This window comes from Xenopus tropicalis, chromosome 3 (genome assembly GCF_000004195.4).
Source record: "Xenopus tropicalis strain Nigerian chromosome 3, UCB_Xtro_10.0, whole genome shotgun sequence".
NCBI classification, from domain to species: Eukaryota; Metazoa; Chordata; class Amphibia; order Anura; family Pipidae; genus Xenopus; species Xenopus tropicalis.
Window position 1 is genome coordinate 127816786 of NC_030679.2, and position 131879 is coordinate 127948664.

General features: G+C 41.7%; 1 protein-coding gene across 4 annotated transcripts; it reads right to left on the minus strand.

Moving 5' to 3' along the window:
- Window positions 1–42417: 42417 nt before the first annotated feature.
- On the minus strand, window positions 42418–93996 carry ebf2 (EBF transcription factor 2). Of its 4 annotated transcripts, none has more exons than XM_012958768.3 (16): window positions 93734–93995; window positions 86279–86435; window positions 86102–86165; window positions 85644–85699; window positions 84976–85049; window positions 80482–80550; window positions 56272–56353; window positions 51943–52084; window positions 49400–49530; window positions 48685–48811; window positions 47042–47130; window positions 46579–46644; window positions 46303–46477; window positions 46001–46186; window positions 45572–45739; window positions 42418–43038 (listed from the first exon to the last, which is right to left on the minus strand). In XM_012958768.3, exons 1-16 carry the CDS (start codon window positions 93865–93867, stop codon window positions 43007–43009), a joined length of 1752 nt encoding a protein of 583 aa, XP_012814222.1. In that variant the 5' UTR covers window positions 93868–93995; the 3' UTR covers window positions 42418–43006.
- Window positions 93997–131879: the final 37883 nt, after the last annotated feature.

Below are 131879 nucleotides of genomic sequence, written 5' to 3' on the forward strand. Positions count from 1 at the left end.
TTTTTTTTAAAACAGGGCTACATTATTCCATATATAATCAGGGCTGTGGAGTCAGTATATAAATCCTTCCGACTCCGACCCCTTAGTTTATGGTACCTTGGACTCTAACTCCAACTCCTCTGTTTTTAATATACTAATGTATTTTCCATGTTGATTGAAATAACACAGTATACAAGGCATTTCAGCACTGCCAAAGCTCAGCCATGTTAAAGCCATATGAAGATGGTGTCTGCTTTTGGGAAAAGCCAATATACCACTGGCTCGGAAGCTGACTCTCTACCCTATTGGCCAGCCAAGCCTGGCACTGCCAACAGGAATGTGGGTACTGTTCAGGTTTAGGACTAAATCTATAACTAAGCTTTTTATTTTGTTTAAAAAATGTAAACATTCCTTAAACTTTAAGTTTAAACGAAAGATAAAAATAAAAACAATAAGGTTATTACAGCTCAGCTGGACTTTACACTAGCGAAACAACTACCCACTGGGCTTTATTCTTACAGCAGAGAAATACTTTGTTATTACTATTATAGTACATGGTAACATATTGTATTTTATTTTCGTCTGAACATTTTTGCAACTCTATGTACCTAAAATTGCTTCCGATTCCCGACTCCGCAGCTCTGTATATAATACAGGAGACCCATAATTACCCTCTGAAATATATCCTTAAAAACAGTGCTTAGTGATGCCATCAGTTATAAAGGCAACTTGCTATTAGTAATGGGGTCACATACCTTATTGGAATGTGTTCATTATTAGAAATAAGAGAAATAAATGAGAATGCTGTATTGGAAGCCACTTTGGAGCTCCATGAAAGCACAAGCCTTGTGATTGTGCATCAACCGCCATGCTATCCCCTTTAAAATAAGTGTCTGATGACCCTTTCCAGGTCTTCTTTGTCCTTTAATATGGTTATGGAACTTTGAGATGGCTTCTGTTATTCTCATATTTGATACTTTTGGGTACCTTGTTTACTATGTAAACTTAAAGACTAGAGACACAATTTATTTTGAACAGGAGCATATTTATCCTCACATTGGGAGCTGCCATACAACTTTCTCTAAATGTGCCCATAGATGCCAATTAAACATTGCCTCCAGTAACCAAATGATAATGAAAGATGTAGAGACAAGCGCAGCAATGCCTTTATCAGCAAGAAAAAGAATTAATGCTACTGTTTTCTGCATCCAACTCAGTTCAGTATTGTGCCTGTTGTATATTATAAAACAAATCTTATCCCTAGTATTATTTCCTCCAGCATCCATTAGGCCACATGTAGCCCACCTAAGGGCTCTGGCACACGGGGAGATTAGTCGCCCGCGACAAATCTCCCTGTTCGCGGGCGACTAATCTCCCCGAGTTGCCATCAGTTGCCATCCCACCCGCAAAAATGTAAGTCACCGGTGGGATGGCACACACGGCGGCGCGATTTCGGCAAATCGCTGAAAATCGCCTGTGCAGCGTGTGCCATCCCACCGGCGACTTACATTTTCGCCGGTGGGATGGCAATTCGGGGAGATTAGTCGCCCGCGAACAGGGAGATTTGTCGCGGGCGACTAATCTCCCCGTGTGCCAGAGCCCTTAGTGATACACACCCTCTGGCTGAGAGCCTGTTTCTAAGGTTCTTTGCTGGGAGTAACAACATATTCAGATATTACTTTAATTAGTCCAGCCTCCTTCTCTTCTGCCTACTCTGATAATGTTTATTTTGTGGTTATATTACATGATTTGTGTCATTTACTCCTTACCTTTTTCTTTTTTTTTTTTTTATTCCATTTTTGCAACAATGTAGTGAAAAATAAATGTTGCACACACATTAGATTCCCGTGGCACATAAATAACTCCTTTTTGTATTAACCGATGCAATTCCTTTAATAAAACATGGAGAGGCAGCCAACGGGAAGTAGTTTTTCCTTGCGCCGATGAAGCTGCCTCTCCTTGGTGAGTGGAACATAGGGTTAATTTGTGGAAGCTCAACGAAAATATAGAACATGTGCCCACTCACAAGAGAATATCCTTGACAGGCCCATTAATTCTTTCAGCCTTCAGGAGATTTTCATCAGTTTGTGTGTGGAACCAGCTCCTAGTGTTACTGTGCTTGGGAGGAGGCACTAGCCATACGCCTGTCCCTCCTGTTGCGGAATTATATGGGAAAGACTGACCAACCTCCAACCAATGACAGGCAACAAATCCCTACCGAAAGACCTGAGAGCGTTGTTCCATTAAGGATGCAGATGTAGGCCATAAATTAATAGTTGTATATTGATATTTATTTACCACCAAAGGTTTTATATGTTTTGCATTCTGTGCTCCCCAGTTCTGATAATAAAGAGGGAATGTATGGGATGTACCACAATATGACACCAGGGAGATACAGTTGAGGCCAGGGAAAAACAACACATGCAGTGTTTAGCTAGGAACATTAGTTATATAATAATAACAAAAAAGGTAGTGCACAAAAAGAGACAGGGCTACTTTCCAATGAGGAACATGGCCATTCAGTAATGAAGCCATCTTGCGCAGGGCCTCATTCTCACCGTATCCAAGGGCTGATTTTAGCGGGAGCAAAGAAGGTCACAACCCATAGACAGACAAACTTTAAACCTTTCTTAGCTTAACCTGCCTTACATTAACCTCCACTTTGACAACTCTTTGGCATCCAACTTTATTATACCTTACATATGAAAGTGATGCGGAATCTAATAAACTGTAGTATTTCTAGATTGTCCTTCCCACACCAAGATTTTACAAAGGCAAGAAGCTGTAGTAAATGTAGGTTGTCCCCCTAACCACAAGGAGAAACCGTGACGTGAGCAAGAAGGCGGCTTTGGTGCATGTTGTTTGTCCTTCCCACCACAAGGTGAATCAGCAATGACAATGTGGATAAAACCTGAGCTACGGCTTTGTATATTTCATATTGATATTGTGGAGTAGATTGCAAGCCTTATCATTATCATAGTTTATTACAGCACCTAATGCTGCTGCTTTTTTTCTTAATATAGCACAATTTGTAATGAGAAGCAGAATATCGATAGGCTAACAAGCAAACTGGGTGAGCTAAATCTACAGACCTTGGGCATAAGTTTGCACGTGCGGAAACACCATATATGAAGCATTTGTGCCATACAGCGATGTGGTTATTGCACCTATGTGAATTAGGTGCAGCACACAGAAGCAGAAATAAGACCAAACCTTATACATTTAGGCAGGGGTCCCCAACCTTTCGTACTCATGAGCCACAGTCAAATGTTAAAAGACTTAGGGAGCAACACAAGCACAATAAAAGATCAAGGGGTTGCCAAATAAGGGCTGTGATTGGCTATTAGGTAGCCTCTATGCACACTATCCGCTTACTGGAGGGTTTGTTTTGTGGTTCATCATGTTTTTATGCAACCAAAACTTGCCCCCAAGCCAGGAATTTAAAAATAAACACCTGCTTTGGGAACACTGAGAGCAACATCCAAGGGGTTGGTGAGCAACATGTTGTCCCCGAGCCACTTGTTGGGGGTCACTGCCTTTGGGCAGCCATTGCCTGCCCAAATGACACCCAGAATAACTTGTAGCTCTTTAAAATGAGTAGAAACTTGCACAGAATTTATTTAAATTGCACACATGTTGCCAGTGTGTGAAAAATATGTGGGTGTGATTGTGCCAAAATTTTGAGAAAAGCGTGAAAGCCATACTAAATTAAATATAACATCTACCCCTTCTATTACAAAGTACTCTCAGAACCAACAAAATGTGTGGTTGATACTTCCCTCAATGCTGAAGGTGCCAACACTGTGGTGCCTAGTAGGGGCCAGTGTATTGGATGGGGTGGTTACAGTTAGTATTAGTAGTTGTATACAGTATATAGTTTATGTATGTGAGTGTATAGATTGGTAAGTATAGGTTGTGCGTGCTGGGTTTACTTGGATGGGTTGAACTTGATGGATTTATTGGGTAATGTAAAAGTAGAATTTATTCATCACTAATTTAAAAACGAACATCTTATTTGTGGCTTTGGGTTACTATACTTAGACAAACTGTTTGCCTTTGACTACTTAAGGGGGTTAGTGTTTAGGCTATCTCTGGAACTATAGCAACTGGGCAGTATATGGCTGGGCAGCCATATACTTTTCACCACAAAGACAAGAGAAAGGGCAGTGCTAGTGTCAGACATGAAGCATCATGGTACCCGAAGGCCACCTACCGTTACATGTAGTTTGATGCCAATAAGTTTGTCCTTGCTACAAGTGACAGATTAGACCCATAGACATAAAGGTGTTTATTCCTGTAGCCTTACGTATGTTTTTCCACTCAGACGATCACAGAGGCACAGAGGGAGCCATAGATCATGCAGTCTATCATTCTCACCACTAGATGACACAATGACACAGGGAGCAGGGGGGCCAGATTAATTGTCTGTAATTCCAACACAACTGAACTACACGTGAAGGTTATGACCATCGTTCAGATGCTTGAATGGCAACCATCAGCTTCTACAGTTTCAGTTCAGCCCACAGGAGAATACCAGTGTTTTATAGACATTGCATGGGGGAATTTGTGTTTTGATGTTGTGTGTGTGTCGGACTGCACCAGCCAATAATGTCCCTCACCTTCACACTCTGTGTTCTGAAGAATGATAGCTGTATCTGACGCTTCACTTGCTTTTGACCCTACTGAAATGCCAGTGATCTCATAAATGTGATGGCCATTCCCTGCAAGCCTGGCACTCCTGTGCAAAAGTGGGTTGGGGTGGAAATCCTTCAGGCTGTGGGGCGCCCCTTGGAATGTAACTGTCACAAAATACCAAAGTAGGCAAGTGTCTTTAAAATGTATGCTTTGAAAAAGGCAAGAATTATTATTTTGAATTTGTATTATCCTATATTTCCTGAATACAAGCAACAAACTTTCCCATGTTGTTTTGAAAAGTGATCAAACTTCCTTTATCAGAGAGAGAGCATGTTGCTAAGACTTATTCTTTCAAGCCCAGATCAGGAAAATACATATAATACAACCTACCCATGAAGAATAAAAAATAATTGTAAGTATACTGTACAGTTACAGCCACCTAGCACTTGGGTTGGGAGCCTGGCACCCAGGGGCAACAGTAGGGGGTGGTGCTGGACTGAGATCTTCTAGTTAAATAAATAGTATATGTTTGGATTGGTATTTGTCAGTTGGACAGCTAAGGGCCCCCACCTGTCAGGCTGCTGTGACTGCTACCTTTGTGGAAGCTTTAAATGGTATCAGTATTATTGCATCAGATTCAGGCTGTAAGCCCCTGTATTGTTCACACCTTTGAGGTCCTGTAAGCCCCATGTATTGTTAACACCAATAACACCCTGTATTGTTACACCTGTAAGGTCCTGTGTACCCCTGCATTATTCACACCTGTAAGGTCCTGTGTACCCCTGCATTATTCACACCTATAAGGTCCTGTGTACCCCTGCATTATTCACACCTGTAAGGTCCTGTAAACCCATGTATTGTTCACACCGACAAAGTCATGTATTGTTCACACCTGTATGCCCCTGTAGTGTTTACACCTGTAAGACATCAGACCGTAGGCTCCACCATTGTTCACCTGTTTGCACTTCAGACTGTAGGAGCAGTGCTGGCATTGTGTTACTGTATGCTGGCCCAGATTTGTGGAAAGGCCACAAAGACCCGGGCCTAGGGAGACACAAATTGGGGGGCAACGGACAGGGGGCGGCCTTGGGGCACCCGGCTTACAAATCCGGCCCTGACTGTATGTACTGCAATAAACTCTTGAATTATATGCTGGGGGTTTCTGTGCTATTCACAGGAAAGGAGGCATATGGATTTAACGGTGTGGCTTAATATGACATTTATTTCACATATGAATCAAGGGTGATATCCCTGTAGTGACCACCAATTATTTGGTTTTTTTTTAATGTGCTACCACCTTTAATGTGAGTATGGTCTTAAAAGTTCTTGTGATAACATGGGTGTGGTTAAGAGTGGGTGTAGTTTAAAAAAGGGAGTGGTCTAAACTGGCTTCCATTATCGGCCCTCCACTACAAAGACCAGAAAAATTCCGGCCCTCGGTACCACAGAAGTTGCACAACACTGGGCTATATTATTGTCTTATGCTGATTTTTTCCATTAGGGCGCTATGCAAGTGGTGTTACTAGAGAGGAAAGTACATTACACAGAATTCCTCTTACCTGCCTTTCCATATTCTACACCAGAGGTCTCCAACCTTTTTTTTTTTTTACCCCTGAGCCACATTTAAATGTCAAAAGACTTGGGGAGCAACACAAGCATAAAAAAAAGTTCCTGGGCGTGCAAAATAAGGGCTGTGATTAGCAATTTGGTAACCCTTATGTGGACTGGCAGCCTACAGAAGGATCTGTTTGGCATTATACTTGGTTTTTATGCAACCAAAACTTGCCTCCTAACCAGAAATTCAAAAATGAGCTCCTACTTTGGGGCCACTGGGAGCAACATCCAAGGGGTTGGAGAGCAGCAGGTTGCTCCTGAGCCACCGGTTGGGGATCACTGCTCTGCACACTTGTATATGTCTCATACAGTATAGTTCACTCAGTGGGGCTTATTTATAGACACTGGGCAAATTTGCCCCTGTATCTCATAGCAACTAATTAGTAACAATTTTAACAGCCAACTGCATATTGAACAGTAAAAGCAAACATTGGATTGATGGATTAGTGTATGAGTGTAATGGTTCCACTCAGTAATTGTGACTATGGGGTTATACCATGACTCACTAGAAACTGAAATAATTAAATTACAAGTAGAAGATTAAAGATTGTAGGAGTTGAACAGTGGCATACCTAGATGTTAGTGGGCCCTCCCAAAACATCAAGAACTTGACCTGTTTTACACTTACATATTAAAATATATTAACATTGTAATTAGGGGACCACAGGGCTTTCTGTATCAATCTACTTGCTCCGCCCCCCCCCCCCCCCCCCCCCGCTCTGGAACCTGCAACCTGCAACCTGAGTTTCACTCCACAGACAAATTCATTCTCATAAAAATGTAATTCTTATTGTACTAGAAATTCTCAATAAGGAATCTATATTTATAAAGTATATACCTATTTTATTGCTATGGTAAATAGAAAATAAATCTAGTTCCCCAAATACGCACATCTACCTCTTGGTGCTGATTGCGGCCATACTGTTCTTAGGACACTGTTATGCTATACGATGTCCCTTGCAGATGGGAATTGGCCCTGGGGACCCCCCAGTTCATTAACTGTCTGATTAGTGAAGTTATGTCCCTTGCATGCTCGGCACAGGGTGTGTGATTAGCTTGGTGCAGGGTAGGTCCCTGAGCATAGTGACACAATGGCAACACAATGTCACTCACCGTGACATTTAGGTCACACACACACACAGACCAGGAGCCCTCTCCACAACCAGAAAGCACAATTAACCCCATGGCTTCTGCCAAGGGCAAGTTATTAAAAATATTTGTTATTAGTATTATTAATACACATATATAAAGCTTACTTATTCCCCAGTTCTGCACAATGGGATGTTGTATACACCAAACATACAGAAAACATACAAATACTGACCGATACAGGTATAAAGGGGTCTCCACCTTGGAGCTTACCAAATGTGTCATTTTTGAATTCAGAAAAAACCTAAAGAAATAAGATAAATAATCAACTATGATCTCTCATTTGCAATTTAACACCTGAGAAAAGTAAAAAATACTCATCATCTTATAACAAAAATATTTATTTTCAGTGGCGTTTAGTGTTCAGGTTTGCTGAATTGGTCTAAAAACTACCCCTGTCCCTTACCTTCTACTTCGGTGCCCCCAAGGGCATCCAGTCAACTTGTTATGGTATGCATAGAAATATGCGGAGTTATGAGATATAATGCAGTCTTATAATAATATTTATTATGTGCTCACAGTCCCAGATCAATTCAATGTAATTTATATGCCAAGCACCGACTTGGCACAGATTGTGCAGCCTTAGGCCACTACACAGGAAACATACATAGGTGCAGAAGGCATGAGTGCTTGTTATTATGGGGAATAAATATATTATGCTCTACAATAATAAATGTCCTGTATCAGTAACAATAATAAGGAATTTGAAATGATACCGACATCTTTGATAAAAATACAAAGGACATATTCTGTTTTATAACTGTGGTACTTACATAAGGGATGTTCAAACTGCAGCTCCCAGCATCAACTAATAGGCTGACACCCCTCATTTATATTATCCCTCATATGGGGCCTATAGCTTTTCTCTTACCCTAGCCCCTCTGCCCTGGTAAAGCCAGACCAACTGAAGCATATAGAAACGGAGGAGATGTAAAGGTAGGGAGCCAGCCATAACCTGGCACTGCTACCGTTGTTTAAGGGCTACCAGATTGTACTTCGATCAGAGGCAGAAATGGGCACATTAGTGCTTTATGTGAGGTGTTTTAAGGGCAGATGTCCCCCTGCCCCCTGGGATTCTCCTCCTCGGCAAACACTCCAGGTGTGTTCTGCTTGCCATCTGTCCACATTTATCATACTGCACTTTCTGGCACAAAAAGAAAAATCACTGTAGGCAGTGGGACATCAGTCGGCTACTCGAACAAGGCAAATCAAATGTCACCTCGCGTCAAGATTTCTGCAATATATTATTTGCCCTTTAACCCTACGATGCAGATATGTGTTGTAAGTGTCTGCGTTCAAGGACCCACGCAGTATTTCATAGCAGATTGGAGCAACCTGTTGAGAGATACAGGGGGTAGTGGTCCTGCTAATGCTTCTTTCCCCACCAGATGTAAGCTGGATGTTTAATCTGTTTCACAAACAGAATTTATTATATTTTTCCTGCCTTCCTAACATTTTTTGCTGCTGCAAAACCAGTCATTCATGCTGTGAGTCACTGGGACTGATTTCCCTATATTACAAAGCCTAGAGCATGTAATCTATTTGAAAAGTCTTTCTGCCAAAAAGCAATACCTGTTGTTTGTGGTAGTAAAACACAATGAGACAGAGAAGCACACACATGTCTTTAAAAAGATTAAGAAAAAAATATATGTGAAAAATGCATGAAACTTTCACGTTTTCATAGCTAGGGCAGATCATAATTGTAAGCTTGAGAGTTTTTCAGAAATTACATAGACCAAAAATTAAAGTTTTTGGTTAAGGTGGATTAGTGGGATAGTTAGTAAGGCCTAACATGTTGCCTTCCTGGTATCTTCTATGCTTCTACTTTATTTAGAAGCAAATATAGTGTCTTTGAAGCAATTTTCATTCATCATTGTGCGAGTCACACACACTAGGTTCAAGTTTATCGTGTTTTTATGTATGTTTTTGGAGTGTGGAAAGATACCTTAGTACTCGAGGAAACCCACACAAGCACTGGGAGAACATAGAAACTCCTTTCAGATAGTGCCCTGGCTGGAATCAAACCTAGACTTAAGGAGAACCAAAGGCATTTTGGCATTTTAGCTACAATAGTGCAAGCTAGAACGCTATATTTATTCTGTCGAATGCTTAACCATACCTAAGTAAACAGCCCTAGAAGCTGCCTCTGTTTGTTTAAGATAGCAGCTGCCATTTTAGCTTGGTCTCAGTAGCTTCTGCTCTGCAGATTTGGCTGCCGGTAGCTCAGATTGCAGCAAATTTGGGAGGGGGGGACAGAGAAGGGAGGGGCAGAGAGAGGCAAACTGAGCAGACTCGAGCCATGCCCTGAAGGATTTTTCTGAGAGAAGAAAGAATGATACAGAAAAACATGTGTACACAAAAGATGAAAATAAATCCTGTGTTTCTTTTGATAGAGGACTCAGAGCAGCATTGCCATGAGTGCTTGTGGTTGTATTTACATAGACCTTTCTGGTGAAGCTTACTTGGTTTTTACATTTTCTTATAAATTAGTTCTGTTTTCTATTTAAAGGTAAACTAAGCCAGTAACTCAAATTAATTGTGGCAATGGTACTTGTTGGGTTTAGGCCAGTTATTGGGACCCTGGGCCTCCTTGTTCAGACACTGTCCTGTGATACGGATCCGAATTATGCATACATATGTTAACCCTTCAGTGCCTTCTTTTGTTTTAGTAGGTAATTTAGTTAACAGACTAGGAATGGGGCTCATTTACGTCTGAAAATACAATGGGCAACTTGCACTTTTTTCCACAGTGAGTTGCACATAAAAACACTTTTATTAAAGGTACTTCCAACAAAATGCATTCTTTGCACTTCCATGTAGTTGCGCTCGGTGCCACTCAGTCCTTCCTGCCTTCTGTTCCGTATCAGGCATTGCTGCACCTATTGATGCAGCGCACAGATGTCACTCGCCAGATTAACTTTGACTCAATTGTGTCCGATTTGCAATGAACCATGCACGCAACTGTGTCTGGCTCAATGGCCACATGCCGCCACAATGACACTTGCATTGTGGGAAAAAACACTTCAACCTGGGAAAATAACATACCGTATATACTCGAGTATAAGCCGATCTGAATATAAGCCGGGGTACCTAATTTTACCTAAGGAAACTGGAAAAACTTATTGACTGGAGTATAAGCCTAGGGTGGGAAATGCAGCAGCTACTGCTAAGTTTCAATAATCAAAATAAATACCAATAAAATTACATTAAATGAGGCATCAGTGGGGTATATGTTTTTAAATATTTATTTCAAAGAAAAACAGTAAATGAGCTCTGTAAGTGGAGAAGAGGGTCAACAAAAACAATATGGTATCAACAATGATACCTTGAGAGTACTACCCCCTTAGCTCAATCAGCAACCAAGCTAAAATACAAAGCGTTAAAGTCCTTCAAAACTATATATAGTTTATATAGAATATAAAGTGCAGTGTCTAGTGCAGAATGGGACAGGTGAGGATGGTAGATGAAGATGAATTTGGGAGTGAGCCAGGGCACTGGAGGATCTGGTTGCGGGCAGCCTAATTTGCACACAAAGGACAGAGGGTGCTAGTCTGGAGCGACCCATGGCACCCGACTCGAGTATAAGCCGAGGGTGACTTTTTTCAGCACATTTTGGGTGCTGAGAAACTAGGCTTATACTCAAATATATACAGTAGCAATTGTGCTCGAAATTGCACTTTGCTCACTGCGACTGTTGATGTAAATATGTCGTAATATAATATGTACGATATTGGAAATAACGTAAGTGTATGTTCCATTTATGCCTTTTTCTTTATATACCACTGACTTTGTGTGTTGCTTTAGTGTCAGTGGAGCAGTGGGTCAGACTAAAACACTGACGGCAGTTAATAGAAAAAAATCGTTTACAGTCAATAATTCTAAGCAGAGCTGTTTTGAAACGGGGAAATTATGACTTTTTTCAGCATTAAATATACAAAAATCTTTAGAGTTTAGATGAATTCTAGACCCTGATACCTTTTAGAAACTGTTCTTTGAAGTATCGCCTGTTCTATATTATGCCCTGTATTTATGCATATTATACATGTAGGAGTTAACTATCCCATGTATTATTAATCTCACTAATCACAGAAATGAACAGTGCATATTTGTTTTGTGGCTCAGCGTGAGTGCAAATTAAGGGTTACGTCTTCCACTTTAATAAAATATTTACGTCCTTGTAAAGACAAAGTCCTATATATGTCAAGTTTTGATGAAAAACCATATATCACAACAAAAAAAAAATCCCTCCAGAGATCAGTAGCTAAGACAAACACATCAAATCTACAGCAATTCCACAAACTTGATGCATCCGGCAGAGTTATTTGTGTTTTCATAATGTGGGAGAAATGCCCAATGTGATGTTTGAACTGCATTTTTGTTAACGGAATTTTCCTGGATTTACATGTATTTCCCTTAACCAAACTGAATTTTCAGTAACAGAACTGTATTTTCCTTAATCAAATTACATTTTCCTTAATTCAAATACATTTTCTGTAATTGAACTGAATATTCCTTGGCTTGCATGTATTTTCCTACACTGAGATTAATGTTTTTAACTAAACTGTATTTTCTTAACTGAACTACATTTTCTGTGACTGAACTTAATTTTCCTTTATTGAAGTGTATTTTCCTTAACCAAACTATTTTTCTTAACTGAACTACATTTTCTTTAATGGAACTGTATTTTCCTTAATCAAATTATATTTTCCTTAATTAAAATAAATTTTTTGTTATTAACTGAATATACCTTGACTTGCATGTAATTTCTTAAACTGAACTTTTTAAACTAAACTGTATTTTCCTTAACCAAACTGTGTTTTCTTAACTGAACTACATTTTCTGTGATTGAACTCAATTTTTCTATATTGGTGTGTATTTTCCTTAACCAAACTGAATTTTCCTTGATAGGCATGTATTTCTGTAACTGAACTGTATTTTCCTTAATTGGCATGTATTTCCCCTATCCAAATGTAATTTTCTGTACCTATATTTTGTTTATCTTAACAGTATTGTCTTTTCCTTAATTGAACTACATTTTTTGTGGTCGAACTGAATTTTTCATGATAGGCATGTATTTCCCTTAACCAAACTGAATTTTCTGTAACTGAACTATATTTTCCTTAATTGAATTATATTTCCCTTAATTCAAATACATAATTCAAATACATTTTCTGTAATTGAACTGACTATTCATTGACTGGTATGTGATTTTGTGACTAAACTGTATTTTCCTTAATTGAGCTACATTTTCTTGTTGTGAATTTTCCTCAGTAGGCATGTATTTAACTAAACCAGTCTGAATTTTTAGTAACTGAACTGTATTTTCCTTAATTTGCATGTATTTCCCCCAACTAAATGTAATTTTCCGTAACTGAATTTTGTTTTCCCTAACGCAACTGTCTTTTCCTTTCTTGATTGGCATGTATTTTCCTTAACCAAACTAAATTACCTGAGCTGTATTTTCCTTAACTGAATTGTATGTTCCTTAACGGAACTACATATTCTGTAATTGAACTGTATTTTCCTTGCATTTTTCATAACCAAACCAAAATTTCGTTGATTGAACTGTATTTTCCTTAATGCTTAAACACACCACATAGGGCTGGAATAAGCAATACCTCTCCAGTAACGACACCAAAGACGTCAATGATATCGTATTATAAAACAATGCGCATCTTGTTGCCACATTACTGTGTACTACAGGGAAATACAGTTATATGGCCCCATTAGGAAATAATAGATTTATAAAATTGAGCAACCAAAACCATTTCAAATTCTATCACTTTTTGACATTTGAATCTCTTTAACCTACACAACTCTGTTTAAGTTATTGTGGATGGATTCACTTGTCTTAGATCAATAGTGTTCACTCTGAATTAAGAGTCAGACACACTGATGAGCTCATCTCTAATTATACCCCTGCCACCTGCTTGTTTAGATCCCAGCCGATGTCCCTGTAGTCTCCTCTTTATGACAGGCTCCTGTGCAACAATATAAGTCAGGGTTTCTTAACCTTTTTCTTCCAGGACCAGATTAAGTCTGGGAGAATTGGTTTAGAATTAAGGGGGACTAAACCCCCACTCTGTTAATGGTTAACCCTACCCCCTCCTTGGCATTAACCAGACAGGCCAAAAGCCCATGTATCTTGGCTCCAAATGCAGAGCTGCACAGGCAAATATATCTTTTTAGCCATGCCATAACAGTGTCACTGATGGACCATTGATTGATGATGTCATTGCGGTATGGGACCTCCTGGAGGCCATGGGTATGTTTTTGGGGGTGGCACCAAGAAGGTGGTTGTCAAAAGGTGATGGTCAAACAATGTAAAAACAGGGCAAAACAGACTGAGACTATAGAATCTCTTAGTGGACTAAATAAGTACAGGGACAGACAATAAAGGGACTCTATGTTTACCCACCTAATCAACTTTATAAGAACAGACTTCAGCTGTCTGGGGTGTGTACCCTGTTATTGTATTGTTATGATTGGCTCTATGGATCCTTTATGCAGTGTGAGGTTAGATGTTAAGGAAGGACAACATAATGTAGGGTTCCAACCTGACAAATTTACTCCAGATTTTGGTTTAATACAAAAATTCTCCTTGGCACAATCAACACAGGTGGTTACAACACTATATCAAGAGAAATACATACACAATTGCTAATGAATACATGTGTGTGCAGTGCAGAGCTTTTTTAGTAACATGTATGTAATGTATGTTCCAGTGTACATCCATAATTAGAGAGCATATTTGTGCATAGAATATGGTGAGCTGGGTTAGTTGGGCACATTCTGTCCCCCTCCCACGTTTGGTGTCACAATGATTAATAGCAGTCCAGCCGGGGGTCAATTAGTGAGGGTCAGGTGGCACCAGAGGGTTAGGCTCATCTCTTTATTGAGCACAATATTGTAGTACACACTGTCACCCCTCAGCATGATTTATGGCTGCCCGGCCTCACATTACACCTCCAGCACCTCACACCACCAAGGTCTATCACTCTCAGCTGATTATACACACAGCATGGGCGCAGGGGAGAGTAAGCACTGAAAGGGAAGGCAGACAGAAGGGGCAGAAAGGGGATTTTGTATGAAGAAAAGAAGGATAAGTGAGTGGAAGAGAGGGATGATGAGTTCAGGATAAATGGTGAGAGGAAAGTGTGGATAGCAGTGTACGGTGTAGTCTACAAACTGCACAATGTGTCTTCCCCTGAGATGATACATAGAATAGTGTGTACATGCATGATAATATATGTACAGTCTAGTGCAGGGTCTGAAGATCAAATCATTTGTAGAATGAAGAGAAATGCCTAAAGGCTAGAAAATCTAGGTGTGATAAGGAGTAACCCAAGTGTAGGTAACATCCAAAGTTCTCCAGAACTCCACTTTTCTTTCTTATTCTTTAGTATTTCATTCCCAGACCTCCAACCTCCATGCACGTTTTGGTCAAAGAGAACTAGTTAGATATGTCCGATCATGTCAGAGTTTATGGGGGATCAGGTCAAGACTGAGAATAATGGGTATGGAAATGTAAATCAAGACTGGGACTAGTAGGAGATGAATGGGTTTGAAACCAATAAAATGAGAATGGTCAATCAACTTTGAGACCTTAACTCAAACTGTAATACATTATACCAGAGATAAAACAAGTGTCAGAACGGGCCTCCTAGGGCCCACCAGAACCTGTTAATATAATGTTAATTCAGTGTCAGTGAAGTGTATAGAGTTCATATAGGCTTATGGTGGAAATAAGAAAGGGCTAATGGTAATTTTCCAACAGGATATCATATGGCATCTGGCTGGCCAGTCTACCATTGACAGAACTCACTAGACTTTGATTCTGTTTTTCAAGACAGAGTCATAAGACCCAGACAAGACCATAAACATGTGGTTGTGACACTGATTCTAAAATCTAGTTCTACAGACTTTCTGAATGCCCCATTCTCCAGTCTGGATAATGGATTACTAGGGCCCCCAGGGTCACTATATCCCCTTCTTACTGTAGGTAAACAAATTCTCCAGTTGGCATATCATTATCCCAGACTTAATTTGGGTCCTAAAAGAAAAGGGTTATGAAAACCTGACTTATATTGTGACTTGGGAGGATGTTATAAAGAGGCTACTGCTTTATAATGGCAATGACAGTACAATTTTAGTATTTTACCGATACCAACCTGTAAAATGTCCAAAATGTCGGGGTATTCTCCCATGCTGCTATCTAGTGTGTGCTATTCATTTTCTGAATTGTGACACTTGGTTGTTATGTATTGCTATGAACTATTGATTGCTATTGATTAGTTTGTAAAGCTAATGTATGGTCTGTAATTTAAGCAGACAATGTATATGAAGGTTTCTATGTAGAACACTAGGCAACAGTACGGCAACTGGTAGCCACAAACAAAATCTTTAATATGTAGTCAGAACATAGGTCTGCCATTCATTGGCATAGTACAGGGTTGTGCTCCAAAAACATTTTTATGGCCTCCAGTGTGTTCAGAGACTCCATAGACTTCATCATTTTCATTTAATGCTGTTTGAGAAAGCACTGGCCTACTACATGTAATAAGCTTAGCAGCACTGGCATAGTATGTACACAGCTAGGGGAAGTCTGAATTAGCAACAAGATATATAATTGGCCTATTCAGGAATCCAAAAAATGGCTTATTTCTTTTAAATGACCAATGCATTGGTGTCAAACTGACAACCGCAACCATCAGATTGGCCCGAAGCCAACGGTTCTGTAACCTTTTTTAATAAGGATGCACCCCCTTGCGTAGCAATAGTTTAGGTGTACCAGCTGCTGTTGGATTACAGCTGTCAGATAGCACAGGGATACTCAGCCTTTTTCATATAGTGACCTGCTCATTTGAGATTCCACATGTTCTTGGCCAGATTATATTATAGTTGTTAATGAGTCCTATGGGCAGCCAGAGGGCCACAAATGTGCCTGGATGGACATGCCTGGCTATTGGGTCTCCAGATGGTTAGCCCGGACCTAATGGATTATGTTTACTTTGGAATTTGAAGTTTAGGATAACAGGTTAGCTAATTTCAACATTTGTTACTGCTGAATATTGTTTACTTTGGCCAAAGCTTCCCCTTGGGCTACAATCACTTGCATATCTCATGTTTCATCTTGTAAAAACTTTATTGAATTCTATGGTGGAATCTATAGATAAACTGAATAAAGCCTCTTGTGTATCATAAGGGATAATGCAAACACATATCTGGGAAATTCTCTGTTCATTAATCTGTACTTTAGGAACCCTTGTTTTCTGACATATACAGTATAGCACCTCCAAAGACAGAGGATCCCCATGGTATCACTAGTTACATGTGTTTTCTCAAAAGTAATCTCAAATCCGTTTAGCACATTTGCCATTTTATTGACTTTTATTCCCATTACTATGTATCTGATTCAGATAGGGAAAGGTGCCAGTTTCTATGTTTTTAAACATTCACTGGAGAATATAAAATGCTGTGTTTATAAATGTATACATTTCATTTTGAGGTAAAATATGGACCCATAATGTGCTGTATGCACAGAATATAAAACCCTTAGTAAAGGTAATTTGGATGAACTGCACCCATGGAAAAGCTCATTCTAATGTACTGGGATTGTTCAATAGACACAGTACAACACATACTGCTAGCAGCTGAAAGCAAGCCTGGCACCACCATGTCCAAAGCCACGTTTTGACTGAGGTGGAGTAAAGGTTGTTATCCCTGGAGCTTCAGAAAAATGCTTTCTAAGGTGATCAATTGTGCTTGGTGGACAAGTCTGGGTTTGGCAGGAGAAAGCTGCCAGCCATGAATGGGTGATGCCAACTGTAATATATGAACGTTTGGTGGATAAGTAATACAGGTATGGGATCCCTTATCCGGAAACCCATTATCCAGAAAGCTCCGAATTACGGAAAGCCTGTCTCCCATAGACTCCATTTTAATGAAATAATTCAGAATTTTAAAACTGATTTCCTTTTTCTCTGTAGAAATAAAACAGTACCTGTACTTGATCCCAACTAAGATATAATTAATCCTTATTGGGGGCAGAACAGCCCTATTGGGTTTATTTAATGGTTAAATGATTCCCTTTTCTCTGTAATAATAAAACAGTACCTGTACTTGATCCCAACAAAGATATAATTACCCCTTATTGGGGGCAGAACAGCCCTATTGGGTTTATTTAATGGTTAAATGATTCCCTTTTCTCTGTAATAATAAAACAGTACCTGTACTTGATCCCAACTAAGATATAATTACCCCTTATTGGGGGCAGAACAGCCCTATTGGGTTTATTTAATGGTTAAATGATTCCCTTTTCTCTGTAATAATAAAACAGTACCTGTACTTGATCCCAACTAAGATATAATTACCCCTTATTGGGGGCAGAACAGCCCTATTGGGTTTATTTAATGGTTAAATGATTCCCTTTTCTCTGTAATAATAAAACAGTACCTGTACTTGATCCCAACTAAGATATAATTAATCCTTATTGGATACAAAACAATCCTGTTGGGTTTAATTAACATTTTATTGATTTTTTAGTAGACTTAAGGTATTGAGATCCAAATTACGGAAAGATCCCTTATCCATAATACCCTTGGTCCCGAGAACCCCTGTTCAGCATAACTACTGAATGCCTTATGAATAAAACAAGGCCCACAAAGAATGGGCTGGCAGAGATGTTAGTGGAAGAACGTGACTGGCCTGCACGGAGCTTTGGCTTCAACCCACGTAAATATCTGTAGGATGAATTAGAATCCTGAAAGTGAGCCAGGCCCGATTCCCAACATCACAACCCAACCTCACTATTGCTCATGTGGCTGAATGGAAGCAAATTCCACCAACGATTTTCCAACATCTAGTGGGACATCTCTCCAGAAACAGAACGGTGGTTTTTGCAGCAAATGAAGGACCACATCTATATTAATACCCTTGGTTTAGAATGAGGTGCTGGGCAGGTCTCTGGATACTTTTGGCAATATTTAGTATTTTATGAAGACTGATTACCTCTTAGCAGGTGTTTACATGGTTATGAGGTCTGGGGGAGGGGGGAGATGATTTTGTATTTCAGTAAGTCTGCTGTTACTATCACCTCGGGGGGGGGGGAGGGGGGGTAGACTATCTTTTTGTATTATTAAGCTCAGCTTTGCCAATTTATCAGATGTCCCAGCTTTTAATGAAATCCATTGTGCCTACAACTTATTTCGTCATTTTTCCATTTTCCTACTGACATACTACCCCATCCCTTTTATTGTTCATATCTTAAGATTGTATCAATAATCCAAGTTCAGTGCCTTCGGGTTATCATTGTGATCTCTGCTTGACAGCTCCCATTTACTCCTTAACTAATCTTTGGGTGCTGGCAAACTGGCAATTTCTTTTAATTGCCTCCTAAACCCTTCTCTACATTCTTTTCAGTTCCCACCTTACCCACTACAGTAATTGATGTCTTGACTAACCCCTGAGCAGTTTATCTGACGACTGCAACTGCAAGATATCCTATTCCTCTCCTAACTGACTTGCTTTAACCACACATGGTCGGCATGTAGGAAGGGACATTTTTAGGACAGGTAGAAGGATGGCATGGGGATTAGGTGCAGGGTTGGACTGGGCCAGCGGGACACTGGGAAAAAAACAATGGGCCCCACCGACCCAGTCCTTCTCCCTGTCGCTCCCTGACCCAGGCGCTCCTCCCTCATTGTGGGCACAAATAACGGTGATGCGGCGAGGCGGGTGGAGGTTTGCCATGGGGGGGGGGGGAGAATGGTCCACGATTGGGGTGGGGGCCCCGACTGGACTCGAGTGGCCCCCGGATACCCCAATCCCACCCTGATTAAAGATTAATTAAGGTAAAAAGTAAGTAAGAATATAGTTTCACATAGAGATACTTTTACTTGTTTTGTGCTTCTCTGGGTAAACGTTCTTATAGCTCGATTGGCTACAGATTAGTCTGACCATGTTCTAATATTCTGATTGGCTACATATTGGTCCTTGCCTTGCTGCCCACTTTATAGATGACAAACAAGCTTTTTTATAGGTATTTGCACCCCAGTAAAAGCTCATGAATAAATGGCCTCGCCTTGGCTGCACCTCCTGACATTTAAATAGTAAATGGCAATCCAGTAAGCTTTATCTGGCAGCCTATTCCAAGGTTCCTTAAGCCCTCACCTCCCACATAGCACACTGGTGGAGGGTAAGAGGGTAGGTGCCATGGTGCAACACTGTCAACTAAGCTGCACTATGTGGCATTTGCCTAAGACTACATACTCTGGCTTTCCAGAGCACCAGAAGATCTTAGGGTGGGTCCCATCAGTCTCATTGCCGCAATGGACCCATATAGCACCAATAAAATATAGCACCCTCTCTATCTAACTGTTCTAAGAACTTGCCTTAGGCTTCAGGTTCTCTGGAGAACCCTAGAAGGCCCTGCCCACAACTTAAAATATTAGGACCTTACCATGTAGCTGCTGGCTGGTTAAGTATACTGGAAGCTGAATTCATAACTGGAAGGCTGCAAGTTAGGAAACTTTAGAATCTTGTTGTACAGCGCTGTGGAATATGTTGGCGCTTTATAAATACATGTTAATAATAATAATAATAATCTTGAGTAAATGACTACATTCTGCAGTGCCTCAATGAAAAATGGTGATCTGTAGGAAAGCTGATTGTTGAAATTGGGGTCTAACTTTTCCAGACAGCAGTGCCACTTCTTAATATTCTAGCAATCGTTCCCTAACTTTGTCCTAAAAGGAAATACTCCATACAGTACATAATCGGGAAGGAGGAAGCATCCTTCATTGTTAGCGGGGCCTGCAGCACATCACACTGAAGAGCTGGGCAAAATGGGGGTGTTTGGCCTGGATAGCCTCATGTTAGTTCCTGGGCTGTAATGTTGTGGCAAAGCCTGGAATGTAAATGTGCACGAGAGGCAGCAGGATATGTCATCGGCTCGGCTCCCTCTGGTCTAACTGAACTGCTGACAAACAATAGGCAGACCCTGTCAATAGCGGCCGTATACAGACCACTATCCCTTGTGTAATCAGATGCACACAGAAATGGGGTGTCAGCTTGTCAACTCGCAGTGTCACCCTGCCCTTCTTTTAATTTGTCACCCTGCAATGGGAAGGGACAACAGGCATTTTCTTCTCTGTCACCTTGTTGTACAGTGTTAGGGAGGCAGTCACCCTCCATTTGTGTCACCTAGGGGCTGACAAGCAACTGCCATCTGTGACACCCTGCACTGTGAGGGGCAGGCATTCTCCATTTCTCTCAACCTACAGTGGGAAGGCAGGCAAGCATTCTCCATTTGTGACTCTCTGGAGCCATAGGGCTAAAGGTACCCCACTCTGCCACCCTATTGGGCATTTTACATGTCTTGTTATCATTCAAAGGGGGAGAATACAGGTATTTTGATGTCACCCTGTAGCGGTAGGGCATTTTCTATTTCTGTCACTTCCCAGTGGGAGGGCAGGCAGTCGTTTATATTTTGCATCACCCTGCAGTGGTGGTGGCAGCGATTGATCCCTGTTACAAATGAGACCCACTTCAGTGCCACGAGTGCCTTGGGAATGGCAGACAGATCTGTTATGTGTGTGTGTGTCACTGTGAGGCAGGAAGGACAAGGGCATCTCCACATATCTTTCTGTGTCACTGTGCAAGAGAAATATATATTCCCCTATGCCAATGTATCACCTTCATATATGTAGGAGAGTCACTTCATCACCCTGCAGCCATGATCTTTCTGTTGTCGAGCTGCGGAAAGGACGCACTGAGTACATGTCACCCTGTGGTAGGACAGGCGGTGCCTGATCTCACTGTCCTTGTGTCACCCTGTGAGGAGGAGACGCGGTGGGTCTGTCTGTGGAACTCAGTAGAACTGCTCACGTGCCTCCCAGCCCCTCCCTGTCTGTGCCATTGTGTCACCCTGAACTTGAACACAATCCACGTGTCACCGCTGCTGCCTTCTCCTTGGCTTCACCTGTGCAGGGCCACTGGCCAGATTTATTGCCTGCCTGTGCCTGAAGAGATGCTTCCAGAGCGCATATATACATATATATATACAGTATAAATATATATATATATAAACATGTCGAACAGAGAGCACTCATGGGACTTAAATTATGTGCAAAAATTTAATGGTGTAAGTCGACGTTTCGGTCCTACACAGAGGAACTTTATCAAGACATACATGTATATATATATGCAGGGCTGCCATCAGGGGGGCACAGGGGGGACAGTTGTCCCGGGCCCGGACGATGGTCGCTTTAAAGGGGGCCCGGCCATGATACAGTTGTTTTTTTTAGCTCGTGCCCGCTTTAAAGAACTCCAGGCCCTGTCATTGGTGGTCAGCGGGAAATTTGATTGGTTGCGCCCTGTGCGTACGCACGCACAGGGCGCAACCTTATAAAATGTTCAGCTGCAGCGGGGAGCCGGTACATAACAAGAGGACACAGACAGAAGAAGACGCTGACGGGGGAGCTGGAGGATGCCGCAGGGGAGCTGGAGGAAGTAGCTGGTTACCAATGTTTTAGGGGGGCCCTGGTTACCAATGTTTTAGGGGGCCCTGGCTACCAATGTCTGTGTGTCCTTTGTACTGATGTGAGGGGCCATTGGGGGCAGGGCGTGGGAGGAGGGGGCCCAGAAAATTTTGTTGTGAGGGGCCCCGTGATTTCTGATGGCGGCCCTCTATATACGTGCATGAATGACCGCAGGTTTGACACACGTATTTAATGTATGTCTTCCCCCCAGTAGTAAGGTAAGGCCTTATGAGGCCCCATGTTGCCTACCAAATAGTAACCGCTGTAAATGCCAGTTATTCTTACATACAGCAAGCGAGGAGAGAGAGGGGGAGCTAGTACCCCCACCCAGGGTCTAATGTGTGCCAAGGTGCAGGGGGGCAATAACAAGATCCTCTCACATTATTGTATCATTTAGACCGTGGAGCCTGGAGGCCCTGCGAGCGGCCATGTAATTACACACACACTGCTCTGATAATTAGGCCTGAGCGCTGGAGGATCCTCCAGCCGGAATGTGGGAAGTACAATAAGCGCAGAGCTCTCCTTGGAGACCCACGCACAGAATGAAGGATCTGCAGCTAAGCTCCGAAGCAATAAGCACTACCTCTGCCAGCGCGCAGATCGATAACTCCCAAACCCTGCATTCCCAGGCTGCTTAACCCCTATAAGGAATCACACAGGGACCAACGCTTCCCGTGCCAGGGTGACAAAGGGACCCTTCATGGCACTGGGGCTCATTTACTAAGAGCTGCCTTGCTTCACCTTTTTACCCTATTGCAATGCATGTAAAGATGGATAGAAAGCTGGGATTCTGGATTCCTAAGGAAAATGGAGATCTAACAACATGGCAGTGACCACCCATTGGGTGCTTTATCTAAACACTCCTGGTGATCTATTAAAGCACTAACAAAGTCAACACCTACAATAGTTTTTCTGGGCATGGACCCCAAACGTTGGTTGTCTGGGGTCCTCAAAGTGACATCTTCATCTGCTCTGGTCCATTCAGCTGATACAGGTGTATATTTGCCTATTTGCCTATGAAGATTTTTTTTAATTCATCCAGGTTATGATATACAGTATCTAGTAGAAATAAGTGTAAGGCAATATAGGTGTGTATTGGAACCTATTTGCTCCAATCCAGTGACCCGTTACAATTTTCTTTAGCTATTCTGACTGCACTGGGCTAAGTAAAGGCTGATTGGTTGCTTTGGATATTTGAGCTTAGCCATACATTAGTATGTTAGAGCCTGAAAGGAAAACTATACCTCCCAAACTATGTAGGTTTCTATAAAAATATATTGTATAAACCGCTCATAGGTAAAACCCTGCTTCATCTAAATAAACCATTTTCATAAAAGTATACTTTTAGTATGCGCTAAATAGAAAATTGCCATTTTAAGAATTAAGGGCCTCCCCCTGGGATCATAGGATTCACAGTGCACACAAACAAGCCAAGGCACACATACATGCTAGGCCCCATCAGCCAATGAACGGGCATAGTTCTATTTTTCGCTAAGACAGTAACATGACATAGTAGGCATTCAGTTCCATAGCAGTATAGGTTCCATTTTCTTTTACCGGCCAATGAGCATTGGTACATGTGAGTTGAACGAAAAATGTGTTTAAACAATAAATTGTTTAGTTACATTTTCCCATCAAATTTTAGATTGTAATTGGCACTTAAGGAGTTATGCAGCCGCCAGAATGTAATGTCTGCGAGGGCCTTTTAGGGTTAAGCTGGGACCCCAACGTGTGGGACTTCAAAGAGAGGTGGTGAGAGGATCTGTCGCTCAGCGGCCTTGTTTATGGGCCCCATACACATGCTGTTTGATCTGCATCAGTCACATTTCCTGGTCTGAGAGCTCAGACTCCCCTGGCACCTCCAATCCTTTCACTCGTCAGTTCAGCAGGGTCTGATTGAATGGTGCCACTAACGAGAGGGGGGGTGTAGGGCAGACCCAGGGGCAAGGAAAACATTCTGGGGTCATCATTGGAAACCTAGTACTCTGAATAGGTTTATTTGGTGGGAGCAGCCAGGCTGTGCCCCCTTAGGCCCTTACAGTCTCAAATACGCTTCGGGCTAGAGAATTTGGGAACTTATGGAGGTTATTTTCCCATAGCACCTACTGCTTTTAGCGCTTTCTAAAATCCAGTAGCACCACGTGGCTCATGTAGCAGCAGATGAAGACATTTTATATGTGCGGGCACCTATTACTAGCAGAAATAAATATAGCTGAAATATATGGCACAGTAACAAGGGGGGGAGAAGAAAAACTTGCCTTAGGCGTGTGAGTGCAACATGTTGGTTCAGTGTATGAATATATTTCCTACGTGCCCAGCACTCCCTCCTCCATCTCACAACTGGGGAATGTGCCAGTTTGTGCTTAAATAAAGGCTCAATCCATGCTGAGGCAGCCATTGGTGCTCCAGCTGCACTGGGAGGGGTGCTGGGAGCTGTAGTTTTGAAACAACTGTAGTGTTGAAAGATTCCTGTTCCTGTAGTACAGGTATGGGATCCCTTATCCGGAAACCCGTTATCCAGAAAGTTCCGAATTACGGAAAGTCCATCTCCCATAGACTCCATTATAAAGAAATAACTCTAATTTGTAAAAATGATTTCCTTTTTCTCTGTAATAATAAAACAGTACCTTATAATTGATCCCAACTAAGATATAATTAATCCTTATTGGAGCCAAAACAACCCTATTGGGTTTATTCAATATTTAAATGATTTTTTGCAGACTTAAGTTATGGAGATCCAAATTACGGAAAGATCCCTTATCCGGAAAACCACAGGTCCCGAGCATTCTGGATAACAGGTCCCATACCTGTAATATGCATACAACAGACAGATTGGTTAGTGACATGTATATCTTCATTTATTTCATCCAAGGTACATTATTAGACAAGTAAATGCATCAGCTCAGATGATGTTGGTAGTGTTGGAAAGTGTAGATACTGTATTTGTTTTACCCACAAGATATCAAAGGCAAAGTAAACCACAAAATAAAAGTTGGCTCGGTGAAATAAAATGTCATTCTAAGCAACTTTCTAATATATGAATATCTATTTTAAAAACATCGGTGGATTTTAAAGGGATGGTTCACCATTAAGTTAACTTTAGTATGTTATAAAATGGCCGGTTCTTAGCAACTTTTCAATTGGTCTTCATTTTTTACTTTTTATAATTTTACTTTTTCTGACTCTTTCCAGGGGGTCACTGACCCCGGCAGCAAAATAATATTGCTCTATGAGGCTACAGTTTCATTGTTATTGTTACTTTTTATTACTTATCTATACTCTAATGTTCCAAACTGGAGAGTTGCTGAATATAAAGCTAAATGATTAAAAAAACGCAAATAATAAAAAATGATCGTTCAAATTGCTTCGGAATAGCACTCTTTATCTACAACATATTAAAAGGCTATTGAAAGGTAAAGGCACAATTTGCTCAACTACATGGAGGTGCAAGGATCATGATTAGAGGTAGGTATCTTTAATAAATGGCATGAATATGTGCAATATTCCCATAAAGGCACTAGCACTTCTTCATGAGGATTTCATGCCATGAAAATGGATTTATTTCCTGATAAAGCATGCTGAGAGTTGCCCTAGGGAGCTGTAGGGATCTCCAGTTTCAAAGGATCTGTGTTGCTCGCTCCCTTGCTGAACTACATCTCCCAGCATTCCTTGGCTATGTGTAGGTTAATCAAATGCAAAGACCCCATATTTGTTGATCTCTGCTCTAGAAGCTAAAGTTCTTATGAGCATGGCCTGGTGACAGTTGCGTTCTGAGTGTTCCTGGTGTACTGTATGTGCATTCATTTGTATCTCCCATGTGCCTAATTATCTTTTATTTATAAAGCATCAGTATAATCAGCAGCGCTGCACAGGGGGCATCAGCCATATATAAGCTTAATGAAACAATACATGTCCAGGAAGCCAAGAGCCACTATCCCCAATATCCAGGAGATGCCTATATATATAGCACCATGCTTGGGACCCCATTTGCTATATGCCACAGGCTGGGAGCCCCCAATGATCTGTTTGGCCTTGGGCCTTCCTCTGCTCTCTCCCTTACATAAAGCTCTGGCTCAGAGCATTGGAAATGTGACTCTAAAGTGACAAACACGCAGTGGGACATCAAAGCTCCTTGTGTGAGAAGCCGATATGTTTGTGAGCGAGCAGCTCCCCAGAGGAGCCTTCTCTAATTGTATCACATCTCCAGTGCCTTTCAAAACAGTTTGCCGAAAACTAATCAGCGGAGGTAAAGTGCTTCCCGGGGGGCCTGTTTGACTGTCCCCTGAAGCTGCATTATTCCTGTAACTTCTCACTGTAGTGTGGAAAGACTGCATTAACTAATTCACTGCCTCTTAAGCCTGCAGCGCTGAGCGCCCAGGCCTAAATGTGATAAGTGGTTGTCCAAGGGAATCTTGCTCTTTTGAATGAGCACCATAGGAACCCCATGGTTGTGTCTGTGAGCCCAGCTGGTCTTACTGTAGGTCAGCCACTTTAGCCCTTGATACTCTGATGCCCTGAGATTATATACAGTATGCCTGAAGCTGTCTCGCTGTGTTTTTAATCCCTGTACAATCCTTGGGGTGGGAAGGGAAAATCATATTCCAAATGAGGGTGTCCAAATTAGCAACACATTCAGACAGACATTGACATCTACTTCTATGAAGGTTTTCGTTCATCCAGGTCATGTACAGTATTTAGTAGTGATAAGTCGAAAGCAGTAGTTGTTGGACTTTTTCAGTTATGCTCCCTGGACTTTCCAACCTTTGGCCTCTTTAGCTAATAACAACTTTACAGATACTGGAAAATATCAGAGTATAAGGGATTCAGTCATAGTTCCATAATTATATCTAATATAGCAAACATGGATTCACCCTAAATCTCTCCCTTATTGATAACTGGGTTTTCAGGCCAAAGAGGTATTCTCCCCAATTATAACCCTAACTGGCATTTAGGCTGAGCCCCCTCGCCACTTCTCTAAGCTCCCCTAGCGTAGCCAAGCCCCATATCTTAGGAATCATATATATAGTGAAATGCTGTATATGTACAAGCCTACAGTGACAAGGACCAAAAATATACATTTACAACTAATGATATGAAGGCACAACCGCTGATATTGATAAAGGCAAGTTAGGCAACCGGTACTTTAATTAATGATTAGGAAGGCTGGAACAAGCCTGGACCATCAAAACCAAAGTGATGCAGATAAAAATAGTTTATTTTAAGATAATACATCTCAAAAAAACAGTAACATGTGCTTATTGATGTGCCAATTGTGCCTATCATGTGCCCTAAACTGCATATGTATAAAAACTAATTACCTGTCTTTCTATTGTTTATACCTATATGACATTGGTTGTATACTCTATTTCTGTCACTGGTTCCACTTCCATGACGCCATGCACTAAACAAAATTCCACTGGTTATACAGGTACAGAATGCTCGGGACCTGGGGTTTCCAGATAAGGGATCTTTCCATAATTTGCATCTCCATACCTTGAATCTACTAAAAAATAACTGAAACTTTAAATAAACCCAATAAGATTGCTTGGTCTCGAATAAGGATTAATTATAGCTTAGTTCAGAAAAAGTAGAAGGTACAATGGAAATCATTTTTAGGTATTTTAAATTATTTGATTAGGGAGATGACTTTTCCATAATTTGAAGCTTTCTGGATAACGGATTCTATACCTGTACATGAATAGCTCTGGTTGTACCTACTTGTCATTGTACATATAGGTCTTGTTGCACCTGCATAACATTGATACACATGTTTCTTACTGGTTGCACACAGGGCTGCCATAACAAATCAAGCGGCCCCGTACAACAAATATTATCCGGGCCTCCCTCCCACTGGTCCTAAAAAAAAAAAATACATTGGTGTCCAGCCATACTGGGGCAATAGGTGTACTTGCAATATGCCCAGGGTACGTATAGCGTAAGCCAAACTAAGTCATATCTGCATTAATGCCATGTAATGTACATGCAACATGTTAGTGCACTTCAGACCTGTGCGGCACTCATGGAACAATATAAAATACCATTTCTTGTTAGCACAAGGCTTACCACCACTGCTCTGGTAGAAAGGTAGCAGAAAATAATGAAAATGAAGAGAAAAACACAAAATGTTAAAATCATAACTTCCCTTGTTGTTCAGATAAATAAGACCAACCAAGGGTCCCCATTGTGGACAATATGCAGGAACATTGTCAGGGGCCTAGTTAAAGCAGGGGCCCCAAACTGCTGTGACAGGGGCATGGCTTTTTAGTAAATGGATCGGGTAGAGTTTGGGCAGGGGCCAGGGCAGAATTTGGGTAGATAATAGCTGGGCTGGGGTCCCTGCATCTTTTTTTTTTCCTATACAGTACTCTGTACTTTTCCTTTTACACAGGAGTTAGGTCTCTGTGTAGCTGCACAGGGATTGGATGGGTGAAGTTCAAACTTCCCCTCCAGCTATCCAATCCCTGTGCAGCTTTATGGGGACTTAACTTTTGTGGAAGAGGAGCAGTATGGAGAGCTGTGCAGTGAAAAGTGGGACTCCAGCCACACCAGAGTCTACAGCTAACTGACAGCTGAATGGGTTCAGCAGGGCCGGGCCACATTTACAACCCAAAACCCACCGGGCCCGGGACAACTGGAAAATATGGAAACTTTAGTTGATACAAACATGGTTGTCAGAAAGAAGTGAGGAGAACAGATGGAGCTGCCTTTTATCTGAAAAGAAGAATTATAATAAAGGCAAATATTATCTGGACAGTTTGTGGTTAAACCCCAAGGTGCAGCCACAGAGGCATTTAACAAAAGCCGGTTTCCATGGGTAGAGCACAGATAATTACTCCTACATGGAAACAATGACACATTAGGTACACATGGAAAGGGTTTGTAACTAATAGTGTAGCTCTTGTCAAAATGACGTTGGTTATCGCTGGCTGGTTTTAGAGATGCTCTAGGCTTGTTTTCAGGTTTCATTAATCATAATAATAATAATAATACAAGCCCCAGCTCTGGGGAGGGTCATTCTTTCACTTTACAGAGTGCCAGTAAGGCCACATCTAGAATATGCCGTGTAGTTTTGGTCTCCAGTGCTCAAATAGGATTTTATGGAATTAGAAAGAGTCCAAAAAAGGGCAGTTAATCTGGTAAAGGGTATGGAAAGTCTCAGATATGAAGACAAACTGGCCAAGTTAAAGTTTACACTTTAAGGATGAAATGATAACTATGTATAAATATATAAGGGGATCATATAATAACCTCTCTAACACTTTATTTACCAGTAGGTCCTTCCAACGGACACGAGGGCACCCACTCCGATTAGAAGAAAGGAGGTTCCATCTAAATATTCGGAAAGGGTTTTATACAGTAAAACCTATGAAGTTGTGGAATTCCCTCCCCGAATCAGTCGTGCTGGCTGATACATTATATAACTTTAAGAAGGGGCTGGATGGCTTTTTAGCAAGTGAGGGAATACTGGGTTATTTTTATTAGGAGCCATTTAATCTGCCTGTACAGGGTGTTTTTGGTGTGTGGTAGTACATGCATGCAAGCACAGGGAGCACTTGTACCTGTATTATACCCTTTGTACATAGTGCCCTGGCTGAAACTGAACCTGGGACACCAGTTCTGCAAGGCAGCAATAAGGTGAAAAAATTTGTTATTTGAAAACATCTGTATCATTTGTCAGTTCCCCAAGCTAACGTTTTCTCCTGCTGCAAACAACTCAGTGCTAAATGGTTTCCCTGGCCTAGCAGGCCTATTATTATTGCTGAGATTTTTGCAGCAGGAAAAAATGTGAGATGAAGGCAGCATACTAATACATATGGGACAATTTCATGCAGAGAAGAATTTGTGGAGTAACAAGGGGCATAAAAAATTGTTCAAAAAGCGTCAGGACTCAACGCCAATTGCTTCAGTTGCTGATTTGCATAAAACCATTTGATGTTATATACCCGCGTCATTTTACACGCCTTGTAATTGTGTTGTAACACTGCATGTCATTTTTTTTACACCGCTTTATAAATATCCCTCTATGTGTCATATCAGTAAAACAAAGCCATCCATGTATGTGGTCTCTCAGCATATTGACAGACTAGGCATTAACAAGAGGCCAGCTACTGTGAAATATTTATAGAGCGCTGCAGCCGAGGGCTTTAAAGACCTGCAGGCAGGTACCTAATTGTGAGTAACACGAGAAATCCTGATGCCCTCTGCGCTCACAATCAATCCATCAGCCACAGTCGCAGCGCCTCGCTCCTAATAACCCCAGTCCCTATACACACATCACAGGAGTGCAGCGGGTAATTGCTCTATGGCTTTCCGGCTAATGCTTAGTGATAGGACAGTGCTTGTTTAACTGACCATAAATATACCCACCAAATGTAAAAATACATATAAGTTCCATAAGGTTATGCCATTCAGTTTTGGCCTCCAGTGCTCAAACAGGATATTATGGAATTAGAGAGAGTCCAAAAAAGGGCAACTAATCCGGTAACGGGTATGGAAAGTCTCAGTTATGAAGACAGACTGGCCAAGTTAGGATTTGTTTACACTTTCTATGATATGATAACTATATACATACATATATATGGGAAACATATAATAATCTCTCGAATGCTTTATTTACCAGTAGTTCATTTCAGCAGACACAAGGGCACCCATTAGAGATAGGACAGGGCTTGTTTAACTGACCATAAATATACATACCAAAATGTTAAAAATACATATAAGTTCCATAAGGTTATGCCATTCAGTTCTGGCCTCCAGTGCTCAAACTGGTTATTATGGAATTAAAGAGTCCAAAAAAGGGCAGCTAATCTTGCAAAGGGTATGGAAAGTCTCAGTTATGAAGACAGACTGGCCAAGTTGGGGTTGTTTACACTGGAGAAGAGGCACTTAAGGGGAGATATGATAACTATGTATAAATATATAAGGGGAACATATAATAATCTCTCTAATGCTTTATTTACCAGTAGGTCCTCCCACCCATTAGTGATAGGACAGTGCTTATTTAACTAAACATAAATATACCCACCAAATGAAAAAAAATATATAAATTCCATAAGGTTATCCACAGGTTGCTTTTAAAGCTTGTTTCCTAAGGTATCCTATACACATAATATAGTAATGTCTGGCTTTAGATCCTTTTCCCAGACTGTGTGGAACATATATGGGAATGAATACTGGGGTTTATCTGATACCAGGCTCTATGATATTCATTAAAACTTTCATTGAAGCTCAGCTCAGGATATTTGCTCCTCTGCAGGTAACAAACACTTATTCTAAGGTTCATCTGAGAGGAGATGTATGCAGAGTGCACACTTTTGTATACAAATCCATGTTCCTATACAACAGGGTCACATCCACACAAGGCATTTGCTACCCTGAGCCCCTAGCGCACACACGAACACACACGCTCTCATTTACCATGAATATTTCAGCAAACACTCTCAGATCGATACAGCCTCTCTCACACAGTATTGATTTGGCCGCCTGGTCCTTATGCAGGTGATGAAATATTTGTGGAGTTCAGAGCACAGGGTCCCATGACACCTCTACATGAGCTGCTCCCCCGTCATTTCAAGGAGCTTATAGATATTATGGGCCATGTCATCACTCCAGCACTGCTGTGTAACCCTTCACCTGCCGGGGCTGCCGATATCATTTCTCCTGGCAGTGACAGAAAGAGAATGGAAGAGACTTCGTTTCATAAGCTGTTGGATAAATTGCAATAATATTGTGTGTGGCATAAAGTGACCCATTCATACTAGCTTACAATCAACTCTGTTTGAATATTATATCCTCTAAACAGCCTTTCTCTTGCTTAATGGGTGGCCATACATTTCCTTGTACTCCCTGTAGCCTTCCTATTGTGTTATAGTCACTTTGCAACAGTGGCTTTCAAAGTGAGGGTCTGTTTTTCCTGGGGGGTGGGTTGTGTAGGAGTTGGGGGGGGGGCAGCCTGAAGGCCAGTTAGGGTAAGATTTGGGAAAACTCCCAATTTGCTCTCCTAGATACACCAGAAACTCCAGATTGAGGATTAATTAGAATTAAGTAGCTTTTAGGTGTTTTTTGCTCCAGATATTCTTGGTGCTATGGCCGAATGAATGATCAATGTTTTCCTATATCTTTAACCTTGTGATGCTAATGCGCATCATAAACAATAGATGGACCTTGAACTAAAAAAAGTCCAACAACCGCTGCCTTATAAGAAGGTAAAGGAGCACTTTAGGAGTGTGGCTTGATAGTATCAGTGGGGCAGGACCAGTCGGACTGGGCTGTAACAGGAATCGCCATAGTAGCGTCAGGCCCTGAGGCTGCGGCAAATGAAGAATGATAATATTAATAATATCAATGATGGATTTGTTTTCCACAATGAAGTCATCAAGTAGGCTAACATCCCCTTTAACATTTGAGATGATGTGTTTGGGTACTTAAATTTACTGTATTTCCCATATTCAGCGGGAGTGTATAACCCCGTGTCCTGCCTATTGACGTTCAAGTCACTTCTCATTATTTACATTGTTACAAAGCGTTTGGATAATATTCGTAAGAGGTGGAGGATGAGGGGAAAGGGGCGATACAAGGATAGGTCCCATTATCCGGAAACCCGTTATCCAGAAAGTTCTGAATTATGGGAAGCCACCTCCTATAGACACCATTTTAATCAAATGATTCCATTACTTAAAAACGATTTCCTTGTAATAATAAAGCAGTACCTTGTACTTCTAAGATATAATTAAGATATCTATCCATCTAAGATATAATTTAACCTTATTGGGGGCAAAATAATCCTATTGGGTTTATTTAATGTTTAAATGACAGATCCAAATAACAGAAATCCCTTATCCGGAGAACCCCCAGGTCCGGAGCATTCTGGAAAACAAGTCCCATACCTGTACTGTAATATTGCTGCTTATTGAAGTCTGTGATCTGTATTGTTTGGATTATGATATATGGAATAAGACATGTTTTTATTTAATGTCAGTTTTGATCCATGTAATTAGACAGGAAGTGGGGATACATTCCATATAAAGGGATATTTATTGGTCTGGTGGTTTTATGACGCCACTCAGAGGTTTATTCAATATGTGGTCAAACACAAAATCAGTTCTGTGCACATTATGACGGTAGAAGCTGGACAGTCACTTCATCTTGTTTCCTGTGGTTCTTAAGCAGGCCATAATCAGGCAGATTTACTCACTTGGCCGGCCAGTAAATTGGATTGTATAAGGTGCTCCATATAGACCTCATCGCCAAGCCAGTGCAGTCCTCCCCTGGTGAAATTTTCTAACTTTCCTGAATATCTGACCAAGTTGGAGATGGTTTTAGCTTTATACATGGGCCAGCAAGCTCACCTTTAGAGTCCTGCAAATGATTGGGCACCTGTGAGAATGCCAAAGTGCAGGTAGGGTTTTAGGAAGGTGGCATGTTGGTTTGGGTTGATTCACTTGTGAGTCTTTGGGGCTTATTGCTGTCTCTCTCCATGGTGTGGGCTATGGGTTTAAGTGGCCAGTTATAGTGGATTGGGTAAAGGTTATGTAAGGGGGTCCACTGAATACGGGTGGCCATACACATTAATATCCACTCGTTTGGCAAGGTCGCCAAACAAGCAGATCTTCTCCTAATATGCCCACCTAAAGTGGTCGATAATGGTCTAATTCAATTGTTTAGCCCTAGACCCAAACAATCAAATTACAACAACGGGTATAGACCGAGGGCCGCATCAATGAGCTGCTGCAGTCCCCTATTCGACAGGAAAATCAAAACTGCCCGATAGACACCTGGCCGATTTTCAGACAGATATTGATCAGGAAGGCCCAGGGCCGGAACTAGGGGTAGGCAGAAGAGGCAGCTGCCTAGGGCGCAAACACTGGGGGGCGCCAGGCAGGAACCTCTCCTGCCTACCCCTAGCTCCTTTTTCATTGCCCCCGCCGCTTGTCAATACGCGGTGGGGGCAATGAACTATCGCGTAGCCACCGCCTCCCCCTCCCCCAGAACTGCGCATGCGCGCTGAAACGCGAGGGGGTGCGGAAGGTGCAGGGGCGAGGTGGCCGACCCGGTTGCCTAGGAGCGCCCGGTCGGCTTGGCCCGCCCCTGGGAAGGCCTATGAGGGGCCCAAACATTTGCAGATAAGCTGCTGAATCGGTCTGAAGGACTCGAATCAGCAGCTTAAATTTGCCACCATGGCCACCATAAGGCCATGCTGGCTCTCCCCTAGAAACACATGAGCTCAGTTGGTTCCTGAAGGCTTACCCATGGCTATCCTCATTGTTTGCATCTTGGGTACCAGAGCCTTATATATACTTGTAGGTCTGATCAAAAATAAACAAACATCTGTCATTTAAAAATCCATATGAACTCATTGTATCACCCTTGAAAGAAAGCTAATGTGCCTCTGGGCCTCCCGCAAATGCAAATGAAGAGATATCATTTTACACAATACAATATGAAAATCCATATAGTTTTTCTTCTTTACTTGGGGAGCCAAATCTTTCCCCAGGGGCCCTCACTGAAAAGACAGAAAGACAAACAGCATTTTGCCCAAGGAAAAGGGACATTCAGGCTCCTAGCTGGGGATCTCAGATCAGATGGAACATAGAGAACAGGGATGAAGATCATTGGAAGTGACAGGGAGGAATTTTTGCAATGAGATGTGGTTTGATCGGAAGCCAGGAGAGGGAGTTTAGAAGGGTGTGAAAAGGGGATTTTCTTGAAGAGAAGTTGATAATTTTGGCAGCCAAATTAAGGACAGATTGTAGAGGGGAAACATGAGCAGGGGAGGCCAGTACATAGGGTGTTGCACTATTCCAGATGGGAGAGGATAAAACCTATAGCTGATACTAATTAATCCAGATGTATGAATAAGGAAAACCAATTGAACCATTTGCATATTCCCATATTCCCAATCAGTCAAAGAAACGGGTGATACGATCAGGTGCAATAATAAAACATATGATGACTTACTTTAAACCCTTTTACCTTAACTGCTCGGCAGATTTACTGCTCACGGAACAAGGGGCAAATTGTATCACGACTAAATACACATTTTAGGCACATTTTGCTGTGAAGTCAGTTTCTGGTAACACTGGGGTCATGGCCATATTGTTAGTGATAGTGGGAGAGCTGCAGCCTCTGCCAACCTTTACATTTCTATTAGTTTGGAACTGACATGCCCGTAGCACAAAAGGGGTGTCTTTTATGTGGAATGGTATAAAATGGGCATAGAACCCCCTATAACAGACTATATCTGGGTAGCAGGCATATTGTGTGGGACCATCTGTTAAAACAGGACAGGGTCAAGCCAGATGCATGGGAATGTGCTTATTCTGGGAGAAATATAGATGTAAATTTAAAAGCATTTAATGATTTTTCCCCTTTTTTGGGGAACATTTTGGGGACATTTTTTGCAGAATTGCACAAGGTTTCTATGGACTTTAATAATAAAGCAAACTGAAAATTCTGGAGAACTGAAGAGAATTTTTAAGTTACTGGAATGGTAGATTTCCATTCAAACACTGATGTGCCTGTTGCTTTGAGCAACCCTGGGCAGGTTTAAGCTTCTCGGTGTTTTATTTGAAAAGAGAAAAAATTGGTAACGAACTAAAAAATCTTGAACTGAATGGAAACCAAGATTTTTAGTCAGGATTTAACTGTACATTACTTGTCTTGACCCTTAATACAGTAATTAAGCCCCTTTGTATAACATGTACAGGTATAGGATCCCTTATCCGGAACCCGTTATCCAGAAAGTTCCGAATTACGGAAAGGCTATCTCTCATAGACTCCATTTTAAAGAAATGATTCTAATTTTTAGAAATGATTTCCTTTTTCTTTGTAGTATTTAAACAATCCTATTGGGTTTATTTAATGTCTAAATTAGTTTTTAGTAAACTTAAAGCATGGAGATGCAAACTACGGAAAGATCCCTTATCTGGAAGACCCCAGGTCCCGAGCATTCTGGATAACAGATCCCATACCTGTAATAGTTTTTCTCATTGATTGACACTGCCCAAGTTGCCCAAGAATGTAGCACTATATTTAACTGCCACTTGGGTACATTTTAGCCTCAGGAAGAAAAAAATAATGTTGTTATCTTCTGCCATATTTGGTCTATTTTACTTTATGTTCCATAAAGTAAAAAGTACATTTTTTATGTAGAATAACTGTATCCAGCATTTGGGACACTGAGTTTATTTTGGGGGAAACAGCAGAAAAAAATAGTGTTCCTTGTACTTTTTTCCCCGCATAGATACCTTTTCAATGTGCCATTTTCTCTTCAAACTGATTGCCTGTCTGAGCTAATGAAAACCATAGAAAACTGGCTATGGAAAATGGCAACGTTATCCTTTGATTTTTTCATTCTAATAGTTGATAAAAGCATCACCCGTTTTCCAGAATTCTTAACAATTAAATGCTATTGAAAGCATTGTTTATTTATGCCTTTCTGTTCTCTGGGTCTTCGTTTAGAAACAAGAAGTCCAGTTTCCATCAGTCAGCTGCCTTCCGCTATATTGTTTCAGGAGTTGAAACTAGAAGTGCAGAGAATGTAAAACAGCCAGACAATATATACTGTATATCTGGAGCACTAAAACATGACCTAGTGTACTCTTACCTTCCAATTTGTGCCTGTATGTTACCCAACCAGATTGTAAGCTCTACGGGGCAGGGACCTCCTTCCTACTGTGCCTCATACCACATGGCACTTACTCCCTGTGTATTTATACTTATTTATTGTATTTATTATAACACTTGTCCTCCCTGTGTGTAATTTTGTATTCTGTAAGATTGTACAGTGCTGCGTACCCTAGTGGCGCTTTATAAATAAAGTTATACATACATACAGTACATACATATATATATATATGAAGAAATTTAAGTATGTCTCTATGGGAAATAGTATTCCCATATACCAGAGCTTTCTGGATAAGGGTATTCCAGATAATGAATCCCATACCTGTCTATATGTATTTATATGGACAGTATACATACAGATGTAACTCATATTGTGAATGTGTCAGTGTCTGGCCAATATGTCCCTCTGGCTTTGTGTTTGTGTGTTCAGTTCCCCTGCGCCATAGCTGTCTGTGCCTGGGTGCTGACGGACATCTTTGCCCATGTAATGGGATACGTCTTTACTCAGAGGAGCTGCAATGAAGGCTGCACTAAGGATCTAAACAGGAGGTGAAAGGATAAAATTATACAGGGTCATGCATATATAAATATACAGCGCTCTCTATTTACATACCCATGTCTATAAATATAGATGCATATGGATAGTTGCATATTTTTTCTGAAGACATTTGCCTCCTTTTGCATATGGATACTGACTCTGCATGTTAATATATTATGTTTTGCATTTGCATGGAAATCATTCTGCCGAGGTGCTTAATGCGTTTAGGAGAATTCCGGCACGTTAGGGTCCATATTCTCAGAGGGAAGGCAAGTTACTAATTAGTTATATTGCTATCTCTCCAGGTGTTGAGCAAAGTCTCCCATAGTCCTCCACTGGTCCACACTGGGATTCAAAATAGGCCCTGGCATGTCAAGGCCACAACAGCCCCCCCCTCCCCCACAGGCCCAATAAATAATAACAGTGTATGGGATCTTACTGCAGACCCTGTGGGCATTTGCCAGTCCAGGCCTGGTCATACATCAGCCAAGGGCTGCTGAGCATGATGGGAACTGAACAGCAGCCACATTGAAAGGCTCCAGCTTGCACAGTCCCACTTCAGAGCCAGGGAGTGATTTAGCTGAAAAAGTAAATATCCAACTGTGGTTAAATCGGTTGGTCGGCTTCTACTCCCTGTATCTGTTGGAAAAGTTATAAAATCCGACTGGACTTCTTCTCCATACAGCCTGAATGGATGTGTAAAAGCTGCATCATCTGCTTGGACATTTTGGATAATGGGTTTGAGGATAACAGATCCCATATACGTGCCTATATACACTGTATCTCATTGTTTACTATGTGACAATTATAATAAAGATATATTCTATTCTGTATTTGGGTTTGAATTTGTTCTCATTCAAGTCCCAGCATCTTTTGTTATGCGAGAAGCTTAAAGTGCAGAATGAGATTTTGGCAGCACTTTATTGTATTCTGCCTCATTACAGGCCCTGTGTGATGCTATTAGGATACACTCCCATAAGTAATATCCTCTGAGTTCACCAAGACACAGCTGTGGCAATGACGTTTTTTCTCATGGCAAAGCACCGGCACGTACATATCAGTGCAAGGAACAGAGCAATGTAGTGTAGTGTATCTGTATACATTGCATTGACAGGACATTGTTCTTCCACCTCTTTCAGCTTTCAAATAAGAGTCACTGACCCCAGCTGCCAAGTAAACAATGTCTCTGTAAAACTGCAGTTTTGTTTTTGTTACGTTGTATTCCTTATATTTCTATTTAATCATATTCAATCATATAATCATGTGTCTTATTCATACCCTTGTCTAGCTGCTAGGGTAAATTGAACCCTAGCAAATTCCAAACTGTGTCAGTGGCACTGCACATGCTCAGTGGGCTCTGGGCTGCTGTAGAGGAGCTAAGGTTAGGGGTCATAGGAAATCAGAATATTGGCAAATATTGAAGGTACATCTGGCATAGAAGCTGATGCTACAGGGATGATTATTAGTCAGTTCTGATACAGAATGCACATATATCTGAATTAATTACTAATTAGCCTTATATTGTGAATTTTATATTATATATATTATTGGTCCCCAAGGTCATGTAGTACTTGCACAGAGCAGAAGCAATAAATCAAAATATGAGGAGCTACTGGGGGCATTTTTAGAAGCGCAGATATTAACTCCTAAGGGGCTGCGGTGGCCTTGGGCTGGTACTGGCATCCATCACATACGCCTGATCCTTTGTTGAGCTTTAGTTCTCCTTTATTATTTTACCAAGTTTTTTTTACACAAATGCTGGAATCATTTATGCCCTTGTCTAGTCCACGTTCAAAGATTATGTAAATATTCCATTTATAGAGTCTACAAAATGGCTATTGTGTACACGGAATACCTCTATTAAGTAATAGCTGTATGGCAGCCCCCACTCCCGTGTCCGGCACACACTCTATAATTACCCCTCATGCTTTGCTGTCTAAATGGAAATCCATGGACGTTACCCTGCAAGACCAAAAGGTTTATTTATAAGATTCTGCTGGTTTCATTCAGTGTCATTAGGGAATCAATAACATACAAAGCTCATATTTATCTTCAGTAAAGTCTGATTAAGAACATGTGATTTGAATTTGGGAAAGGGAAATTCCACTTTTTTTTTACATGTGGAAAAAAGATATAATATGCGTTGGTGCATTTTTCCCGTTTTTACATAATATTTACATACCTATTAAGAGAACGAAGGAAATATTCTTAGAATGGGCAGGCCGATTCCCAGGTGCCTCTGGCTTGTCTCTGTACATTACATTTGTGATTGGTTTGTGCTGATTCTGCGCTGCAAGCTCATTGTTATAGTGCTGAGTGAATGGGAGGCTGGAGATTTCTTCTGTTTTTTAACATTCATCAAAGTTTTGCGGTAATACCCCTGCACAGGCTGCCCTCTATATCTGCTTCCCCAGACTTCCTAAAGCGGCCCCACGGGGTTCCACAGTAGGGTTGGTGCCACCATGTTTGACAGCGCCACATCCCGTTACAGCCTTCAAGGTAAAATATGGCAGCTGAGGCCGACCTGATCAGGATGTGACACCCCCTAATATGGTGGCCCCCAACTGCTCTTCATTTCAGGTTTTGGTTCTGGAGACAGAGGAAGGGTGGTGTTTGGAGTGGCTTTGCTTCTCCCATTTATCGCCTTTGCTCCCTTTTTTTTCAAGTTTTTACATTTAGCAAAATGAAAAGCATTAAGTAAATGTCGTAAGTATATGCCTAGGGCCAAATGATTGCTTTAGTACAATATTGCCCTCCCAAGGTGGGCCGAAGCTGCCAGATTGCCTGACTCAGGGGGTAAGAGTTTTACTGCCGTATGTAGGGAATGCTTCAGCCAAGTAAGCAACATGCCAGCTCCCACTGTGATTGGTGGATCGTATATATACACAGGCCCGGATTTGTGGAAAGGCCACAAAGGCCCGGGCCTAGGGTGGCACAAATTGGGGGGGGCGGCATGCCGCACCAAAATATTAAAGTTTTTCTTGCATGCAGAGCAATGGGGACCTCTCCCCCACTGCTCCGTATGCGATTGTAAAGACCCACGATCGTGAGTTTGCGCATGGGGGGGTTGCGTGCGCGGGGGTGGGGGGCGACGGACAGGTGGCGGCCTCGGGGCGCCCGGCTTACAAATCTGGCCCTGTATGTACAAGGAAAAATCTGGTCACACAGTATGTTATATATTTATTTATTAAATGCAAAAGACACCACTCATAAGCATATACTTGTCTCTTTTATCCAACATAATGGACCTAAAGTGAAGCTTTTTTAAACCAAATGTGTCAACATATAATTCTTACTGATTTGTATTTAGCAGGAGATTGTAATGTTCTGTTATGTAAATGTGACCATTGTGGTTGTGGGGTACACAGACTTCCATTGCACCAGATACACAGCAGCCAGTTGGGGGGTGTGGGGGCACTATATTGTGTATAGGCTGCTGGGCCCACAATAATAGCATTGGTAGGAATTTCAACCCTTCTTTGTGTATGGGGGTTTGATTGTATAAAATGATTATGGGATAGCTTCTACAGTCACACCAGCACCTCCAGCTCACCAACCACCTCCATGTGGCTTTGTTTGGGGAATGAAGGGGCCCTCATAGTAAGGCAGTGCCATTATGCAATGGTCTTGCAGGAAGAGGGCCATCCTACATGACTTCTGCCAGGGCAGGTACATATTTGGGGCTCATTTATCAAAACTGGGCAAATTTGCCCGTGGGCAGTGACCCATAGCAACCAATCAGTAGCTGGCTTTTTTTTTTTAGCCATCTGTACGTAAACAATGAACACAACAATTTGTTTGGTTGCCATGGGTTACTGCCCATGGGCAAATTAAATCACCCCCAGAATGTTTATAATAAGGATAATTCCATAAGTCTTGATTCCTGTGGAAATAATACCTGCCTAAAGCCACTGCCTGCACTTTGCTCACTAATATAGAGATGTCAAGCTGCCGGACACTCGCACTCATCCACCTTAATCAACAAGTTGCCCAAAATGTGTGTAAATGTGTAAATGTGATTAGATTGTAAGCTCTAGTGGGGCAGGTACTGATGTGAATAACATGTAATCTCTTTAAAGTCCTGGGAAATATGTCAGAACGGTATAACTAAAGGATAATAATCCATTGCTCCTCCTGTATTTGTCAGATAAGTGTCATGTGTATATTAACGTATTAACCAGGTATAGTAACTCATAGCTACCAATACATTTCATTCACGGACAGGTATGGGACCTATTTTCCAGAAACTTGGGACCTGGGGTTTTCTGGAAAAGGATTTTTTTTCATAATCTGGATCTCCATACCAAAAAAAAATATTTACAAATTAATTTAACCCAATAGAATTGATTTGCCTATTGCTCAGTTGGGATCAAGTACAGGTACTGTTTTATTATTACAGAGAAAAGGGAATCATTTAACCATTAAATAAACCCAATAGGGCTGTTCTGCCCCAATAAGGGGTAATTATATCTTAGTTGGGATCAAGTACAGGTACTGTTTTATTATTACAGAGAAAAGGGAATCATTTAACCATTAAATAAACCCAATAGGGCTGTTCTGCCCCCAATAAGGGGTAATTATATATTAGTTGGGATCAAGTACAGGTACTGTTTTATTATTACAGAGAAAAGGGAATCATTTAACCATTAAATAAACCCAATAGGGCTGTTCTGCCCCCAATAAGGGGTAATTATATCTTAGTTGGGATCAAGTACAAGGTCCTGTTTTATTATTACAGAGAAATCATTTTGAATTATTTTTTCAAAAGGGAGTCTATTGGAGATGGTCTTCCCATAATTCAGAGCTTTCTGGATAATGGGTGTCGGATAACATATTCCATATACCTGTATTAGACCAGTAAATTGCTGATTCTTTGCTCTGCAACTTGTAGTGCCAAATTCCTGGTCTGCTGTTTGAAAGCAAGCTTCTGATTGGTTGCTATGGGGTCTTAGGCCTTGGGCAAAATTTACACCCATCATTACAAGTCTTTTTTAATATGTTATTATTTTCAAGGCATCTGTGTAAAAAGTGCCTTTTGTTTCCTCTATCTACCTTACACAACATAGTAGTTCTTAAAAAGAGGTGAAAAAAAGAGGCGATAATTTATATTAAAAATCAGCAATGGAAACGCTTCTTGATAGGATTGGGGGAGCAGCTGGGATGAAATGTTGCTGAACTACAATTTCCAGAATCCCACCAAGAGCTTATGGCGGCTAGTAGGATTCTGGGAGTTGTAGTTCCAGTCCATCTGGGGGCTAGTCAGTTGGCTGTCTCTGGTTTAGAAGCATGAAAACATACATAGCATTCACAGACAAAAAGAGCAAGTGGAGCCCTGGCTGAGTGGCATGAACGAGACTCTGTCTCCCATTTCTTCTCTTTATTTAGTCGATTTGTTCCTACCTCTAAATACAATAAGTTACAAGTATATTCATTTAAATAATGTAAAACAAATTAAAACATTAGAAAATGTAAGTGTTTAAGTCGAGACGTCACAGCGAAGGAAGAAGATTATGCTCTCGGATAAAGAACGCAGAGTCTCCCTTTGCCAGTACCCTGTTTCGCTTCCATTGAAAAACGTTTTTTGTTTTTCTTCTCGTTGGACAAACGTAAAAGTCGGTATCAGAAAAGTTTGGCTGAAAATAGAAACTGTTCTTTTTTTTTTTCCTACAAAGGAGAGAAAATATCCAAAATATTCCATGGAATCGTCTGCTGAACTCTCAGCTCTGTACAGGTTTTCTGTCCGTTCGTTTGCACCTGGTCCGGATTCTGTTGGAATTCCATGCCATGTTGTGTTCTCCTCGCCGAGGACTGGTGGCACTTCAAGGACAGAAGCAAAGAAAAGTCTCCTCGCCGGCAGGTCCAACTTTAGCCACAACTTGAAGTTTTATCTTGCACCTCAGTGAAAAAATAAGAGTCCATCGCTCTTTCACATGGGGGGCACCACCAAGCCTGTCATAGCTGCAAAAATACCATAAAGTACCATGAGTATCAGTGCATAGTATAAACCATCACCCTAGTTTGGCACTAAAATATATATATATACAACATGGAGCCCTATTTAATGGTGGCTAGGCCACCATTCTCAGAGGCATCTGTAGGAAAGTGTCTGGCTGCCCGGCACAATGTGGGCTTTCTAAGCCTAGAAACTCACATAAACGGCGCTATTCTGCCTCCCAGCCTTACACTTTCCCATTCCATAAATAAGATTAGGAGGAGGTGTTGAAGGATGATATAGAGGGGGCAGTGAAGGGAAATAAAAAAAACTTACAACCAAAGTATGAATACTTGAGTGATAGCTAGATTAACAGAGGACTAGCGAGTCTTGTCACTTGGACCCTCTCTTGATAAATACAGCTTTATGTGTGTACATTCAGGAATGTTCCTGGGTTATATTGTGCCCTAAACTATGCGCGCCTGTTACACTATCCCATGTTATGCATTCATTTGCCGCCTGTGCTCTATCTGATGTGCAACACAGGCTGGTTTCCGGCCTGGCTCCTGATTTCCCTTCTGCCCTGCAGAGTTTAGCTGGCAGTGAGGGGATAAGGCGAGCTCCCTGGGGTGTGAGGAAGACCTCGCTGAGCCCAGTGCTGAAAGACTGGGCTTGAGAGTGAAACTAGATCCCCGAATATTCCCAAACCCCTTCGCTGCTCAGGTTACTGTCACAGAGTGTAACCGCTTCACTGCCAGGGGGAAGCCTGCCCTCAAAAACACTGTCAGCCTATGCATATATATATAGAGAGAGAATAAAACTCCAAAATTAATTCCTTGCAAAATGCCTAGATTTCATATAAGCATAGACGATATATATAAGATACTCATTCACCCTCGCATAGCCATATGGGATGAAACAGCAGGGGCAGAAAAGGTAAAAATCTGTTCTCTGTGGCATTTACATAATATGCCAAGTGATGCCCCCAATTTGGAGTGGCATTTTCCTGCGGCTGTAGCCCTGCATGCTGTATAGCTGTAGACGTGGCAGGGGTTTCTCTATACAATGGGAGAGAGTACGGTGCAGCCAGGGTTCTATGGCACATCTCTGGCAAGCAAGGCAGTTACAGAAAGGTGCAGAAGGTATTCGCCTTTATAAATGTAGAGAAATCATTATATCCTCACTATAATGTACAGTACATATCATAATGGCAAATTGTGCCCCCCCCCCCCCCAAGATTTTATTGTACAACAACTCCCAGCATCCCCCCCAGAGCAAACTGGACCTGATGACCAAAACTGACAGCAATCGTTGTGGGGCCCAAACTTCAGTAATGGACACAAATGGAGTTTGCACCCCAACACATAATGAATTGTTAATGGGAAGAATGTTATAGGGTAACTGAAAAAAATCACATCTGAATAAAAAAAGAACAAGCTCAATGTTCCCTGTCTCAAGGTGACCTACCATAGCCTGAAACAGACACTGCTACTTGAACTGCAAGGGAGATTAATAATAATCATTTTCCTAACGTCTGAGTAACCTTACAGCACAAATAAGTATTATTTCTGAGTCGTGTGGTTATATTATTATTATACACACACACACAAGTATATACAGTATGTTAGGTCCCTGTCTGTGGCGCTTGTCTGCTCCAGCCATGCAGAACCCCCAACCTCACGCTGGGCTCCTTGCTGAGACTTCACAGTCACCTCTCTCTTATGACAGGTCTGGGTGTCCCAATGGAGGGTGGGGGCAATGGAGCTCAAATAGAGTCAGTGGGAGGCATAAGGGAGACAAAGGGGATAAGGCCTCTTTACTATGCTTGCCTCTCTCTATGTCCCACTTGATGTGGGGACGGAGTATTTATATATTAGGTGCACACGGCTCTATGTGCCACACATTCTTGTTAGCAGGGAAATCATAGTCAGCCAATTAATGGACAGAGTTCTGCCTTTTGCTTCAATTATTTCTGGTCATGTGATCTCTGAGGGAGCACCCAGCCCATCACTAAATGGTGGATGAAGAGAAAACATGTAAAAGGGCAATATTTACTGATATATATATTCCAGTTTGGCAAGATTCTTTAATAGGTCACTTAATATCAACATAATATAAACTATCTGTTGGAAATATTCATTCTGGGGGTATAGTTTTCCTTTACACTCTACATTGATTCCTTTCTGGGAGGCTGTTGGTGGATGCTCAGAATGCGTTGCCAGGGCCTCTGTCAAAAAACCACTTTCCCACAGAGGGGTTGCTGCATTGGGTGAGGAATGAACCCTGCATCATGGCAGGACTGCCCTTGAACATTATTTCTGACCCACATCTGTAGCTATTAGAATCCCACTCTCTATGCTGCTATTATATACAGAGAGCATTTAAACTACATTTAAAAATATTTTCCATGCAAAATAGGCAGTGGGGCCAGTGCTCCCCAATGATCCTATTCTGTTTTTTTATTTTTAAGTACACAATACATTTCTAGGGGTAGAGTAGGGTAGCTCTCCTGGGGCTATTCTAGAAGGCTCATTAGTCTAGCACCTCTTAGGGCCTCACCTCGGAACCCATTTGAGTTGGAGCTGGAGCAGGCTGGAGATGGGGAACCCTGCGGTCGTATGACAGGGGCAAAGGCACTCTTCTGTTTAATGGACGGGAAGACGGAGGAGGAAAAAGGCAGAATGGATGAGCTTCCAGATGATCCCACAGGCGGGCTGGAGGGCATAACTACAGAGTAAAGACAAACACATAGCTGGGTCAATACCAACATTGTGGACCTGATAAAAGGTATGGTTATAGGTAAAACTGGAAACTAGAAAATAAAACATTTATAAATTCACAAGTAAAGGGTTCAGGTGATCTAATGTCATTATCCCTCCCCTTTCCTACCAAGCCATGAAATGATGATAATACTCAATATAACTACATTGTATAAGCACTGCCTTCTGGAAATAGCTAGTCAGTGTGTGCAGAGTACAGGCTACTTACTGCCATAGGGAGAGGTGGTGGGGGAGCCGTTGATGAATCCCGGGGACCCAGGCACTCCAAGATTAGACATGGGGACGTTGCTGTAGCCATTCATGCTGTTGCTGGGGGTGCTGTAATTAGACTGCTGTGGGGTTGAACTGCTGGAATATCCTCGTGGAGAGATACTGCTTGTGTTCCGGATGTAACCTGAAGAGAAACCAGGAACACCAGGTGTCATTTATATTACAGGAGCAGCAGAGATCAGATCAAGATTCTGACAGAGAAGAAAGGAGGTAGCAACTGGGCAAGTTGGCTCTGCTCACCCTGGTTATTAGCCTGTGACTCTGATATGCTGACGCCAAGCTGTCCCCCATACGAGTTAATCCCCATCATGCCACTGTGCACTGGTGAGCTGGAAAGTGCAGGAATTTGATTGTGATTCCGAGGAACACTGTACAGAGCCTCCGCAATATCAGCTGCCCTCTTCAGAATAATGTCCTGTACAGAAGAGGAAAGGGACCATTTATAGCCATCTGCACATAATACACAATTACTGCATCCAGTTCCAATCACACAGTTTTATAAAAAAAAATATATACCTGATTATTGTGTGGGGTTCCATAGAGCGCCTCCACCAAATCTGCTGCCCGTTTCAATAACATTTCCTACAGAAAAGTATAAACATGTTATTCTTCCCTATACGGTCTACCCATCAGTAAGCAAGACTGTACAGAGGTTGCCCATGGTCCTGACCAGGTAACAGCCCATAAAAGTCCCTGTTATAAATGTAACTCTACTCTAAAGAACCTAAAACAGTCAGATCTATGGAGAGATTTAGGAGAAGATCTCATGAACAAGTTATTGTATCTGTATCCATATTATGAGTTAAGGGGACCAAATGTTGGACCTGCAGTAGGGGTTTGAACTAAAAACCTGAAAACAACCTCTGTAATTCATATGTTGTATCAGCCATGTTTGGTTTAAATTCTATACTTCAAGTTATAATATGGTTGCCCTATGTGAAACTAGCACGCCCTACCCTAACTGGGGCTTTGGTCTTACCTTTGCCAACCGCTCTGGGTCCCCAGGATGTCTTGGAATTACTTTTTGAAGCCTCTGGAATCCATAATCAATTGTTGGTTCATTTAAAGCTAAAAATAAAAAAGAAACATTTAACTTTATGCACTACGGGTCCATCTACACATGGCAGCCAACCATCTATCTACTTTGATCAGTCTCATGGAGTGAGTATATAGGGTTACATAGGAACCGCTTAGCAATTACCATTTCCTGGCATGCTGTTTAAAGGCAGATATATGCTTTTCTTATGTTGTAGAATGCAAGCTCTGCGGGATAAAACAGTAAACTCAAGCTCTCAGCAGTCTCAGTCACATAACAAAGACAGCAATAGCGCGAGCGAGACTGACATCTCTGCTTAAAGCCTATCCAGGTGCAAAATCTTCCAAATAAATACACAGTCTAAAGAGATTTCAGAACATATTGTAATCTTTGTTCCCTGTTTATCAAAGACACCCTTCCCTAAAATCAAATGAGCTGAGAAGGTCACATCCCTGCTGAAACTGCATCTCTATTTACCTTTTTATTTAATAATTACAGGGAACATGAATTTTAATATAACGGCAGCCAGACACGAGGGAATTTAATAGAAAATGATAAGATTTGGGAAAGGAAAAAAAAAAAGTAACAACGGCTAAACTTAGATTTCCTTCATCTCCCAGTGGGTATGTTTAAGAGGTTTAATAATACATATTTTAGCTGCCATTGAGTCCCCAGACCCAATGGGTTTGAGATTGAAATGGTTCTGTGTGCATCCAGGGAGTTGCTGGCAGCCAATACGTGTTTTATTATAACCCACCTAGCTCGCACAGTTTACACCTTGCACATTGATGCAAAATAGGTGTTTTTAATGCATTTTTGGAAGACTAATAGCCAAGATCCTCTGAGCTTTCTAACACCATTGGGACTCTGAACTGAATTCGACTTAAGCGGGACAACGCCAAGGTGTATTGAGTATCCTTTGACTTCCACTTGGGACTAGTAGAGATTAACTCTCAGCACCCCCAAGCAGGTCCATATATATATATATATATATATATATATATATATGTATAGGAAGCTGTCGAAGCAGGCACTCACGTATAAGAGGAATAAAGTGTGCCTGGGTGCAGCCAAAGACATTCCGCACTCACAGGACTTAAGAAACAAAAAATATTTATTGAAAAAGTTACTTTTTCAATAAATATTTTTTGTTTCTTAAGTCCTGTGAGTGCGGAATGTCTTTGGCTGATATATATATATATATATATATACTGTACAGACGAACATGGATATAACTGGTGCTGCACCTCCTTGTATTAAAATATGAACTGTGCAAGAGAAGCCTACCTGCTGCTTTTATATATATATATATATATATATTTTTTTTTTTATTATTACTATTATAACTAGACCAGTCACTGCTATCTGCTTACAATGCCAACTAGTCAGTAAATATAACTCTGTACAGAAAGATATTAGCCTTTACTTGTGTGAATCCTCCCCTGCGCCTCCCCGCACACCAACATGGCCCATTAATATGGATCTACTTTGCAAGTCAATCATGGCAATTTCTCTGTGTGCCGCAGGCTTGATGAAACCATCCCAAACATCATTATGGCTCCCCACTGTACGGCACTCAAACTCACCTGTGTAAATAAACCTCCCCGGGGCTCCTTTGCAGAACTGTTTGGATTTGTAGGACAGTGTCACCTCCACCACACCGGGAATGTGCCTCGGAGGTGTCTGCACCCGGATCGCATGGGGGGTGATAAGCTGTAGAGTAAAAACAAAGAGGCTAAATTAAGTATATTAACCACCAGGGGGCAGAAGACAAGCTCAAGAGGAAATGTCCCTTGGTGATCCTGCTACTTTATAATTCTGAAGAACAAGGAAGTTCCCCGGTGGCCCTCTAACTGGCCCAGACGTGCCACTCGCAGCTATAGTTCAGCTGGTTTTAGTGCACATGGTTCTCCAGGGCCCGGTACCTATTGCCTGTCTATGGCAGCTCTACACTGAAATCCCTTGCTGCAAGTGCTTCTCTAACTGAGCTCTGTAACATCTTGTCTTATTTCTTCCACTTACCATTAAAAGAGGAATACATCTTGCTTTACAGGGTATATTTACCCTTTAATATGAATCCAACCATCTCCTGCTGTTACATAGTTACATAGGGTTGAAAAAAGACCAGAGTCCATCAAGTTCAACCCTTCCAAGTGCTGTGATTTTATATATTTTCCCAATTATCGTGTCTGTATATGGAGAGGTGGCCCAGGGCATTGTGAGAACTACTCTTGCCCTCAGCCTGTCCCTGGATATTATTTCATATACATAGCTAACCAAGGGGAAAATCAATGTACTCACCTCGCTCCATACCAGCATTGTCCCAAACACCACTTGCAGGCCATCGAAGAAATTGTCCCCAATGATTATCACCATGGCCCCTCCCGTTGTCCAGCCTTCACTGGGACTGATGGCTTTAATGCACGGCGTAGCTGGAGATACACAAAGATAGGTGAAATTAGCTGAGATTGTCCTGTATCAATGTTTTTTCTGTTCTGGCACCCCTCCTTCTTTATATATATCGGTATATAATAACTTCTATTGTCAGTGTATTAGAGTGGTCACACAAGCTGCACAGTTCGCACTGTGTCTGGTAGCGCTTAGCAGCCAATCAGGGGACCACTAAATGCTACTTACTGATTGGCTGTTATGAGTTATTACATTAGCCCATATTGGGGTGCCATTATAGCTGTCTGTTCTGTTCATCCATCCATGCAAGACAAACCTGTTATTAACTGAAATTGAAAATGGGGCATTTATAAAGCCTCATTAGTCAGTAAGCCTCATGAATCAGCAGTTATGTAGAGATTAGATTATTATAAAGCAGTTAACCTAAAATGCCTCAGCCAAGGCAAGCAATATGGCAGCTCCACTCATGTCTGCATAAAGAAATAGTCAAAGAGAGCAATTCTGTAACTAATAAGTCACAAAAATATAATTATATGTTCTTGGAAACTCTACTCTCCCGAACAGAAATGCATATGGCTGCAAGCAGTCCTTGTGCGCTGCAGAGCCAGAGGGGCCACTGGGGGACCTATAGATTTTAATGATATTTTTCTTGGCTGGAGCAGAATTCCAGCAGAACCTGGAGCGCTTCCATCAGGAAAAGAAGAAAGTCACTTCTCTGACAAATAAAATGTATCCGGGCAATCAGGGAGTTCAGTTCAGCAGAGGTGGCACTTTTATTGGCAGTGATACTGCAAATGCCACACGTGCCACATTAAATTACTATTATACAGATAAAGGACGACTCCATTTCTGACTCCTCAGGATTAGGTCAATTGCGGAGGGGACGTGTTTACAGCCAATGATGACGAAGTGTGGCTAGTTCTGGGTTTATCTTATGCTGTGAGTTTGTTTACAATTGCCAAGAGGGTTTATGTTATGCCAATTTTCAGTGTGCCTCCCATGGGCAATGCTCTAACTTTAAAGGGTAAGTTCATCATTACATCAGCTTTTAGTGCTAGTCTAAGGAGCTTTCGGTTGTTTTTTGTTATTTATCTAGTATGTTTATTTCACTATTAGCCTTTCTACCCTGGCTCCTTCCAGCCTGCAGCTGAAAATTCTGTCTTTTTGTTGTGGGCCACTTTCCTAGGAACGGAAAACACAGACTGGCTGTGAGGCTTCAGTTTTAATGTTAAGGTGGCGAAACCCTGTAAAATCTGATAGCTTGGCGAGGTCGCCATTTGAGCATTTCTTTATGGGGGAAACAGGATCCCACATCGGTGTGCTAAAAGGTTCTCTCCCAATGGGATTTTCTAACCTAATTAATAGATATGCGCCTGATTTTCTCTTGGTTTTTAGGGTAACTGACCCCCTAACAATGGTTTAAATCCCACGCCCGAGAGCTTTAAAATAAAAAATATCAAAATCAAAAACCACAGAAAATGAAAATGAAAACCAATTGCATATTGTTTTAGAATTCTACTCTCCGCACACACTAACATTTCATTATGAACCAGAGACAGCTCACTGTTATAATATAGGGAATATCTGAAAAACGAAAGCAAAAAAAGCTACTTATGGAACAAAAACAATATTGTGAATGTTCATGACCTTGATAAAATAAAGCGAAACAAGGAGAATAAGAAATGAGCTTTATCAATAATAAAGGGCATTCTAGGTGCGTCACAAGTTCTCTGCGTCCTACCCCAGGGTTCTATGGCTTCCATGTGAGAAGGCCCCAGGACTTTTTGTTCCTTCAGGAACCATAACCAGGCTCAATCTATCACCGTGCTTCCAGCCCTGACAGGGTCAGAGGTGCTGCATATCTCAGGCAAACTTCCAGAAACCTAACAGCCAGTCAATCACTTCCAATCAGTTCAACTTAAAGCCGGCCTCTGTCCGAGCCCAACACCCTGGGATTTAAATCCAACGTTTGACCGGCCCGATGGGACTGGGAAATTAACACCATACTAAATTCCTTACTGATTCAATCATTTGCTTCCAGTTCATTAATTCCTCTCTCGTTTTAATGCAACACATGTTGAGAAAGATGCAACACGAGGATAAGTAAGAAAACAGTATGTAAACTAATCGGCAATAAGGAGACCGTGGAACTGCCGCTGTAGCGAAGGGCTTGCTGTGAATCTCTCTTTGCTGGGTTAGAAAATCTGGAAGTACTTTGAGATATTGTTGACTGTTGGGCAGTGTCTTCAACTTGTGGCTTTCCAGCTGTTGCTGAACTATAAACAATACTGGTATGAACACTGGAATTGTAGTTTAACACCAGCATAGGTTGAACATTGCTGAATTGGGCCTCAGCCTACCTACACGTCTAACACTAGTCTTGTAACCCAGTTTCACCCAAGTATTTGAATGATTAGAGATGGAGAGCTCCGTACCGTACTCCAGACTAGGGTCCGTACCTTCGCTGGGGTCCAGCCGCCTCGCCCTTCTCCCGTGTTTGGAATTGTTGTGAACGAACATGTTATCAGACACGGCTAGTACATGTCCATCTACATTCACGGTGGTGGAGAGGACGACCTGGGAAAGCAGACAAACACAATGTTAACACTAGTGGGGTCAGGGTGCCAAAGGACAACCTATCCAAAATGAGTGCCCCCTTTGCTAGTGGCGACTTTGCTACTAACGCTTCGCCTATCTGTGCTTTAATGGCAGTGGTACAGGCTTTAAATATGTTTACATTTTATAGATATTAAAAAATGATAATATTAAAATAAAGCCCTAGCTCCAGCAGGGTCTTCACCCTTTAAGGGACCCATAATTGATTCAAGCTGCTGTTTTCCAGGTTTCAGCAAAAAAACATCAGAAAAAAACATTATGAAAAGATTCAGTGTTTGCCAAGATATTATAATTTGTATAGATATGTTATAAACATTGATTTATAAAGTGCCAACATATTCTGCAGCATTGGACAGTAAATAGGCATATACAATACAGACTACATACAACTGATACAATAAGAGGTTACAAAGAGCTTACAGTCTAAACGCATGGATCTTTCATTCTACATATTTCATGTAGAATAATCACCTTCAGCCTTTAAAGGGGATGTAAACTAACAATACAAGTAAGGTTTTGCCAAATGAAAAAAAAAATGAATTCTCAGTAACTGAGTGGATATTTTGATTTTAACGTTATGTGTAAATGTAAATGCAATTGGAATCACTGTCTGCATTACTGGTTCTGCCTCTTGAACCAGTAAAACATAGAATAAACTTTGCATGTTTCTTCCTAGATCCCAGCTTGCTTGTGTAACATTGGGGACAGAATCTCCAGGGCAGAGAACAGAAAGGGGTAGACAGATTATACTTTATATTATTATAGCAGTTATATTTACAAATCTGCAATTAATGTACATTGAAAGTTACTTACAATTAGTTTTATTATGAAAAAATGGTTATTAAGGTTTATTTATCCTTTAATATCTCATAATAGAGATAATAGAGTAATGATTTAATAACTGGAAGGTATGTTGTCCCTTTAAGATAAGGAAAAGAATGCCCATCGTGATTGCATTGGGCCAGGGCACAAGGCGAGTCCCCCCCAAGACCCACTGAGCAGAACCATACGCTTACTAAGCTCAGCCCCAAAGGATTGTATTCCCAATACGGAATCTGTCTCCCTTGAGCTGTCAATAAGCATTTGTGAAAAAGGCTACAGACAGCAGCACCTCGCACAGTTATCTGTATCTGAGGGAGCCTATAACAAACGCTCTCCCCAAGCACAAATGGTACAAACACCTTCCCTGCACTCATAGGCTTCTGCCACATTGTTTCCAAAGTCAGAAACACCAGTGCAGACAATAGCTATTCCCTTCATTGTATAAATCTGCATAGTTATTTATTTAAGAGACAATAAAGGGAAAGCTAAGCTGCAGGTTGTAAATATGACACTTGCTGCTTACGTGGCACTGTACAGAATTAACAATAACAAAAGACACTGTTGTTTAAAAATTCATTCATCTTCACTTTGTTGGCTATTGGCACTGATTTCCCAACAGAGTCGCTAGCGGGGATTTTATTTTTATCACGCGGAAGATTTCTAACGCCTGTATTTCTAACAATCAGCCCATTTCTGTGCTGCTGAATCAGCTCGGAGCCGACACTAAGATCAGCTGACTCCAGGCCTCTGATGTTTCCTCTGTGGCCCTCGGCTCTAGTTATAGGGTAGATTCATGTGGCAGTAGCTACATGCCCTGATTGATAAGGAGGCGTGGGGGGGGATAAGTGGGGTTGTTGTCTTGCAAGGGCAAACATGGATGCAGAAATGCCTCAGGCACACGTTTACACTCTTAAGCCCCTGGCACACAAGGCATTTTATACTCCTCTCCGGCTATTATTGCTCCTTATACTACTGAATGAGAGCTTTCCTATTAGATGCACAGAGAGCAGTGACCACATGTGCATTAGGTGGGGCTCTTGTCATTCCATATTATTAGGAGCAGTCACAGGCAGAGAGGGGCATTTTGTCTGCCCACTGGAGGGCAGCGGAGTCTAATTATGTCCCCCATGCCATAGGGATAGGACTTATGGTGTGACAATAGGTGGTAACAATAGGGCTGATTTATTATTAAGGCACTGATGCTCTGGAACTGTCGCAAATCAGGGCAATAAAACAAATTGTGCTTGTGCAATTTTGGCTGCAGTCAGTTGCACGGAAAATCCCTTTTTGTTAAAGGTGCTCTTTGCATTTCCGTAGTCTCTCTTGGCGTCATTCAGTGCAGTTATGCCTGGAACCCTGGAGCTACCGCCACCTCCAAACCAGGTGGTAGTTCACACAGTAGTAGTGTACACACAGCAGATTCTATAATTGGCATAATACGCAGGGCAGTGAGTGTATCTGTATTATACACAGCCGAGGTAATATCTGCTTTATACGCAGGGCAGTGAGTGTATCTGTATTATACACAGCCGAGGTAATATGTGCTTTATACGCAGGGCAGTGAGTGTATCTGTATTATACACAGCCGAGGTAATATGTGCTTTATACGCAGGGCAGTGAGTGTATCTGTATTATACACAGCCGAGGTAATATGTGCTTTATACACAGGGCAGTGAGTGTATCTGTATTATACACAGCCGAGGTAATATGTGCTTTATACACAGGGCAGTGAGTGTATCTGTATTATACACAGCCGAGGTAATATGTGCTTTATACACAGGGCAGTGAGTGTATCTGTATTATACACAGCCGAGGTAATGTCTGCTTTATACACAGGGCAGTGAGTGTATCTGTATTATACACAGCCGAGGTAATATGTGCTTTATACGCAGGCAGTGAGTGTATCTGTATTATACACAGCCGAGGTAATATCTGCTTTATACACAGGGCAGTGAGTGTATCTGTATTATACACAGCCGAGGTAATATCTGCTTTATACACAGGGCAGTGAGTGTATCTGTATTATACACAGCCGAGGTAATAAATGCTTTATACGCAGGGCAGTGAGTGTATCTGTATTATACACAGCCGAGGTAATATCTGCTTTATACACAGGGCAGTGAGTGTATCTGTATTAAACATAGAGTGATAGGAATATCTTTATTAAATTCAGGGCAGTGGGTGTATGTCTATAAATTAGGAGCTGTGGGGGTGAATGATTTAAATACGCAGAAGTATGTAGGAGTCAGTGGGTGTATTTGTATTGTATGTGAGTACTAAACAAAAGCAGGGGGTGTATATGAATGGAATAGTGAGTAACTGAGTGTTTATTTGTCTTGTAACCATGTTTTTAGTGGTTTCTCTCGTTTCTCCTCCACCTCCCTCACCCTGTAGACTCCAGCCCTGTGAATTAAGGCAGTGGGTCTTGAGGGTCAGACACAGCCCGGCTCAGTAACATTACACAGGGGACCCCTGACCTTGGGAAATCTTTACATCTTATCTAAACAGATCAGGGTCAAGGGTTTTTTCCACTTTAACTATTTCCATGTTTAAATGTGCCTGAGGTGTCAGGGCGTCCCGGAGAGGTGATAGAAGCCCAGGGTGGGAGCGCGGCTCAGATTCGACATAAAAACCCTAATTGTAAGAACAGATTTTCTCATGTTTTTGTACTTTTATTGTTATTTCATTATTATGGCTTTTGTAGGGATGAATGGCTGGCCTGGAGGGAATGGCCACAGGCCTAGAGGGAGTGTTTGTTTGGAGTTGGAATGCTGTGCCAAAGATGCTGCTAATACCAGGGATATGGGCCGGCATGGCAAGCTATGGGCAGACATAGGGCCACAGTGTGAGAAGAGCAATTAGCTGCACCAAAAAATGATTTATAGTGTCAGTCTTCCCAGAGGAAGCATTATATTGCGGGAAGGAAGCAACAGAGTGGAATTATGGGGCCACTATTCCCTACCAGTTTAGGGTCTATGCTGGCAGAGCTTTGGTGTCTCTCACTTTACAGGCCAGAAAATAATTACACAATTAAGCCTTAATAAATTCATTGGACAAATACACAGGGAAATGATAAAATAAATGTATAATGGCCCTTTCAACAAACACGGCTTTAGGCAGCTGAAATTATGAATGTGGGTTGGGTTTAGGGCATAACTGGGAGTGACTAGAGCAAAGCAAGGGCGTCGCCTAAACCGGCCCAGTTTTTAATTTTAAAATGTTGGAATTATGACAAGTAGTGTGTAGTATGTATGTAACAAGCGGAGGATGCCTGCGCAATTACATACAATAAATCAAGTAGAGATAACTTAGTAAGAAGCACTCACCTGGAACCGTCTCATATCCCTGGGATTCCCTGCAGTCTTCAGGCAGTTTTGGTTACATTTCAGAAAGAACTTTAGGAAGAACCTGAAGGGACAGAATACAGAGTTAAGCATAGAATGTGGCACAATGTCCCCTATTTACATCAGCCAACTCTGCCGCATAAGGAGTATTATATTATATATTATATTTAATCTGGGGCACAAAGTATTGCAATGTTGCACCCCTTAGTACTCCTGTAGTTGCACTGAGCCACTAGGGGGCACTGTGGGAGATCTGTTATGTTACCTTCACAGAACAATAGCTTTATTTATGTGTGTCCAGGCAACTGGATTTTTAATGCAAGCATCAAGCTATAAATGTATTAAACCTGCTGTCTATAAGTTTACTCACTATTTACTAGGCACACTCTCTTGTTATTTATATAGCCAGATATATACACAGCTAGCAGTCAATTTAGGGTTGCCACTTGGCCGGTATTTCATTAGCCTAGCTGGTAAAATACTAGCCAGAGCCAGGGCCAGTATTACAAATTTACCAGCAATATAGATACCCGTCCCACCTCCTATCCCCTCACCCAGCTCCCTTTTTAACCCTCCTGCTCCCTAGTTCCCCTTGAATGCAGCCCACCGACGTCATGACCCGCCCCCACTTATGTCACAACCCCGCCTCCTGGACCCACCCCCGCGGGACAGAACACTGTGGCAACTCTAAGTTCACTAAAAGGCACCCAGATTTGGCAACTTTCAGTCCTGGTGGGGAACATACGTCAATTGTAACAAAACACAGAGACAAAAACAATGTCATAATGATGCCTGGACTCGTTATAATCCCATATAACTGGTTAGACTGTAAGCTCCTATACACAGTCACCCTGCCTTTTGTCTCTATGGGTGTCAGACACCTAAACCATTATGTAGCTTTGCGTTTATCTATTTACAGATTATTAAATGATCTGCCTTGCCAGTGCCACTACCATAAATGCACTGTTAGAATATTTTGTGTATTTGTTGTGTACCCTGACAGAAATACACACAGACGCATACGCATTTGTCCTTCATATATATATATACACACGCTTTTTATGGACACATACGCTGTGTGTAGGGGGAATTGGGGGAAAGGGGGGCTGCATTAGGAAGCTGTGTGGGTCAGAGCTTTGTGTTCCTGCAGTAAGTTTGGGTCCCAGGTGAGTCAGTCGGTTCCTCTTGTTACTATGACAACCACATTTACTGCAGTCCCAAAATCCCAGCACAGCTCACACGTACAGACCAGAATTAAAGGCAGAGAGACATACACTTTTTCATATCGCAAACATACACACCTCAATACAGCAAAAACACAAGCTGCTGTATAACACCGCAGCTACACAAGCAGCAGACAAAGTGGGGCGTACATCCGCAAATAACACACACCGGTATATATTGTGCACATACACAAATAAAGGTACATGTGCAGCTGGAATAGTGCAACAAAAACACAAACGATAAAATGATGAAAATAGTCTAGTTTAACACAACTGTGTAGTTTAACACAACTGTGTTACTAAGATGCACACATTTACACAATATACACAACACAAAAGATGTATTCAGTGCATAGAATGCCAAAAGAAATTTGACCCATAGAACAAACTGTGTATAACACAAGAACGGAAACATCCTTCTCGTATACAGCTGTGTAATTATACGCATACTGCAATTCCCACATTGTATACGGCTGGGATCTGTTATCTGGAAAACCCCTTATGCAGAAAGCTCCAAAATATAGGAAGGCCATCTCCCATAGACTCCATTTTAATCAAATAATTAAACGTGTTTAAAAATGATTTCCTTTTTCTCTGTAATAATAAAAAAGTACTTTGTATTTAATCTCAACTAAGATATAGGTAATTATAAATGGAGGCAAAACAATCCTTTTGGGTTTAATTTTTGTTTAAATGATTTTATAATAGACTTTAAGTATGGAGATCCAAATGATCTTATTTCCTAATCTGGAATACCCCAGGTCCTGAGCATTCTGGATAAGAGGTCCCATACCTATATATCCTTCTATTGTACAGCACTATAGAATATGTTGGTGCTATATAAATACATTTAGGGTTTGGTGTTTCCATAACCAATGCACTATGTGTCTCAGATGGAATGATGGTAACGGGGTACCTGAAGGAAATCCATGCAATCACGGGGGGAACATATCTAGTTGCAGTTTAAAGGTGTGAGGTCAAAATGCACTTGGGACATTATAATTGACATAGATGAATCTCTAGCACTGGGAAGCTAGAAATGTCCACTAATCCAGTATTCTGGTACTAGTAAATAAATATTGATTACCCTTTAATAATTTTGCAGAACTTTGTGCCTTAGGAATCATTATCTGCTGACAAACAACGAGATTAAGACCATATTACCTTCCTGTATTTTGCCCACGCATTGTCAACCTACCCAGAACATCAGGATCAACCCATTATAAGTAGACAGGTTAAGTCAACTATTTCCATTTCAACCATCAAAATCCAAGAGGAGACCCATAGGACAATACAGGTATGGGACATGTTATCCAGAATGCTTGGGACCTTCCAAATAAAGGGTATTTCCATAATTTGGATCTCCATATTATAAGCCTATTAAACAATTATTTAAACCCAATAGGATTTTTGCATCCAATTACGGTAGATTTATCTTAATTGGGATCATATTATTGCAGAGAAAAAGGAAAAAGGTATGGACCTGGATGTGCCAAGCAGTGGGAATCCATGGAAATTAATGACTAAATTACTTTTTTTGTCCTTATTTTATAAAGCAATGGTTTTCCAAACTATACAGTTGGTTCCTATGAGGGGGCCAAGAGCAGTGGTAGGAAGGAATAAGCCTCAAGTCCATCTAGGGTGGGATTTGGGGATACATTCTTACCAATATACATATTTCTGAAAGCCCATCATTAGGGTGAGATTGAATGTATTTGCTAGACATGGGAATGTAACTAATGGCTATTACAAAATTGTTTTCCTTTATTTATAACCTTATTGTGAGCTAAGAGGGGCCTGGCCAAAGGTTGGATCTTCATGGGGTCTTAAACTGAAACAGTCTGACAACCACTATTCTAAAGGAAGTGCAGAATTCAAGGTTTGGGGGTGCTGTAGAAACATTTTGCTGGAAGGCCCACTAGCCTCCATATATGCCAAGGGGACTGACAGTGAGCAGCCAGACGGAAGCCTGGGTGGCACTGGTGGGACTATCTGCTCTCACTTTCTGTGTTTCTATGCACCAGGCTCAAGCCTTGGAAACCTTTTTATTTTTTCATAACCCTCCAATGTTTGTTAGGATCATTAAACTAAAACTGACTTTTCACCTGCTCCCATACCATATGCAGCTGCAAATTTTTAAATTAAACTATGAAACCATGCATATATTTACATATATTACAGCGTACCCTCTCCATTTAACATGCAAATGTACTCCAATGTTTCAGAACACCTTCTGTCGCTAATTAATTTGCTGAATTATAATTAGACTAATCCTGCATAATTAATAAGCGCAGACTTCTTTTTTAATGTGTTAGAGGCTCTGTAAGACTCTGCACGGCTTTCTATAAACTGCTAAATAAGTGTTGGGAAACGCAGTAAATAAACACTCTGAGGAGGGGAGATGGGGAAGGCTTGGCACACACAAGTACTGGGGGGTTTAAGCAAGTAAGGCACTTAATGTGTGCTTGGGATGCATAACTGCCTGCGAATATACAGAAGACACGGTGCGGGGAACACAGAAGGTTACAATACAGAACACAGTGCAGAGTTTGTAGGAAATGGGTGGAAAGGATTAGCAAGCCGTATGTTGCATTAGGACGTGTAATTCTATTAAAGTCGGAGGGGTAAATCAAAGCCTTGAGAGTGAGCCTAGAGCGCCCAAGCACTGATAATGCCGACTGGAGTCAGTTTCATCCCAGGTGCCGGCAGCAGCTGATTGATCCAGTGAAACAATTAAGCTCTATTAGTGCTGAATCCGCTCAGCGATGGAGAAAGGGGGCTTTCCAAGTACCAAGGGCTTCGTGCCAGGGACTGCTGTAGGGATGTGCCCAGGAATGGAGCATGGCATTGCTCTTGCCCACTTATGCATATGTGAAAGCAAAAACAGCTGGCACCGCAAGCAGGCATCCATGGGGAGTATAAGGGAGCACTACTGCCTGCCTGTACAGCAGGAATTGGGGCAAAGCTTGGCCCTTGGTTGAGTAAAACATAGCAGCCAAGCTAATGATCTAGTGAGGTTACAGAATGAAAGCAAACACTCAATCTAAAAATAGCTTCGCCTATTAATTCCCAAAATGTTACAATCATATTATATATAAACCCTTTTGTCAACCCACAACAGGCAGTTTGAAGGCCAAGTGAGACTTGGGGTGAAAACGTAATTGTTGAGATGTTCTTGGAAGTGTAGCCAAATGGCCGATACAACAGTGTGTCAGTGGGACACTTATCAAAAGATAAAGCTCAGAGGGGGCGCAGGATCCCCACCCCAAAAAAAAATTGGAGATGGAAGATGCAAGATTGTCTCAAGCCACAGTCAAGACATTCAATATTGTGCAGAATTGCACTGCTCCCTAACCATGATTTATCTCAACTTCTCTGTAAAACTCTTCACCTCACCCCCCCCCCCCCCACAAAGCTCACACAATCCCCCTTCCACAAGACACATTTTAGAAATGATATCACCTCCCCATACAGCTGTTCTATATCCTCCTGTATCGTATAGCTTTTAATTAACTGGCCGAGTGTGGACACAGCTGCAGCAGTATCCCTGCATAGGGATGTACAATAGATACGGCAGAAAGCTCTAACGGGCCTTCCTGGGGCTTAAGGTTTATGTAGAGTCGTTGTCCTGGACTAACTGTGATATATACACCTTCATATATCCAAATGTACAAGGAGCACAATGTCATTCCCTTTATTCCATTTCATTGATAGAAAGAAACCCTTATGTTTCAAGACTACCCATGAAGAAGGGCTAGCAGAGTCCTGAAGGCCGGCATCGATGTCAAACTTCTACCTAAGGGGATTGACTTCTCAACATAAAATATGAAGGATTCATCAAATACACACAGAACTGAATTAATGTATATGTGTGGGAACGGCCATGTGTTTGCCCCGGAGGCAATTCTCCATAAAGAGCAAAAGAACAGCACCATCGTTTGGTCATACAAAGAAGATGGTCAGTCTAAACCATGAATGGGCAAACTCCTGCCTTCCCGATGGCACAGGAGCTTTAATTCCTTCTATTCCCATCTAAGGGTGAAGACACACGGAGCTACTAGAAGCAGCTACTTGTCGTGGCTACTAAAATAGACAATGCTGATCATTTACTGATCATTGTCTCTATGTGTGATTTAGCAGAGGCAATTCTCAGTATTGTCTATGGCAGGGGATTTTCTGGCATTTTGTAGCTGTGACAAGTAACTGCTACTAAGTAGCTCTGTGTGTTTTCACCCTAACGCTGAAGCCAGAAGATCAATGAGACCTGTGGGGGACACTTTTAAAGGCGACCTGTCACCCTAAAAAAATAATTCCAAATTCTTTTCTATCATGTTAGTTGAGCAAAATAAACTTTACTTACACTATATAAACTATTTCATTTTTTTTCCCTTTAGTCCTGGAATTTACAGTCACGGCAAGCAGGAAGGCGCCATTTTGTGAACATTGTTATTAAGGCAAGCTTTGTATCATCCCAAAATCTGCCATCTAGGTGATATCTAGGAAGTGCTGAATGTTAAGTTAAACTAATTGTAATGAAAAAATCCGAGCTGACAATCATATATTGCCTGCCCCGCCTCTATGCCTCAGACGTAGAGGCGGGGCAGGCTATATATGATTGACAGCTCAGATTTTTAAATACATTTATAACAGGTAAGGATGATTTTATTATACAGCTTTTTATGTGTGGGTGACAGGTCCCCTTTAAGTGCAATTAGAGGTGCACTCTGATTCTATATCCCCCCTATGTAATATTACAGACACCTGTGTGTCTAGCTGCAATACAGTATACGTCTCTGTCTAAACTATCCTATCCATGTCCATGATCCCTGTATCTGAACGGCATGTATGATCACGGCGCAGTAATTGGAAGCGCAACTCCTTTTCTCCCAATCACATATTGACTCTTGCGGTCGTCCCAAGAGCCTAAATGCTTAAGATCATCAGGAATAAATCACTAAACTCGCCTCCGTGCAAACAAGGAGGTGGAAAAAAAAAAAACCCAAATCAAATTTGTCTGCGGCCTAACTGCGCCTAGTTGTTGCTTCCAATTTAAGGCAACTCAATAGAGTCTGACGCCAGCGAGCAGCGCTTAATAAGCTGTGATGGATGGTGGAGCGGGGATATGCTCTTCCCGTCGGTGTTAGCAGCCGCACTGAGCAGCCAGAGGGAATCTCACTTCATGCCATCCCTAACTGACATCCGCGTCTCAGGGGGAGGCTGCCATCTTTAATTCATGGCACCCTCCCCCCGTGGGCAACACAAACATACAACATCCCATCAATTTACAGACACAGATTTGTGGTTCCAAAAAAATCAATGAGCTGATTATTAATTCTGTTTTTTTTCCCCCCTGTTCTTTGCTTCCTATACAGAGGTGTTGGGATACACAGAATAACGCCCAGGGGCAACTGACTCACGGCCATATTTAACTTCTGTGTCTCAGTACAACAGAGCCTGACTTGTAGATAAGGGGGGGGGGGATATATAATGCCACACACCAATAAATAGCACTTGAAGGAAAGAAAAGAACCACTTGAGCCATTAAATCTGCCCATTAATAATATTTTCCATCAAACTGTCCTACACTTTTCTAAATTCTTCAGCTTAAGAACACAGAATATGAATGTATAACATACAACATAACTTTATGCCTCCCTCCCCCCCCCTCTCTTCTTTCTGTACCCCCCCCTCCCTTTGTTAAAATGAAAAATAAACAATATATAAAAAAATTCTTCAACCCCCACCAGATCTGCTGGAAGGCGCTTCCTTGCATCTATCACTCATTCGGCAGCCTTCTTCTCTCTTACTTCTGACTGTGCCCTACAGAAAGCCAGGGGGTTACCTTCCTCTTCTAACAGTGGCAGATTAACATAGTAGTGGGTGCTGCCATACTCATTGCTTCACTAGAAGGTTTATGCTCCAGTGCCCAGGTGTTTCCATGTAGTGGGTTAACAAGTAACATATTCATATTCTATTAACATTGTGATACCATGAAAAAGTCTGTGTCCTGAGTGGCCTAATGGCCATAATAATCCAGTACCTCTGCCCTAAAGCTACATTGGGAATCCCTATCCCCCCCCATATTTCACCCCAGCATAAATGGCACATTCAGCATCAGCAGCACGTGTGGTGCCATATTTGCTCCTTCTCTAATATCCAATCAAGTGCCTTGTACTTAGCAATACCCAGCGTAACAAATTGGGCTTTCTGCTTCCAGCTGATCAGCACAGACTTCCAAATCCTCAGATCAGACATAACTTTCATTGTAACTAGGATGATAAATTGCCTTTATGTCTGTGCCCTCAGAAGAACGGATAATGGGGGGGGGGGGGGGGAAGAAACCGAGATGTGACATTGCAAAAGAAAAGGTACTTGAGTATGGAAAAACTAATTAATTCATGTTCCATAGTTATATAAGCATTCCTACAGTACCTGTAAATGGAGTACTGGTCCGAAATAATTTTCATTCTGTTTTAAAGGGGAACTATTGCCTCTTGTGAAAGTTTTACCTTATTTTCCTATTTCATTGATTGATTGATAGGGGCTTTATCTGCACCATATTTTCCATAGGCTGCATCAGCAACACAAGGGAAATGGATAAAACAGCTGATGTCTGAAGTTTAACAACTAAGGATATCCTAGAAATGCCCCCCAATGTAATGTACCCTACCGGCACAATATACCTCTGCCAATGACATAATGCCAATCCTACCCACCAGGCAGGACCATTATTGGAGAAATGCTTTCTCAAGTTGCTTAATGTAAACATTTCAGGGGGGGGGGAGGTCACTCTCTCCTCCCAGGAGACCCCCTTGTTTACATAGGCATCCCCCAGGATGTGCAGGAACAAGCTGAGCAGATGTCCGGGGAGGAGGGGGGGACGCAACTGACTGTAATGGGGGGGAGGGAATGTAGCTGTGAATTTAGAAGACAACAATAAGGATGCTCATGGCTGTGCGCGTGGGGCTGTCACACCTTCATTGTCCCACTGTCAGAGGGTGGGGACGGGTGTCAGCAGCATTGTCTTAAGGGACATGGACTCCTGCCTTTTTCTTTCTGTCTGCTGGGGGCGTTGGGCACTGGATAGATTACTCTGTGCCTTTAACTCTAGCCACCTGCAGTGGGGCACAGGCACTGAGCTATGGATACTGCAGGGCCCTATGGAGGATCCATCATCGCTGGTGCTGGCATAGACTCTCCCTAACAGGGTCCTGGCGCAATGGGCAGTGAGCTGGAGCAATACACTTGGCAGCACCAGTGCCAGGGACTTCTTCCCTGTTTAACAAATTTCCTATCTCCTTATTAATGATGATTGATGTTTGTATTCCTCATTATTGTCCTCCCAGTTCTTAGTAAAAAGCATCTTATCTGACGTGGGACCTCAAGCGTGAAACCCTCGCTGCATTGGCCACTTGTCAATTAAAATTTACTGTCACTGCTTAATTTTATTGCGCTATTTTAAGTGCCCTCTTATTATTATTATTAACAGTTATTTATATAGTGCCAACAGCCTGTAAAACAGCCTTCAAGATTCTGTGTTAAACTGCAACTCTCTGCTTAACAATATCATTCCACTGTTGTGGGGGAATTGTTTCATTGGTCTAGGGATTATATTTCATGTTATTTCCTATCTGCATTCTATAGGAAACACTTGCACCCCCTTAAACTTTGTCTCTGTGTAACAGGGGGTATAACAAGGGGATATGTGACAGGTGATGGGCAGGTAAAGCTTCCCCAGGATGGACTCAGGCAGATGGAAACTCACAGCTTGTCTTAAATATTCATTTCCGCCTCCATCTCTGCGTTGGCTCTAAAATTCCCCAGATCCGCTACGTGTTTCCCTGCAGAGTAAGGGATTTTACTTGGGAAAAGTTTCATTAGAAATGCAGAAAGGTGTGAAGCTGTTTTTCATTGCACATAAAATAAATGTACTGTATCATATACATCACAGAGAGCCATTCTGTACATCTCTTTCACTGTCAGCCAAATGCCCACTAGAAAATCTTAGAACACAGGTCCCTACTCCAATATAATTTCCCCTTCTCTTCACTTTCTAGTCTTTTCTTTTTACAAACTGATCTTTTCATCCCTCTATTTTCCACTGACACCGGCAGTCTTCCTGGTACCCTGGTGGGCCGGTACAACACTAATCTCTAATTAAATTTGTTGTATTTATTTATTATAACACTTGTCCTCCCTGTGTGTAATTTTGTATATTGTAAGATTGTACAGCGCTGAATACCCTTGTGGCACTTTATAAATAAAGTTATACATACATACATACAAAGAAAGTGCTCATAGACCAGTGCTGTCCAACTGAATGTGGTCAAGAGATTCTTATGGCCACTGGACTGCTTAAATAAATGACAAACTATAAGGAAACAGTTGCACAATAATGTGACATAAACCTTGTTTTCTTTCAGGCAATGGAAACAGAGGTACAGTACATGGATCCCACTATTTCCATTCTGCATATTTGGCCTCATCCCTAGTAGGCAAGTAACTCTATTCTGAAACACTGGTGGATATACTAGGGAATTAACTATCAGGGATCCCCAACCTTTCTTACTCGTGAGCCACAGTCAAATGTAAAAAGACTTGGGGAGCAACACAAGCACCATAAAAGTTCATGGAGGTGCCAAATAAAGGCTAAGATTGGATATTAGGGGCCTCTATGCACACTATCAGCTTACAGGGGCTTTATTTGGTAGGAAATCTTGTTTGTAATCAACCAAAACTTGCCACCAAGCCAGGAATTCAAAAATAACTACCTGGTTTGGGGGCACTGAGAGCAACATCCAAGGGGTTGGGGAGCAACATGTTGCCCCTGAGCCACTGGTTGGGGGTCACTGGTCTACATACTGCAAGGTCTATACGATAGAATTATGACCTGCAACTTGGCCATACACAGGAGGAGTTTCTTGATTGGGAATGTCACCAAACAAGTAGACATTTGCCAATTCTGCCACAAGTGTTGCCAGCAAGGACTTGTGCGTATCAGCCACAGCAGCAAAGCAATTTTATGACCCCCCCATCCTTATCCGGGGAACAAAATCCATTGCTCATACTGCAATGTGACTCAAACAGCCAGAACACTGCTTGTTTCAATGCAGAGTATGACGCACAGTACAGTAAATCTGTCCCTTGTGTGCGGAGAGAGTTTCGTGCCACCTCTGGGTGTCCCTAAAGAGCCTTGTAATGACTGCACTGAAGTCACTCAAGTGCCTGAGTCCTCCAGCCCTCTAACGCTCAGAGAAACCCACACCGAATCCCATTTAAATCTCCCTCCTGCACTTCCTCTCTGCAGGGTGATATTTTGTTTCATTTACACTATACAATCGTCAGCAGAGAGCTTTCCAATGCACCAGCGCACCTCATTAAATAAACTAGTGTAAAACATGCCAATTAATATATTAATGTGCAGAAAGGAGCGAGGAGGGTGGAAAGCAGAACCCCCCCCCCCCGCTCCAAAAATCCCATGTGAGAGGCAGCTAGCTACAGACCAATCCAGCAGAGACTCGTTTAGAAATTACCCACAATGCCTCTCCAAAGTGTGTTTCTGATACCAGAATGCACAGGGGGGCTTTAAATAATGGATTGCAACAGGAATCATTAAAAACAAAACGCAATAATTTTTTTTTTCTGTGGATTTTTCTTTTCCTAAGGCGAGGATAAAAACCTGGGGATACAGAAAGTATGTGTTTTCCGACACACTTGGTATTTTGGCTTTCTCGCCTTAACCCTTTCCCTCCCCACAATAATCATTTACAGATGGCAGATTGGTAGGAAGAAGATCAATAACCAAAAGAGCTGAGTGTTTGCTGAGTGCCCATTAGAAGGGCTATTCAATACAAACATATTATTGGTATTAGTTTCTCCATTTTCTGTTGGGTATCTAGCCCTAGCACATAGTCACTTATTGGCTATTGCAACTTAATAAAGAGTAAGTCCCTAAAAGTCCCTGTAGGTACTCCCAATAGCGGCAAATCAGCTTTTTTAATACTACATCTCCCAGAAGCACTCATAGGATGTAATGATTTGCCCTTTGAGGACCAAGAATGGCCTCCCCTGAACTGTGTGCAATGGCGTTCAGTGATGGTAGGAAGATAAGGATTTGTTTCTCAGCTCTGATTCCTTGGAAGTGAAAAAAGTAGTCCTGTCCTAGGCTATTTCCACAGTGTAAGCCCCCCCAATCACTTTAACACATCTGGGTTCCTTCCTTTTGCTTTTCAGTAACCTGATCTAAGCTTATCATTGACACTTTGCCTAAGCCTGAATTCCAGTTCTGTGCCAAACCCTGGCTTCCTGTGGGTGGTTACTATTTAGACCCCTCTGCCCCCCCCCCCCCCCCGTATGAGCTGATGCCATTCTGCCCCAGCGCCCAGTCAGGTCCCCTAATTCTATATTTCCCATGCTTCCCAGTTATTGGTGTTAACATGATCCCACCCATTGTTTCACCCCTTGATTGCCCAACCGTTGATATTCTAGCGTTCCCTTGTCTTCTTTCAACTCCATGTTATATTGCCCCAAAAGTATTATAGCAACATTCATTTTCAGAAAGGAACCAAGTCTGGAGTCCAAAATTGGCTTGTCTTTGCTGGTAAAGCAACAATCCCAGCAGTGAACTCCTCTAAAAATGTTTTCTTATATAAGCAATTTGCTTTTTTGTTTTTGTTTCCTTTTCACACCAGTTGCTTTAGGAGAAGGTTGTTTTTTTGTCTCCTTTATTCAAACAGATGTGAAGGCCAAATGACTCCAGCTGAGCTGGAATGTGCATGGGCAATTGCAGTGGATTCCAGTCCCTATAGGCCACCAACAGTGCAGTCCTCTTCTGAGTTCAGGTAGATAAATCAGAGGATACTGGAAAAATTCTCCTCTGTGTTCATGAAACTTTATGTTTAACACCTGCACTGTTACTGGCCGTTTAGCTGGAAGCCACTGAGCTAGAGAATGGGTGCCCACAATTGGTAAATTTAGGGATAGATTGCCCTGTACAAATCTTGTCATCCATTTAAACCTCTGCACTCTTGCACCTTCCTCTGATTGTTTCCTTTACCTTTGTTTCATATGTCCCCTAACAATCCACTTAAACCATTGGTTTTCTCCAGCTGCCAATGGGAACTGTATCTTAGAATTTGGGATGAATGTGAATTTGCTTCCATAGATACTCTTAAAACTATGATGAAATCAGTAATACACTAATAATTTCCTATATTTGTACATATTACATGAGCTGGGGCGGCCCTGGCCACAGGTTGGACCATCAAGGGGGCCATGGCTATTGTTTGAATGTTTAAGAGGGCTCTGGCTACAGGTTGGACCTTCAAAGGGGCCCTAGCCACAGGTTGGACCTTCAAGGAGGCCATGGCTACTATTTGAACATTTAAGAGGGCTCTAGCTACAGGTTGGACCTTCAAGTGAGGCTTAAACTTAAAAAAGATCAGCAAACACTGCCATAGGATACACTGTATAAAGTGAACATTTTGGATCAGAACACAAAGCCGCAATGTGTTTTATATATGTCATTGAGTTGTCTTCTAATATCCTTATATTTTAAAGTAGGGAGGTGCATGGGCTCTTATAATCATGAGCACATAGTGAAGGTAATTTGTATGTTGTTATATAAGTACATAAAAATAATAATGGCATGTGTGCCAGGGCTATATATTCATGTTTCTGCAATAGGTTCTGCTATGCACATGTGTAGCGTAATTATGAACGTGCACGTTATGGTCTCACTGGCTTCTTCAGTTCATATATGTGTAGGCTGAGCTGATGTAGTTCATTCAACGTGAGGAATCCAGCTTTTCATGGGAAAATTACATTTGAGCAGTTTTGCCATAAATTGTGATTTTTTTTTTTCTCCCCCCCTAAATGTTTGGCAGTAAAAGTGAAATGAGATGAAACCATTTTGGAAAAGCGGAAGGTCAGAGCTGTTCTCCCAGAGCCGACAGATGAGAGGTGAAGGATTGGGAAACTAAAGTCTTTCCAAGCTGTTCTCCAGCCCTTGCAAAGTGATGATCTAACATCAGAATGACACAGGAAGTGTGTCACAAAACAGATGTTCTCCCACCGCAGATGGTAGGAGCACAACTCCCCTGCACTGCAAAATACTAAGGAGTCTGTACCACAGAGATGCGGATTTTGGAGATTGTCAGCAAGTGCTCGCCTTGGAGAACGCCCGAAGACTTGAGTAGAAGGAAGGTGCACACAAACAAGTGCACTAGGTGCTACGCTGAGCAGAACCTCATCAGCTGCCAATTCTTTGTTTCTAATGGTAATGCATAAACGTTATCAGAGGGTTGCCTGAATGTTTGAGGAAGACTTTCCGCAGACCCAACTGAGGGCCCTCAGCTAATTAAGAAAGAAGCAGGTGCACAAAAAAATTCTAATTTAGGCAATTGTTTGTAATTAATAATGTTTACTTCTAGCGTCTAATCTGAGGCGGCTGCCCAAACCTCTGGAGTGATAGCAACCATTAACTCTAGCTCCCACTGTAATAATTAGTGGGGGGCTCTAAGAGCGTGGGGGTAGAAAGAAAGGGGAGGAGGGGATTTATGAAGAAAGAAACAAAGTCAGAGAAAATGGCACGGCTAAGGAGATGGAAAGAGAAAAAAACTGATTTACAGGAATTTGACTTGAATCTGAGAGTTCCCCGTCCTCTACTACAGCCAGAAGCCTTGTCTTTATCTCATGTTCCTTATGTTCCTCTGTATCCCACAGATTTCTTTGTATGCCTCATGTGGAAAAATAATAGCCCTTGTGTCTCATGCCTTCATCTTGTTTTGGTAAGCATTTTTTACCATGTCTCAATCATGTTTATTTACCTCTTCTGTCACATGATTCCGTCTTGTTGGGTGAGCCCTTGTGTCCCATGCTTCCATTATTTGGTGAGCTCTTGTGACCCATGCCTACATCTTGTTTTGTGAGCCCTTGCATCCCATGCTTCCATATTGTTGGATGAGCCCATGTATCCAATGCCTACATCTTGTTTGGGGAGCCCATGTGCCCCATGCCTCCATCTTGTTTGGTGATCCCTTGTGTTCCATGTCTACATCTTGTTAAGTGAACCCTTATACCCCATGTTTCCATTGTGCTGGATTAACCCTTGTGTCTTATGCCTACATCTTGTTGGGCGATCCCTTGTATTTCATGCTTCCATCTTGTTTGGTGAACCCTTGTGTTCTATGCCTCCATTTTGTTTATTGCATTTTAGCTTATTAAGTCAGAATTCTAGGGATGGTGCGACTTAGTTATGCCAGCATTGAAACTATCAGCATTAAAACTAGTTAGAATGAAAATACAGATTTAAAGAGCTACACACAGAGATTTATAGAGCTACACACTCAAAATATCCACACTCACATCTTGTTACACACAACTACAAACAGTTGCTTGTAATGGAGTGCTTGAGTATAAAAGCAACACACTGGCAGCACAAACACGGAAATATTAATACACACAGCCACTGGTTACGCATCAGCCTGGAAAGCTACAAACTCAGCATCTAAGCTGGTATCTAAACTGATATTTCATTGTATAGCTGTGTAGGCTTCATGTGACTGCCAAGAGTTGGTTGTACAGATTACACATCTACTTGGAACCATATAAAGTGTCAGTTTAGAAAGCTCTGCATCCACAGAACCTACCCTGAGAGCTTATTACATAACAGTGATATAAATGATGGATAATGATATAACCACCACCAGTTGGCTCTATATGCAATCATTCTGCCTAGGGAGCCATTGAAACGTTGAAAATTATACAATAATAACAATTACACAAAGGCCAGGAATGACCTGCAAAACATATCCTTAAAAACATGATTGAAGATCATGCTTTCTGGATAATGGATCCCATATCTTTAATGCTATCATTACAGATGGGATCCGTTATCCAGAAAGCTCCAAATGACGGAAAGCCGATCTCCCATAGATTTTTGAAATTGATTTCCTTTTTCTCTGTAATAATAAAACAGTGCCTTGAATTTGATCCCAGCTAAGATATAATTAATCCTTATTGGATGCAAAACAATCCTATTGGGTTTAATTAATGTTTTGTTGATTTTTAAGTAGACTTAAGGTATGGAGATCCAAATTACGGAAAGACACCTTATCTGGAATACCCCAGGTCCCGAGCATTCTGGATAACGGGTCCTATATCTGTACTTATAATCTGTGCTTAGTTAGTCATCTAAGTCTGTGTATAAAAAAATGTCATTTTATACACAACCTCAATTACATCTTCCAAAACCAAATATGATTGGCCCACTGGGGGCTCAATAACCACATTGCTGCTGCATATAGTTAAAGGCCACAGCAAACACAGAGTTTATGCTGCTGATCAAAACACTTTGGCCCATTAAGTAATCCTTTATAGCGTGGGAGAGAGACCCTCGCCGGTAATTATGTTGCTTGTTTCATGTTCAGCAGCTCTCACACACACACATATATACATATATATCCGAGGTGGGACGTGAAGCAGTTACTGTGCAAGGCTTGTCGGGTAGTTCCTCGCTCATTTTGAGGTCCGCAGGGATTCCCGGTTTTCCACACTCAGCAGAGCTGAGGTCAGAGGGTCAAAACAAAGAGATCCCCTTAGGATAGAAGGAGCCTACTTTCCACAACTAACAGCCTTCCTCCTACACTAACTGGGGCTGTGCGTAGCTCTACATACTGAAATTGCTCCGTCTATGGTTACCCAGACACCTCCCTGCTCCAAACCTAGCCGGGCTCATATATATGCACTCATGATGCCTCCACCACATTCTCTATCTCATTAACTGCTGCCTACAGCTCATTTCATGTTCTCAGATGTGATAATAGCAGGAGATGCTCTATGATAGATATTATATCCCTTATCCACTTACAGAATCCATATCCTGAAAGCACCGTGATGTCATTGTTCTATAGATAATGCAGTTAGGAGATGCAATATATTAGGGGCTGGCCTGGCAACATGTATATATATATTAAATGTGGTCTTGATTAAGGTCTTAGAAGGAGAACGAAAGGTTGACCTGGTCTGTAATGTATTAATGTTAATAAAAGCTACTTTTTTAAATGTTTCCCGGTGTGCACTACTCTACACATTAACTTATATATTATATATAAACATACATATATATATTTGGTTGGTTTGTCCCTGAGGAAGAGCACAGACAGTGCTCGAAACATTGGATTTTTTTCAATAAACACTTTTTTTCTTTGCATTAAGTCCCTGTGTGCAGTTTCTTTATATTATATTTTATATATATATATATATATATAAAACTCCTTGCATGCTATTCCTGGGGTGCCGCTCATAGGATATGGGAGGATGAAGCAGCCACATCACATCTCAACTGTACGCAAGTTAATTGCTTTCCTTTGCATTTTAAATGAGTTGTTTGATATAGGCATAGCAACGCCAATTAAGCTCAAATCTAAACCATATGGATCAGATACACTAGGGATATCAAATTTACTTCATCCACCCCCCCCATACAACAGATTTATTCAACAGATCTGAACACAAACACATTTGTTTCTAACACAGGATGCTGGGAGTTGTAGTGGTGTCAAGGGGGACATTTTAAAGGAACCTATATCTGAATTCAGCTGACAGAACACATAGCCCTGCCAGTTTGATCAACAGTATTTTAAGTTCATTATATATCTTTATTTTTATCCTTTCTTTTTATAATACCAACATATTTATTTACATGAGTCCCTGCCCCACTGGAACCTAACTGGTGCACCCCTATATGATGCCATATTCACAACCCTTACCCCCTGGGTGCCTGGGATGGTGCTAGTGGAAGCATTTGTAGTATGTTTTTGAGGGCCTACAGGGTGAGACAGGGGTTGTTCTTCTGTTTTTACGGGGTTCCTACTATTACAAACAGTGGTCTGTCAGGTTTTGGGTCACTTGGCACACAGTGTAGGGGATATTATATACATAAACGGTGCACTGCTGGTATGGTATAAACAGCATTGGTGTGCCAGATAAACAGTGCAAGGAATTACATGCTTCATGCTCCCGAGCCTGGCACAGACTTGCCAGATGTGCACATTAAATCTATTTCATATCCCCTGCCCTTAAGCAATATTGATGCCCATGGAGATGCACCTTAAAGCTGTGATACAAGAAACTATTTCAAACAAAATAACACCAATTAAAGTGGTACTGACTCCCTGTTACGCAGCAGGTATAGACATTCTATTACTTCTCTATAATCCCTAAAATTCCATATTTCCTTAAAAAAACACTATTCCTCCTATTGCTTCATCTAAATATAACAAAAAATATATTGGCAATATTATTATTTAATTTTTATAAACTATTATGTTACTCTGCAAATTGCATGATTGGAAATTTTCGACTTAATTATAAAATGGCTTCCATATTTCCCTATATATCCTGATGTTGACATTGGATTTTTGTAATATTTTCTTTCTAAGTGTGTTTGTTGTGCCTACAAAATGCCCTGTGTGCCGGCAGTCATGCTTAGGAGGCCACAATTGGGCACATTTTAGGGAGACGGCGGCAGTTGTTCTTGTCAGCCTTGGTTACTGAAGGTCTATCTTTCTCGCTGGGTCCTTCCTAGTCTCATTTAAGCTAAGAGTGGGACTTACTGGAAAGCCCTCTCTACTTATTGATGAGAGGTCACTCAGAATTGGTCCGTTCAATATTTAACGACTACGTGATTCTGCCTTTCCTGTTGTTTATTTTTTTCCTGCAAGTTCTCAGCTCAACAGACTCCCCACTCCTGAGGGGCACAAACATCAACCTCCCCCCCTTGGATTATACACATTTCCTTGGAACAGGCATGGACCAAATGAATTTCAGAGACGGGCCATAAACATCCAGTTAAATACATTCTATAAACCTCCACTCTGGGGACCCCTGGGGCTAACCAACAAACAAATGGGTCAGCAAGGTCAATATTAGGGTCACCGTACATTGGTACCTTCATAAGTCAATTCTCCTCAGTCGACCTCCAACACCTACTTAATGGAGAGATGACACCTAACACCCCCTTCTGAAAACAGAAATATATACTGAGGCCTCCAAGGTCCTTCTCTGGGGACAAATGTCAGTTTCTCCTAATGACAGCTCAATGAGAGGCCACAGCACAAGGGCACCATAGACTCCATGTAATAGTGAAGGCATAGCAAAGCCATTAGTCTCACCACACTTTAATTAGTCCAAAAAATGGCCTTCCTATAGGTTCATGAAGTGTTGGGCAAATACTTATTATCCAGATAAAATGACCATACACAAAGCATGCCTATATACCCTTACAGAAAGGAATAATCCATATAGAGCACCCACCAACATCTATGTACATAAAAGCAAGATATTTTGACAACGATTTCATATTTCCATATGCCTAAAATAAATACCTACTGAAATATGAAGTTGTGATATGCAACAAAGGCATAATACTAATTAAAACACAGAAGAAATAGCCTGTTAATGTTCTTGCGTCTATATATCCCTAATCACTCCAGAGAAGGTCTCTCCAGGCTTGCAGGCCTACATAATGAGTTGTGCTCTCTCCTCACCATGGCTAGAGTTTTATTACAATATCCAAGACGAATTTCCCAGGCCTGCACATTGCGGTGGGATCAGCGGAGCACTTTCCATTGCTTGTAATTAGGGCATATAACGCCGAGATCCTCCGTGTCTCATTAATGAACAGAACTCTCCTTTCCCACATGGATCCAGTACATTACATTGTATCCTTGCCCGAGCATTATAGAGTTTCCTGCCAATAAATTCACAAGGCTGCTCACACAGCCCAGAAAAAAATATGTTGCCCCCCCCCCCAGATCCGTTTATGGGGGTGTTTCATCATTTAGAAACAAATATAAGTTGGCAGCAAATGTTGGCTCTCAATAAATTGTATTCTCCATGACTTTTCCTAGCTATATTGTACATTTTCCTCTATTTGAAACACAAGCCAGACCCAGACAGCAGGTTCTGACTGCAGTAAAGTGTTACCATACACAACACATGAAAGATAAGAGTAAAAACATAGTTGAAAGCACATTTATACACCATTGCTCCAAATGTTTTATCCGTATAAAATGCATGAATAAAATGCTGCTGCATAGGAACCTTTAACGTTCCGTAATCGGCCCTCACAAGTCGCTCTCCACCAGTGCAAGTAAAAGGAAGGAGGGAGGAGATTTACAGCATATGTTAAGCTCAGATAATGATACTAAATGTGTTATTGGCCATGTAAAGGTTAACTTGGAAATAATTCACATTCCTAATGTAGCACAATACATTTCAAGTGGGTAATTAAGAGCTGTAGCATCACAGCGAATATGATTGATACTTCCAGCGTTGGGTGCACAGCTGATGTTCTGAGGAAAAGTCAGATACTAAGAACATACATTATATCATACACATTTGTACACATCTGCGCACACTTACTGAGACACCGCAATAATCCCAACCTGATCGTCTGAAGTCAGAAACCCAAAGGTTTTATAAAAACCCCAGCATTGTATGAGGTTTCCTGATAATCCTTGCCCTAATAATCTAGACTCAGGAGATCACCCAACCCAACAACCATTTTGGATTTGGCAATTGCTTGCAAGGCAATTGTCACATAGAAATGTTGCCTGCCACATTTCTGTACAACAAATAAATGCAAGTGGTTGCACCAATTAAGAGTCCATTGCAGGTCTTCTTTAGTAAGCCCACGTTCAACATGGAACCATGCACCTCGGATGGGGCCTGCACACCCACATTTTCCTCAAAGCTTATACCTATACTTAAATCCTCCCAACCATGAGGGTTCCCATAGCTAACCCACCCAACCAAGAGGGTTCTTACAGCCAACCCACCTAATCAAAAGGGTTCTTGCAGCCAATCCACCGAACCAAGAGAGTTCCCATAGCTAACCCACCTAACCAAGAGGGTTCTTACAGCCAATCCACTGAACCAAGAGGGTTCTCATCGCTAACCCACCTAACCAAGAGGGTTCCCATAGCTAACCCACCTAACCAAGAGGGTTCCCATAGCTAACCCACCTAACCAAGAGGGTTCCCATAGCTAACCCACCTAACCATGAGGGTTCCCATAGCCAACCCACCCAACTAAGAGGGTTCCCATAGCCAACCCACCCAACCAAGAGGGTTCATATAGCCAACCCACCCAAACAAGAGGTTTCCCATAGCCAACCCACCCAACTAAGACGGTTCACATAGCCAACCCACCCAAACAAGAGGTTTCCCATAGCCAATCTGCCCCCTGCTGGAAGTGTTTAAAAACTGTGAGTGATATCAGTAGTGGGGTAAGATGGACAAAGGGAACCAGAAATCATGTTACTAACAGGCTGAGTTGACTGAAACAGTGCTTTAAACAATGTTTTAAAAGGGCTTATTTACAAATGGTGGGGAAGGGTGCAAGCTGTCATGTACTTGTGATGGTCCTAAATGGACTCTTTCCTGATGTGTTGCATGGTGTCTGCAGGCCAATCAGTCTCGTAACCTAACTGGCCAATGTATGGGCCACCTTTAACCGGCCATGAAAATCTGAGCTAGTCCTATTATCTTGCAATCAATATCCTTATGTTACTTAGAAACCCAGCACCAACAACAGCAACCATCCCCCCATGTGTCACTTTGGCCTTCATTAATCATAAAGTGAGAAAACATATTCCGGGCATCACTCCAAGCCCTTGGTTGCTCCATAAAAGCTTTTCTACTAAGCGCAGATTTTTGGTGAAGCCTTTAATAATTTTGGAGAGGCTTTATAAGCTATATTTGGAGTGTTTTCACCTCTAGATAAATCCAGTGTCTCAGCAAAGCTGCACGTGTGCCCCGTTAGTAATGGGTTATAAATCAGCTCATGTTTCGGAAGCCAGAACACTGTCTTGTTTAAGTTTGGTTTGAGAATTTCTACCTAGGAGAAAAACCTGAGCAACCTGTACAGTAAATGCAACTATGTATTTGCCTCTGTCTATGGGCTGTAGCTTGACATAGACCTGCAACACTTGTATCTGCAGCAGACAACCTGTATTCCTAGAATAAAAGGCTTAATAACAGGAGGAAGAGATGGAAGGAGGGTGGGACTGATGCTGAATTCAGGGTCAGACTGGCCTATAACAGTACCAGAAGATCTGCCGGTGGATTCAGGCCCTAATGGCCCCAGATTAGGAGAATCCCATCTGTCTATCCTTAGTTCCATGGACACATACAAAAACCAATTTGGCACTGTCTAGCTCTAATTTCTGTGAAAGTGGTTATATAGTGGGCCCTAGGACTAGGAGACTTAGGCCAGAACCCATTCGACCTGTAGGTCAAGCAGATCTCACCTACAACTCTGCAGTAAGGTTCTGACATTGGTTCCTGATGGCTGCAGCTTTCTGTCAAGGAACGTCCAACCTACTGCCCTCCAGCTGTTTTTAAGTGCCCAGATGGTTATAGTTAGGGGTGGTTTAGGACAGAGACAGGCCTTAAATAAAGATGCTGTTGAACTGCAATTGAACAGCCAATTGAGGATTTCCCCCTTTTTCCTAATCCTGGCCCTTGTTGTAGGCCAACTTAACATCCTTGCTTCATGCAGAGCCTATCAACAAAGGTAAATATACAGAAAGATCAGATGTCTTTATAATATGCTTTCTGCCCGCCCCACTGAACTGTCCACATTCCACAAATGGCTGGTTAGGTTCAATATTTGTGGCCTGTGACATCCAGAGGGTGGTTAAAAAGCCACATAAATCACATACTGTGATCCTGACTGTGACCAGATTGCTGGAACGTTGTCACTGCATTCCGTCTGCATATTTAAACAATTAGGCAGCCACATATCACTTGAGCAGAGGAGGGTAACTTGATATATATCACACTCCGCTTGGAAGGAGATGATGCTCGGAACTATGGAGGAACTAGGAAAACACTGAGAAGTCTATCAGTGAATCCAAAATGAGGTCCATCACCAGTTTGCTCTGCAAAAAAGTTCTCTCTCTCTCTTCCTGCCTGTCCATCTGTTTCAGCAATGTCAATCTCCCAACTAACTACAACTCCCAGGGTCCCCAGCCGGCTGGCTACTACTGGCTCTGAGTCAAAGAAGCTGTGACAAGGTCCACTGTTTGCACTTAATATGCAGGAGTGTACAAAAAAAAAAAGCTTCAGGGGAAAATATTACCAGCCTGGAACCCATGGAACTGACACCAGATATTATATAATTACTAATGCATTTTAGCATTGGCAAAGATGTTGCAACAGGTTGCAGTTAAAAATCAGTTGTATTTTTCTACAATATTTCTGCAGTTTAAACAAAGAACATAAGGTAACAACAGGACAGTCATAATGATAATAAGAATATCAAAAAGACTTCAACATGGTTGAGGAAGAAATGCTACTAATGATCATTGTCACAAATGGCAATAACCCCACAGTTACAAATGTGACCACCATCATAGACCTCAATGAGACCTATCTTTGCAGCATAGACAAGTCCTTAGCCGCCAAGCATAGACTGTTTAATGCAAGTGATATTCTCACTCAGCCTATGTTCTGCGTGCACAATAAGCCATTCCCTTGTGCTTTACTGCCTTTGTAAAGGGAAGAAACTCTCATTTCCAATAAACCATTATTTCCTATTAACAAAATGAGCATCTGAGATATCAAATTACTTTTGTATTGGCTTCAGTATCTCTGATACTAATTGCACATCCTTGTAGCAAACAGTGCTAAATATACAGTAAATATGCAATCATGCTATTGTTGGGAAAATGATAAACAAAGCTATTTAACTTCGCTTTAAAGCGATTATTGAAAATATACTGTATACTGCCCAGATTAACCTTCGATCTTAATGCAGCTCTGTCACTTCTATTGTTTATAGACACAATTAATGAAGGTGTAATTAGAAATACATGGCGATAAGAGGCTGAGATTATTTGGTTCCGCCTGTGTGCGGAATGCGTGAGGAGCTGTGGGACGGTGTGCACGCACTGCATGTGTATTTGGAGGCCGTGGGTTGTGTCAATGAGAAAAGCAGATGTCCCAGGAATCTGACGGAAGCTTCAGACAAGGAAAGGCCTCCCAAGGCAAGAGTGGAATATTTACCAAGAAATCCTCTGGGTGGTAGGGGCCTGTATAAACCCTGTGACAGGCCTTTAGGAAAATGCTCTCTGACAATTGTTTTCATTCTAAACAATATTGTTTTTGCTTATTTTTATTAGACTATACCACCATTTTATCACTAATAGCACATCAGATATCATTAAGGATAGGAAAACTATTATATATATACTTTCCAGAGTCCAAGGTAGAAGCCTCCCATGTAAGTGGGTGTGGTTTTTTTTTTGGCCTATTTTGGGACAGTAACGCCAAAAAATAAAAGCGTATCAAAGTAATTTAAATATTAAGTACTGTTGCCCCGCACTGGTAAAAGTTTCTTGCTTGCTTCAGAACCCCAACTATTGTTTATATATAAACAAAGCAGCCATTTGGTTAGCTATTCAAAGTGCCTTGAGAGGAAACTTCCGCGATTTCAGTGAAAATGCAGCCACCGCGTATGCCATCCCACCAGCGATTTACATTTTCGCTGGCGGGCGACTAATCTCCCCGTGTGCCAGAGCCCTAATAGGGCTAAATGGCACAGGTTACATAGCAGATAACAGATAAGCTCTGTTAAACACCACTGTATTCAGCAGAGCTTATCTGTTCTTAGCTATGATCCATGAGCCTTTTTCCAGTTTAAATGGCTGTCCCTGTAGCTACACAGCAGGTTATTTATATATACTATAGTAGTACCTGTGCTTGGCAGCAGTGCCTTATATTTGTATTATTTTAAAACACTTTCATTTTTGGTTATTTCTGCTCTTAAAATTGAAATGTTGGGAGGTATGCCTATACAAGAGCCGTTAAAGCTCATGGTTTCCATCCTTAAATCATCCTAGTGGCCAAATAGTAGTGCACTAAGGAGAAATGAAACATAGACATAAGCATCCTTTTCCTACCTGTCAATGATGACGGGATCTGACGGGGTCTCATTCCGATTCCCGCAGCTCTTCTTTTCACAGCAGCGACTGTAGAACACATGAGGAGGGAGAGAGTGAGAATGGTTTGGGTAAACATAAGCTGAGTGTAGGTGGGAAACTGTGAAGTGTGCAAAGGGCAAGTGTGATATGAAACATCCCTCCAGTTGCTTGAGTTGTAGTTCAACAACCAGAAATGGTTTATGCACAAGTCTCATAATTAGGGATCCGTCAATGCTATGGGCCCTGAAGCATGTGAAGCACGTGATTTGACTTGCTGCTGCAGTACTGGGAGATACATATATGCCTCTGAGATAGACTATGTGCCTCTGAGAGAGACATGTTCACCTATGGGAGACATATGTACCTCTGGGAGAGGTGTACCTGCCCCTAGGACATACATGCCCCTGGGAGAGAGGTATGTGCCCCTAAGAGAGATGTACTATACATGCCACTGGGTTGGATAAAGTAGCTCTAGTAAGAGAAATGTATGTGCCTCTGGGAAAGACATACATGTCCCAAAGAGTAAAGTAAGTGCTTCTGGGAGAGATATCTGTGCCTCTGGGAAGAGACATATGTCATATTGGAAAAGAGAATCTGTAGGCAGGGAAAAGGGGTGCAAAGTCATTATCTTGCTTGGGGCCTGGACTCAATCCATCTCTGTCACTAGCACTTGGAAGGCCACATCTTAGACATGAATGATGCAACTAATTAACAACATCGATCATTTATTACACAGATTAATACATATAATAATTATTATATTATCCTTAATTTATACAGTACAGGCATATTATGCATAGCTTTACAAAGTATGTTCCATCAGTCACATTAATCCTCGCCCTAATGAAGTTTGTGATCTAATTTCCCTATCATAATCACAGATATAAATACATATGTACACACACACTACGTAATAGGAAAATATACCATTTACAACTATGAAGATTTTCATTCATCCAGGTCATGGTATATCTAATATAAATAAATCTAAAGCAACTGGACTTCTTCAGAAGCTGCTCAGATGAGTAGTGAAACGTCTTCAATGATTACTTAGCAAGTCCAGTTGCTTAAGATTTACTTATATTAGATATACCATTCACAGTTTCTGGCCACACGTCTATATCTATCTATCTATCTATCTATCTATCTATCTATCTATCTATCTATCATCTATCTGTCTATCTATCTATCTTTCTATCTATCTATCTATTTATCTATCTATCCTCATCAGTGCAACCTGTATGGCAGCTCCATTTCATATGAATAAGTGGAAAAATTCAGATAAATAATGCTGCCTGTGCATATTAACCCATTATTATATGCTTCTCAAAGCACTTTTAGGAAGATTAAAGTGAACATAAACCTTGAAGCAGTGATTGCTTTGCCTTTAATGGTGCCATAAAAACCTGTGCATTATGTATAAACTTAATTTTTTTTCTCTTAGTTTCATGTACTTTTTGCAACTGGTCCAATAAAATATTAATATGTGAGCGGAGCCCAGATGCCCCCTGATTGAAGCATTGCTCTGCACTTGCAGACACATTACACACACACACTGTGCTGGAGGGCTGGATTGCCGGCAGCCTTTGTGTTGCATTCTGCTCCTGCTGATTGCATAACAAAAGTGTGTAAATTCCCACCATCTGTCTGAGCAGGGGCAGGGTGACCAGCAGCCTTGTGCAGTGTCCCAGCTGTGAGCTACGCCGGGCTGTCACATTCCCATTCTTTTTAACCAGCTGTAAGGGCCGGCATTGCCCCCATTAGTCTGCTTCACATTAAAATGTCCTATTACCCTCACGTACAGGAGCACCGAGATAACTGCTGCTTGGGGGATAACAACTGGGATCCTGTTTCAGGGTAATTGGCACAGATTGCATAGGAGGAGCAGCCATCACTCCCTGAGCATACTGGGAGAGGGACAAGTCCATGCAATCTGCCCTCACCTACCTGCTCCCCTGCCTTCCTATCATACACCATATATTATTCATTCAGTTTATTTATAAAGTGCCAATTGCACTTCTGTGCAAGGCTAGCGACTAAGTAACACAATGAGAGGCCAGTGGGGAAGGATTCTATGATCCATTCTATGATTCTATGATTCTATGATCCATTCTGGAAGGAAGATCCACCGAATATCCTATAAATATCCAGGGGCAGATGAAAGTACCCTAAAAGAGCCTATTTCATTAAGATCTTGTTCTGCTAAGGTCTGATAGTAAGGGCCAGCTTTCAACATCATCATTCTGTTTTTAACTGGGAAACTACAACTCCCAGCATCACTCACCAGCCAGTGGCTTAACTAGAACGTAATAGGCCCCCAGCATGTTAGAGCTTCCTTGACTCTAGGAATAAGCCCTTTTGATAAACATATATTATATTATATATATTATAGTCATCAATCAGTGCCCCTTATACCTGTAGGGCCCCCCAGCAGTAGCAGGGTCTGTTTCTCCCATTGTTACCAGTATTGACCAGGTTTGTAACTCATCAGCATAGAGCCAGACTCTCTATATTCAGATAGAGATTTTTGGGGTTACCAAATATACTGGGAAGGGGCTCTAATATAAAGAGAGGCTGAAAGACGATAAGTATTTTGTGTCATTGGTTCAGCAGAAACACTTTGTTCCTTTGAAAGTGACGCACAGCATTTATAACGCCATTGCTCCCTGCGTTCTCCCCTCCGCTGCCGCTCGTATTCATTTCAGGGGCAACTTTCAGGTTTCTAGAACTTGAGATGGAAAAAAAAAAGTGTGACAATTCCCTGATCTAGGCTGGGCGATGAGGCACAAGTCACTAATTGGGTGCAGTAACTAATTAGCCTTTTGTTCCAGGGCTAAGTCAGTAAGTAGTGAGCAAAATGGCAGCTTAATATAGAAAGGGAGCTGCTATTAACTCTAACCTCAAAGCTTTGTTTTTCTAATTTGTCCTGTAGGGTGGATGGGGAAATGAGCTGTTAAAGCTAGAGGCTCCGCCGTGAAGCCAAAGTGGGTGGCCGGCATACAGAGTATGTCATTAAGCATGGATAGTACTGAAGAAAGAGTAGTATATACATGGCGAAGCTCCCCAACAAAAGTGTTTAGGGGGGGTTTACAGTAAGGCTTTTTGATAAGGGCAAACAATGGCTACCTACCCATGATATCACTATTAATTGCTAATAAGGCACATCTACACATGGCACTTCCTGCAGTATCGCATCATTTCCCCTGGCATGTAATCTCCATGGCAATCATACTGTAAGCTGAGAATCTTCACCTATAGGTCAGCACCCTATAAATATACCCTTATACTGTTTAGGGTGGGTCACCATGAACCCTCTAAATACAAGAAAGTTTCTCCATTCATACTAAACATTTATTTAAATAGGGTACAGATCTATTTTTTTGGGCCCTGAATCTAATTCTACACCTGAATGTGGGTCCCCCCACTGTAATAAGCCAATATTTCCATTTAATCCTTAAATATAACTAATATATATTCCCTGCAAAGCTTCCAGGCACATTTACCCATCCAGCCTGCAGTACGTTGCTTGGGGCCCTGGAACTCTGTAGTGTCGGCTATATAATAAGGAATTCTCCACATCTCTAAGTTTTTTTGACAAACTCTATACTGAGCGACGGCCTGGCAATGATCCCTAGTGGGAAGAGTGTGAAACTGTGCCTTTCATTTATTTAACTGAGTTAAACCTGGCAAATTATTTTAATTTCCCTGCGGTTGGATCTCGCACTCATAACGGAACTGCTAATGGATTTCTCTCTCCACAAGGTAACGTTATATATGACCAGAGACACCGGGAGCTGGCAATCTCCAGCGCTTCAGCCTTCAGGGAATCCGATTCCAATCGCAATCTGTCTTGTTTTCATGCAAAGGAGATACAAAATGGCTGCTAACAAAGATATGCCATCCTTGAAAGATCACGCATTTCGTGCATATACTTGCCACTGCATATTTTCACATATAGGTTAAGGCACATGGAAACAAAATCACTAGTAACATAAATTAGAATATTCATTCTTAAATTATATATCTTACAACAGTTATGTATTATGGGAGGCCTTAGGGTTATTTGGGGCCTCCCTAAGCATTTTAGGGCCCTATGGCCTGTCTGTGGGCTCCACAGGCATTCTTATTTTAATATACTCCAGACATTTAGGGGCACCAGTGATGTTGCCCATAGCAACCAATCAGATCTTTGCTTTTGTTTTCTAATGTGTAGGTGACCATTACATTCTAATTGCTGATTGGTTGCTATGGGCCACATCATTGCACACTGTAATAAATATGCCCCTTAATGTGATCCAGTGTATTGGTGCCAATAATCAAATAACCAGAGCTGCCGGTATGGGTGTATCCTGCGTTTTGGCTCCATATGTTGGACCAGTTTAGCCAAGAGAAGCCATATTGCCAGACATTATCTGCCAGTGTATGTGAGCACGCAGACTGTTAGAATGAGAAGGGAATAAGGAGCACCCTTACCTGCACATGACCTCGTGTGTGAGCAGCACCCTGCACATCTCCGGGTTCTTGTTCTGACCTTCATAAGCTATTGGCTAGAGAATCAAAGAGAACAATAAGTATAAGCCTGGGACCTGGGGCCACTTCCACAGCATTTACATCCTTGTACTGGTTGCCTTCAGAAATTTTGCATCCATTGCCAATTGCTGAGTTTTTCTTGGTAACATGAAGGGCTGCCTTCAGAAATCATTGGGTCCTATACTACTAAGCAGGAATTTCTCTCCCCAGGGTGCCCTAGTTACTAGTCCACTGCCCCCCCTCCAACCCCCCATCCCAGTATCTCTGGGTGGTGGCTCCACCAAATTAGTAGAATGACGCCCCAATAAGGAATAATGGCCAACACCCCTCTCTCCTTTCAAAGACCAAAGTTTGCAGTTTCATGGGCCCTGCTCCCACAGGACCCCTGACTGGCATCTGCACTGCACCCCCAAAGCATGGTAAAATGTAAAATTAAATACTGGGGGGTACTACACTGTTGATCCAGAAGAAAACACTCCTCTCAGACTCATTAGTACCAAAGGGGATGTTGCCTTGTGTAAATATATGAAGTATGACACATTGTAGCCCTCTGCCATTCGCCAACCCATAAAAATATGTTTTTTGGGGGGTAGAAACTAATACGAACGTACCTGCTTTGTCACCGAGTCAATAAGCCTCACGTAGAGATCCTGCTCAGTCCGGACACCTGTGGAAAGACCAATTGGCAGTCAGTTAAGGGGTCTGTGGTTGGGTAATTGGGGCCATTTTTAGGCATCTTGATCTCCAAAGTCCTTGATATGAGAACTGCAGCAATCAGAACTCTTTGGGAGATTGACTAATATGGGACCAGCTTGCTTTGGCCCACTGCTTAACTAATGCACTGGCACCCATTAAGGTGCAATTCTGATGCTTGAAAGTGGCAGTCTTGTTGTCAGTCTAAAATAGCATTCTGCTGCAATTCTATCAGGGATTATTAAATAAAATGTATTATTATATAAAATGGACTGCATAAGTAAAGCTTTAGAACCCTTGGGTGATCCTGCCTTGCCATAGGGGTGCATTAAGTGTGGGGGGACAGCTGGTGACATGATGTTACACGAGGACTCACCATTGCTGTACAGGAGCTGCAGTTTGTAGTGGGTCCCATTATTGGTCTTCTCTGTGCTTAATTCCTGAACAATAGAAAAGGAGAGGGTTATATCAGAGTGACAAGTGCTGTAACTAATATACATATTGCCCAGTTACTCCCTTAAGTTGATTATCATGGAAACATGGCCCAACTCACCTTCTCGTTCTCCACAAAGTCCACAAAGGCTGTGCGCTCAATCTCTATTGGCTGCCCCTGTCGGTCATACAGAGCAAGCACAAAATGGAAGAAGTTTGATTTGCGCAGGTTGGATGGGGGCTGCTTCTCAAAGTGAGCCCGGGACACTGCCACCCCACTGCAAGAGACAGAGAGAAAGCATGTGCTCCATAAGAATATGCACTGTATAGTTCCCCCCCAACTACAGGAGATGTACTGCTATATACAACACACTGCCGGTTCTTTTTGTCCTCTCTGCAACATGGAAAACACAAGAGGAGCACTGAGATACAGCGGCACCAAGGCCTTTACTGGAGCCCAGATGTTGCTATAAATTGTATAGGACCCAAGGGTGGCCCTATCTGCTAGAGATCACAGTGCCATATGATAGGCAGCGCACTACCCATCCCCAGCTCCAATACATGCACTAACCAGTTATATGCGCTTTATTGGCCTCCCTAATTAAAGGAGATATGCTCACTGCACTGTTCTGTATTTCTCTCCCCAGTCAAGGGAGGCATACGGTCCCACTGCCAGTACTCTCTTATATGTATTGCACTATGTGCTCTACCTACTCCCAGTGCTAAACATAACATTCCCTGATATTTACTCTGTGCAGTGCCTCTCCTATTTGCCAGTACACAAGGCACTTATAAGTATATATACTGCAGTACCCTCAGCTTCTCAACCACTGCAGATATTAAAATGCACCACTATATGTACTGCCCTGCGGTTCCCCCTACTGCAAAAGATATAATATATATATATATATATATATATATATATATATACATATATATATATATATATATATATATATATATATATACAAGGCAACATATTACTGTAAGAGGTAAAATGCAATACTATATGCTGTTCTACTACACCTCTCCCACACTGCAAGGGTTAATGTATACTTTTCTATACACACAGTTCCCTTTGCATCTCCCATACAGGAGAATATCTGCGCCACTAAATTCACTTCACAGTATCCAAAAGTGAAATGTTTCTCCATGTGACAAAATACAGTTATACACTATGCAGTATTATGTACTTAAACTCCTCCTGGGATTCTCCCCATCACTGGAGAGAAAATGTACTGCAAAAGATAGATAGATAGATAGATAGATAGATAGATAGATAGATAGATAGATAGATGATAGATAGATAGATAGATAGATAGATAATAGATAGATAGACAGATAGATGATAGATAGATAGATGATAGATAGATAGATAGATAGATAATAGATAGATGATAGATAGATAGATGATAGATAGATGATAGATAGATAGATAGATAGATAGATAGATAGATAGATAGATAGATAGATAGATAGATAGATCTGGATATAAGCTCTATAAAACATCCGGAACATCTGCAAGAAATACATTATAATGTACATTGGTGATGTTCTTCAGCCCCTGCTCCAATTTACTCTAAACAGTATAACAGCCAGTGGTCAGAATAGAAGTTACTGGGCCCTACGGCAAAATCTTATCTTTTTTAGGTTCCCTTGATACCCTGAACCCCTTAGGAAGTGTATTTGTTTTACACATTTGTACAGTGACATTGGACAGACAGACACTGAGGGCGCAGAGGTTTCATTTTATGGTCCGTTCCAGTACATACAGTACATCATTCACACTCTAGTACACAGTGAGGGAGATACTACAGTGTGTAGTTTTATTTTTGTGTGTGTGTGTTTTACTTATTTTTCATTGTTTCCAGTCTCTGAGCCTGGATTTTAATAAAAATTTAATTTCTTGCCTTTCACTTCACTCCCTCTCCTCTTTTCCATTCTGTTATTCAACTCTACATGGCGGCTACAGTCACTGACCGCTGCATAAAAACCCTACGGGCCCTGAACAAACTGGTTTAATAATTTCACAACCACAGAATAACAGTCCCACAAGGTAAGGCATATTTCCCCTTTTGTTGTTTGTTGCAGCTTTGTGAGTGTATGCACTAAAATATCGGAATATAAGGGAATATATGCTTTATCTATGAAATATCCATCTCATGCAAGGGGTACAATCTACACTAATTCCATTCTATCAGAAAAGTTACATCCATATGTACTACATAAATAATGTAAAATACACACAATATAATATATACTCCATCCAATGCAAACCCTTTACTCCCTGCCGTTACACAATATAAAACTGTTGCATACACTGCAATTATGTAAAATACAGACAGACGGTGTGTAATTCCATGTTAGCTACTAGGCTAAATAACATGGCTAAATGCAGTGTATTCCCCCCAGTGTAATTGGCTGCTATATGCAGTTACTGACTCTTATTCACTGTATTCAACTAAATAGGTTTATGACCACAAAAAACTAAAATATTACCCTCAACTCTCAAAGTATGCCCCTTACTTTACCTAACACCCCCCTCCATTTGATGTGTGAAGGAAAATGCTGCTACCTGCATAAGAATTAAATGTTTTACAAAACGCCCAAACTGTTCCTATCAGTGAAACCATTAAAAAATGTATAATGCACAGTATATACAATACATAGCACAACTGGCACCTACCTACTGTACAGCTCTGCCCAACACACTGCAAGCATAGACTCTGTAACATACTACACTGATAGTATCCTGCCATCAAACCTAGAGCAAACTAATATTATATATACTGCCACTGCCCTGCAAGGATACAGGCACCATAATACTCTGGGTATTAAACTAACAGCACCCAGCAAGGAGACCTAAACTATAAAACTACCTCTAACGATATAAGTACTATAATACTCTATACCATATGGTATTAGTACTTTGCAAGGGCATCTGTAAACTAGTAGTATAAACTGCTACATTGCAAGGCTATGGGTACTGCAATACTCCGTACGGCACACTACTAGTACTCTGCAGTATTTGTAACTAGTAATATCAGCTGCTTTACTGCTGGAATAAGGGATGTGCAATACTTTTTTACATCACACTTTCAGTACTCGTCTGTAATATGTAGGCACTGTAATATCAGCTGCTTCTGCACTGCAACTATATGGGCTGTATTAACCATTACTCCCCCTTGCAGAAATACCTATAAGCTATAACAGAGTGCCAAATTCTTATTCTTATGGCATCAGGAATGTAAAGCTCAGATACAGCCGTACCCTGTGAACTCCTGTACGATTGCTCTGCGGTGACTACTGGTATTGTTTTATATGTGCCACCACTGAATAGTACGTCTGATGTACTAAATACATACCCTATGTACAGCACTGATAAGTATTCTAATAGTGGCGCATACCCTCTGTGTTACAAAGTTCCTACCACTAACACAGTCCTAAACCCTCCCTATATATGTATCCATGGAGCAAATACTGGGTAAGTTCTAATATAATCTGATGCCGTCCTTACCAGCATAATGATATTTACCCCCATGTGTACTCTACCAAGTTACTTGCAGCTATATTTATATAAGCTAGACAGCCCCTGTACTGAGATATTCACAACTATGCTTAGTTATATTAATTATACAGCCCCTGTACTAAGTATAGTTGGGAATAACTCAGTTATATTAATTATACAGCCTCTGTGCCATTCTGTACATATGAAGCACTGTATATCAGATCAACTTTTCAACTTCTATAACAAATAACTAACTTGGTACACCCATAAACTTATAGTACAGTAATATCATATATATTGTACTGCCATATATATAATATTGTACTGCCATGTCACCCTCAGCTATACATATAGAACAGTCACTGTACCAGGTTATTTCCCACTGTACTTACAGTTGTTAGATATAAACTTACCAGACACTTAACCACAGCATATTTATATATTTCACTCTATAACTCTACTAAAGCACACCTATCCCTCATATAAACTATACTGCCACTCTACCAAATTACTAATATTTACCATCTTGTAAAGGATACAGTGACTGTACCAAGGCACTCATAAAAACCTTTATATTAGCAAGTGGCAAATATCCACCCTTATTTAGCAGCCACAGTAAGAACGAACCCAAATCTCCCCTTTTATGACCTATAAACTATGTACCAAATGACTCGCTTGTACCAAATTTTGGGGAGATACAAATACAGTATCTATTAAATACACGTATCTATAAACCGCATTATCCTCACTCTGTATGGCTACCGGCCCCAAAATCGTATTTCCCCTACAGATGTCTCCCTGTCCGTATTGGGCTCAGACCCGACGCCCGTTTATTTGCGCCCGGGCAGTTAGTGGGCGCTCGGAACCCGCATGTATCTGCACTCAGTCTGTTTGCGCTGCGCTCCCAGCGCGGAACCTCCGGATTTACTTATACCTGTACTTCTTATCCGACCCGAGTTCTACAGGCGCACATCCACTCACAGGGGCATCTAAAGTTTTTTCAGGCAAAAGTATCGGAACAGAACTTCCAGGCAGATGCCATGTTCTTACACCCTGTGACCTTACAGGGCATACAGACCTACCCCAAGCCATGCTCTGGGTGGCCTACAGCCTGCTAATGACAATAATAACTGCTAAAGGTGCCAAGCACTCACAGCTGGAGATTTATAGCAGCGACGTGTGGCTGACTGCTTTATAGATGTAAGGAATTGTGCGATCCGCCGAAACGTTGCCTTAACAGTCTGTCCGCTCATTTTGCTGAGGTTCGGAAGCGCCTTCTGTCCTTCGCTTTCCTTCGGTCATTTATAACATGGGACTCTGTGCAACTTATACATTACATGCCTGGCGCTATCGATATTATTTGTATTTGTATGTGCCGCAGTCTGCAAATCTGTTATTTCGACTAACTCAGCAACAAGAAATTAGCGCTAACAGCAATGTAACAGGTCCCTTTATTCGGGGTATATAGCGGTGTATATGCTTTATTCGTGGTATACAGTGCCTGTGTATTTATTCTAATGGAAACATTTGTTTGGTGAATTGGTAGGTTGAGAAGCCAATGGAAAATAATTCATTACATACAGCAAACTGTTTCAAGTGCGAGTAATATTAGCAAAACATCGAGATTTGTAGAGGAAAGAAAGAAAGAAAGAAAGAAAGAAAGAAAGAAAGAAAGAAAGAAAGAAAGAAAGAAAGAAAGAAAGAGATATAGAGACAGAGAGATGATAGATAGATGATAGATAGATAGATAGATAGATAGATAGATAGATGATAGATAGATAGATAGATAGATAGATAGATAGATAGATAGATAGAAGATAGATGATAGATAGAAAGATAGAGCGATAGATAGATATTATGTACTGAGACATAACATTTTACATTTTTATTTGAATGTATTTTCCACTGACCAAGGAGTAGAATCATTAACTTCTACATCCCAAGAGTAGAATCCCGAGTGATACTTTAGTGAATGTTGGGGACAGACAGAGGGTACAATTGATCTACAAAAAACTCAGCTAATTAACTGTAAAATAATCTCACTAAATTCGACCAAATGGTAACTTTGCCCTCAAGCTGAACTCGATCCAATGCGATTTGTTTTAGCTTAGAGAGAACAAAGTGAGTTAATTCTAATAATACTTGGAAATATGGAAATACCCCAAAATCACATTTGTACTCCCGGGGAATCATTGGGCTTTAATAGTGAAGCACCAGATATGCGCAGGTTAGATTTATACAGACTCAAATGTGTAGCCTTAATATAAATATATATGTGTATGGGAAAATAATAGGGGTTTCCAAAAGTACTTCAGGGTGTTTGCTTTGTATATATGTGTATGTATGTTTATATATAATTACACACAAACACAGATATTTTATATGCATTCATATGAACGTATATCACAACAGATACTAAATATGTGAGAATATAAAGGCAATCTCTACTCATAGGTATTTATAGAGTGTATTTATTGTGCTTACAGTGTGTGTGAATATATATGTGCATATATATATACCAATACACACACTCAGTAATTTATATAGAGAGTGGCTATTATATAAATAAATATTACTTGAATAAAATGCAATTGGTTCCAGGACTCAGGGCGACCCAGCCAGTCCCGTATCTTCAGGTTAAATTGAAAAGTACTTTTTCCAAACTGTTTTGATGACATATATTTATACGGATATAGTATATGTTTAGAAAAAATGGTATAGAAAAGGTGAAGACCCCAAGAGCCTGTGTCAGTACCCGGAGCAGCAGTAGATAAGGAGACAGACTATATGAGCAGTATGATGCCCGGGTAGCGGGCGGCTCTGGGTGGCACTGCCAGTACCTTCTGTTAATTTCGGCCTCTCTGCCGCTTCTGTTACTGCTGGGAACCCCCAGGTCATAGAGGTTCCCCCAAAATAAACGTACTCACTTAGCCTTGTGTGCTGTGGCACCCCATTTATTGAGAGCGCACATATATTCCACATACCCAAGTATGTGGAATATATGTACTTGGGTATGATGTATATGTGTGTTTGTATTGTACTACATGTACTTGGGTATGTGGTATATGTGTGTTTGTATTGTACTACATGTACTTGGGTATGTGGTATATGTGTGTTTGTATTATACTGCATGGTACAATACAAACACACATATACCACATACCCAAGTACATGTAGTACAATACAAACACACATATACCACATACCCAAGTACATGTAGTACAATACAAACACACATATACCACATACCCAAGTACATGTAGTACAATACAAACACACATATACCACATACCCAAGTACATGTAGTACAATACAAACACACATATACCACATACCCAAGTTCATGTAGTACAATACAAACACACATATACCACATACCCAAGTACATGTAGTACAATACAAACACACATATACCACATACCCAAGTACATGTAGTACAATACAAACACACATATACCACATACCCAAGTACATGTAGTACAATACAAACACACAAACTTATTCAGACACAGACGGATTCAAGCAAATAACACATGCCCAAAGCCTTTATGCGCACACATACAAAATACTAGGCGCATAAACACATAGTACATGCCACACTGTACATATACAGACTCACACATACAAGGACAAGTATCTGATATGTAAATACGAATGGCAGAGTGCAAGCTCTTGGGCTCAGGCTGGCCATCGCGCCGCACGCAATTCTATAGCGCCTTTTGGCAGCGGTTCGGCCCATGGTTGTCTGCCGCAGAGTTACACCGGTACCGGTCACCGTGATGCTTATTAGATGGAGCTATAACTCCCGGTAATGTCCCGGCACATCCCGCATCCCGGGCAGCAGTAGCAGCCAGACTCCTGCAGCCAGGGAAGTTTGAGCGCTACACGGGGTTATGGCGATGTACCACCATCTGCGCCTAGCGCTATATTAGGGCACTGAGATTGGGACAGGCACCCTATTCTTCCCTTACCCTATTGGGCTGTTGGGCAAGGATAGACATCTTAGAAAGTTTAGCAGCAGACACTACAAACCCCCGTTATTGCCCCCAAATTGTGCAGGGTTCTTACCTCTGAGCTGCCACCTTGGCATCCACTACTCCAACATTCCGAACCCAGGACCGGACTGGATCCATTCCAACTCCCAGCGCTTTGTCTCTCAAGGCAGTTCCTGATCTTGCCAAAGTGTCCTGGACCCCAAACATTGAGTGTTGGCTCAGAAATAGTGGGGAGGTTCCGGTAGCCTCAACATGCAGTCCCTGTGCCCTTCCTGTGCCACCTGCTCCTCAGCCTGACCCAACACCGTGTAACCCTCTGCTTGTACTGGAGCAGCATCTGCAAAGGAACATGAATGAGCCCCCCGGGGAGGAGGGGTCTGCTCTGCATCAGCCTTCTGATTGGTCGGCTGCCGACCCAAGTCTCTTCCCACAGGCTGAGGATTTAACTCTCAATGCCCCAGGCAGCATCAGCATCACCTTGTAGTGAAAACACTAAGCAGCCTGTGTTTGTTTGTATCTGTCCCAATCAGGATCATATTCAGGGTGGGAGACCGAGTCCTTTACTAGGGGCAGATCGTTTCTCTGACCCAAATCCCCACTGCTGGATATTAGGAATTCTTTGTGTCCCCCCCCCCCACCCAACACACCCATTTGGCACCCAGAAACTTAATTTCATGCTCACAGTTCTGCTTTAATACAATAATAATATAATCAATTGTAATCTCTTCTGCCCAGGGGATATATTCTTTATATTAATGTATAGGTTGTTACATTGCTCCAGTCTCTTCTAATTACTTTGGACATTGACAGTGTTTTCCATAATGCTCACTAGAGTAGCAGAGGGGCCCCATGTCAGGGAGGGGGGCAACATAGATACAGGTACATTGGGTAACAACTGGCAGATATTATCAGAATATACATCAGGGATGTGAACCTGGGGCCCTCCAGGTGTTGCTGAACTGCATGGTGCCATTGGATAACAGCTGGAGTATTACTATTTTACACCTGAGATTTGTTTATTTCTACCCCTTATATTGGGCCCCCCTTTTATCCTGTGTCCATGTAGAAGACATTATTGAAGGCAATATATAAATATTTATATATATATTTATATACTATAGGGGCCACTGACCCATGACCCATGAACCACACTTAGACCCAGAACCTGCATTTTACCTGCTCAGACCCAGAACCAACCCAAAACTACATTACCCACAATCCAACCAGTGACCAACATAAATTGCACCATCTAAGGATGGGTAAAAGGCTGGGTAACCATATTTCACTATCACTGCCTAATTCTATATAAACAAGTGTCAGAGCCAATATATATTAATAACAAGGGGAATATTTTTCTGCAGTTTGTAAGGATCTTGCAAATGTCATCAAGGCATATGGCAGCTCCCACTTATTTAAACCATGGAAATATAGAAATAACTCGTGCAATGCCTTTGGCAGGTATGCAAAATGATAGGGATGCTCTCCTTGTACATATTAGATATAATATCCTTATAAGTATATATATATATATATAGTATGTACTGCACTGAGTATAATGCACAGCTGGGTTCTCCCAGACTCTCCAGCTGTCACTTAATTCAGTTGTGTTGGTCAAATTGCTAACCAGGAAATATATGGCGTAATTAGCATGCAGCTTCATGTTCAGGCATGATTTCCTTTGTGTTTGGCTCATTTTACTAGCCCTACAATATCACCATATTTATATATATAAATAATTCCCCATAGTTTCCCAAGTAGGATTAGAGGAACTGCAAAGTCTCCTTGGGGATCAGTTACTCTGACAATGGCCAAAAACTGCTACTATAGGCACCACCTCTCCCTACTATACCTGCTATCCCACAGCCACAGTCCCTTCCCAGAGGCTATTATCCCCCCACTGCTACTATAGGCACCATCTCTCCCTACTATACCTGCTATCCCACAGCCACAGTCCCTTCCCAGAGGCTATTATCCCCCCACTGCTACTATAGGCACCATGTCTCCCTACTATACCTGCTATCCCACAGCCCCAGTCCCTTCCCAGAGGCTATTATCCCCCCACTGCTACTATAGGCACCATCTCTCCCTACTATACCTGCTATCCCACAGCCACAGTCCCTTCCCAGAGGCTATTATTCCCCCCCACTGCTACTATAGGCACCATCTCTCCCTACTATACCTGCTATCCCACAGCCACAGTCCCTTCCCAGAGGCTATTATCCCCCCACTGCTACTATAGGCACCATCTCTCCCTACTATACCTGCTATCCCACAGCCAGTCCCTTCCCAGAGGCTATTATCCCCCCACTGCTACTATAGGCACCATCTCTCCCTACTATACCTGCTATCCCACAGCCCCAGTCCCTTCCCAGAGGCTATTATCCCACTGCTACTATAGGCACCATCTCTCCCTACTATACCTGCTATTCCACAGCCACAGTCCCTTCCCAGAGGCTATTATCCCACTGGTACTATAGGCACCACCTCTCCCTACTATACCTGCTATCCCACATCCACAGTCCCTTCCCAGAGGCTATTATCCCCCCACTGCTACTATAGGCACCATCTCTCCCTACTATACCTGCTATCCCACAGCCCCAGTCCCTTCCCAGAGGCTATTATCCCCACACTGCTACTATAGGCACCATCTCTCCCTACTATACCTGCTATCCCACAGCCCCAGTCCCTTCCCAGAGGCTATTATCCCCCCACTGCTACTATAGGCACCATCTCTCCCTACTATACCTGCTATTCCACAGCCACAGTCCCTTCCCAGAGGCTATTATCCCTCCACTGCTACTATAGGCACCATCTCTCCCTACTATACCTGCTATTTCACAGCCACAGTCCCTTCCCAGAGGCTATTATCCCCCCACTGCTACTATAGGCACCATCTCATCCTACTATACCTGCTATCCCACAGCCACAGTCCCTTCCCAGAGGCTATTATCCCCCCACTGCTACTATAGGCACCATCTCATCCTACTATACCTGCTATCCCACAGCCACAGTCCCTTCCCAGAGGGTATTATCCCCCCACTGCTACTATAGGCACCATCTCATCCTACTATACCTGCTATCCCATAGCCACAGTCCCTTCCCAGAGGCTATTATCCCTCCACTGCTACTATAGGCGCCATCTCTCCCTACTATACCTGCTATCCCACAGCCCCAGTCCCTTCCCAGAGGCTATAATCCCCCCACTGCTACTATAGGCACCATCTCTCCCTACTATACCTGCTATCCCACAGCCACAGTCCCTTCCCAGAGGCTATTATCCCACTGCTACTATAGGCATCATCTCTCCCTACTATACCTGCTATCCCACAGCCCCAGTCCCTTCCCAGAGGCTATTATCCCACTGCTACTATAGGCACCATCTCTCCCTACTATACCTGCTATCCCACAGCCCCAGTCCCTTCCCAGAGGCTATTATCCCACTGCTACTATGGACTATTATCCCACTCCACTGGTACTATCGGCACTATGACTGCCTATTGGACACATATTAAATCCATGAATCACACACCTAATTAGAAATGTATTTATATGCATGCTGCAGACTGCACAGATATTTGTGTAGTCACGTCACATGATTTTAATGGTTTCTGCTTTTAAAAGGCTTTGTTACACCCCTATTCCTATAAGGAAAATGTAACTTTACCACAGCTTACATCACGATGTTATTACAGATTTTTGGACCACATAGTAGATTTGTCGATGTACAACAAATAAGCTCTTAGCTGAGATAATATTTCCAGGGAAACATGTAATATGTATGTTACCAATTAGACAAACTCGTAATTTCCCAAATGTACAGTAGATTTAATTGAGTCTCTGTTTTTTGGAGGAAGCGTTACATAAATGTGATGGATGATACTTCTGGTGATGGGGATGGAGAGAGTGGAATTATCTCTAATCTCTCCACTTGATCTGCTCACTAACAGTATAATAGAGAATTATCACACCTCCCCTTTCGAAGTGGGTCTGGGTCATGCATCCACTTAATGAGATCTCTCTTTGTAATCAATGTATCCATAGCTATGTCTCTATCTATCTATCTATCTATCTATCTATCTATCTATCTATCTATCTATCTATCTATCTATATCTATCTATCATGTAGTTATTTTCTATCATGTTTCATAATTTATGCAGTTGAGTCCTCTTACTGGTCCCTCATCTTTTCCTTGGGCCTTTGTATAGATCTGCCCCCGAAATCTATAACCTCGGCTTCCGAGCAGATTTCAAGACAATTAATGCAAATCTGCTGTGAGACACCATCTGCCATTAGAGGAATCAGCTGGCCCCTTTAACCCCTTCTCTGTGTGCAACACCCATTCTCTTTGTGACACCGGGTGTCTTGCCTTTCCCCTGACAGCCCTCCCCTGAAAGGGGTTAATCTCCCAGTAACCTAACCCTTAAAAGCCCCGGGGCAAAAGCAAAACAGAAATTTAGAGGGCAAAGGGGACATTTATTAGAGTCTCTTGACTTTTAACACAAGAAAAATACTTTGTAAACAATATTTACCTTGTTGGTTTCAATTGGCGCTAGAGCCTGCTGCCCTCATAGAGTATAGCAGAGCAATAGTGAAGTGGGTCCAGCATGAACAGCCTGTAGGGTGAATGCTAATTTGCTGTTCTGCTGCTCCTTTATGTATATAGCAGCGAGTGGTTTATATATCTGTGAGGGCAACAACAAGAGATCCTTTCCACCCATTATCAATATATATAGGTTACATACATTATAAGACATTCTGTGCATTAAGCTACTAAGTAATGCTCTCCCCTTTAAGCAACAGGGATTGTTCGTCCATATATTGCAATATACAAATCATTGCACCCCTGCCTAATGGTTTAAAATTTAGTGGTGAGCATAACTTTCCCTTTTTTGTTATAGTATATATCTGTAGGGAAACACTGAGCAGATCAGACTCTGGGGGAGAAATGCCAGTGACTGCCCAATAATGCCATTAACTGTGCTCATTATTGGGAACCACTTGTCCCTGCATGCTTAGAACCATTAAAGTAAATGGAACATGGCAAAGACATTACAGGGTGGTCACTGGCGTTCATCTGCCGTCCATTCAGTGTGACATTAGCCAAATCTATTTGCAAGATAAGGGGGGTGGGCCAAAGCATGCTGGGATAAAAATGGGGTCTTGAGCCCCCTAAAATTGCCAATCACTTAGTGCAGGGATCCCCAACCTTACTTACTCGTGAGCCACAGACAAATGTAAAAAGACTTGGAGAGCAACACAAGCACCATAAAAGTTCATGGAGGAGCCAAATAAGGGCTGTGATTGGCTATTAGGCAGCCTCTATGCACCCTATCAGCTTACAGGGGGCTTTATTTGGTAGGAAATCTTGTTTTTATTCATCCAGAACTTGCCCCCAAGTCAGGAATTCAAAAATAACTCCCTGGTTTGGGGGCACTGAGAGCAACAGCCAAGGGGTTGGGGAGCAACATGTTGCCTCTGAGCCACTGGTTGGGGATCACTGACTTATGTAAATGGATTAATTCTGCTGCCAAATGATGTAGGAAAAGATTGGATTGACTGTATGTTCCCATCCTCAATGTTTCCACCTGGATTCTCCTATTACTCCAGGGTAACTAGATCCGCTGGTACCGGCTGCTCTAAATGAACGTGATACCCGCGCCTGACAGACTTCCTCACATCTTGGAGCATCTGTCTGGCATCTCCCAATATCACCCTCCTGCTGCACCCACAGTCCATCCTCAGTGGCTTGTACTGTCCCAGCCTGGTCACTGAACTGTCAAGTCCCTCTCTTAGTTATCCCTGGTTAAACCAGCTCCAAAATCACTGGCAGAATAACAGGATATTTAGTAGGGAGCCATATGTCGCAGCATCCAGGAATACAATACAAACACACACACAAAAGAATGTATTGCATTAATGCTTGCACTTCTCCTGCATTCATTTCACAGAAAAAAAAAAAACATTTAAAAAACCTGTAAGTGATATACTTGAAAAATGGTAAAGGATATCTTACGTTAAAATCACAGTCTAGTGATGTCACCTGAGTCACATGACCCACTGAGAGTTCCTTATCACCATGGAGTTTTGTGAAGAGCATATTTGATGTATATATATGATATATATGTGATATATATATACATATATAGTCTTTGTTTTTTCAATAAAAGATTTCCTTTTTGCACTTAAGCCCTGTGAGTGTGGTTTCTTTTTTGGATATTTTAGCTCTGAATAAATTGTGAGACGGCACCCAGGCAACCTGTTCTACGTTTTCATGAGTGAGTTTCCTAGGTTCTATATATATATATATACAGGTATGGGATCTGTTATCTGGAAAACTAAAATATAAATAATGCTTATTGAAGGCAAAAAATTCTATTGGGTTTAATTAATGTTTTATTGATTTTTCAGTAGATTTAAGGTATGGAGATCTAAATTACCAAAAGACTATTTATCCGGAATAACCTATTTTCCGAGCATCTGCTTGGGCTGACCCAGAAGCTTTAGGTGTAAGCAGAACAATTAGACTTCTGAAGAGCAGGGGCAGATAGTTAGACTGCGCTTATCTGCAGGTTGAGAATCTGCCCCATGTGGCATTATCCTAAAGATTACTTTGTGCATGTACCTTCAAGCAGCTGCTGGGTCTACTGTCTCTATTGTTATAGCTGAATCACACACCCCCCCTCCCCAAGTTGACCCTGCCGATGAAGTAACTCCCTGCTTACAAAGCAGACACCCACACAAGTGACAGTGTGCCCCTGCTGGCCACTCCTGGCAGCACAGACTGACTTAGCTGCTTGTATTATCCCAGTGCCGGGATTGCTGAATGGGGAGCCTGTACTGAGAGCCCCCTACTGGGTTACTCGTGTCAGTGTGACTGGGTACCATTGCCTTCCTTCCACATTCCAAAACCATACGGGCAGGTTAATTGGCTCCTGATAAAACTGACAGTAGTGTGGGTGAATGGGATAGGGACCTTAGATAGTAAGTTTCACTGGGGCGGGGACTGATAGTAATAATATATGAAAGAGCTGGTGAATATGTTGGTGCTATATGAATAAAGGATAAGAAATAAATACATCCAGCTCTTGTTGCTATGAAGACCCTTTCCTTATGCCCACTGCCTGGCTTAACCCTTGTGCTGCCAACTATATTGCCACAGCAGGTTAAAACTCTGCTCCATCTCCCGGGAGAGTGTAATAAAGTGCCAAGCGCTGCGTTCCTCCCCAGGGCCCCCCTGCTGCAGTACACATGAAATAACAGGCAGATTTATTCCTATCTCCCAGCACTCTGCAGCATGTTATCTCCTTTCATCTCTCTATCTGATGCTCTTCACACAATTATATCTCTCTAATTCTCTTGTCTTTTCATTGCCTGTCAGTCCCAAATTACCACCCGCCAAAGTCTTTCTCTTCCTCCTTCTACCCCCACCCCCAGGCTTTTTTTCCCTCGGCCCCAGAGGAAACTCAGAGCAGGTAACACAGCTACTCTATGAAAGAAATATCCTTATATTAAAACAAACCCTTTGTTACAGTGATATAAATATTGTGTCAGTTATAAGGAGTCATCACCAGATATGAGATTGTATTTATCCCCCATATCATTATTCTGCCCACCTCTGGGTGTTTCTGTTCCTCCCACCTACCCCCCATATGGCTATTGTCCCATTGTGATTCAATGAAATGCCTTTTGGCTGCTGGAGAGCTTCCATGCCCAGGTTCCTCTAGGAAGACAGGGATGTTCTATCTTTAGAAATAAATCCCTCAGAATCCCCAGGCAGGAGAGGTTCTGGGAGTTGTAGTAGAATAATTCTATGTTAGAGAATATCTGCTACCACAGTGTGTCATTGTGTGTACAAACTAGAGTTGTTGCATATTCTGAAAGAAGTAAGCTCACACATTGATGCCAGAAATGATGCCACCTGGAATACCCCAGCCAGCCAGGGGTAGTTGTGCCTGACGCAGTTCAATGGCTACATGTGCGTCAGGCACAACTACCCCTGGTGACCCCAATATAAGTGGAATTATGGTAAAACAAATGGCGCATTGTGGGTACAAAACATGAAACCTAAATTACACTTTAGCAAGTAAATTGCCCCTTTCATGTCCCATAGTGCTTATGCACTTGAATCCATAGAATTCTATGCAAAGTTCCGAATCTGGTTTGAGCTCTTTTAGTGATTTTTATAGAGAAACAATAGGAAAGTTTGCAGGCATTTCTTCTCCGCCTTCTGCGCTACTAATAAATGTTGTAAAGCGAAACCCAAAATAATCCCTAGTGCCATAAATGTTAGCAACAGGTTTATCAGCACAGGCTCAGGACTACTGAAGGGACTATTTCTGCAAGGAGGCCGGTTCTGGAGTTCTGTCTGACCCTTGGGAAATCCAAAAGCATCTAATATGGTTCCCTTGGAAGGTGAAAGACTTGGAATCTCTACTGAGTTTCATAGAAGTGAGATTTCCTTACTTTATTTCGTTTCGCTGAATTTCCCCTATAGTTCTGACAATTTGTTACATTTTTATGAGCTTCTCAGTCGCCTTGCCAAAAACAAATTCTTCCGCCTCCCGTAGGAAATATTGGGTTTTCTCCATTTCTGCAGCGGAGAAAAACATTTTGTACAAATTTTGGTATAGTATAGTCTTTAAGGAACGGGCCAGAACAATCCAAAGTGGTTGAAGTGGAAAAACTTTAACAATTAGACATTTCTGCCGTTGATAAAATCTACGAAAATATTACAAATAGGAATTTTGACCAAAAAATGATAAATTTTACTTTTTTGACTATTGATAAGTAGGGCCCATGTGTTGCTCCTGTGAATGTTTCTGAAGCAATCCAAAGTTGTTGATGTAAAAAACCTTTCTAATTAGACATTTTGTGATTTTTAGGATATGAAGATATATAAAAAATAGGTAATTTAACAAAAATGATTTTTTTTCTATTCTGACCATAGGGGCCCTGTGTTTATTATCAATGTTTTCAAAATAATTCAAAGTGGTTGAAGTAGAAAAGTTTTGCAAATTAGACATTTTCTGTGATTTTTATTTTTCAGGGTTAAGGGAAACATTAAAAATACATAACTTGCCAAAGAGTCGTATTTGCTGACATACATACTGACATTTACTGATTTTTGTCATTCCAGATTTATCCAACTATGTTAAACATAAGGGCCCCTGTTTTGATTATGAAGGTTTCCAAAATCAAAAAATAGGTGAAGTAGGAAAGATTTGCAAATTAGACATTCTCTGTGATTTTTAGGATCTGTAGATATATCAAAAACAGGAAATTTGACAAAAAGCGCACAGTTTACCTGTTTTAAAGGAACAGTTCAGTGTAAAAATGAAAATGAACAAAGTAGACAGACTGTGCAAAATGAAAAATGTTTTCAATGTAGTTAGTCAGGCAAAACTGTCATCTATAAAGGCTGGAGTGAACAGATAGCCAGAACATAATAGCCAGAACTCTACTTCCTCCTTTACAGCTCTCTAAGCTGTTAGCAGTCAGTAACCAATCAGTGACTTGAGGGGGGGGGGTCGGCATATGGAACATAACTGTCAGTTAGTTGGAATTTGAATCTGACCTGCATGCTCACAAACTAAATGTCCCATGTGCCCCCCTAAAGTCACTGACTAACTAAGAGGTTAGAGAGCTTAAAGCGGGAAGTAGTGTTCTGGATATTATGTTAGACATCTGCTCACACCAGCCTTTATAGATTACATTTTTGCCTAACTAACTATACTGCACATATATTTTACTTTGCGCAGTTTATCCATTTTACCCAGTTTGATTTTTACACTGAACTGTTCTTTTAAGGTATTGCACCTGTGTTGATCTTATGAACTTTTTCAAAACAATTAAAAAAGGTTGAAATAGAAAATACTTACAAATCAGACATTTTTTTGTGATTTACTGTAATATACAGGTACAGGACCCATTATCCAGAATGCTCGGGACCAAGGATATTCCGGATAAGGGATCTTTCCGTAATTTGGATCTTCATACCTAAAGTTTGCTAAAAAAATCAATAAAACTTTAAATAAACCCAATAGGCTTGTTTTGCATCCAGTAAAGAATAATTATATCTTAGTTGGGATCAAATACAAAGTACTGTTTTATTTTTACAGAGAAAAAGGAAATCAGTTTTAAAAATGTGAATTATTTGATTAAAAAGGAGTCTATGGGAGACAGGCTTTCCATAATTCGGAGCTTTCTGGATATTGGGTTTCCGGATAAGGGGTCCCTTACCTGTATTACAAATAGGAAATTGGACAAAGAAATGTAAGTTTGCCTATTCTGACTGTTAATAAGTAGGGCCCCTTTGCTGATCTTATGAATGTTTTGAAAACAATCCATATCCAACCTGATGCAAATAGGACTGTGATTTTCTGTGATTTTAAAAAAAACTGGAAATTGGACATAAAATATGGTACGTTTGCCTGTTCTGACTGTTTATAGGCAGGCTCCTGTGTTGATATTATGAATGTTTCCAAAACAAGTGGTTGAAGTATAAAAGCTTTGTAAATTAGACATTTTCTGATTTTTATTTTTCAAGATCAAGAGAAATATTAAAAATTAGACAAATAATCTCCAATTTTTCTATTATGTCGCTTTGTAAGAGAGGAATTCGTCGGAATGGCGAGGGCTTCTCCGCAGCATGATTATTGTGTGCGTCCTGCTCATTTGTGAGTGAGTCTCATTCTTTCCCGGCCCTCAGGCACCAAACACATTATTGTTCCCATACAGAATGCGCACAACTTCACGCGGCAGTGTACATACAGATCAACACAGGTCATATCTCCGAGTGCGCGCGGCTTTCATCGATTTCTCCTGGGACGGCACAGTGCTGTCTTTCCAAAGACGGGATCTCAGGCTAAGGATGCCTGGTTTGGTCCCATATTGATCTGTCTGAAAATTTCATAAAGGGGCCTCAGAAATCCATATTCCTAGGAAAGGAATCCTGCGAGGAACAAGGATGCAGATTTTCTCATTCAATAATGAATGCAGAATTCTGTGTGTTTCTGGCTTACGCCATCGTTTGATGCTTACGCTTACACTCATTGGCTTTATAGATAGATTTCTGTTTAAAAAAAAACACATGGGGGTTCGTTTACACTAAAAGCTTCTCTAGATTTTACTGGAGTGATAAATAGATCACACTTATTTTTGGAAATCCGTTTGTGGGAAGGAGATTTGGTACATCTAGATTGTAAGCTCTACGGGGCAGGGACCTCCATCCTCTTGTGTCTTTGACTCTTACCTTAATGCAATTGTATGTTTTATTTATTTGTGCATATTGTAATACTTTGTATTTATCTATTATCTTAATAACCCCCTGTTTATATTAATCTATTCTACTGTACAGCGCTGCGTACATAAGTAGCACTTTATAAATAAAGATATACATACATACATACATAAAATATGCAGTCGTCCAATTTGTCTTTTCAACTTTTTCCCCATATATAGGCTTAAAGCAGAATGAAAGTAACCCCCACCTGTCCCCTCCTCCCTTCTCAGTGGCATCAACCATATGAGACCATATCAAAATATGACCCCTTTCACCATACCTGACTGGAAAATGCATTGCAACACAGCAGGGTTGGCAGCAGCCATGTTTGGCTGTGTCACATTTGGTGCATAGGCTTTTGCACCATAAGCCAACCTAGCTTCCAGCCTTTAAAAAGACACTTTTTTAGAGTAATGGCAGAGATGTCATGGTATAGGGCTCAATGATCCGAATTACCAGTCTCAAGGATCTTCCTAGTAAGAAGCATGAAATAAATTACAGGTGTTTTGGGTGGATTATGGGCGTGACTGGCACAGAAAAGGGGTTGAATGTTCTATTCTGATGAGCAATCTTTCTTTGACTGAGGCCACATTCTACTCATTGGCAGGGTTCACCACCCAAGGGGCATAAACAGGCAGTAGGCAGTATATTCCATGCCCCTGGGAAGGGAGAGGGGGGTAAGTCTATCTAAGAAGTATGGAGCCCAATGATTTGTTATGGCAGCTGTGGTTCGAACATTTGGTTGCATTATAACAACTATATGAAAACATGGTTTAAACAAAAGCCCAGATAGTTTCAGGAATACCCAGGCAGTATATAGTCATTCCCCCCTCCCGCTCTACTGAGTCAGGCTATTATTTCTTTATTATAACTGGATTTTCTAGCAGTCTTGCCTAATATACATACAGTCCTCTCAAGGATCAACAGTGAGATGTGTTTATGAATTCATTTTGGTGGGAGAGGCCATTTTTACCAATTCCTTAGAGAAGGTTGAATGTGGGGGGCCCACCAGTACCCTAACATCACCCTACTGTCTTCTATAACCTGCAAGAACAATCACGGGAACCTACTCTGAGCCTGACCACAAGTAAGATATTGCTTAAGAAATGACATCTCGAAAAAAGGGAACAAATTGTTCTTCCATCAGTGAGGTCAGTTAATACTCCAAAAAAAGAATAGAAATATTTTAAAACTTTGGCTGACCTCGGGATGGAGGGAAATGCAGAGGGTCTGCATGGAAGAGATGCTAGAAATTCAGATGAAAATGCACAAAAATGAAAGTTCTCCACATACCCAGCACTCCGTGAATGTGCAGCTGCGTTTTTATTTGGGAAACGAGTGACCAAACCAGGAGGCATTCCGCCCAGATTACTAAACTGGAATGGGAGATCGTACAGGAAATGAAGGGTTATGTGGGTATTTGTAACATGATGTCAGATTAGAACTGACAAGCAGCTATAAATGTTAAAGACTCTTAAACTCAGGACCTTTGTAAAGGAAACATAATAATACCAGGTTTAGGACAAGGAAGGTTTTCCACCTGTAGTTCCTTCTTATGTAATTTTCTGATTGGTCAGTGACATAAAACAAGGAAGATGTGAGAAATATTGTCTGCCAATCATCCAGACTTGACTAGATTCTTAAATAAGCCCATCTTTGACCAGATAAATATTGGGGGATTTAATAGGTAGGCCTTTCTTTAGCCAATGGGGGTGACCCATACATCATACATTAGAGACACCACTGACTCAGTGCTATTCATGGAAGCCGAGCAATATTTATTCTCTTGCTGTAGAAGGATTATATATTGCAATATATCATATAAAGGGGCTTGAAGAAGCTATAACATCATAAAGATGCATTGTGTTGTAGTTCCGTCCCTTTGTAAAGAGACATATGGAGGTATTGATTGGAGTGGTCGGTTTGCAATAGATTTGCCTGAATGAGTTCTTCTTATTAAGTATTTATGAAGAGCAGGTTGATTTCAGAGAGCTAAAGGGCTACCATAACCCTTAGATCTATCTGCAGAGTTGTGCTATATACTGAATATGACTATTGTATCAAGGCTTTATGGTATTTTTTCCAGGGTGTTGTCCATACCCAGACTATGATTTAGATTATACTGTGGCTAAAACAGCCTCACTGAGGATCAATAAAAAACACCAAGTCTATGGTAGTTAACAGCAGCCCAGAATATCCAGATTGCCAGTCCAGGCCTGGAGTCGTCCCTACTATTTATGACCCTGTCCATCTGACTGCAGCCAGAGTGACGTGAGGCCATGTCCCCTGGGATGCTAGGCCACACCCACATCTACATTCTTGTAAGTGGAAATATAGTATAACAGGAAGGCTATGGGATTTGATAGGGAAGTCTTGTCAAGCTAGCCTCATTAACATTGGTAGCACAGATAAGGCTAACATTTCATGCTGAGTCAGTAATATCTTTACAGACTCTAGAACGAATTGCTAAAGGAAAATAAATGTATATTTACCTGATCATCTTACCCTCATTGCACCCAATGCCTAAATAGTTGAGACATATAAAAGCAGATCAAATTGTTTGGTCAAATAACCATATATGTGGGCAGGAATCAAACAGTAGTATATATCTGAAATATTCAGTCCATTGCCAGACTGGGGTGCCAGGGGCCCACCAGAGAACCTGACCGCAAGGGCCCACCATCCTAACCACTGCCTCTCTCCCCCCACCACACCCCCTTCCCACTAGAACCCATTGGAGTTTCTCCTGGTGTGCTGGTGTGACCCTATATTTGTTGTAACATTACAATATAATTAGGCCAGTGATGGTACAGGTGGTGAACAAATGTTGCCTACATAGCCATGGCCAACTCATGCCACTGTGTGCATTTCCAGCTACTAATAAGGCTGCACACATAACACTGAGTTTGTATGGGACACACAGTGATCTGTGCTTCATATCATACATTCCATTTCATACCAGTCTCTGGCCAAGTCACACTAACGCCTTGGGAATGAATGTAAAACCTCATGTTTTAGGATTGAGGATTTCTCCATGTCAGGTGTCTGGCCAGAATACCCAGCACCTTCCTATATCATAAAATGGGTGAAACCTGATGAATCTCTGCTTTCAGTATGTTTTATTACTAAGCGAGTTGTTCCCAGATCTGTTAATTTATGTTACAGTTCATTGTTCCAATTTTAAACATTTAATGCAAAACATTCAGAAAAAAAATTGAAAAAAAAAGGAAAAGAGAAAGGATCTGACCCAAGAAACTCAGTGTGTTCTGTTTGCTGTGTAATGCTTGGCAAGGCAGTGGTGCACAGTGGGTATCCCTGTTACTCCTTCCCATGACTGAGGCGTCTATATGGTAACTCATATTTGCCCCCATAACATTAAAATTACCCCTTTACACTAATGGTAGCTTCACCTATACACTAATGGTAGCTTCATCTATACACTAATGGTAGCTTCACCTCTACACTAATGGTAGCTTCATCTATACACTAATGGTAGCTTCACCTATACACTAATGGTAGCTTCATCTATACACTAATGGTAGCTTCACCTCTACACTAATGGTAGCTTCACCTCTACACTAATGGTAGCTTCACCTCTACACTAATGGTAGCTTCACCTATACACTAATGGTAGCTTCACCTCTACACTAATGGTAGCTTCACCTCTACACTAATGGTAGCTTCACCTCTACACTAATGGTAGCTTCTTCTATACACTAATGGTAGCTTCACCTATACACTAATGGTAGCTTCACCTCTACACTAATGGTAGCTTCACCTCTACACTAATGGTAGCTTCCCCTATACACTAATGGTAGCTTCACCTATACACTAATGGTAGCTTCATCTATACACTAATGGTAGCTTCACCTATACACTAATGGTAGCTTCATCTATACACTAATGGTAGCTTCACCTATACACTAATGGTAGCTTCACCTCTGCACTAATGGTAGCTTCACCTATACACTAATGGTAGCTTCACCTCTGCACTAATGGTAGCTTCACCTCTACACTAATGGTAGCTTCACCTCTACACTAATGGTAGCTTCACCTCTACACTAATGGTAGCTTCACCTCTACACTAATGGTAGCTTCACCTCTACACTAATGGTAGCTTCCCCTATACACTAATGGTAGCTTCACCTATACACTAATGGTAGCTTCATCTATACACTAATGGTAGCTTCCCCTATACACTAATGGTAGCTTCACCTATACACTAATGGTAGCTTCATCTATACACTAATGGTAGCTTCCCCTATACACTAATGGTAGCTTCACCTATACACTAATGGTAGCTTCATCTATACACTAATGGTAGCTTCACCTATACACTAATGGTAGCTTCACCTCTGCACTAATGGTAGCTTCACCTATACACTAATGGTAGCTTCACCTCTGCACTTATGGTAGCTTCACCTCTACACTAATGGTAGCTTCACCTCTACACTAATGGTAGCTTCACCTCTACACTAATGGTAGCTTCACCTATACACTAATGGTAGCTTCACCTATACACTAATGGTAGCTTCACCTATACACTAATGGTAGCTTCACCTATACACTAATGGTAGCTTCACCTCTACACTAATGGTAACCTCACATAAAACATCCCACATAGGTCATTGCCTGAGCTCTTTGTTCTCAATGTTCTCCAAAGGTATTGTGCTGATTACAAGTGTAATATGGCTGTGGGCAGAGCTCAGCACTGATAGGCAGGAAGCATTGCAACCTGAACTCACTAGCGCCCCCTATTGTATAGCTGCTCCTGGGCAGTGAAGAAGAAACAAAACAGAGAAGAGATTCAATTGGAAGCATCATAATAAAAGGGTAATTTTACTTCAAGAAACAAGTGCTGCCACTGGGTGTCTTTTTAATTCATTGTGATCTCCTAGTACCTAATACTCACCTAAAAAAAGTGTTAGCTTTATGGAACAGGGGTCTGCTGTGCCTGCTGCTTCTCTGCATTACGAAGCATATTGAAAGCAGTAGCTCTACCTAAGGAACCAGAATATTCATCTACTGATGGCCTTTCTTCTTAGGCTGAGTCCATTTCAACACATGGTTGTGGTGGTGGGGGATTATGATGAGTGAACCTGCACTTGTCAGAGTGATAAGGATGTCTGGCCCATGTCACCTTAATGGGTTACAAATGATTCCAGGCTTTGAGATCAGACTCACAAGCCCAGACATAAAGCATCATTCAGTGTCAGCTTTATCAGCACCATGGGCATGAGTCGGGACTGTTTAGAGAGGGGGGCTAAGTCAAACATTAACCCTATGTGTTAGGTCAGTGGGGTCCCATCAACTTCCAGCACTTTCACTGGACGAAAGTATTGTAATTAATCATGTGATCAGTCCCTTGCTATAAAGAGACATCTGGTGGTTCCGTATGGGGGAGCTTCTCAGGCACATGTCTTTTGTTCTGCACTGTAACTGCATGTAAAACTCACACGTTTGTATTGTCTATTGCCATTCAGACCCTATTATTTATTTACCTATTATTACCAACAGTCGCTGCTCCAGTGGAGCTTACAATCTAAGCTCCCTATCACTTTCCCATTTTTACTATTTAACTGGAACCAAATGACTTAAAAAAACAAACTTTTTACAGATTGTGCCCTTGCTAGAATCAGACTCAGGACTCTCATTTTCTAACATCAGGTACATTTGCAATCAACAAATCAGAAATTAGTTTTAAAGCTGTCTACAGCAGACAGAATAATAAACAAACTCTCTGATTAGTTGCTCTGATATACTGCACTAGTATTATTAATATTATTAGTAGTAGTAGTAGTAGTAGTATTATTATCTATAAAGCAGAAACATACGGTATTCCACAGCACTGTACAATAAGTGGGTTTATACACTGTACATAGAGAATTACATACAAAGCAACCAATAACTGATACAAGAGGTGAAGAGGGCCCTGCCCAAAAGAGCTTACAATCTATAAGGAGAAGGGGTTGAGATACAAGGTGTGTTACAAATATACCCAGTGCTAGCATGGCAAGGTGAGGGAGTATCTGACAAATAAAAGCCTAATTTTATACATGGAAGAGTCAGAAATAGGCCAAGGTGGTTGGGCACCCTATGCAACCTAGGCATGATAACATTGGAGGGAGAAGCGTGGTGACCAGCAATGGTGGAGGTAAAAGATCCTGAACTAGGGGTAAGCAGAAGAGGTACCTAGTGTCCACCCCCACCTGACCGTTGTGCCCTAGATAGGTGCCTATTCTGCCTACCCCTAGTTGCTGGTAAGAGTTCATGGAATTTGTATTGCTGATGTAGCTGTGTTAGTAAGTGGCACAAAGGCCTGTAGAAGAAGTGAGCCAGCACAATGCACTTCTGTTTATATAGCAATGGCTTGTCTCAGTGCAGATGTAGAGATTGCAATGGACAAGTTTAATTTGCTCAGTTCACTCATACAGTTCCTTTAAGCTTGCCTGCTCTCCCAGCCAGACCATCTTCTCTCATGCAAGAACCCTTTCAGCTGAAGCCTCCTTTGTTATAATCTCAAACTTTTCTCTATACAATATCAACCCAGCTCATTTTGGTTTGGAAGGTGAGAATAAATGCTGCCAAAATTTGCCAAGTGTCGTCACCATGAACAGTGTCGGACTGGCCCACCCAGGATACCAGGAAAACTCCCGCTGGGCCCAGGTATCAGGGGGCCTTCCTGCTCACCCAACCATTTGCCCTGTATGCAGCGCCGGATTTCTAAATGACGCGCCCCGAGGCCGCCCCAATTCGGCGCACCCTACCGCCCCCACCCGCCGTGCGAGCGCGCATGCGCAAACCACCTCCTCCTTCCCTGCCGCCGCGCTAACGCGCATGCGCATGCGCCAAAGTTAAAACTCCCATACGGAGCAGTGGGGAGAGGTCCCCATTGCTCCGTATGGGAGCAAAATTTTAAAAATTTGCGTGCGGCGGGGCGGCATGCCGCCCCTATGTTTATGCCGCCCTAGGCCCGGGCCTTTGTGGCCTCGCCACAAATCCGGGCCTGCCTGTATGCCTATACCATGGCCATTACTCAATTCTATATGAGAAGAAACAGAAGAAATGGAGGAAAGGATAGATAATAGTATGTAAAAAGAAGTAATTAGAAGACTAAAGAAAGTGAGTGACCAGAGAAGGGGAGAGTGGGCCTAAGGTCTAAGGTTTTCTGGTGGGCCCTTGGCACCCCAGTCCGACACTGACCATGAATTTCCAAACACCAAGAGGGCTGTTGGAGGGTATATGGAGATGTAAGAGATCACCTTTGGCATGGAATGAAAATAGAACATGAGAACTACCAGTTTCCTTAAAGGTTGCAAAGCTGAAACCTCAGGGTTAGCTTTCCCTTTGCTTTGATCCAGACAAGGTGGAATGCAAAATGTTTCTGCCCTCAATTGTAATTAAACTGAAATTTTCAAAGAGAACAAGGAGTATGTTCCAGCCTCTGGAGCTGCATTTTGTCTCTACATATTTTAACTCTGTTGGGCAAATAAAGAAATTTCCAGAAAGACAATCTGAACTGATTTGTGTCTCATTTACATCTCATTAGCATTATGGTTGAGCATGCTCGCAATTAGGCAGTTATAGGATATCTATGAAAATGTGGAATTCCATCGCAACTGTAGCTGGAAGCCAGCCTTTGTCTTGACGAGTCCCAGTAATGTCAGAACAGCTGTCTCCAAGTAGGTTCTCATGTGCTGCTCCTGCTCGACTCCTGCTCGATGAGCGCAGTCTGAATATGCTTATGCCTGACACATTGTGTCATAGAAAAGGTGAGCAACCTGAAAAGGTGCCGTCTGCTTATCTACAACTGCTGTACCCTTATATCTGTCTGTTGTACCCTTACCTCTGTCTGTTGTACCCTTACCTCTGTCTGTTGTACCCTTCCCTCTGTCTGTTGTACCCTTACCTCTGTCTGTTGTACCCTTACCTCTGTCTGTTGTACCCTTACCTCTGTCTGTTGTACCCTTACCTCTGTCTGTTGTACCCTTACCTCTGTCTGTTGTACCCTTACCTCTGTCTGTTGTACCCTTACCTCTGTCTGTTGTACCCCCTTATCTCTGCCTGCGGTGCCAGGTCTCCCCGAGTTGGATGCAAACTCTTTATAAACTTTTTATAAAACAAGTCTGCATGTGTATTTTAAGGTGGGAATGTATTTCATTGTATTGCCAATGTATTTCATTAGGTATTTGATCCCAAAATATTTCTCAATTCGTTAGCACTGCCCCACTTGTTATAGAAGTAAAAATGTTCTTATTAGAATCAGAGGGATGGTGCCTGATTTACAGCATCATTTCTGGCTGTTTTATGGCAATTTTTTATGTCTGAAAAGGGCCTATGGATATCTAATAGAGCTTCTACCTTTAATAGGTTGATGTAAGGGACACTATAGTGACTTAAAGGGGGCAGGTATAGGGTTGGATCAGGGCCATGACTGGGCAGTCCTGTGTGTAACTGGGTGGACTAAGCCAATTACAACAGGGGTGCCTAAATATAATGACAATTACACTTTTAATACTGGCTTACTTGGACATTGTTTTAACCCCCTGATCAGTAAGCTACCTGCTTGGTGGCCAGGATACGGCCTTAAGAATTGCTGTAATGTGGGCCCATATCCATAATTGTTTGGAGTTTTATAACAAGATGTCAGATGTTGGTTTGTGGGAAGGCTACATAGGGAGGGAATAGGGCAGCAGACCTTTAGGGGGGCATCAAGCTCCAATGGAACAGCCCCTGTGGCTCTAAATCTCTATACTTACTTTTTCTCTAGTTACTAGGCAGATGCCCATGTATCTATTTTTGCTAATTTCTGTATTTCTTTTATTGGCTCTTAATAGAGAACTAAAGACTAATGAAAGAAGTAGGGCAGAAATGCTGTACATTATGTTTGGGGCTTCTATACCCGCCCAAGGCAACCACAGCCCTTTAGCAGGGAAGATCTGTGCCCCCAAAGATGCCCCAGTAGCCCCCCATCTTCTTTTCTGCTGATTCCCTGCCCATACTCTGTGCTGCTGTCACTTACCCGAGATTAGGGCCCCACTCACACTATACTGTATATATAGAATATAAATGTCACAAGATAAGGCTGATTAGTAATTAAAGGGGAACTCCACCCAAACACAACTTAAGCTTTTTAAAAAGTGAACATAATTTCAAGCAAAATATATGCAGCCTTTCCTTGATTTTTAATTTTATAATTTGGTTTGAAATGGTTCCCCAAGCCTGGCCCCCTGTTGTAACAGTAGTTGGCTGTCCTCAGCCTGCCTCCAGCCTGCATCCTCTCAATCCCACAATTCCCTGCACTTGTACTGTCAATAAGGAAAGGAAGATCGCAGTGCAATGCATTGTGGGTTATGTAGTTCCTGCATGCTGTCTGTAGGCTGTGGAGAAGTTGTTACAATTTGTAACATCAGTGTTTTAGTCCCTCCTCCCCTGCCAGAATTTCAAATAATGCTGAAAGAGAAGAACTGTTTTGCAGCTGGAGGAAGGAAACTATTACAGTGATACATTAGGGGTTTCTGTGTTGTGTGGGGCTCAGTTTGGGGTTTGGAAGCCAGAGTTTCCCTTTATTACAGATACATGGCAGTTCAGAAAACAGTGCAATTAACAACAGAATTTCATTATCAGCCCTGTAGCATCAGCTTATATGACAGGCCAACCCCATTTTCTGTTTGATAATTTTCTACGACCCCTAAGCTCAGTTTCTCACCAGCTGCCCAGAGCTCACTGAGCATGTGCAGTGTCACTGACACCTTCCAAGATGGGGAGCTCCTGTGGCAAGTTTGAAGTCCTGGATCATGCATTAAATCCAGGTGTACAGAACCCCTGTAGGCTGCCAATCCACATAGGGGCTACCAAATAGCAAATCACTTATTTGGTACCCCAGGTACATTTTTGCTTGTGTTGCTCCACAACTCCTATAACATTTGAATGTGGCTCACAGCTAAAAAAGTTTGGGGACCCCTGGTCTACTAATAACCGATGTTCTTTTTTTTTTTTTTTTTTTTTAATATTTTTATTTTATTTTTTATATGGTTTTTTCATTACATACATACAAATTGTTTGTTACTTATAAAGGTTGTATCCGTAGTGATATAATATAAAATACATTGTAACCATAGCATGCATTTTCCGTTTTTTTACCCAAAGGTATACTGTCTGTTGGGGCGCCTCCTACTATAACTGATGTTGATAGGGTTATACCTGGAACTAGTACATTAACCAAAAACAAATGTTGGACTAAAAACGTGGTAATTAAAGCCCCCAAAAAAATCAGATGTAAAGGTAGTAAGATCTGAAGAGTCATTCTCTACCTAACAGTATCCTCGGTACAAGCTAGATTTTCCAATGATTGTGAGAAGCAGCCTAGTTGTGCCATTTGCTGACTGGTTACCCAAACCATCTATATTGCATATTCACTGCATGTATCAGATGTTGTATATCATTCTGGAACTCTCTGGCGCCAGCCATGGTGGAACTCTCAGGGGCCAGCCATGGTGGAACTCTCAGGAGCCAGCCATGGTGGAACTCTCAGGAGCCAGCCATGGTGGAACTCTCAGGGGCCAGCCATGGTGGAACTCTCAGGAGCCAGCCATGGTGGAACTCTCAGGAGCCAGCCATGGTGGAACTCTCAGGAGCCAGCCATGGTGGAACTCTCAGGGGCCAGCCATGGTGGAACTCTCAGGAGCCAGCCATGGTGGAACTCTCAGGAGCCAGCCATGGTGGAACTCTCAGGAGCCAGCCATGGTGGAACTCTCAGGGGCCAGCCATGGTTGAACTCTCAGGGGCCAGCCATGGTTGAACTCTCAGGGGCCAGCCATGGTGGAACTCTCAGGAGCCAGCCATGGTATCACAGAGCTACAGGCACAGAGAGTTCATCTTTGAAAAGCTGAAGCTGCATTGTGAGTCTCAGTGAGACATGCATCCGAGGTAACTGGAGCACAGCTGTCTCGCATGTGTGCAATACGTACATGTCTGCTAGTTCTTTCACACTGTAGTTGTGACCCATAAAAAGGGAACATTGCGGGCGGAACAAATGACTTGGAAATGTAGGCATTAAGATGCTGCTAGTGATTTAGGACATGAGTTTTCTTCTGATAGAGGAGGCACGGACCAAAATAATATTTTCCACACTAGTTACAGCAGGGGTCCCCAACCTTTCTTACTCGTAAGGCACAGTCAAATGTAAAAAGACTTGGAGAGCAACACAAGCACCATAAAAGTTCACGGAGGAGCCAAATAAGGGCTGTGATTGGCTATTAGGCAGCCTCTATGCACCCTATCAGCTTTATTTGGTAGGAAATCTTGTTTTTGTTCAACCAAAACTTGCCACCAAGTCAGGAATTAAAAAATAACTACCTGTTTGGGCGCACTTAGAGCAACATCCAAGGGGTTGGGGAGCAACATGTTACAGCCATGGTTTGGTGGATCAATCATTGGGCTCAACATCATCTATTCCAGTTACAATGTCCCACAGGATGCAGCTGGCCAGTTCTTTTGCTAAACCTGGTCATGCATGGGCAGATCTCACCAAACAGGCAAATGTTTGCCACCATTGGCAAACCCCTTAGTAAAAATGGAGTCCCTCAAGGTGTACGTTTGTTTGGCTTTACAGTAAAGCTACAAAATGGGCACAGTTTGGTTGCAGGTTTTCATAAATAATAAGGCTGTAAAAGGATCATCCAGTGCAAGGACCATGTACCTTACTATGCCCTTGCAATGGAAAAAAATGTCATCTCTAGGGTTTCTATTATCATCATCCTCTTTATTTATTTATATAGCGCTGGCAAATTATGCAGCACTTCGCAATAAATTTAAACAAACAGGGATCTTTAAAAGTTCAACAAACAAGGGTATACGTAATGACAGAGTAACAATAGGATCAGACCAGCTGCCCGAATCTCAATAGCTTCACACTGGAAAACCCCAACTCCCCCTACCCTAGCTGAGGTTAAACGAAGAGTAGAGTCAAATAAGGTCTTTGAAGCAGGCATCGCCAGATTAACCAATAGAACCCCCCATTTTCTCAAAATTTGGACACCCTGGGTACTATATGCCAATGAAAGCTGAAACCCTACTATACTTTTGCAGCACAGCCATTCAATATGTGTTTTATTACCAACTTTCTCTTCACTTTTTCTGAATTATGATACCACAGAACTCACCAATGTGAAAACGTACCTATACTTTTCATAACTCTACCATACTGCACTGTTAACAGATATATGTTCATTTTTTGTTATTGTTACTGTACAATCAACATTGTCAAAAATTAATAAAAATATAAGTTACAAAAAAAAAAAAACAATAGGATCAGAGGAGCTTGCTCGCAAGAGCTTACGATCTACAGGGGTTATGGGTACATTGAAACAAAAGGAATGTGGATCTTATGTCTGTCTGTGGGCACAGGTAGCTCAGCTTTGAAAACTGCACCCTGGCACTTGGTGAAATGGGATCTTATCATTAGACAGAGAGAGAGCAATCAGGATGTGTTAACTTTAAAGAGACTGGAAGCATATACAGAAGCCCTGTGGAGATGTGACTATTAACTGCCGATTGGTTCTAACTTAACCCCTTCAGCCCAAGGTCCCATCACTCCTTATTGCATTAAGACTGTTACCCTGGCTCTGTACAGGAGAGAAAGGGTTAATGCTTATCTGGAGCTGGTTAGGAAAAACAGAAGTAGCTGGGTGATGATGGGAGCTCTCAGAGCCAAGCCAGCGGGGCACAGGGCACATATCCTGGGATAACAAGGAGCTTAGCAGATAAGAGGGATTCCCCAGCAGCAGTGCTCACAAGAGGATTGGCAGGGTAGCAGTCACTTAAAGTAATGGCCAAATAACATCTGACTCCAATTTACCTATCAGGAAGGCTAAGTGACTCCAGTATCCCAGCTCGGACAGGACAAGGAAACCAGAGATAAGATAACATTCTTGTATACATTCAAGGGGAACTCCTTTATTTTTATTTACCACATTTTTTCCTTCTGAGTAAGGGGGGGGGGAGCAGTAATCTTTGCTAATGCCAATAGTCTTATAGAGTGATCATAGCTCCAATATTATTTATAAACTGGAGATTGAAATCAATAGATGATAGATAGATAGATAGATAGATAGATAGATAGATAGATGATAGATAGATAGATAGATAGATAGTGGATGGATAGGTAGGTAGATAGATAGATAGATGATAGATAGATAGATAGATAGATAGATAGATAGATAGATAGATAGATAGATAGATAGATAGATGATAGATAGATATACAGTAGATGATAGATAGATAGATAGATAGATAGATAGATAGATAGATAGATAGATAGATAGATAGATAGATAGATAGATAGTGGATGGATAGGTAGATAGATAGATGATAGATCAAAGATAGATAGATAGATGATAGATAGATAGATAGATAGATGATAGATCAAAGATAGATAGATAGATAGATAGATAGATAGATAGATAGATAGATAGATAAGTAGCCAGCTAGCAAAGAGGATTATGTCCCTAATATTGTATTTAGAGTAATCATAGCTCCAATATTATTTTTAAACTGGAAATTGAAATCAAAAGATAGATAGACAGATGGATCATAGATAGATAGATAAATAGATAGATAGATGATAGATAGATAGATAGATAGATATTGGATGGATAGGTAGATAGATAGATCAAAGATAGATAGATGATAGATAGATAGATAGATAGATAGATAGATAGTTAGATAGATGATAGATCAAAGATAGATAGATAAATAGCCAGCTAGCCAAGAGGATTATGGTAACATAATTACAATATACAATATTATGTCCCTAATATTGTATCTAGACTTATAACACAGAGCACTTGGGGGCAGATTTAGCAAAATATGAGTTTACAGCTTAATAGATAATAACTCACCTATATTTTTTAGAAGCGTATTTATCAATGGGTGAAAGTTAGAGCTCACCATTTGATAAATAAGTTTCAAACACTTTGGAATAAATAGAACGTGGATGAGTTTTTATGTATTAAGCTCTAAACTCACATTTTGATAAATCTGCCCCTTAGAGTATGTATACTTCTTAAATGCATGCTGGTTTTCTAGTTGTCGGGGGGGTGGGGGGCGTACGTTGAAGGGTACCATTTACCCTAAGGCTGGCTTTGCATATAAGTGCGTGTATAGAGCCTTATTGCATACACAAGGGATACGTTATTGCCCATGACTGACTGATTAATTAGTATAGCTGCTCGGGGGGGTGCGGGGGGCACAAGCTGCTTCCCTATAGCAAGTAACTGCTCCTCTGTTATGATGTTTGCCCACCAAAGAGAAACGTTAACATGTTAACATGGACATTTTAGCACTTTTGCTCATTAACATTGCTTTGATGGTTTAATGCATTTCCATCATTTCACCATCAGAGAAACCATAGGATGTTATCAGGGGAAGGTTAAATAATTTACAGATTAATCCCATTTATCATTTTGATTCCAAAAATGATTTTTTTGAAAATGCGCCAGAGGCAAAATAAAGTAGAGTTTTCCTCAGTTTTGAAAGAAACGCTTATTTACTAGGGAGGCACCCAGTCCACAGAAGATTAGACTCAATACCAAACCGAATTCATAATCTAATTTGCACATTCAAATTTGAGATAAATAAAAACATTTGCATGATTTCTGAACAAAATCTGTTGTAAATATTACGTAGACACATGTCTTGCCTATAGGCAGCTATAACAACAGTCAGTTTTAGGGTACATAGGGCAGCTGATCTGGGTCCCCAGCCTCAGAGAGGCCCATTGATTCTGGCTTGGGCACTGCAATGAGTTGATATGTTCTCCCTGAGTTTCCACCCACACTCCAAAAACATACAGGCAGGTTCATTGGCTTTTTTAAAATTGATCATAGTGAATGTAATAGGGATATTAGATTGTAAGCTCCACTGGGGCAGAGGCTGAATGATGAACAATGTCTGTAAAGTATTGTGTAAATTTGCTGCCGGACACCTAAAGAGATGATCTTTGACTGGCTTGGCCATACAGGTGATAGGCAGGTTGATCCAATTTTTTAGTGCCCTGGGCAATGACTGGATCATAAAGGGGTCATGTAGACCCATAGGTAGAATACTGTATCATTGGCCCAATTTAGTCCTTGTTTTTATACAATCGCTGGCCAGATATCAGTTGGACAGATAATCATTTTGTACTCAGTAGCTATAATAGTAACCAGATGTATATCCATGGTGGTAATCACATTTGGATTTCCTTAACACTGTACTAAAAAACCCCAGTGTTGTAGCACACAGCAACCAATTAACAATTAGTTTGCATCTGTGAAGTGCAGTTAGAATCATGAAAACATAGTTCTGATTGGTTACTCGTGCTGTTATTGCCCTAGTGCAAATCTGCACATAATCCTGGGGCAGGGGTGTTCCGGCTCCTAGTGCTGGCTTTTAGGAAGCAATTGGGCTCTCACTAGCAGAGATAGTGATTTAAAAATCCCCTGGTAACTTTAAGGGCGCTGCTGCCTGAGGCAAATATCCCAACTCACCTCATAGCAGCACCCTGCAAGTACTAGGGATGGCAGAAAGCCGTCCATAATAACTTTAAGAAATTAAATTCAGAATTTTCAATCTAGAGATCTAGTGATGTGACCCTCAGAAAGCCAGCCTTAGGGTGGCCAGGGGCATAGAATTGCCCCTAATGTTATCTAATGAGCCTAACTTGTCTTTATTCACACTCATAGGGGCAGATTCATCAAAGTACGAGTTAGAATCCCGAAATGGGTAAAATTCGGATTAGATACATAATTTCTGATGATCGGAAATGTCACGAAAATCGAAAATGCTTACGAAAAAATCGTAATAGTCACAATAATATCGTATTGGCGATCCGAAAGTCACAAAATTTTCATATCCAAATGATTGTAAACGGCGGTAGAACCTTTCTGACTTTGATCCTTCTGTGCATGTTTTTGGAAGCCTCCCATAGGACTCTGCAGCTCCAACCTGGCCAAAGGAAAGTCACGTAAATTTTGTCACAAAGTACGAAAAAGTTGCGCAAATTAACGAAAAAATTGCAGAAAATACGCACAGTACGAAAACTTAGAAAAAAAACTATTTTTTTGTATTCGGAAACAATCGTACTTCGATGAATCATATAATAACCTTTCTAATGCTTTATTTACCAGTAGGTCCTTCCAACGGACACGAGGGCACCCACTCCGTTTAGAAGAAGGGAGGTTCCATTTAAACATTCGGAAAGGATTTTTTACAGTGAGAGCTGTGAAATTGTGGAATTCCCTCCCCGAATCAGTCGTGCTGGCTGATACATTATATAACTTTAAGAAGGGGCTGGATGGATTCTTAGCAAGTGAGGGAATACAGGGGTATGGGGGATAGCTCTCAGTACAAGTGAGGGAATACAGGGGTAGGGGAGATAGCTCTCAGTACAAGTGAGGGAATACAGGGGTATGGGAGATAGCTCTCAGTACAAGTGAGGGAATACAGGGGTAGGGGAGATAGCTCTCAGTACAAGTGAGGGAATACAGGGGTATGGGAGATAGCTCTCAGTACAAGTGAGGGAATACAGGGGTATGGGAGATAGCTCTCAGTACAAGTGAGGGAATACAGGGGTAGGGGGGATAGCTCTCAGTACAAGTGAGGGAATACAGGGGTAGGGGAGATAGCTCTCAGTACAAGTGAGGGAATACAGGGGTATGGGAGATAGCTCTCAGTACAAGTGAGGGAATACAGGGGTAGGGGAGATAGCTCTCAGTACAAGTGAGGGAATACAGGGGTATGGGAGATAGCTCTCAGTACAAGTGAGGGAATACAGGGGTATGGGAGATAGCTCTCAGTACAAGTGAGGGAATACAGGGGTAGGGGAGATAGCTCTCAGTACAAGTGAGGGAATACAGGGGTATGGGAGATAGCTCTCAGTACAAGTGAGGGAATACAGGGGTAGGGGAGATAGCTCTCAGTACAAGTGAGGGAATACAGGGTTATGGGAGATAGCTCTCAGTACAAGTGAGGGAATACAGGGGTAGGGGGATAGCTCTCAGTACAAGTGAGGGAATACAGGGGTAGGGGAGATAGCTCTCAGTACAAGTGAGGGAATACAGGGGTATGGGGGATAGCTCTCAGTACAAGTGAGGGAATACAGGGGTAGGGGAGATAGCTCTCAGTACAAGTGAGGGAATACAGGGTTATGGGAGATAGCTCTCAGTACAAGTGAGGGAATACAGGGGTAGGGGGATAGCTCTCAGTACAAGTGAGGGAATACAGGGGTAGGGGAGATAGCTCTCAGTACAAGTGAGGGAATACAGGGTTATGGGAGATAGCTCTCAGTACAAGTTGATCCAGGGACTGGTCCGATTGCCATCTTGGAGTCAGGAAGGAATTTTTTCCCCTCTGCGGCAAATTAGAGAGGCTTCAGATGGGGTTTTTTGCCTTCCTCTGGATCAACTAGTAGTTAGGCAGGTTATATATAGGCATTATGGTTGAACTTGATGGACATACGTCTTTTTTCAACCCAACTTACTATGTTACTATGAATGTGCCCCTTAGAGTATGCACTGAGCGGACATTTGTCACAAACACAACCTATATTATTCTATTCCAAAATGAAGTGAAATGAACCAGAGAGGCAAGACAGGTGTATTAACTTTGCATTTTCTTCTCAGCACATAAGTAGGAGGAGCTCCAATATCACATGATGTAGGAAACAGCTCTATGTTTCCCCACAGGAAGCCATCTTGTATCCTTACTATATGACTGTTATGCCCTGAAATCATATTCTCTTCTCACATTTAACCGCCATTATCTTCCAACCCTTCATACCTATTAAACGGAACCATAAACCAACGGCACCTCCAGCTGCTAAATCCACATCTCTCGTTTCCCCGGAAAGCATTAATTCCTGCCAGTCTCTGGGGGGGACGTCATCTGTTCTTCTAAATCTCTGGTAATTAAGAACCAGGCAGGTAGTGCTAGGTTACAGGGATGAAGCAATGTTGTGGAAGTAGAAACAACAAGCATCTCAGAAAAACACAAAATGCCTAAATTCTTTGTATTTTAAATGCTTTTTTGACAGGTTTTGTAGCCATTCAACAAAGTGATCGAACTGAAAAAAATATTTATTTATCATTGGCCAAAGCCTTCAGTTATTCCTTACCTGGGACTCTCGGAAGACTGATCTGAGCTATCCAGTCCTATAGTAGGCTTCAGAATTAATCAAACAGTAATAATGTTTGGCGAATCTGACCCCTCTGTGATGAGCAAACACATGAATTAATTGTCCAAGGACAGCTCATTGTTAAAAGAGATGGATACCCCCTTCCTCTCAGGTCCACTGCCAGATTTAACTGATCCAATAGCAGGCTGGGGGTCATTTTTGTTATGTATAGGCCACCTAGGCCTGTGCCTTTGGGTGGCTACATAGTAAATATGGCCCTTATTTCCAGAGTATTGTATTGGGACCTTAACTAAGCATTTACTTACTGGACGCATCGTGCAAAGTGCAGTTTTTAGATGCAGTTCTTTATTTTACAATGCAATGTATTTACTCAGAGCTATTGAGGCCGCATGCAGAGTTTTTTCCACAGCAATCATACACATTGTGAAAATGAAAGCTATGGGGTGCAAGTTGCAGCTAGCATTTTTGAAGAGGGGACTGCGTCACTTTTGGTGCATATGTGGGCCCTACCACCTGTCCGCACCCTGCTGTACCCTCAGCATTTTACCCCTTTTTTTCAAAGCAGCACAGGAGTGGGAGCAGTGGTTGCTGGGGGCACATCGGGTAGCACGGTTGGGCCCTTGAGTCAGGTACCCAGTGGGCCCTGGGCATTACAGGGCAGTATCTCCAGGATTCAGGGTCTGACTGTGCCGGCAGGACACCGGAAAAAAACCCGGCAGGCCCAGATGAACAAAGGTCTGCTCCCCGCCTGACACTATAGGCTCCTACTCCCCCCGATCAAGGGAAAAGTGCAAGGTACACATGGGGGAGGGCATTGCGGCATCAGGGTGTGGAGGAACTCACAACTGGGGTGGGGGCCCTGGGGGTTTGTGGGGGACCCTGAGGTGGTAGCCCTGGTGGGCCCCTGGACCCCCTAGCTCAACACTGCCAGGATTCTCCAGCACCAATAGCTGCAGTTAGGCAGAAGAGGCAGAAGAGACCCACTGGTTGTCAGTGCAACTGTGCAGAAGTGCATAGCATGGAAGCAAGTACCTTTAATGAATAGGCACACAAGCTTGCATCCATTTTACTGCAAAGGCAGTGGTATAACTACAATATGGCAAACCCTGCAGCTGCAGTTTTTTTTTTACTAGTGAAAAACCTTACCTAGTTTTTAGAATCAATCTCTATCACCTGGTTAGCTGCTTATAGATAAGGGGAGTTTTGCTTGGAGCATGGGAGAACATGATTTGGGCATCGGTGCAGGAGGTATTGTCAAGAGGCCCAGAGAATGTTTCTGTAACATTCATCATCCTGTATTATCTGTGAGGTGTTTCAGCTTAATAGTATAATCTGATTTCTCAGCTTGCACCTTTAGTTGCTCAGGGATCTCCTCTAATCTCTTGCCGCCAGGGAGCAATCTTCTTTGTACAGCCTGTTCACTGCCTTGCACTTCTTGCCCGTGCCATATTCTAATGGCTTCATTGCCCTGTATGTTAGGTTAAATCCTTACTGTTTACAAGTGAGAAGGTCCAAAGGCCCCCCAGAGCATTATTAACTTTTTAAAAAAATGGCCACAGGCCTAAGCTACAGCCCATTGGGTAGAATTCCATAGTATCACAGTACAGTATCAGTTGGTCATTGGTTTCTTTTACCATCCTCAACCAACACTGTTTAGGGGCAGAAATGGTATCACATGATATAGGGTGGAGGGAATTGGGAAAATCTGGTGCCACTGATTTGCTTGAAAAATTATAGTAATGCAATAATAAAAAAAAATGAAAATTGTTTGCTTTCCCTTTAATAATGGAAAATAGCCATTGCCATTATATAACATTCTAGCAAACTATTCTCTGATTCAATGTGGCTCTCAGTCAGTTGCCTGGCACACTGGTTAACGGGCTCTAGATCACTAGCATTACACAGCAGTCATTATCAGCCCACAGAACCCTTATGCCTGTCTGTATGTTTTAGTTCAGAGTAACAATATAGTTAATAAATATATATTAAAAATACATACATATATATATACTGTATATAGTGCAAATTGCACTGACCTACTTTAGAATACATGACGTTATAATGATACCCTGTGATATTTCTGCACTGAATCAGATGAGCTCTGTGGGTGAACTCACTGCCCATCAGTGCCATCCATACCTGGATCCGGTTGTTTCTAAGCAATACAAATGTATGATGCCCCCTGGGATTTAGTAAGGAGAGCGGGTGGGGGAGCAGGAAGGAGAATATAATTCCAAGAGAATATCATTTAACGGTAAGGAATTTCATGCAGGCGTTGACCCTATAATACAGAAAGCGTTCCTTCTCTGTGTTTAATGATATATAGCATGGGAGCATATTTAATCATAAGCCACATGCATTTTTAGGGGGTAGTGGATGCTTTACTGGCTGTAATATAGTTTCTCAGCACTAGTATGGAATGAATGATCAGGATAGAGGAGTTTTAACAGGGAATTGCCAAAGAAATGCATTTAAAGTACAAAGAGGCCCAAAGAGCCCCCCACCAGCCCAATAAATAGTGACTGTCTATGGCATCTTGCAGCAGCCCCCCTGGTACTTGCTAGAATCTAAAGAGTTCCAGCCTGGGACTGGTACTAGTACTTGCCCTTGCCTACAATTTTCCATCAACAGCAATTCTCTAGATCTTAATTCAAACACTTTTTGTGCCAGGCCCAGACTGGCAATCTATGTGTTCTGGCAAATGCCAGGGCGCAAATGTAAGATGTCATAGACCAGTGATCCCCAACCTGTGGCTCGCAAGCAACATGTAGCTCGCCACACCCTCTCCCTGGCCTCAAAGCAGGTGCTAATTTTAAAATTCCAGGTTTGTTGGAAAGTTTTGGAGGCTAACAGAGCCTCTTGCAGGCTGGTAGTCTACATGAGGCTACCATATAGCCAATTTCAGCACTTCTCTGGCAACACCAAACAACTTTTTTAATGCTTGTATGGCTCTCCAACAATTTTTTTGCTTGTTTGGTCACAGGTTAAAAAAAGGTTGGGGATCCCTGCCACAGACAGTCCCTATTTATTGGGCTGGTGAATTCCAGGCCTGGCTAGTAGCCCTCAGAGGGCAAAAGATGCATGAAATGTGCATCATTTGGGTAACAACTGCTTGCCAATCTCTACCCATAACAAGATGCCTTGATAATAACGAGAAACCTCCTGCACAAGATAACTACACAAATACTGAATGAAGTAGAAGAATACTTGGATTTTGGCAGAAGAGCCCATGTTTTGTAGCAACAAGTTATTATGCAGTTGTATTATAGGCAATGTAAAACTCCCAACACCGACTGACAGCCAAATAATCGGGCCTAGCAAAGTTTGTTCTGTGCCACCCATAGTCCATTCATGCCATAAAGCTTTGGGATGAATTCTGTAGCATACAAAAAGCTCTACCTCCTGTGTGCCATCACCTTATAAGAAAATAGCTGCTGTTTTTGCATAGTACATAGGACAGCATGCACCCATTTCATGTAAGCAGTCTGTGTTTCTAAGGACTAGTAGCCATGGACTGGAGGGGAGGGGGGGCGGCTGAGCTAGCTGTTGAAAAATAAAGCTGCCAGTTGGAAGCCTGTGATTATGGCATCCATAACCTGGATTAACAGATGGGTCCAACAGGTTTAAAGAACCCCACCCTAGCTCTGTATAGTGGGAGAGCTTAGCCCCTCCTGTAGCAGGGCGTGATTGGGCTGTAGGAGCACAGGTGGCTCCATCAATGGCACAGGTGGAACCATCCGAGCGACATTAATTCCTCCACCTGGGCTCCTGTGGTGTTTCCTGAGAACAAGTGGCATTTGGGGGAGTGTGGGAGAAGGTGGGGAAACCACAACCATAATCGGTTGTAAAAGTATCAGTAGTGCTATTGGGCCTGATTCACTAAAGTGCGATAAAATGTGCGCTATTTTTAGCGTGCGCTATAAATTTTACCGCGTCTTAATTTTGGCGATTTTTCGCACGATTCACTCGCAAAGACTATTTCAATGCGGTATTTGCTGGTACATGTGCTAAATTACGCACGCGAATAGTCGCCGCATATGAATGGTAGCATAGAAATAGTGTATGAAAATTGTCGCCGCATATAAATGGTGTATATAAATATTAGCCACATATAAATGGTAGCATATAAATGGTAGCATATAAATAGTAGATGCTTATAAATAGTAGCCACTAGTGATGAGCAAATGTGTTCTGGTTAGCTTTAGTGAAAAATTAGCAAATCTTTCGAAAGATCCACGAAACGGCAAAAATGTTGTGCGGGCAAAAAAATTGTTGCTGTGTCTATTATTTTTTGATGCTTGTATCAATTTTTGTATGTGCGGTGAATTTTTGCGTGGCGAATTTTTTCATGCGTTTTGCCATTGGCGGATTGTTTTGCGAAACGCATGAAAAAATCCGCGAAATCCGCGAAAAAATTCAACGCACGTCCAAAAATTTGCTGCGAATCCATGCCTGGCGAAACATTTCATCACTTGTAGCCAAATATAAACAGTCGCGCAAATGAACACACGCCATGTTAGCCATACACGCCAATACTTGCAGAAAATGACTGTATTAAAAATGAACATTTCGCTGCAAACTGGCGGCTGCGTCACTCTAGGGGAAACACAGACTTGAATAAATAACACTGTAAGTCCATATTTTATTGCAAAAAATCATTTACTGTACTTTTGTATAATTTTTCGCCTGCCTGTAGTAGGTGTTAATTTTCGCATAGCCGAATGCGATATTTAGCGCGCAAAAGTTATAGTGAATCATGCGATCGTATTCTTTTCAGTGCGGAAATTAACGCATGCGGTAAAACTAGTGCGAGAAATAACCCATGCGAAAATGCCGATTTTTCGCACGCGATAATACTATGGTGAATCGCGCGCAAATTATTTTGCGTTTTTTAACGCAAAAAAGCGTGCGATAATTTTTATCGCACTTTAGTGAATCAGGCCCATTGAATCTAAAGGCACATAGGCCTCTGGAGGTTATTCAAAATTCTGGTGTAGATCCAAATTTATACTTTATTTTAACTCTAGTTTTAGGGCATATCCACTATTGTAAGTTCCCCTAGGGAGTTGCAGTCATACAAAAATGGATACAGTTGTTACATATATTGATGCCATTCATTAAAGGCAGTTATGTCCAACATGATCTCTGCACTTCTCTATTCTCTGCTTGGTGCTGTGTGCCTGGCATCAAATGGCATCCAATAGTGCGCCTTGCACACCGCACTTGGGTAAGTACATGACCTTTTATGTCTGGTACAATCTGAAACCCGTTTCCACTTAAAGGGGTTGTTCACCTTGAAATTAACTTTTAGTATGATATAGACATTGAAATTTTGTGACAATTTCAAATTGTCATTGTCATTGAGGTTTTTGTACAGTAGCTTTCTGGTTGCTAGGGTCTTATTTATTTGAATGAGAGACTGGAAGATGAATAGGGGAGGGTCTAAACAGGAAAATAAGTAACAATAAAATTGTGGCCTTAATAGAAATAATTGTTTGGCTACTGGGGTCAGTGACCGCATTTGAAAACTGGAAAGAAGCAGAAGAGGAAGGCAAATAATAAAAAAACTATTAACAAAATAAATAATGAGGACCAATTGCAAAGTTGCTGGGAACAGGATATTCTCTAACACACTAAGGGCTGTGGCACACGGTGAGATTAGTTGCCGCGCGACAAATCTCCCTTGTCGTGGGCAACTAATCTCCCCGAAATGCCATCCCACCGGCTAAAATGTATATCGCCAGTGGGATGGCATACGCGGCGCTGCGTTCACCAAACATGCATCTCGAGGCAAATCGCCGCACCGTGTATGCCATGCCACTGGCGATTTACATTTTAGCTGGTGGGATGGCATTTCGGGGAGATTAGTCGCCCACGACAAGGGAGGTTTGTCGCGCGGCAACTAATCTCGCCGTGTGCCACAGCTCTAAAAGTTAACTTAAATGTGCACCGCCCCTTTAAAGGAGAACTAAAGCCTAACTAAAGAAGCAGGCTAGAAATGTTGTACATTATGTTTGGGGCTTCTGTACCAGCCCAAGGCAACCACAGCCCTTTAGCAGGGACGATCTGTGCCCCCAAAGATGCCCCAGTAGCCCCCCATCTTCTTTTCTGCTGATTCCCTGCACATACTCTGTGCTGCTGGCACTTACCTGAGCTTAGGGCCCCACTCACAATATACTGTATATATAGAATATAAATGTCATGCTATAAGGCTGATTAGTACTAACTACTACTACATTTTTAGCCATATTCATTTTTAAGGTTTAGTTCTTCTTTAAGCATGTTCTTCTGACACTGAGGGCCATCAGCAAATGCCCACTCTGCCCTACCTTATATAACCATCCTTGGTTGTACTACAACTCCCAGCATCCTCTGCTGGCCCTCAGATCCAGCAGCTGAAGCCTGGCATGCTTTGTATCCTACCTGCAGGGGATAAGGTAGGCACTGTGCCCCCCAAATCCAAGCAGTGACTTTGAATCAGAATCCATAATATCACATGACACAAGTTGAACAACTTGTAGCTGCAGTTTTTTGCTTGATAAATTTGATGATAGATTTGGTGCATCTCAAAATTTACTATAAGGGCATATGTGACCGGGAGCATCATGATATCAGAAAACTTGTATCTATTTGTTGTCTGAGGGGAACTCTGCCTTGTGGTATGACGTGGGCCAAGACTGGGAATAAGGAATAAGAAGCTCGGTTTGGGTCAATAAGGAAGAGATTATTGATGTGCACAGGGTTCAGAGACAATGAGATCAATATGACTTAATTAATACCCAGTGTCGGATTGGCCCACCAGGATACCAGGAAAACTCCCGGTGGGCCCAGGTGTCAGTGGGCCCTCTTGCTTCTATCTATGTGTTGAAGTTGGACTGGTCCATTGGGATACCAGGCCTGCTTCATGGTTATTCCCGTATGAGAAAAAAAAGGAACAAAGAGACTAGGATAATAAAGAGGTTAAATGAGCAAAGGAGGAATAATTGTTTAGGGAGTGGGCCCCATGGTCCAAGGTTTTCTAGTGGGCCCCTGGCATCTCAGTCCAACACTGGCAATACCTTTTGAGTTAAAGAGGAAAGATGGCTAGCCTTTGAGTTCTTTGCACATAGATATACAGTACAGGCCAATATCATGATATTCTATGGAGATCTTCTCATTCAAATGGGTTCAGAACATCAAAATTAAAGGAAAAAGATGAATGTATTCAGTTTTTCCTACTGTGTTGGAGAGTGGGCAGGGGGTCGCCGTTGCCTACTGAGTTTTTATTGCCAGATGGGCAATGAGATTTTTAATGTCCATTGCACATGAAGTCAAAATGCCCCCATACTGCCCCCCCAGATACATTACTACCTACTGGAACCATATGCAACTGCTAGTATATGTGATTTAGCTATTTGTTCAGTTTGGAATGTTAACAGCTGTCTGGTTGTTAGGGTCCAAATTACCCTAGCAACCAGGTAGTGGCTTGAATAAGAGATTAAAATATCAATAGGAGAGGGCATAAATAGAAAGCGATAAAAAGTAACAATCACAATAATGTTGTAGCCTCACAGAGCAACTGTTTTTTGGCTGCCAGGGTCAGTGTCACTTGGTAGGTTCCCCATGCTACACTACTATATGGAGAGCGATACAATAATACAATAATATGCTCGCTGTTCCACATAGCATAACAATGAACATTATATTCCAGAACTCTTCCCTGTTATCTGCAGAATAACGAGGCGCCACATTAGATTACTGATTGCGGCTGATGTCGGTGGCAGCGGCATATATTATATTTGTATACATAAGGAATGTATTGATAGGAGACATGAGAATATAAAACCCATGTCTGCAGGGATCTATTCGCTTCCCAGAGGAACAACATATTGAGGGGGTGCCAGACATCCGAAACAGGTTGGCATGCATATGTCAAATAAGCTACGTCTGCCACTTAAAGGGAAACAAATGATAAATACAAGCTGTGCCTAATACGACCGTGCCATTAATAAATAAATATGTGCTATTGATATTAAAATGTTATGTGTGTAGTTTTATGGCAGCTGCTGGAATCCATTTGCCATTCAAAGGCATCCTTTTGGGATTCGTGGCTTCTCAGTTATGACTGAACTTCCATTCCCGCATCCTCCACCAAGACCACCAGGATGCCGGAGGGTAACAGTTCAGCAGCAGCTGGATGGAACTTATATTGGCTTAAGGTAGTCTTGCACTGTGTCATCCAAGGTGCCTGTCCCCCCTCCTAACTGATCAGATTATTAAAGGGGTGTAAACCCAAAAATAAAATCTTGGCTAATGAAAGAAAGCAACTTTCCACTATAAACTAAGAACATTGTTTCCAGTGGTTTGGCAAATGTAATTGCTGTTGAAAGCAGTATAATCCCTTTCTGTTCTACGGATCTTACTCTTGAAACAATGTGGCAGAAGTCACTTATCCTCCGGGACTGGTAAGCTGACTTCTGCTACATTCTTTCAGGAGTCAGAACCACGTAGTAAGAGAACAACAAGGGACAGACGAATCCTGCTTTCAATAGCATTTTATATATTTTAAGAGCCCGCAATGTGTTTAGCACAGTGGGTCCCAGGCCTGTGTACTAATGATCCATTGTTCTGGGCAATTAAATGTTGGAGCACTGTGTGGTTTTGGTTTTGGTACTCCCACTGGGCCGTGTGGACTGGGCGGGGTTATAGGCGGAGCAGAGGTGAGCCCGTAGTTATAGCTTGGTTGGGAGTGAAGGTCAGTGAAGGGAGGGATTTGTAGGCTA

Bases quoted from the DNA above. Each gene is read 5' to 3' on its own strand.
- ebf2 (XM_012958770.3), bottom strand. From the start codon at position 93,867: ATGTTTGGGGTCCAGGACACTTTGGCAAGATCAGGAACTGCCTTGAGA. The intron at 80,551-84,975 runs GTAAGGGTGCTC...TGTGTTCTACAG, and splicing joins ACACACGAGGTCATGTGCAG to TCGCTGCTGTGAAAAGAAGA. The intron at 48,812-49,399 runs GTGAGTACATTG...TTTACTCTACAG, and splicing joins CAATGCTGGTATGGAGCGAG to CTTATCACCCCCCATGCGAT.